The sequence below is a fragment of the Lacerta agilis genome, chromosome 8, assembly GCF_009819535.1.
Source record: "Lacerta agilis isolate rLacAgi1 chromosome 8, rLacAgi1.pri, whole genome shotgun sequence".
Classification (NCBI taxonomy): Eukaryota; Metazoa; Chordata; class Lepidosauria; order Squamata; family Lacertidae; genus Lacerta; species Lacerta agilis.
Window position 1 is genome coordinate 69,056,744 of NC_046319.1, and position 124,172 is coordinate 69,180,915.

The 124,172-nt window shown below is 43.3% G+C and overlaps 5 protein-coding genes across 5 annotated transcripts; all 5 read right to left on the reverse strand.

Annotated features, from left to right (window-relative positions):
* Nucleotides 1–1,068: 1,068 nt before the first annotated feature.
* LOC117051589 (sulfotransferase 2B1-like) lies at nt 1,069–49,974 on the reverse strand. The gene is made up of 7 exons (XM_033158132.1): nt 49,871–49,974; nt 48,123–48,268; nt 42,055–42,263; nt 41,584–41,710; nt 2,539–2,633; nt 2,034–2,214; nt 1,069–1,267 (listed from the first exon to the last, which is right to left on the reverse strand). The coding sequence occupies exons 2-7, from the start codon at nt 48,250–48,252 to the stop codon at nt 1,155–1,157; spliced, it is 855 nt and encodes a 284-aa protein (XP_033014023.1). The 5' UTR covers nt 48,253–48,268; nt 49,871–49,974; the 3' UTR covers nt 1,069–1,154.
* A 2,025-nt stretch (nt 49,975–51,999) lies between these two features.
* LOC117051590 (sulfotransferase 2B1-like) lies at nt 52,000–74,773 on the reverse strand. The gene is made up of 8 exons (XM_033158133.1): nt 74,682–74,773; nt 73,503–73,648; nt 70,746–70,954; nt 70,268–70,394; nt 69,561–69,655; nt 68,938–69,118; nt 68,031–68,174; nt 52,000–52,222 (listed from the first exon to the last, which is right to left on the reverse strand). Exons 2-7 carry the CDS (start codon nt 73,630–73,632, stop codon nt 68,065–68,067), a joined length of 852 nt encoding a protein of 283 aa, XP_033014024.1. The 5' UTR covers nt 73,633–73,648; nt 74,682–74,773; the 3' UTR covers nt 52,000–52,222; nt 68,031–68,064.
* Nucleotides 52,162–66,038, reverse strand: LOC117051591 (sulfotransferase 2B1-like). The gene is made up of 7 exons (XM_033158134.1): nt 65,972–66,038; nt 63,679–63,824; nt 60,215–60,423; nt 54,499–54,625; nt 53,774–53,868; nt 53,127–53,307; nt 52,162–52,366 (listed from the first exon to the last, which is right to left on the reverse strand). The coding sequence occupies exons 2-7, from the start codon at nt 63,806–63,808 to the stop codon at nt 52,257–52,259; spliced, it is 852 nt and encodes a 283-aa protein (XP_033014025.1). The 5' UTR covers nt 63,809–63,824; nt 65,972–66,038; the 3' UTR covers nt 52,162–52,256.
* Nucleotides 74,774–76,848: 2,075 nt separating the features above from the next.
* On the reverse strand, nt 76,849–100,089 carry LOC117051592 (sulfotransferase 2B1-like). The gene is made up of 6 exons (XM_033158135.1): nt 99,935–100,089; nt 90,771–90,976; nt 90,293–90,419; nt 78,399–78,493; nt 77,743–77,923; nt 76,849–76,962 (listed from the first exon to the last, which is right to left on the reverse strand). The coding sequence occupies exons 1-6, from the start codon at nt 100,062–100,064 to the stop codon at nt 76,853–76,855; spliced, it is 849 nt and encodes a 282-aa protein (XP_033014026.1). The 5' UTR covers nt 100,065–100,089; the 3' UTR covers nt 76,849–76,852.
* A 4,789-nt stretch (nt 100,090–104,878) lies between these two features.
* Nucleotides 104,879–117,828, reverse strand: LOC117051593 (sulfotransferase 2B1-like). The gene is made up of 7 exons (XM_033158136.1): nt 117,710–117,828; nt 116,412–116,557; nt 114,075–114,283; nt 112,796–112,922; nt 111,558–111,652; nt 109,268–109,448; nt 104,879–105,089 (listed from the first exon to the last, which is right to left on the reverse strand). The coding sequence occupies exons 2-7, from the start codon at nt 116,539–116,541 to the stop codon at nt 104,980–104,982; spliced, it is 852 nt and encodes a 283-aa protein (XP_033014027.1). The 5' UTR covers nt 116,542–116,557; nt 117,710–117,828; the 3' UTR covers nt 104,879–104,979.
* Between the last annotated feature and the right edge of the window lie 6,344 nt (nt 117,829–124,172).

A 124,172-nucleotide genomic window follows, 5' to 3' on the forward strand; every position in this document is an offset into this window, starting at 1 on the left:
TCTACATGCTGGGAGAGATCATCAGGGGGTTTGGAACCAGTGAAGGCAGTAAAGCTCTGGAGGGGGTTGGAGGATAGATGGCTGCTAACAGATTGAGGTTGAATGCTGATAAGACAGAAGTGCTGTTTTGGGGGGACAGGAGGTGAGCAGGTGTGGAGAACTCCCTGGTCCTGAATGGGATTACTGTGCCCCTGAAGGACCAGGTGCACAGCCTGGGAGTCATTTTGGACTCGCAGCTGTCCATGGAGGCGCAGGTCAGTTCTGTGTCCAGGGCAGCTGTTTATCAGCTCCATCTGGTATGCAGGCAGAGACCCTACCTGCCCTCGGACTGTCTCGCCAGAGTGGTGCATGTTCTGGTTATCTGTCGTTTGGATTACTGCAATGAGCTCTATGTGGGGCTACTTTTGAAGATGACCCGGAAACTACAACTAATCCAGAAAGCGGCAGCTAGACTGGTGACTGGGAGCAGCCGCCAAGACCACATAACACTGTAGCGCGGTTACATGCACCCCAAAACTACCGGAGCGATGTGCTCCCGACTGCAAACGGACCGGCGCCTTCACCGGAAGTCCTAATTTGTTTTTTTTAAAAACTTTTTCTTAGCTTTTTGTGATTTTACTGTTTGGTTTTATGATACAGTGGTATAAGAATATATTTATGAATGAACAAAGAAATGTTCATTTACCCGGTCTCTAACATGTTATATAAATTTATTCATTTTACCCTGCTCTTTAGCATTCAAAGAGGAACTTTTATAAGAGCAGTTCATGCATTTAAGAAAAGAACACCAATAGGGAAGGCATCTGAGGATGTGTCGTCATATTGGATGGTGCCAGGCATGTTATCATGGAAGAACACAATCATCTCGCGGGCATCCTATCTTGAGTAGTGTGAAGAGTCCTTTTGGGTTGATGAGGTTGAAGGCCTTTGTCAGGTCTATGAAGGCTGGGTTCAAGGGCCATCTCGGTCTCAATATTTCTCCTGTAGCTGATGCAGTTAGACCTCCGAGCTCTAAAGACACTTTGTGATTTGGTAAAAAAATAAAGACGTACTGTACCATTACTGATCAGGTATTTGTTTATTTAGCAGAAAATAGCAAAACCATATGATACATAAGAATGTGGAGAACAGCAGGAGCAACAATCTGGGATTCTTCATTCCCAAGGGAAGGTCATATTATTCACACCACACATGTTCTCCCAGTAAACACGGTCAAAGCGTTCGCTCTGTGCCACTGTCAGGAGGTTCTTCCAGTCCCCGGAGATCCCTAGAACAACACAAGAGCAAGTGGCAACCACAAAGTAATTTCACCTGAAATTACTTCAACTTAAATTGGGACGTTTCCTCCTCATGTTCAGCTGTGAGGCAGGCAACCCCTCAGGTATCTGATGTTAGGGGAGAAAGAACACGCCCCCTAACGGTTTGCCCTGAGCCCCTCCCAAGCCATTCCCGCCCTCCTGACATGGCACACTACGAGCACTAATTCTTGCATGTTGGGTACCTGGACCAGCTGGGTGTCTCATCCAGCCATGCTTTCTTATTGCACCTCAGAGAGTTGTTGTTCTGCCTGCTGAATTTATGCTTGCTTTCCAAATACTGTAGATGTGAAAGGCAGAGAACCTGCCAAATCTAGCATAAACAACCCTTAGGCAACTACTGTGTCTTGATTACCTGGAAAATCTGCAACCTATTTTCAGGGAGTCCCCAGAATTATTGAGGTCTCCAAATCGTGCAGACACACCCTTGTTCTACAGACTGTCTGTTTCAGTATCATTCTTATTTTGATATGGACATCCATGAAATAGATAGACTTAGGTGGGATGTTGCACAGTGAGAAAGGTATACAATGCTGCAAACTGCCCATTTTATGGACCTTCAAACTGTGTTCACAGTCAGACACTCTATTGACTGGTTGCTGATTGACTTTTATTGTGATGAATAAAACATCCACAGAAATAAAAGAGGTTCTTCACCCCTGGCATGCAGCATTATGGACTAATTCCTTGGCACTCCCTGGCAACCAATGTTTTTACCTTTCCTCATGAGTGTTGCCTTTGTATGGTCAAAAATATTCTCTGGTGTTGTGGAAGAGCTGGACATCTTGTTGTCCTTCATCTTCTGGAAGGAGGCGTTTTCCACCACAGACTCAATTTGTTGGCTGTTCAGCTCCTTGCCAAGAAAATGACAGATCTTCTGCACGCTGCCTCGAAGGTCCTGCAGAAAGCAAAAGCAAATGGCTGTGAATCTACCCATGATGAAGACTAGAGAGCTTGCCCATGATCAAGAGGAAGACAGAAGGCGTTTCTTCCAGTTTGCAATGTGCATTGGGCAAGATGAATATCGTGAGGATGTGGAATTTGCTGCTATCACAGTGCAGAAGCCACTCTGTCTCCACCTTCCCCTCAGCCAGCACAGGATCCAAGAGGCATCTGAGTCAGCAAGAGACCTTGCTTTTTTTAAGGCGGCTTCATGTGTGAATAATGTTAAAATAGGGGCCCTATCCCGTCAGCATGTCAACAGTTAAAATTGGACCTTTACCTGCTGTAGTTCTTCATAGGTGATGAAGAAGATGTTGGCTCTCTCCTTCATCTGCACCCACCCCTTCACGTGGTCAAACCAGGAACCAAAATCAACTGGAAGAGCAAAGAGGAAGCAATGGTGAAATGTAAGGAGTTATGGTGGGGAAGTAGGGAATGCTATTGTAGATGTAGAGGAAACAGCAGTCAGCAACTGGAGAAATAACTGCATTGTCCCTTAAAAACAAAATCAGTAACACGAGACTTCAACGCTACCTTAAGTCCAAGGCCACCTACTGATTGCTCTGTGTAATGACATTATCCATGTACGGGAGAAGTAAAGCTTTGAATGAGTCGAGAATCTTATGCTTTAATGGGCTTTCTCCATTAAGGTTTCTTTTTGTTTCTGCCACCAGTGAGAATGTCTGCTATCATCGATTTTAATCTATTCTCTTGTTGGTTCCAATCTCACCCAGCTGTTAAGGGCTTACTTTAAGTTTCACCCTGTTCTCATTTTAGTGCCAATCTCGCCCATCTGAAAGGACATTTTCTTTGAAAGCAAATGAGAAATGTAGGACTACCCCGCATTTCTCCCCTTCTCCATGTATCCAACTGGGAATTATAGTTCTCTGGTAGGACTGTAGAGTTATGTAAAAATAAATACTTTCTGGTGGTGGACATCACTGGTGCTGGGTCACAGCAAACAAGAGTGGCTGATTTGCCTCCTTCCATACTTTCCCCACTCAGGAATCTCTCCATGTATTCTTCCACAGTTCCAGGGTCCTTCAATTCTTTAAAGCCTTTGATGAAGTGGTAGCCTGAAACCATCGCATCTCTAGGGTTACGCAGAGTATAGACTACCTGTAACAGAGGAAGAACTATATTGAGGGAGAGCCCCGGCAGCCCAATACTAACATTAGGCAGAGTGTGGCAGCAAACTGAAGGCATGATAAATAAAGCCTGTCATGAGAACAGAGGAAGCCTCCAGTGAGGACCTGGGCTGACCATGCATGTGGACCAGTTCAAGTTTTCCCACAACCAGGAAACTGCTAAGGAGATTCCCAATATTCCTCCCCATTCTCTAGTACAAAAAATGACATCCTCATATAAACAGACTGTGTCAAGTGTTTGTCTTCCAGAATCCCATACATCTGTGTGTGAAAAAGACAGGATTAATGTGTCCATCGTTCCTCTCTTACCTTGGCCTTGGAGTGGAGGAAGGACTTGGGGAAAAGCTGGAATGGCAGGTGAGTATTCAGGATCCTGGGGGAAGGATTTTTCAAGGCAATCGGCAAAAGATTATCCAACTCAATCCAGGGTGCCCTTTCCCACAGTGGTACACTCTGAACCCATGAGGGGTCCCCATGGCTCAAGATTAAGCTCAAGATATCTGCCATCCAATGGGTACCTAGGAGGAAATCCACCTGTCAGTCATTGTGCATTAATATATGGCCCTCGGAAAAGCAATTAGAGGAACATAAGAATTTGAATGGATCTTCATCCTCTGCTCGCTATTCAGCATGCTATGGGGCAAGAATCCCAGAATTCTTGGAAGGTATACTGTGGTGAAATTGACAACACATGGACATTAATTGGCTGACATACAAGGAAATATTAGAAGAAAAAAATAATCAATTTAAAATAAAAAATACAAAAACTCAAGCAGGCAGTTGTGAACTCCCGTCAATATTACCAACTAAATGAAATTTTAAAATCAGACACACAAAGATGGATTTGACACAAAGATATTGAATTGAGAAAGAAAACTATAAAACTATTATTAAATAATAAAAAGATATTATCAAAAACATACAGATTATTACTTTTTTAAATATATTTTTTCAAAACAAGCATACAAAAATATACAAAACATAATAAACATACAAAAGCCTTAAAAAGAAAAAAACATAAAAAGATTCTTTTTTCTCCTCTAACTTTCATTAACACTGTTAGCTGACTTCCCTCGGTCCTTCCCATCTGATTTTCATTGTTAAATCATCCTTAGCAGTTTGGTTTATCATACTTAACGTATTAATAATAATTACCAATTTAGCTATTATTAACCTATATTATTACTTCACCATAAAAAAACAAAAATTCTATACTAAAATCAAACTTCATGCTGCAAGCCTATAACTCCTCCTCTACGAGTCCATAATTCTATATATTGCAATATTTTTTTTAAAAAATAAGCTTTGAATTTCTTCCAATCTTCTTCCACCGCATCTTCTGTCTGGTCGCGCAGTCTCCCCATCAGTTCAGCAAGTTACATAAAGTCCATCATCTTCATTTGCCATGTTTCTTCCAATTTTTGGCAAGAAGTAGTCTAGCAGCTGTTGTGGCATACAAAAAGAACGTAATGTTCTTTTTGGGGATTTCTCCTCCAATAATTCCAAGTAAAAATTCTTCTGGTTTTTTTAACAAATGTGTTTTTCAACACCTTTTTCATTTTGTTATAAATCTTTTCCCAGAAGTCTTTTACTTTGGGGCCGGTCCACCACATGTGGAAAAATGTACCTTCTTCCTCTTTACATTTCCAACATTTATTATCAGCTGTATAAACAAAATAGAAAATTCTTTCCAGTAGCAATTTCTTTTCTATTTTGTTTCGACTATGGCACACCAACATGGCTACCCACCTGTAACTATCAGCTGTATAGTGCATCTTGGCTAATTTAACAGGTGTTAAGTACCACCTATACATCATTTTCTTCATGTTTTCTTTCAGAGCAGTACACGCAGCAAAATTCATACCTTTTTCCACAATCTCTCCCAGTAATTCAGCATTATATTGTGACCCACATCCTTTGCCCAATCAATCATAACAGAGTTCACTTGTTCGTCTTTTGTATGCCACTCCAGTAATAAATTATACATTTTAGAAAGATTCTTTGTCTTAGTCTCAAGCAATTCCAATTCCAATCTGGATTTTTCAGATTGAAAACCTGTATTTCTACAGTCATACTTAAACATTTCATTTATTTGGTGATATTGTAACCAATCATTTAATTTATCTTTAAGTTGTTCATATGACTTCAATTTAAATTTATCTTCACTCTCTAACAACAGGTCGCTATATTTTAACCACTTGGTTTCTGTGTTCAATCTTACATGGGCCTTAGCCTCCAATGGTGAAATCCACCTAGGTGTTTTCTTTTCCAATAAATCTTTGTATCTAATCCAAACATTAAACAATGATGTTATTATTATATGGTTTTTTAAACCTTTGTGGGCCTTTATCTTATCATACCACAGATATGCATGCCATCCAAAAACATTGTCATGACCTTCCAAGTCCAACAGGTTGGCATTTTCCAATGTACACCATTCCTTCAACCAACAAAGAGCAGCAGCTTCAAAGTATAACTTTAAATCTGGCAGGGCAAATCTGCCTCTTTCTTTGGTGGGTGTTAATAACTTAAACTTAATTCTGGGCTTCTTCCCCTGCTAGATAAATTTAGATAGCCTCTTTTGCCACTCTCTGAAACATTTCATGTTGTCCACTATTGGTATCACTTGGAATAAAAACAGCATTTTAGGCAGCACATTCATTTTCACAGCAGAAATTCGGCCTGACAAAGATAACTTCAAATTGGAACAAGTGTCTAAATCTCTCTTAATTTCATTCCATATTTTTCATAATTATCTTTAAACAGATTTTAATTTTAGCAGTCATATTTACACCTAGATACTTCACCTTTTTGACAAAATTCAAACCTGTAATTTCCTCCAATTTCTCCATTTCTTCTGTGGTTAGATTTTTATTCAACATTTTAGTTTTGTTTTAGTTCAACTCAAAACCAGAGAGTTGCCCAACAACTCAAGTTGCAACAACTCAAGTGCTTTACAAGCACTAGTTTCCGGGTCATTGTGGGGTTTCTGGTTAACACAGGGTTAACAGTCCACCGGATATGCATTCTGACACTGGGTGTTACTTTGTCTGTATTGTTCTGTATGTTTTCGGTTTTCCACTGGGAAGAGCAGCCATGGGTTTGCTTTCTTCCAGCGTCTGTATTTGTTTTTCCTTGCTTCTGAAATAAACGCTAGTTGTTAGAAGCAGCTGTGTCCAGAAGATTTACTGAGACTGCAACTTCTCACTTCAGACATAAAGCACGCTGCGCGTTCACTCTGCTAATTAGCCGATCGGAGCAAAGACTGGGAAGCGTGCTGGGCTGAAAATTTATGACTTTTGTCTGCAGTCTCAGCGGGGGTGAAGACGTTACGACCCACTAAGCTTTTCAAACTTTCACACTCATGCAGAGTCAACACTAAATCGTCTGCAAAGGCTTTTAATTTATATTGCTTTGAACCTACTGTTGTAATTTGTCCATGGAAACGGGAACAATGGGCATGCTCCCTGCTGGCCCAAACACCCCCCGGCCGAACTGCCGGTTGGACTTCGAAGCCCTGGAACAGCAGCAGAAAACCAGAGACCTAGCTTCAGAAAGCCAGGCACTCTTTTCAATCCATTCAGCAGCAGAAGATGCACCACAGAGGCTGGCATGAACATTATATACAAGCATTTATTAGGCAAACATGAGGACAAAAGAATGCACACGTGCAGTCACCTCCATGTTCGGAAAACGAAAATGAAAGTACAGACTGAGGAACAGAAGTTCCCAGCAGCACACTGGAACACCATACAGACATGTGACAAGCTTCCATCCTCAGTCCGTTATTAAGGTGGAATGGGAATTACAACATCCTCCCCCTTTCCATGTAACCTTAAGCTTTGGCATTAGACACCAATTGTAGTTTCCGAACGTACACCTGAAGTTGTTCTCTATTAACTACCTTAGACAACAAGTCTGCAGGAATCTCATTACCTGGCATGTACGATACCTGAATGATTCCTTTTTGGATACACTCCCTTGCACGATGTAACTTAATCTGCAAGTACTTGGTTCTTTGCTTGCAACTCTCTGAATTAAGCAAAGCCAAACAAGACCTGTTGTCTTGGTATACTTGTACAGGACAAGTCACATTGACTCCAATGTCCTTGAACAGTTGTATTAACCATTCACAGTCAATGAGTGAAAATGACAGTGCATTTAGTTCTGCCTCACAAGAACTTAAACTTACTGTCGCCTGCTTCTTGCACAGTCAGTCAAACAGACAGTTGTTGTACACATAGCATACTCCAGAAGTGCTTGTACCATCTGTGGTGTCACTTCCAAAACTTGCATGCACAAAAACCTCAAGACCTCCAGTCTTCTGACTGGTGAATCTCAATCTATAGTGCATAGTCCCTTTTAGATAGCGAGCTACGCGTTTCAAAGCTTTCCAATCCTGGACTGACGGATTGTTAGCATGTCTGCTGAGCAGGTTAGTGCTCGCAGCAATATCAGGTCTGGAGCATCTGGCAATGAAATTTAGTTTGCCCAGAATGCATCTATACAGCGTTATGTCAGAAAACATCTCAGCATTTTCATTTCTTTGAAAACCTGTTACCATCGGGGTGTCCACAGGATTCGCATCAGTCAATTTAAGTCTGTTTAGCACATCAGTGATTTTCTGTGTTTGGTGAACCAGAAAATTACCTGTCTGGTCCTTTTCAACCTGCAGAGAAAGGTAGTTGGATACCTGGCCAAGATCCTTCATCTCAAAGTGTTGTTTAAGTAGTGCTAGGGTATTTTGGTATACCTCTTGATCTTTCCAAAACAACAAAAGATCGTCGACAAAACAAACACAATACAGTTTGTGTTGCCCCTCCCCTTTCACGAACACACACTGATCTGCCTTTCCCTGGTGAAAACCAAGAGAGAGCAATGTCTCTGTAAGTTTGGTGTTCCAACACCTGGCACTCTGCTTCAGATCATATAGGGATTTCTTAAGTTTACAAACCATCCATTTCTGTACTTGCACTCCATCTGGTGGAAGCATGTACAGTTCTTCTTCTAGAATCCCATACAAAAATGCTGCATTCACGTCATGGTGGGAAACGTGAAGTTTTTCCTCTGCCGCAATTTTGAGCATGAGTCTTATACCTCTGGCTACCAACCTGGCTTTATGCCTCACAATCTTTCCATTTTGATTGGTCTTCGCCTTAAAAACCCATTTACTCCCAACCAGTCGCATCCCTGGAACTGCTGGAACTAGTTCCCAGGTTTGGTTCCTATCCAAGGAGTTAAGCTCATCATCTATGGCCTTAAGCCATGGCTCAGCATTCTCAGAGGAGAGTTTGTTTACCTCCTGAAAACTTGAAGGTTCCCATACCTTCTTTGAGCTACCAACTACAGCAGTAGCTGTGCTGGCAAACTCTTCATCAAACCTTTTAGGCCGTTTGCCCTTCGTGGCCCTTTCTGACCGGCGCATCAGACGCAAGTCTTCAATGCTCACCTTCTCCTTCTTAGGAGAAAAATTGCCAATGGTGAACAGTGGTTCTTCCAATTCAACATCAGACCCATCTGATGGTCTAATCGAGGCTTTGGCACTCTGGTAATCTGCTGTATCGCTGTCACTATCAGCAGCACCAGCACCTCCCACTGAATCGGAATCTGAACTCTGATCATCATCCTCAGCTTCCTCTGTTTTCTCAGTATCAGGATGACTCTGAAAAATCCCCACATTGTCCCCCCACTTGGCACAATACTCCACACTCCTGGTGAATCGCACTGTCTTTGTGTCGGGCATGTAAACTCGGTATGCACCTTTCTCATACCCTACAAATATCCCATGTACACCATGCTTTCTGAGCTTGCTGCTCTGTGGAGTATGTACCCACATATCAGAACCAAAGATTCTCATGTGCTTGACATAAGGCTTCTTGCCAAACATCCTTTCATAGGGGGTACAACCTATGGGTGTAGACAGCCTCCTGTTGTAAGAATACACAAAATGTTCTAGAGATTCTGCCCAATACGCTTCTGAAAGATTAGCATCATGCAACTGAGTCTTCAGACCCTGTAGTAACGTCTGGTTTGCTCTTTCGCAAAGTCCATTTTCCCATGGGGATCGTGGACAAGTGAGATCATGTTGGATTCCCTTCTCAGTCAGAAAAGCCTCAAACTGCTGAGAAGTGAATTCCCCTCCTCTGTCAGTAAAAAGACATTGTAGTTGCTTTCCATGGGCATTTCTCAACCAAGCATAGAATTCCTTGAATTTGGAGAATGTATCTGACTTTTGTTTGAGCAAGTACACATGAATGAATCTAGAGTAAGAATCAATCAAAACCATAAAGTACTTCGCTCCACCAAGAGAGGGCGCTAGTGGACCAACTAGGTCTGCATGGACAATCTGGTAGGGTTTTGAAGCCTGCCTGCCAGATACCTTGCCCTTAGGAGCCACCCTCACTTTGTGCTCTGCACACAATTTGCACTTCATGTAGAATTTACAGGGCTTAATGGTTAGACCCTCAACTACTTCTGGCATTGTGGTCAGCGTCTGCCAGGACATGTGACCAAATCTCCTGTGGTGAGTGTGTATACAATCTGCATGGAGAACTTTGTTAGCACTCGCCACACAACAAGAATCATCATTCTGCACATTGTCAACATCATAAGCAATTTGAAATAAACTGTTCACATAGTCAGCACATAAGAGTTCCTCATCGTCCTTGCTGATGACGCAGAGGCCCTTCCTAAAGAGAACGTCAAAATTCTTCTCTGTGAGCTGGGGAACACTCAGTAGGTTCTCAGCTGACTCAGGAACATACAGTACTTTGGTGATAGTTGACTGCAAACTCCGGAGTTCCACCTGGCCTTCTCCAGCAATCCAGATCGAAGTTCCATCAGCCTGATGTATCTTGCCATCCTTTGGCTTGCAGGAAACAAACAGTTGCCGATCTTTGCAGATGTGGTGTGTCGCTGCAGAATCCACAACAAATCTGCCTTCAGTCTTTGCAGTATCTGTTCGTGCAACAAAAACCTTGTTTTGCACATTCCTTGACCTTCGGGTCCCTGTCTTCTTGCCATATGCAGACTTTTGCTTTTGTTTGCCTTTTGCCTCGGGACAACTTTGTTGGAGGTGGTCTTGAATTCCACAGTTTCAGCATCTCACAGCTGATAAGGCCTTAGCTCCCCCTGGTGGCTGCAACGCTGTACCAGACGACGTGGCTGCTTGCTCCCCTCAAGTGGGCAATCGGGAGCTGCTGCGTTGCGTCGATCATATTCATTCTGCAGGACTGCAGTTACTTTAGCTGCAGTTAGCTCTTGTGCAGGAAGAGTTGCCAGCTGGCTGGCTATCGCACTGTAGCTTTGATCCAAAGAGTCCAAAATCAGTACAGAAAATAAAGCTTCTGGCACATTGAACCTTCTGTGCACCAATTCCTGTCTCAGTCTTAATAACTCCAAGACATGGGCTCTCACATCACCCCCTGGCTCAAGCTTCTTAGTGTGCAGCTTCCTGAAGTAGAGAAGCACAGACCCCGCCTCTTGCCTCATATGGGCAGTCCTTAAGGCTTGCCACATCTCACGAGCAGACATTTTGCCATTGAGCATTATTAGCTCCTCCAGAGATACTGATTTAACAATCATCGCCTTCAAGTCTGCATCGCCTTCGAGTCTGCAGCAGACCATGCAGCAGTGATAGGAGCGGGAGCAGCGTCTTTCACAGTGTGCCATACTGCATGCCGTCTTAATTGAGCTTCACAATAGACTGCCGAAGTCTGATAGTTCTGTCCGTTTAAACGTGGACATTGGTTTCCCCCATCTCTCTATCAGAAAGATCCATTCCTGCTTTCACTGCACACTTCAGCCAGGAACACAGTCTATTTTACAGCTTCACTATCTCAGCAGATTTACGACCTGCTTTCCTCCAGCCTTAATTACGCTTGGCACAGACATCAAAGTCTTCTAGCCGCTGACCAGGATTTATGCTTGTTTCGCTCCTCCACATACCTCTGTTGCAGTGCTGTGAATCTGGGCCCATAACCCAGTTGTTGTAATTTGTCCAGGGAAACAGGAACAACGGGCATGCTCCCTGCTGGCCCAAACACCCCTGGCCGAACTGCCGGTCGGACTTCAAAGCTCTGGAACAGCAGCAGAAAACCAGAGACCTAGCTTCAGAAAGCCAGGCACTCTTTTCAATCCATTCAGCAGCAGAAGATGCACCACAGAGGCTGGCATGAGCATTATATACAAGCATTTATTACGTGAACATGAGGACAAAAGAATGCACACGTGCAGTCACCTCCATGTTCGGAAAACGAAAGTACAGACTGAGAAATGGAAGTTCCCAGCAGCACACTGGAACACTATACAGACATGTGACAAGCTTCCATCCTCAGTCTCTTATTAAGGTGGAATGGGAATTACAACACCTACTACAATACCTTTAACTTCTATGTGTTTCCTTAACATTTCTAGAAATACCTCCAGTACTGAAATAAAGAGGGGGGGAGAGGACACCCTTGCCTGGTCCCTTTTTCAATTCTAAGCTCTTCTGACACCACATTATTTATAATAATTTTTGCTTTCTGCTCAGAATATATTGCATTGATACCGTTTATAAAACTTTGTCCAACCCCCATATTAAGCAAATTCATCTTCATGACACTCCAAGATACGTTATTGAAAGCCTTCTCAGCATCAATAAACATCAAAATAGCTTTACAGTCCTTTTTAGCCTCTAATATTTCCAAAATGTGAATAACATTACAAACCTTATCTTTCATATATCTCCCAGGCAGGAATCCTGCCTGGTCTTTATTTATAATATCACTCAAAGCCTTCTTCAGCCTTCTAGCCAAAATATTTGCAAAAAAATTATAATCCACATTCAATAACGAGATTGGGCGATAATTCTTCACCTGAGCTCTATCTGTATCAGGCTTGGGGATCAGAGTAATGTAGGCATCTTTCCAGGTCTCGGGTGCCTGGCCCCCCTTAAAATTTTATTGCAAACTTCCTTCAGAGGATTTATCAGCCATTCTTTCAGAGTCTTATAATATTTAGCTGAAAGTCCATCAGGCCCTGGGACTTTGCCAATTTCTATCTGGTTAATTTTGGATTTTATCCTTGTCCTCCTTTTCTCTCTTGTACAGATGTTTATAGTATTTTTGAAAAAAAATTCCTAATCTCTGCAAGTTTTTCAATAGATTTTCCGTTGACCACAATATGTGTAACAGTATTCTGTTTCTGTCTCTTTTTAAATTGCCATGCCAATAATTTTCCACATTTATTTGCAGATTCAAAGTTCTTTTGTTTCACAATTTTGATCTTCCATTGAATTTCTTGATTTATAGTTTGTGAAAACTGTTGCTGTAATGCCTTTATTTCTTTTTGGATCTGTTGATTTTTCGGATTACTTCTTAATTTCCTTTTTTTCTCTTTCAGTTGAGACAGAATTAATTCCTTTTTATCATTCTGGGCCTTCTTTTTGATAGAGTTTTGTTGAATCAGGAATCCTCCCATCACCACTTTACTTGCGTCCCAAATGACCCTCAAGTCTGTATCTGTATTCATGTTGAAATCAAAATAATCCATCAGGGTTTTTTGGGCCTTCTTAACTATCTGGTCATTCCTGAATAAAGCATCATTCATTCTCCATCTAAAGGTTCCCTGCAGAGTTAGTTTTAATTCCATAAAGACAGCATTATGATCAGAACATATTTTTGGGAGTATATCTGTTTTACCAATTTTTGGGGCAAGGCTCCTGGTTATCCAGATATAGTCCAATCTGGTAAATGATTGTTTTGCAGCAGAAAATATGTAAAGTGCTTTTGCGTTGGATTTTTAAGTCTCCAAGTATCCACCAAGTCAAGGTTGTCCACCAAGTAAAAAAAGGATTTCAGCAACCTGCTATCATTCGATATCTTCTGTCTCAATGATCTGTCCATTAACGTGGAGACCACGCCATTAAAATCTCCAAGCAAGATTATTTTGTAATCCAAATAATCCAGTAGCTTCGACTCCAGATTTTTGTAAAATCCTGCTTTGCCATCATTTGGTGCATAAACTCCCACAATCAATTTTTTATTTTTTATTTTGCCTTCTGCGGTAATTTCCACAGCAATTTCTCTCCCTTCGTCATCTTTAAAAATCAATTTTGGATCCAGTCTCTCTCTAGCATATATCACAATACCTCTTTTCTTGACCGTGTCGGAGGATATAAATTCTTGACCAAGTCTCTTACTTTGCAACACTTTTCTGTGGCTTCTTGTGTCTCTTGTAAGCAAATTCCGTCCAAATTTTGCTTTAGGAAAGCATTTGAACCTGGTTCCTTTTTTGTTTAAAGTTAAGTCCCTGAACGTTCCAACAATCCAGCAACAAACCTAGGTTACGTACAGCTCAAGCATAAACCACAACAAACGTAACCTGCTGAAAATATAGCATGTAATATATAATTTTATCTCCACACCGGGGTGAGCAATATAGTGAAATACAGTGACACTCAACAACTCTGTCACATGAATACATATAAAGATTTATGACAAATGTACAAAAAGGAACCCAATACGTATGGATCCCATAAAATGAAATAAGAAGTCCAAAAGGTGCTGTAAGCAGAACAAGGTTTTCTGGAATAAAATCAACCTGTTTCGCCTTTCGGCTTCTTCAGCAGCTTGAGACCTAAATGATATGAAATGATGCAGTTGTAAATCTATTCTTATACATTAAATAAGTCAAAACGTAATATATTCAATATTTTCAATACATATCACCAAAAGATTGTAACAAGGAATACCATAAGTATATCAAAAGTTGCAAAACTCCTTCATAATGTAGTGAGGCATACTCTTTCTGTTGTGCCTTTCTATTTCTTCAACATCTGAATAATATACATAAGTGAAATGTTATAATCATATTGCATTGGAAATAACAGTCTTCAAATCATAAACATATGATATTTACAAAATGCTTATACATACCAAATTCAGCTTTCTAATCTTATACTACAACGGTATTCAAGAAACTGTGTAATGTGCTAGTATTGCAAGCTGCCACTCATACAAAAAGTCATAGTATTAGTTCCAGGTGTATACAATTAGTCAACAGTTAAATCTGGTTTCCATTTGTAGGAGAATTTTCTTGGCTTATTAAACACATTAACACCCTCAGGTCTCAATACGGATTTGAATCTTAGCTGCTTCTTATAATTAAAAAATGACTGGTATTATTAGTAGCCTTGCAGAATTGGGGTTTCATTTCTTGGTGTCATCGCTTTAAGAATGATGTAACAATTTCAGCTCCTCCACCTCCCACTGCTCCCAGTTCTGATTCTTGGTCCTTCACTTCTGCTTCGAAGTCCTTAGCGTTCCTCTCCAAGAACTTTCTCTTCTTGTCCTGTGTCCTGAGCCTTATCTTCTTTCCCTGGTATTTAAAGCTCAGTCCTTGAGGGAATTCCCAGCGGAAGAAGATGTTTCTTTTCCTAAGGGCAGTTGCCAAGTCCAAAAACTGGCAATGTAATCCCAGGAAGTGTTTTGGAATCTCCTTATGCAACACAATCAACTGTTCCTGTATTTTTAGATTTTTTTGTATAATGTAGATTTAGAATTTTATCTCTTTGTTCCACTGTATTGAAAATTATCATGCAATCATACACAATTTTTTTTATCCTTTTTGCCTTCAGGGCCGAACCTGTAAGCTTTTACCACCCAAGATCCCAGCTCTAAGGTCCCAAAATGCAGCTGGCTCCTTTATTAAAAATTCCTGCAGATTTGCAGATTCAATTGGAGGAACACCTCTTAATCTGAGATGAGATTCTTACTCTTTCACCTGTATGAAGGCAAGCGCATTTGCCATAGCTTCTTACTCTCTTTCAAGGTCGAAGACTGACATTTTCTAAATGCTGTAGTCTTGTGTATGTCAATTTAGCCTCCGTCCTCACTTCCTGAACCTCTTTCTTCAGGGACCCTATGTCCTTTCTTATCTCTTGCAAGCTCAGATTTGTTTGATCAATTTTTCCTCTATTGATTTTAACCTCTAGTTTAGTCTCTAATTGCTACTTTTTAATTTGATCTAAGAGCCCAAGAACCGATTCCTCAAAGGAATCTTCTCACATCTTTCCCAGCCATCACTTATTACCAAGCTTAAATGATCTTGTTTTGTTTTTTAGAGCGCAGGCAAGGACAGAGTTAACAGCTGCAGAGTCCCTGCTATATTATTTTGAGAAACAGGCAGAGGCAAAGAGCTTCAGTATAAATCACCGTTCCTCAAGGAAACTTTCCAGATAAGACTCAGTCAGTAAATAACAGCTGTTTTAGAGCTGGTCTAAGTCTGGCAATTGGATACATGTAATTGTGAATGTTAACAGCAACCAGGCAGACAAGGAGATGCTTTTAGCAATAATTTTCTAAATGTCATGTCCCACAGAAACAGTCTCTTAATTCTTTCTGCCAGTATTTCAAGGGAAACAGCATGGGCGTACCCAAGGGGGGGCAGCAGGGGGCAGCTGCCCCCCCTTGAAGCCAGCTCCCCCCCAAAGCAAAAATGATCAGTGTCATGCTGAGGAAGAAGCGGGGCAGGAGGAGAGGAGTGGAGAAGAGGGGGAGGCAGTGGAGGAGGAGGAGGCTGCTGTCCCCGCCGCCCGAGGCAGCCCTTTGCCCCCCCTTGCCCAAGGCAGCTCCTGTCCCGGAGGCGAAGGAGGAGCGCCTGTCGTGCGTTCAAGGTGGCGGGCTGTGGTGGGGGCTGCAGAGCCACTCACAGTGCTGCCGGCGCTGCGTCAGGCTTTGCTCTTCCCTCTCGCGCCTCCCTCCCCTCCCGGCCGTCTCTCTCTCTCTCTCTCTCTCTCTCTCTCTCTCTCTCTCTCTCTCCCCTCCATCGGGTGCCTGCGTGACTTCGCCCCTTCCCCTTCTCGCCCTTTTTCTCTCCCCTCGCTCCTCATATTCCCTTCCTTTTGTGCTGCCGGTCTCCTTCAGCCTCCTCCTGATTCTCGTTCGCTTTCTGTCCCTTTCCCTTCCTCCTTTCCTGCTCCTCTTTGCGTCCTTTCCATTTCTTCCACCCCAGCCCCAGATATATTTCCTTCAGCCTTCTCCACTCCACCCTTCATACTTTACCTCCTTTCTTGTGCCATTGCCATTTTCCTCACTCAACTTTTCTTTTCTCCCCTCCCCTCATTCCTTCATCGCTTTCTCGCCTTTTATTGTCTTCAGCCTGTCGTCTGCTGCCCCTTCATTCCCTTTTCCCTTCCCCTTGGCCCCCCAGGCAGAGACCCAGAGAGGGGACCCAGTCAATGACACTTCCCTTTGCTACTGCTTTCTGAAAGCAGTAAGGAAGCTTTCTTTGGCGAAAACTGGGGTGGTGGTGACAATCAATGCATTTCATGGAATTGTAAAGTTGGTCCAAGTACCCCCCTGCAACGAAGAAATCTTTTATCCAGCATGGGGCTCAAACCCACAAGCCTGAGATTGAAAGTCTCCTACTCTACCAGCTGAGCAGTTCCCCTGAGGGCTAGTGAAGGACATTTTGCTGCCTGAGGCCAAGGATGAGAGTTCACCCTTCCCATCCTATGCATTTAGTAATTTGTTAGGTTTCTATCTCATCTTTCCCTCCCCATACATTTCTCTTTCCCCCATTATCTGTGCAACAGGCCTATAGAAGAGGTTAGGCCATGGGTAGGCAAACTAAGGCCCAGGGGCTGGATCTGGCCCAATCGCCTTCTAAATCTGGCCCATGGACGGTCCGGGAATCAGCGTGTTTTTACATGAGTAGAATGTGTCCTTAAAATGTATCTCTATGTTATTTGGGGGGCCTGCCTGGTGTTTTTACATGAGTAGAATGTGTGCTTTTATTTAAAATGCATCTCTGGGTTATTTGTGGGGCATAGGAATTTATTTATTTTTTTCAAAATATAGTCTGGCCCCCCACAAGGTCTGAGGGACAGTTTGCTGCTGAAAAGGTTTGCTGACCCCTGGGTTAGGCTAAGAGACTGGGTCTATGAGTGGCTTTGAACACTGCTCATCTTGATCCTGTAACCACTAGACCACACTACAGAGGCCCACCAGACTGGCAGATGAAACTTCACTGCTAACAAAACAGAGTCCATCGCTGCAACAGGTTGGCCTAGTGGGCACAGGCTGCATGGCACTCACAGCTCTGTGGAGCAGGCAGGAAAGGAGCATCACTGCTTATTTCACAGTTGAGTATGGCAATGCTCTCTGTGCCAAATAAATAAGCTTTTACTCATTCATCCTTTTCCTTCTAAAGACCTTTTTATCTCCCCAGGCTTTATTAACCTCTGCCTAACCCCCTGCACATAGATCGTTTTCAGTACTGCCCATTACTGTTGTATTAGTTCTTATAAACTGTCTTGGGAATTTTGAATGTAAGGGCAGGTGCATAAATATTTTAAATACAGTGGTACCTCTACTTACGGACGCAATCCATTCAGGGGTGCTGTTTGCACCCCGAAAAGTCTGTAAGTAGAGCACTGCTTCTGTGCGCCACGAGAGGCGACAGAAACCGAGGCTCCGGCGCCTCTGAGCCAAGTGCAGAGTGCCTCTTCCTCCCAACCGCCAGCAACCCCCACAGCAAAACCTTCTGGGATCGGCGGGGGGTATTCTTAGACGTCAGCTGGGTCCCCGTCTGTTGGCTGCTTCTCCGTTGGGAGTCAAGAAGAGAAACCGGGGTGCCTCTGAGCATGTGCAGAGTGCATTTCTGTTCCCACTGGGCAGTAAGTTCACAGCAAGACCCAAATGATGATGGTGGTGGTGGTGGTGTGAGTGTAAACCTCAGAATGACGAGAAGATGTCCACTCTACCGACCGAGCAGAAACGCGGCCCATGTTTTTTTTCGGGGGGGGGGGGGTTCAGCATCTCTTCTGCACATGTCAAGGTTCACGGGGTAGCTAAAGCCAGTTTGGATATGTGTGAAGCCTCTTTGGAAAGGGGCAGTTTCAGGTACTGCTGGGGACAGAGGGAAAGCGGGGCATCTGGCCAGCTCTGTTGGAAACAGAGGATGGGGTGCCGTCAGGGCAGGACTTTGGGGGCAGAAGTCCATGACCCCATTCATAGGAACAAGCAGGACCCACACTATACACAGCAGGGCTATCAAAGCATTTCCCCCCCTACATTTTTTTTCCAGATGCATTTTTTCCCGGCTCAGCACCATTTCCCCCCCCCCCTCACTGCATACTCCCTCCTCCCTCCCTCCTCCTGGTGCAGCCATTGGCTAATATCGCTGAGGCACAGGCCAATGGGCGGGCAGCTCTGCATGGCTGAGAGCAGGAAGAGGGCTAGGCTGAGCTGGCTCAGCGCCATTTGCAGCAGCCAACCATGCCCAAGCCTACTGCCAGCTGTTTCAGGTAATCTGTGCATTTTCCCTTTATTTTTTAAATAATGGATGTGGATGGGGTCTGGATTGAAATGAAAGTTTTGAGCAAGTTTTCTTCAAACCCAAGAAAAATGAAATTAGTATAAGACATGTAACTAGAATAAAAATTAATTTTTTCAAGCAAATCATTGTAATAACTACCATAATAAAGCACTGCTATAATTATATATAATTTTCTTAAAATTTTGGTTTCATTCACCTTTTCCGTGCTGAAATGTCACAACCTGAACAACCATGGCTTGCCCCCCCCCCTAGTTTTGATCCTAGGTACGCCTCTGGGAAACAGTCTTTCAGTAGCTCTGCTTATAGATCAAAGGGCTTTCTCCATTAACAGCAGCCCAGAGTGGAAATCGAAAGTAGAAAGTCTCCACTCTAATTGTGACGTCACAATGGCAGCTTGCTTCAGAGCGGGAGCTACCCTCGCAGCAGGAAATGCAGCGGATCGTAAATACAGCTAAAATCTTCACAGGGGCATCAAAATGTCAGTAAAATCCATCCTCTACCCCTGCCTAGAGAGGAGTTTGTTCAAGAGGAATGAGGAGCGTTTTGCAGCTTTAAATCAGTCTGCGGCTTCAGCGACATCAGAATCTGCCTTCACTTCCTATCAGCGCTAGGGATCGACCTCCGATCAATTTTAATCCCTTCTGTGGCCAAATTTAAATCCAAATTGACATAGTCCAAATTACTCATGATTTTTAGTCATTTTCTTGAAGAATTAACCGCTCGCCTGACTCAGGACTTGCAGCTTTGTGCTTTGAAGCAGCAGTCGATCCAAGGCACAGCGTCTCCGACCCTCTCTCTCTAGTCGCCCCCCAAAAGGGTGTTTGCCAGGGAGAGGGGAGTTGACAAATCTGCCAGTCGTATCCCAGGTCTCCAAAACACTCCATTTGGAGAAAAACATACAGATTATTACTGGATTAATGCAGCATCTAAATTAATACAGCATCTAAATTAAGAGGGATTAAATGGTCAGAGGTATAAAGATTTTTTTCAGAAAGAAATCCAAGCTCATCCAATTGTTTCAATTTCCGACTCATGTGAACCCAGTGCAGTTCTGAATCTCTTTAACCACCTTACAGCAAACTTTACTGCTTTTTTTACATCGCCTTCTCAAACAGTTACGCGAGCCCAATATAACTCAGGAGCTCCCTGGTATAACTCTGTATGTAAACAAGCCAAACTCCAACTGCGCTCAATATACAACGAGTATAAAAACTCAGGCGCTTCCAGCTTACCATCTATATACTTTCAAGCCAAATTAGTATATAAACAGGCTCTGAAAATGGCAAAACGGGAGTGGCAGTCTACCCGTTGGCAAGCCTTGATCTTAGCTTCCAAATCTCGCAGAGCTAATGAATTCTGGTCACTAATTAACAGTAGAGCTAGGAAATATCCCTTGACTGTTATCCCGGCCCCTACTTGGGAACAGTTCCTTAGGAAATGTTTCTCACAGGCAGAAGCTCCGGTTCCTCATCTGGAGCACTTGTTCGAACACCTACCCAGATGGCCGCCCACAGATCCAGGTGAAATATCAGTCCTAATATCCCAGTTACAGGTGGGTAGCCGTGTTGGTCTGCCATAGTCAAAACAAAATCGAAAATTCTTTCTAGTAGCACCTTAGAGACCAACTGAGTTTGTTCCTGGTATGAGCTTTCGTGTGCATGCACACTTCTTCAGATACCCTAATATCCCAGTTGAAAGTGGGTAAGGCCCCCGGCCCTGACCTGGTTCCTGCAGAGGCCATTAAATCACATCCTGAGTGGTGGTCAGGAATCCTGGCCAAAACCTTTGACGCCATTAATGTTACTGGCTGTATTCCCAAGACATGGATGGAAGCCATTATTATACCAATCTATAAAAAGGTCCTCCTGCTGATCCAGGGAACTATCGTAGTATCAGCCTCCTTTCGACTATAGGGAAAATTTATGCCCGCTTGTTGCTGTCTAAGCTGTCTCAATGGGCAGAAGAATCCAACCTGATTGGCCATGAACAAGCAGGCTTTAGACCCAATCGTTCCACCATAGATCATGCCATAATCCTTTATCATATTGCAAGGAAATACTCCTTCCCCAGTCGAGGACATTTATGCGCTGCCTTCATAGACCTGAAGGCAGCCTTCGACAGCCTCCCCAGAACCATTCTATGGGAGACATTGGCGAGGTGGGGCATTGATAAAAGGCTCCTTTGGCTCATGATCCAACTGCATGGTGGATCCTCTGCCAGAATTAGACTTACCCCCGCTGGTGACCTTACAAATGCGGTCCCAATAAATAAAGGAGTCCAACAAGGTTGTATATTAGCACCTTACCTTTTCAACCTGTTTGTCAGTGATATGAGAGAGCCTCTAAATGAGTCGCACGCTTACATTCACGCCCCCCGCATTGCAAACTACCGTTGTCCGCTGCTTTTATACGCAGATGATGCGGTGATCCTTTCTTACTCAAGGGTTGGGCTATGTAGGGCGTTAAAGATCTTTACTGCTTACTGTCAATCTAACCAATTGTCCATCAACCACTCAAAATCAAAAGTTGTAGTCTTCTCTAGAAGTCGGAAACTTTTTCAGTGGAAGCTTGGTGGAGTAAAAATAGATCAAGTTTTTAAGTTCCAATATCTAGGGATTGTTTTTCAATATAACCTGAGCTGGAAATCCCAAGTTCTACATCTACTTAACAAGGGCAAAACTCTATCGCATGCACTTCTCCAGTTCTTTTTCTCAGACGGAGCCCTACACGTGCCCTCGGCTTTAAAGGTGTACAATGCAAACGTTATTACCACTCTTACTTATGCTGCTCCGCTTTGGGCAGCTCTGGTAAATCCGGCCCCGCTGGAGGTGCTGCAAAATCAGTTTCTTCGCCGGCTTTTGAAACTCCCTACGTGTGTTAGTAATGCAGCTATACGACTAGAATTGAAGATTCCTTCACTAGAGACTCTCTTATGGAAACGAATATTCACCTACTGGTTAACTCTTTGGCATAGATTACCCAGCCATTATCTCGTCCAATGTCTTTGGCGTGACGAATTTGCAAACCCTTGGACTGGGAAAATCCACGCCAAACTTTTGTCTTTTGGAATCTCTCCTTCAGATTCGCTTAATTTAGACCCTGCTTCGGCAAAAAGATTAATCAAACAAAGACTGGACGATTTGGAGCTGCAGCGTAATCATATGCTGGGTGGGGGTGTCTGCTCGCCTTGGAATTTTGGAGTTACTCCAATACATCATGTCCCTCTATACCTATCCTCCCTCTCCACTGCTGGGCACCGATTCGCTTTCACCAAAGCGAGGTTTAATGTTTTTCCTTCTAATGTCCTGAGACAGATTTTCCAAGGGCCTTTTGTGATTGTGATAAAAAGTCGATGGAATCTCTCCATCATATAATCTTTATCTGTTCCCTGCATAGTGAGGCCCGGGCAAAATTACTAAGACCAATAACTCAGAAACTTACAGGTGCACCAGCTGAGTCACACCTTGCCTTACTCCTGCAAGACAATGACTCCAATACAACCTTGCAGGTGGCAAGGTTTCTAAACTCTGTCATATCTCAAAAAAGGCGCTGTGGCCAACTACACGACCACTAATTCTTTTGTTTTCTGCTCCCTGGTTGCAATTTTAAAACTTGTATTTGTGCTGTGGTTTGTTTCCCTATGACTCCAGGGTCTATGGTTTGCTGTAACTTTATGTCATATATTCCATATTTTATGTTTTTATGGGCTTATAGCCGCAATAAATTTGAATTTGAATTACTGGATTAGAACCTTAAGGATGAGGAGGTGAAGGACGTGATGGTGAAGTGGGCACATGATTTTGGCTATCCAATCGAGATGGGGAAATGGGAAAAATTATGAGGATAAGACTTAAAATTCACTGCATGCTATCTGATAAAAGAAAACTTTATGAAAATTACTAACAGATCGTACCTGACCACATCCACATTAGCCAAGATAAATAAAAATAACAGCAATAAGTGTTGGAGATGTAAACAGAATGAAAGAACCTTATTCCACTTGTGGTGAACATGTCCCCAAATAAAAAATAAAATAAAATAATTGTGGCAGGATCTATGAGGAACTAAAAAAGATAAAGCTAAAATACACATAAAAAAACTGAAGTGTTCCTATTAGGCATTCTAACGATAAGCATCCCAAATGAAAAATAAAATAGTGTTTCTATAAGCAACAGCAGCAGCTAGAATCCTTATAGCAAAATACTGGGAAAGTGAGTTCATACCACTTTTTGTATACTCGAATGAAATGTTTAATTCATTCCTCTTCTGTAATTTTTAAAATAAAACAATTTTTAAAAATTGACTATATTATTTTGCTGAGTGTGGCACAAATGAGAACAGAAGAATAGCCTGCTGGATGACACAGGAGATCTGTCTTTGTGGGAGGGCCACCCAGCTACCACATCCCTGAAGGCCTCCTGGACCACTTTCTCTGCCTCCTACACTTTCTAGTTCTGCCACCTTGGCCTCAAGGGAAGGAACTTGTTCCTAGAGAGCCAGAATTTCATGGCACCTCTGACATACACATGACTTCTGCACCATGGGGAGATATTCATACAAATGTCAGAGGTTGTAAAATAATGCAAAAAACCAACAACACCCCATACCCCTGCTGGTTTTAGTAATTTCCTCACCATGGGATCACTTTCCTCCAGTGCTATACCAGCTACACTGGCTCCCAGTGGAGTACAGGATCAGGTTTAAGGTGCTGATTTTAACCTTTAAAGCCCTATACAGCCTAGGACCCTCGTACCTATGGGACCGCCTCTCCTGGTATGCCCCACGGAGGACCTTACGGTCCGCAAATAATAACATCTTGGAGGTCCCAGGCTTCAAGGAAATTAGACTGGCCTCGACCAGGGTCAAGGCCTTTTTGGCTGTGGCCCCAGCCTGGTGGAATGCTCTGTCACAAATGATCAGGGCCCTGTGGGATTTGATACCTTTCCGCAGGGCCTGCAAGATGGAGCTATTCTGCCAGGCCTTTGGCCGGGTTCCAGTCTGACTCCCCCCTCTCCTTATAAGAACTTGCATGAAAGTGGCCCACCAACCTTTCCCAGAGACTCGTATAAGATCAGTATAAACAGTTAGGCCTGGTGAGCATTTAAGTTCCTCATTCCTATTTTGTGGGTTGCCAACTAATTGGATTTAACTTTGATTCTGACTTGATTTTAAGATGTATTTTAATTGATTTTGTGGTAATGTGTCATATATTTGATGTTAGCCGCTCTGAGCCCGGTTTTGGCTGGGGTGGGCAGGGTATGAAATGTTGTTGTTGTTGTTGTTGTTGTTGTTGTTGTTACCCATTGACTTCCCTGCTTGCTAGATTTGTGCTGTTCTTGTGGGGTTCTTCGTTTAGTTTACTGTGGTTCCTTTAATTCTCCTGCTAGGTAGTTTTACTATGGAATTCCTAGCCCTAGAATTTAGCTCCTGTGTGGTGGGTTTTCACAGAATCTTTATCCTGGTGGACAGTCACCTTGCTGTGCCCTGTCAATCCATGCTGCTTTAATTCAATCATCAAATGAAGAGGGTGTTAATTATGAGGCTTTTTGCAAAGTGACTATAGCAGAAAGATGGCATATTCGTCTACTGTATATACAATCAACCTTTAGATATGGTTATCCTGACAAAGCATCAGAGACAGACTTGGGTAATGGTGCCCTGAGGAAGGACAAAATTCCCACACACACCCAAAAAAAACGTTTTCACCATAATACCTTTAGGTACAGTTGCTTTTAAAATAAATCTTCTCAGTAGTTAGTCATATAAGTATAGCTGTGATTGTGATTATTCACCCCTTTGGATTGGGACCCTTTGCAAGGGAATCACCCACACCACCCATATCCAGCACTGACCGTGTTCCTAGTGATGTGACAGAAACATGCTATAACATATAAGATTCTCCTGGGAATATTCTTAGTCCAGCTCATGAGCGCTGTAAATAACTGGGTTCAGATACCCTAGAAAGAAAGAATGATTTGAAAGTCTCTCTCTTTTTTTTTCAAGGTTTCCTAACTTCACCAGGAATTTCAAGTGTTCTTCTGTGATCATCAGCGGTGGCTAGGGATGGTGTAATATGTCTATTTTGATCTCTCATTTTTGAAATATTAAATTGGTTTCTCCATATTTCCAAGTCAGTTTGTGAATTTTCTTGCACATTTCTACAAAGCATTTCTCCCTAATATGATGCAGTTCTATGTTTTCCCCCACTAAAATATACATTTTATTCACACTTAGTCTAGTATATGCATTTTTGTACACATTACTTAGGTGAAGAAGTGCATTGCAAAATTCAGGGATTCTCCGTGTTTCACTTTGTGTACTTCAGAACGTGAAAAACATGTAACTTTCACATGTGGTGGACTTGTGCATGTGCGCAGATTTTGGAACCAGGTTTTACAGGAAATCAAGGATATATTGGGCACACAGGTCTATTCAGATATTCAACTTGTTTGCTGCCCATATTCTTTTATTTGTAAATTTCTTATAATTTGTTTGTTGCTTCTTGACTAATCATTATCCAGGCATGGAGAACTAACCTGACATTTCCTCTTGATACCTGGTTTAAGGTCCTATATATCACAATACAGTTGTACCTCAGAAATCGAACCAAATCCGTTCCGGAAGTCCATTTTTCGAAACCAAGTCACAGCATCCAATTGGTTTCCGATTGCACAGGTGTGCCAGAAACAATAGAAGCTGCACTGGATGTTTGGCATCCAAAAAAAGTTCAAAAACCAGAACACTCATTTCCAGTTTTTGATGGTTCGGGAGCCATAAGGTTCAGCTTTCGAGACATTTGGGATCCAAGGTGTGACTGCATCTGAAAAACTCATTCATTTTTCATGGGTTTCCAGGGATAAAGCCAAAGCTTAGGACTATGCAGCTACATAGTGATTATTCATGACTTATGTCAAAAGCAAACTTATGGCTGGCAGGTTTAGTGGACACTATGTCCACTAAATCCAAAGTCTATTTACCTAATTACAATACCGACCTGACTTGGGGTAAGTGACGTTCACTATATCATCATCCAACAGTTGGAAGTCGTTTTCCACATAGCTGAGTGTTTCCTCTGAGTAAAACTCTGTAGAGAATGGGATCCCCTTGTATTTGAAATAAGGCATTGATGACACTGAAAAACTGAAGATGAGAGAGAGAGAGAGAGAGAGAGAGAGAGAGAGAGAGAGAGAGAGAGAGAGATTATGTCACACCCTTAGGGGAATTCAATTAGCTACTGTTCTAGAGCCAAGCTCTGGGGATAGCTGGGGGGCAGGGGAAGGGGAGAGTTCAGGAGGTGGTGATGACCCATCAGTAGATGCTCAAGTGCTACCACCAGGTGTGGTCGGAAAAATCCAAGGAACTCACTTCTGAGTACATGTCTTCCAAAGATTTTGAAAAAGCCATCGCTCTCAAAGTGAGTATCAATTTGAATCAATTTGCTGAAATTGGCTACAAGGTAAAGGGGCTAAAAAAGGAAGTCAGTCCCTAACTGCTGATGAAAGAGGGGGGCAAAGAAAGTATCCCGAATCCATAAACAATTGCTTTTTAAAACTTCAAAACTTCTGAGGAGTAACAGTGAATCCCCCCCCCCTGGAACAGGGGAGGGGGGAGTGAAATTTTTGTGTTGAATCTCCCTGTATTTGTTGGATTATTAGACTTAATACTCCTGAATCTGGGAATAGGTTGTCCGATCGGAAGGTGAGGCTGAAGGATGACTTGGTTGGTTGGAATGTAATGCGTATTAGGAAAGTTAGGGTACTGAAGACTCCACCATTTCCTGTTTTTCAAACCCTGCGGTGTCCTTGAAGCCGAGAGGATGGGAGACATAACAATGACAGCTTTCCAGCAGATGGTGTTAACAAAGTGCGAAGCTCTTCAGCAGATGATGACAGTAAAGTTTGCCCATATTGGAACTGTTCTTGCAAATAACACGCGAAAGACTATGATTTTACTTGATGAAAAGGTTGTAAAACTGTGTAAAATTACTGAAGGAGAGGAGGGCTACGAGGATGAAGAAGTAGCAAAGCAAGAAGGACTCTTTAAGTGTGAGAGGCTTGGAGTCCAGAAAGCTGAAAGATTAGAGAGCTCTTGGAGTGAGAGACCAAGAGTTCAAGGAAAACAACAAGGAAAAATACAACAAGCAACAGAGTACAAAGAGAAAAAGCTCTATGGGTACGACAGATCAGTAGCCCAAAAAGAAGAAAAGAGATACAACCTGGAGAAGAAGAACCCACAAATACGAATGCCAAGTCCAGAATTGGGCATGATAAAAACAACAAAAGAAGACGCAGGAACTGGAAAGAGAGGACTTATGGGGGGAGATCAGCGGGGGATGGGAAGAAGAAAGGGAAGGGTTAGAATGGTCAGGAAAGGTGTGGGGTGAAGAAAGATTATTTAAAAGAAAATAAGATAATTTGGTGTTGAAAAAGGATTGGTTTTATAGGACTTACCGACCAGATTGAGCGATTTTTGTACCAGAGAAGGAGATAGTGAACTCGGAATAAATATCACATTGATGATTTAAATGTGTTTTTATAGATAATAAGATATATGAATAGCCTTAGAAGGGAAAAGGAGGTAGTAGGGAAGGTATTCCATTCTAAGATGGCGCCGAGAAGGGCAGCCTCAGCTTTTGCTCTGTAAGGCACTTGTTCTTTTTTAGGAGTTTAGGAGTGTTTTAGGGTGTTTTAAGGTGTTGTTTTTATTGTTTTGTTGTTTTAGGAGTTAGGAGTATGATTTTTAGGGCTTTCTATTGCCTTTATTGCCTTATATAAGGCTTCAGGACAGCTGAAGGAGTGAGCCGTTAAAAACCGTTAAAGCTGTTAAAGATTCTGAACATCTTTATCACTCCTCATGGCTTTTTGCAAACCTTCTCGGATTACATATTCCAGGGATGAGATTCTAAACATGAGAGAAGCCTCTTCGCGTATTTACGCTACTACCTTAAAATATGTTTTGGACGGAGTAGCCCCTTGCAGGATCTGGAGAAGGCGTCAAAGAGGGAGGCGTGCTGGCGCTCTGGTTAAGCTACGAAGGCAAGGAATGAGATCAGCTTTACCGTCTATTCACCTCTCCAATCTTCGCTCACTTGCCAACAAAATGGATGAACTGCATCTTATTAATCAAGTAAATCTTGATTTTTCAAACTCTGCTGCTATTTGTTTTACGGAGACTTGGCTTAATGAGTATGTTATGGACAGTGCAATTGAACTTTCAGGATTTCAAGTGTTTAGGGCAGACCGGTTGATGGAAACATCTGGAAAAATGAGGGGTGGAGGAGTGTGTTTTTATGTAAATACAAACTGGTGCAAAGATGTTATTGTGCTGGAGAAAACCTGTAGTGCGGAGTTGGAGGCACTGTTTATCAATTGTAAACCATTTTACTCTCCAAGGGAGTTTTCCTCAGTAATTTTAGTCGGGGTTTATATTCCACCTCAAGCCTGCTCTAGTCGGGCATTAGCAGATTTGGCAGACAGGATTATCAGTATGGAAAAGAAATACCCAGATTCCCTACTTATTGTACTAGGGGATTTTAATAAAGCAAACTTATCTCATGAACTGCCCAGATATAAACAATATGTAAATTGTCCCACCAGGGAAATGAATATATTGGATCACTGTTATACTACAGTTCCAAAGGCTTACCGGTCAGTTTCTCGCGCAGCCCTGGGTTTGTCTGATCACTGTATGATTTTTCTCATTCCAACTTATAAGAAAAAACTAAAAGCTGTTAAGCCTAGGGTCAGAACAGTGAAAAGGTGGACAGAGGAGGCAAAGCTTAAGCTTCAGGCCTGCTTTGATTGCACTGATTGGAACATTTTTGAAATGGCCTCAAACAACCTGGATGAATTTACAGACACTGTGACATCATATATTAGCTTTTGTGAAGACTTATGCGTGCCTACTAAAACCTTGCGCATATACAATAATAATAAACCGTGGTTTACAGGAAAACTCAAGCAACTCCGATATGCTAAAGAGGAGGCACATAAGAAAGGAGATAGAATTTTGTACAACCAAGCTAGGAATGCACTGGCCAAGGAGATCAAAGTGGCAAAACGAACTTATGGTGAAAAACTGCAGATTCAATTCTCAAATAGTGACTCGGCTACTCTTTGGAAGAATTTACAGAATATTACTGGATATAAGAGAACATCTTCTTCTGCTCCGGAGAGTCAAAAATTGGCAAATGACCTGAATCAGTTTTATAGCAGGTTCGAAAGTCAAGCATTGCCAACTAGTGTCATTCAGTTGGCGCCAGAGGCATCAATAAGCAACTCAACATGTTCTGAAACCACCCCACTGGTAATCTGGGAAAAAGATGTACTGAGCCTTTTACAGAAACAGAAGACCAGAAAAGCTCCAGGCGCAGACGGTGTGACTCCTCGTTGCTTGAAAGTGTGTGCAGCACAATTGGCTCCGATCCTCACACAGATATTTAATCGTTCTTTGGAGTTGTGTAGAGTCCCTTCATGCTTTAAACATTCTGTCATCATTCCTGTACCTAAGAAGCCTTCCATCAGTGTGATGAACGATTATAGACCAGTTGCTTTAACATCTGTGGTAATGAAAGTATTTGAGAGACTAGTGCTGGCCTACTTGAAAGACGTTACTGATCCCTTGCTGGATCCGCTGCAATTTGCTTATCGAGCTAATAGGTCAGTAGATGATACAATCAACATGGCATTGCACTACATCCTGCAACACCTGGATTCCTTGCGGACCTATGTACGAGTTCTGTTTGTGGACTTTAGCTCAGCTTTTAATACTATTGTACCATCTAAATTGTTTTCTAAATTAATTCATCTCAATTTACCTGCCCCTGTTTGCCGATGGATATACAGCTTTTTAACGGACAGGAGGCAGCAGGTGAGGTTGGGGAAAATTATATCGAGCAACAATACCATCAATATCGGTGCTCCCCAGGGGTGTGTCCTTTCCCCACTTCTTTTCTCTCTATACACAAATGAATGTACCTCAACTGATCCATCGGTTAAGATCTTGAAATTTGCTGATGACACAACAGTTATTGGGCTTATCCAGGAGGACGATGAATCTGTGTATAGGCGGGAAGTAGACCATCTTGTTTCGTGGTGCACCGAAAATAATTTGGTACTAAATATCCAAAAGACAGTAGAAATGGTAATTGATTTCAGAAGGCACTCTTCTGTTCTGCCACCACTTTCCATTCTTGGTAACATGGTTGTAATAGTAGAGTCCTTTAAGTTCCTGGGCTCCATAATTTCTTATAACTTAAATTGGTCAAGCAACATCAATAGTATTATTAAAAAGGTCCACCAGAGGCTGTATTTCCTGCGTCAACTAAGGAAATTTAAATTGTCCCAGGAAGTGTTGATTCAATTCTACAGAGGCATCATTGAAACTGTTCTCTGTAATTCTATAACAGCTTGGTACGGTACAGCCTCTAAGAGAGACAAGAAAAAGCTCCAACGAGCTGTAAGAATTGCAGAAAGGGTAATTGGTGTTAGCTTGCCTTCAATAGAGACAATTTATGCTACCCGAGTAAGGAAGAGAGCAGAGAGAATTGTAGCAGATCCTTTACATCCCGGTCATCATCTGCTTGATTTACTTCCATCTGGACGTCGCTACAGGACTTCATATACAAAATCGGCCAGGCACAAGAATAGTTTTTTCCCTTGTGCCATTAAACTGTTAAATTCGTAGTTGTATAGCTTAAGGGGAGGTAAAATATGGGTGGGGTTTCTTTACTTCTTTGTATTGTGAGAGGAACAGTGTCTGTATGTTTACATTGCAATGTAGCCGAAACAAATTCCAAGTATGTTGGAAAATGTACTTGGCCAATAATAAATTATTCCTATTCCTATTCCTATTGTTAGATTAGTGATAAGCATTTAGAATTAGTGGAGTAAAAAGTAAAATACTATCTTCAGTAAGATAATGGGTTGGAAAAGAATTTAGATTGATCGAAGATAGGGGGTGAGTAATTCTTTTATTTTTAAGATGGAAAAAATATGAAATAGAAATTGCCAAAGTTGTTTTATAATGAAAATCAGAAAGGGGGGGGGGGCCTTTGGGGAAGTCCACCTAAGATGAATATGAAAATAAGGATTTGAAAATGTATAATTATATGTGGTGTTGAGTTATTGTTTGTTTTAAGATGTTTTTTGTATTGTTTGGATTGTATGTGTATTTTCCTTTCTTTTTTCTTGTTTCTTCTTCTTTTTCTTTCTTTTCTGTCTGAAAATCCTAATAAATTCTTATTAAAATATATATATATAATCCAATCTCCAGTGCAAATGTCTTTAAAAAGTTCAATTGAACGGTAGCAGACTTCAAAGTAACAAGTCGGAAATGAAAGTAGCAAAGAGTCTGTTACAATGTAACAATTGCAGCCCGCTAACTGACCTGGACTCCTTATTCCAGAGAGTGAGCGGTGACTTCTTAAAATAGTTTGTAATCCACAGGAAGAAATCAGTAAAATCAGTACAATTCTATCCCCCAAAGGAGGTTTTTCTTTTTTCTTTTTTCTGGAACGATATTTTATTGATCATTTGTACAGTATTTTACAGATATATATGGTAAGTATTCCAAATACAAATAGAAATAAAGATTTTAAACATAAAACTACTATCGCATTTTGTTGTCATTTTGCTCAATTTTTATTCAAAATCTCCTTACACTTTGACTTTATCTCTAAACACAGATCCGTATTATTTTTATATAATATTTAGGTCATATATACCATACAATTTGTATAATATTCAAGTATTATATACCAAACATCTAGAAGTAACATCATCCACAAAACTAGAAAAAGAAAAAATTAGAAAAAAAACCTTATACATATAATTAAATAAATACAAAAAGGAATAAAAAGAAAAAAAAGTAAAAGAAAAGAAAAAAGAAAAATCACCCCCCACCACCCCCTTTGACTTCCTGTCTGCCCAAACATATAGCCAAATCTTACTTATCAGCGTTAGTCGACGAGTCTACATATCCTCATTTCATCATCGTTTCACTACCATATCAACCGGTACCTTATTATCATATTGACTTCCTCTTTTTATCTCCAAGACTATTGAAAGGCTGGCATAGCAATTTGTCCTTTAGTGTATTTTTGTACATACGTTATATAAGTACCCCATTTTCCTTGGAACTTTTGCTTTGATCCCCCTCTCAGATTGTTGGTTAACTGAGCCATTTCGGCGAGTTCTTGTAATTCGCTTTGCCATTCACACATTAGAGGCGGTTCTTGCTCTTTCCATTTTTTAGCAATGAAAATTCTTGCAGCCGCCGTGGCATAGAGAAAGACCTCTCTCAGTTTCACTGGAATTCCCATATCCACAATACTTAATAAGAAGGATTCGGGTTTTTTAGGAAAGGTAATTCCAAGCATTTTCTTAAGCTCTTCATAGATCGAACCCCAAAACTTTCTTATTTTTTGGCAGGCCCACCACATATGAAATAAATCTCCATTGTTACCCCCACATCTCCAACACACACTACTAGAACCTTTATAAATTTTCGCCAATCTTGAAGGAGTAAGGTACCATCTGTGTTGCGCTTTCATCATATTTTCTTTTATCCTAATAGAGTTTGTAAAGTTCATAGTGACCCTCCACAGATGTTCCCATTCCTCCATCATTATTGGTCGCCCAATATCTTGGGCCCATCTCACCATTGATGACTTCACTGTCTCCTCCATGACCTCCCATTCCAGTAGTAGCTGATAAGCTTTTGAAATTACTTTTTTGTTATTATTTATTATCTCAGCCTCCAATCTTGTTATTTCTTTGGGGAACCCTATCTTTTTATCTTGTTTGAATACTCCATACAGTTGGTGGTAATCCAACCACCCTCCCAGTTGATCTTTTATTTCTTCATACTTTCTTAACTTGGGTTCTCCATTATCCTCTACCAGTAGGGTGTTATAGGTAGGCCAATTGGATCTCATATTTCTTCTTTTTATCGCTTTAGCCTCTATGGGAGATATCCACTTTGGGATTTTTGGCTCTAATATCCTTTTGTATTTTTCCCATATTCTGAATAGCGCGTTCCTTATTATATGACTGGTAAAACCTTTATGCACTGCGTATTTACCATACTGTAGGTAGGCGTGCCATCCATATCGCAAGTCAAATCTTTCTAGATCCAATAGTACCTTGTCACGTAGTAAGAGCCACTCTTTCAGCCAAACTAAGCAGACAGCTTCGTAATATGTTTTAAGATCGGGGAGGCCAAATCCGCCCCTTTCTTTTTTATCTATAAGTATCTTATATTTAATTCTTGGTCTCTTACCCGCCCAGATGAATTTCATTATCTCCTTCCTCCACTCTTCTATGCACGAGGTTTTCCCTATTATTGGTATAGTTTGATATAGGAAGAGCAGTTTTGGTAGTACATTTGATTTGATTGTTGCTATTCGTCCAAGGAATGAGAGTTTTAACTTGTTCCAGAGTAGGAGATCTTTTTTAATCTCTTCCCAGCATCTCTTATAGTTATCATCAAAGAGATTTATATTTTTATCCGATATCCATATACCCAGATATTTGATTTTTGCATAGATTTTTAATCGTGTCACCTCCTCAATCTTCTCTTTATCTTTTATTGATATATTTTTAATAGTAATTTGGTTTTATTATAGTTCAATCTCAGACCGGAAACTTTGCCAAAATCCTGCATAATTTCTAGAGCCTTTGCTAGGCTCTCCATTGGGTCTTCTGTCATTATCATTAAATCGTCCGCGAAGGCCTTCAGTTTATAACAATTCTCCCCTAACCGGATGCCTTTTATATTGCTGTCTTTTCTTAATTGGTTATTTAATACTTCCATGGTCAAAATAAAGATCAGCGGCGATAATGGACACCCCTGTCTTGTCCCTTTATTGATTTCACACTCCTGAGAGATATCTCCATTTATGATGATTTTAGCTTTTTGCTTCTTATATATAGCGTTTATTCCGTTACAGTATTTATCCCCCATTGCCAGTTGTTGAATTGTATAAATCATAAATTTCCATGACACGTTATCAAATGCTTTTTCAGCATCCACTGCCATAAATGCAGCCGGCTTGTCTATTCTAGTGTCCAGATATTCTAATAAATTTATTATGATTCTCATATTATTTTGGATTTGCCTTCCAGGGAGAAATCCTGCCTGATCTTTATGAATAATTTTTGAAGCACCTTTTTAGTTCTTTCTGCCATTATATAAGCGAATAGCTTATAGTCATTATTGAGGAGTGATATTGGTCTGAAATTAGCTACATTCAGGAGATCCGTTCCCTGCTTTGGAATTAAGGTTATATAACTTTCCTTCCAGGTTTCGGGGATGTTACCTCCCTTCAGAATGTTATTCATAAAGGAGGTTTTTCGGAGTCTAAAAAATCAGAGCAGTACTTAAAAGCAAGTCTTTCGCGGCTTCAGTTCCACTGTATTACTTTGATCCTGCCGCAGTCAGAGAGAGACAGACTTCCTCTTTGATCTCTCTCTATTAGCCAAATCCTTTACATCTTTAATGTCAAATGAAGCTCCAGTACTTATCGAGTCCTTTCTTTCAAGCTGAATTAGAGGAAAAGCAAAGGGCTCAAAAGTCCGTCAGCAGCCGCTGCTTCGTGTCTCCGGGAAAGTGGTCGATCCTCAGTACCGCACCTTCAACTCCGCTCGCTTTAGCAGCCCTTACCAGGGCTTACTCGAGAGTAGAGGTGGCCTGTCTTGATACCCGCTGGATCCCAAGTCTTCAAGACGCTCCTCCGGAGGTTTTTACGGAGGTCCGCAGCACGGTTGCGGTCCCTCCAAGCCCGAAAACACCAGAGCCCCTCGGAGCCGAGAGAGCTCCCAACTAAACAGAATGGCACTTCACCAGAAGTCCAGATATTCAACTTGTTTGCTGTCCACCTTTCTTTATTTTTAAATTTCTTATAATTTATTTGTTTATTGCACCTTGACTAATCTTTACCCATTTATTGAGAACTAACCTGACTTTTCCGCTTGATACCTGGTTTAAAAAGGTTTTATACATTGGAATATCTGAAAAATTGAACTCACTCATCTTTCATGGGTTTCCAGGGATTAAGCAAAGGTTTAGGACTATGCAGCTACATGATGGTTGTTCATGACTTATGTTAAAAGCAAACTTATGGCTGCCAGGTTTAGTGGATACTTTAAGTCTAAATCCAAAGTCTATTTACCTAATTGCAACACTGACCTGACTGGGGGTAAGTGAGGTTCACTATATCATCATCCAACAGTTGAAAGTCATTTTCCAAATAGCTGAGTGTTTCCACTGAGTAAAACTGTTGAGGAAAAATGATCCCCTTGTATTTGAAATGAGCCATTGATGACAGTGAAAAACTGAATATGAGAGAGAGAGAGAGAGAGAGAGAGAGAGAGAGAGAGAGAGAGAGAGTTTATGTCACATCCTTAGGTACTTTCAAGTGGCTACTGTTCTAGAGCCAAGCTCTGGGGATAGCTGGGGGTAGGGGAAGGGGAGAGTTCAGGAAGTAGTGATGGGCCATCAGTAGATGCTTGTGGTACCACCAGGTGTGGTGGGGGGAAATCCAAGGAATTCACTTCTGAGTACATGTCATATCTGTCAGGGCTGGGTCAGATGCTGGTCAGCACAAAGAGGAAGAGTCCCTTGTCAGTGAAATCAATTCCCAAACCAAAAGGGAAGGGGGAAGAAAACCCTTATGCAAAGCTTGAAACATCTGAAACTGATGACCAGATTGCATGGAATCTGTTTGGGAAGAAGAGAAGTGAAATGAAGTGGGTCTCTCAGCAGAGGCATTGCTCTCCCTTCTCTCTCGCAGCTGCAAACAGGTGGAGGACTGCCAATAGCAGACAGTTCATGGAGGAGAGGAGCAGGGGGAGCAGGTCTCTCAGAAGAGCCGGTGGGTAGACCTGTTGTCCTGTCTTTCTTCATCTGCTACATTTACAGAATATCTGTAAATATATGTTCCAATCTGGAAAAGGAAAGAGGGAATCTGGAAAAGGGAGAAGGAAACTGGGGAAGAATTCATCAAGGGGAGAAAAAGGATGTTGAGAAAACATGAAAGAACGTAAGCAAACCTTGAATACAAGAAGGAAACAGGAGCAGTCTTTATTATCCAACAGGTAGTGGAGCATCCTGTGGGTCTGTTAAAGATACTTACAGTGAGAGGAAACCTTGCAAAGAGTCTGCAGTAATATCAGGAAGCAGAAGGAATGAGGGAAACTTCAGCAGATATATTTTTCTGTCAGCAGAAGATCAACGACTCAGCATAGCTTGCCCTTCCTACATGAACTTTGGATGAAACCACTCCCTACCAGAGAGGGGAGTTTCTGTTCCAGACCATGCATGCCTTTTAAAGACACAGGCCATGCTCAATACATTGAATCTGGAGCTTGCTTTCTTTCCTGGCTCACAGGGCAAGACTTGAACATTCAGTGAGGGGGGTGGTGTTCTGAATACAAGAAGGAAACAGGAGCAGTCTTTATAATTCAGCAGCTACTGGAGCATTCTGTAGGTCAGGGAAAGATACGGTACTTACTGTGTGAGGAAACCTTGCAATGAGTCTGCGGTTATATAAGGAAGCAGGAGGAGTCGGGAACTTCAGCAGGTATATTTGTAGTACAACGACCCAGCATAGCATGCACCTCCTACATAGATAAGATGAAGGTGCCAATGAACCTTGGATGAAACCACTGCCAACCAGAGAGGGGTGTTTCTGTTCCAGACCAGGCATGCCTCTGAAAGACACAGGCCATGCTCAATACAGTTAAGTCTGGAGCTTTCTTCCTTTCCTGGCTCACATAGCAAGACTTAAACACTGAGTCAGAGGGGATTGTGTGCTCACACACAAACACACACACCTCCCCAATTCAGAGATAGGGAGGAGATTCCATCTTGCTGGGAGAGGCCCTTGCAAAGGAGCATCTAGCTGCCCTCCAGACCAAATCTGATGCTCACCAGCTGTTGTGCAAAGATTAAACTCTGCTTAGATCTGCTTTCCCAGCACTTTCCCTGCAGAGGCTTGCGGGTTGGTGAAAGGGGTCCCTGCCAGTGGTGCAAAAATCATGTACCAGACTATGGAGTGGGTGGCATATATGTGTCTGGTGACATGAAGCCACCGTTTCTGTCAGTTCATATGTGACAAAAGGTTACCATCCTTCTCACACTACAGGCAATGCTCTTTCCAAGGGCATAAGGGACCCTAGATACAGCTCTGATTCCCTGTGTGGAACATTCTAGTAATGCAGACCACTCAGGCTACCCTCCCAATGCCACGTCCTGTAACAGGCCTGGATCACTCTGAAATCAACATGACTCACTCTAAGCAAAGATCCCTGCCCCGCCATCACTGGAATAGGCCTGAATCAGCCTGCAATTCAACTTGTGAAGAACTTTCCACCATTGGAGGCTTCTTCTCTTCTTTTTCTTCTAGTCTTTGCTCTTCCCACTTTTCTTCATGCAGCATGCCAGCTGAAAATAGCTTTTGCCCCAGTCTGTACCATGACCACTGTTGTTCATGCACTGGTACCCTTGAGGCTAGATTACTGTAATGTGCTCTTTGTGGGGCTGTCTGTGGGTCTGGTTTGGAAACTCCAGCTGTTGCAGAATGCTGCTGCCATATTGCTAAAGGGAGCGTCTGGTCGAGAACATGTGACACCACTGTTAAAACAGCTGCACTGGCTGCTCATCTGCTACTGAGTCAGGTTCAAGGTTCTTGCATTGATTTACAAAACCCTGAACAACCTGGTCCAGAATACGTCAGGGATCACCTGAACCCTTATAATCCACCAAGATCACTGAGATCATCTGCAGGAGCATCTTCAGTTGTCTCCCAAGTTGGTGTGTCTTATTTGACAACCAGAAACCAAGCTTTCAGTGTCATTGCCCTTGCCCTGTGAAACACCCTGACAAGAGATTCAGTGGGAGACATCTGTGCCAACTTTTAAACGCCTGCTTGAAGAATCTCTGTTGAGCCACGCCAGTGCAGGCCATTAAGAGTACATCTCCCAATATGATCTTTTGCTGTTTGTTTTTAATTTGTTTTTGTTTTTTTAACTTGTTCTTAGCTTTATGTGATATTACTGTTTGGTTTTATGATACAGTGGTATAAGAATATTTTTATGAATGAACAAAGAAATGTTCATTTACCCAATCTCTAACCTGTTTTATAAATTTATTCAGTTTACCCTGCTCTTTAGCATTCAAAGAGGAACTTTTATAAGAGCAGTTCATGCATTTAAGAAAAGAACACAGTGCCAGGCATGTTTTCATGGACTGAGAAAATCATCTCGGGAAGCTTAGGTGAGCATCCTTTCTTGAGCAGTGTGTGTTGGGAAAACTTCCTGGGGTGCCCCTGCAGCCCCCGAACCCCGAGCGTTCTCCGGTATGCGCAGCTCAGGAAAAGCCATTCCCCTTCTTCTCCACTGTGCTTCAGTGACATATACCAACTGGTAAGGTAAAGGTAAAGAGACCCCTGACCATTAGGTCCAGTCGTGTCCGACTCTAGGGTTGTGGCGCTCATCTTGCTTTACTGGCCGAAGGAGCCGGTGTACAGCTTCCGGGTCATGTGGCCAGCATGACAAACCCGCTTCTGGCAAACCAGAGCAGCGCACAGAAACGCCGTTTGCCTTCCCTGCAGAGTGGTACCTATTTATCTACTTGCACTCTGACATGCTTTCGAACTGCTAGGTGGGCAGGCGCAGGGACTGAGCAATGAGAGCTCACCCCGTTGCGGGGATTTGAACCGCCGGCCTTCTGATCAGAAAGCCCTAGGCTCTGTGGTTTAACCCACAGCGCCACACCGTGTCCCTATACCCAAGTGTTATATGCACACTAATCTGCTGGTGTAACACAGCAAGAAGAATGAGACATTGTAGAACTAATCTCCGTATTTATTTACACACTACATACAGACTAAGGATTCATTGTGTCCTTTCTCTCCAGCTCTGAGAGAACAGACAATACAAAAGCAAAAGCATAATTACAGTGTTACAGTACACACTCTACCAGACAGGCATGTGAATTACACCAATCACACCTGCAGCATTGGAGGCATGAAATACTAACGGTGTGAAGAGTCCTTTTTGGCTGACGGAGTCAAAGGCCTTCATCAGGTCTATGAAGGCGATGTAAAAGGGGTGTCTCAGCCTCAGCTGACACAGTGAGACCTCTGAGCACTAAAGCCACATTGTGATTCGGTAAAAAAAATAAAAAAACAGGAACTGGACAATTCCTGATCAGATATCTGTTTATTCAGCATTAAATACCCAATTGATCTGACACATAAGAATGTCAGGGTAAAGAACAGCAGAAGCAATAATCTGGGGTTCTTCAGTCCCATGGGAAGGTCATATTCACACCACGCATGTTCTCCCGATAAGCATCTTCAAAGCGTTCACTCTGTGCCACTGTCAGGAGGTTCTTCCAGTCTCCTGAGATCCCTGGAATAACAGAAAGCAAGTGAGAATACCAAAGATGTTCACCTGAAATTACTTCAGCTCAAATTAGAACTTTTCTTCCTCATGCTCAGGCTTGCGGCAGCTCCCTCAGGTGGCTGACATTAGAGGGAAAGCACATGCCCCCTGACTGTTTGCCATGAGCCCCTCCCCAGCCATTCCCACCCTCCGGACTTGGCATTCCGGCAGCACTAATGCATGCATGTTGGTGACTTGGCCCAGCTGGGGGTCTCATCCAGCCACCTTTTCCAACTGCATCACAGAGAGCTCCATAAGAAAGGCCACTGACTGAGTAGGCAGGCTCGTACGCCCATGAACTGTGTGCCTGTTGTTCTGCCTCCAATGTAGCGCTGCAGCATTTATTTAAAGCGGAAGCCACATGCCATCCAAAAAGAGCCCTTAGTAAGAAGTGCTGAGCTGTAGAGCTACAATGTCTGTCCCTTAAAAGCCTGTTGCCCTCAAGTGAAATGGAGGACACTGTTCATTCACTGTTTAGATGCAGCAGCAAATCCCGTCAGCATCTATATGTGGAATGAAGAACTGTAGCCTTCTCCAGCACATCTCCTGCACCAGCTATATGTCTCATCCAGCCATGTTTTCTTATTGCACCACAGAGAGCTCCATGAACTGTGTGTCTGTTGCTCTGTCTGCTGAATTTCTGCTTGCTTTCCAAATAGATGTGAAAGGCACAGAACCTGACAAATCTAGCATAATCTCTGAGGAAACTACTGTGTCTTCGTGGCCTTTTTCAGGGAGTCCCCAGAATTATCCAGGTCTCAAAATTGTGCAGATACAGCCTTGTTCTCCAGACTGCCTCTTTCAGAATGATTTCTTGTTTTGATCTGGACATCCATGAAATAGATAGACTTAGATGGGGTGTTGCACAGAGAGGAAGATATACAATCCTGCAAACTGTACCCACCTTCTGGACCTGCAAACTCTTTTCACAGTCAGCTCTGACTCTACGCTCTATTGACTGGTTGTTGATAGACTTTTTCTGTGAGGCATCAAACATCCACAGAAAAAGAAGAGGTTCTTCACCCCTGGCATGCAGCATTATGGCCTTATTCCTTGGCACTCCAGTGTTATTACCTTTTCTCATGAACATTGCTTTTGTGTTGTCAAAAATGTTCTCTGGTGTTAAGGAAAAGTTGGACATCTTGTTGTCCTTCATCTTGTGGAAGGAGGCGTTTTCCACCACAGACTCAATTTGTTGGCTGTTCAGCTCCTTGCCAAGAAAATGACAGATCTTCTGCACGCTGCCTCGAAAGTCCTGCAGAAAGCAAAAGCAAATGGCTGTGAATCCACCCATGATGTAGACTAGAGAGCTTGCCCTTGATCAAGAGGCACACAAATGTGCATTGGGAAAGATGAATATTTTGGGGATGTGGAATTTGCTGTTATCACCGTGCAGAAACCACTGTGTCTCCAGCTGCCCCTCAGCCAGCAAAGCACCCAGGGGTCACCTGAGTCATCAGGAGACATTGCTTTCGAGGCAGAAAAGCATATTACTGGCACTTCTGCTACCATGCAGAAGAAAGGAAATGTACTCTGCACATGATATGCAGTGTATGTAGAGGTAGCAACAATTTTTGCACATGCTCAGAATCCCTTTCTAGCCAATATTACCAGAATATTTTTTGAAAGGCAGCTTCATGTGTGAATAATGTTAAAATTGTGGCAGCAGATCAACACAGTTAAAATTGGACCTTTACCTGCAGTAGTTCTTCATAGGTGTTGAAGAAGATGTTGGCTCTCTCCTTCATCTCCACCCAACCTTTCACATGGTCAAACCAGGAACCATAACTCACTGGAAGAGCAAAGAGGAAGCAATTGTGAAATATAAGGAGTTATTGTGGGGAAGTAGACAATGCTGTTGTAGACGTAAACACCATTCAGGAACCTAGAAAATAACTGCATTATCCCTTAAAAACAAAATCAGTAACATGAGACTTCAACGCTACCCTGTGTCCAATGCCACCTAGTGACTGCTCTGTGTAATGACATTTTTCACATACAAGAGAAGTAAAGGTTTGAATACCGGTAAGTCGACAATCTTATGCTTTAATGGACTTTCTCCATTAAGGTTTCTTTTTTTCTGCCACCAGTGAGAATGTCTGCTATCATCGATTTTGATCTATTCTCTTGTTGGTGCCAATCTCACCCAGCTGTTAAGGGCTTACCTTAAGTTTCACCCTATTCTCGTTTTAGTGCCAATCTTGCCCACCTGAAAGGATATTTATTGATTTTCTTTCAAAGCAAATGAAAAATGTAGGACTTTCTGCCCTTCTCCATGTATCCAACTGGGAAATATAATTCTCTGATAGGACTGTGGAGTTAGCTAAAAATAAATACTTTATGTTGGTGGACATCACTGGTTGTGGGTCACAGCAAACAAAAGTGGCTGGTTTGCCTCCAACCATACTTTCCCCACTCAGGAATCTCTCCATGAATTCTTCCACAGTTCCAGGGTCCTTCAATTCTTTAAAGCCTTTGATGAAGTGGTAGCTTGAAACCATCGCATCTCTGGGGTTACGCAGAGTATAGACTACCTGTAACAGAGGAAGAGCTATATTGAGAGAGAGCCCAGGCAGCCCAACACTAACATTATGCAGAGTATGGCAGCAAACTGAAGGCATGATACATAAAGCCTGACATTAGAACAGAGGAAGCCTCCAGGGAGGACCTGGGCTGAACATGCATGTGGACCAGTTCAAGTTCTCCCACAAATAGGAAACTGCTAAGGAGATTCCCAATATTCCTCCCCATTCTCTAGTACAAAATATGGCATCCTCCTGTAATCAGGCTGTGTCAAGTGTTCCAGAATCCCCACATCTGTGTGTCAGAAAGACAGGAGCCAAAGACAGGTTTGATGTGTCCATCATTCTTCTCTTACCTTGGCCTTGGAGTGGAGGAAGGACTTGGGGAAAAGCTGGAATGGCAGGTGAGTATTCAGGATCCTGGGGGAAGGATTTTTCAAGGCAACCTGCAAATGATCACCCAACTCAATCCAGGGTGCCCTTTCCCACAGTGGTGTACTCTGAACCCATGAGGGGTCCCCATGGCTCAAGATTAAGCCCAAGATCTCTGCCATCCAATGGGTACCTAGGAGGAAATCCCTCACTCAGTCCATTGTGCATTAATACTTGGTCCTTGCAAAAGCAATTAGAGGAACATAAGAATTTGAATGGATCTTCATCCTCTGCTAGCTATTCAGCATCCTATGGGGCAAGAATCCCAGAATTCTGGGAAGGTATACTATGGTGAAATTGACAAAACATGGACATCGATTGGCTGACATACAAGGAAATATTAGGAGAAGAAAATAACCCATTTAAAATAAAAAATTCAAAGAACTCAGGCAGGCAGTTGTGAACTTCCATCAATATGACCAAATAAATGAAATTTTAAAATCAGACACACAAAGATGGATTTGACACAAAGATATTGCATTTAGAAAGAAAACTATTATTAAATAATAAAAATATATTATCAAAAACATAGATTATTACTTTTTTAAAATATTTTTTTCAAAACAGCATACAAAAATATTCAAAACATAATAAAAATACAAAAGCCTTAAAAAGAAAAAAACATAAAAAGATTCTTTTTTCTCCTCTAACTTTCTTTAACAGTGTTAGCTGACTTCCCTCGGTCCTTCCCCTCTGATTTTCACTGTTAAATCATCCTTAATAATTTGGTTTATCATCATACTTAACATATTAATAATAATTACCAATTTAGCTATTATTAACCTATATTATTACTTCACAATAAAAAAATTCTATACTAAAATTAAACTTCATGCTGCAAGCCTATAACTCCTCCTCTACAATCCATAATTCTATATATTGCAATATTTTTTCAAATAAGCTTTGAATTTCTTCCAATATTCTTCCACCTCATCTTCTGTCTGGTTGCGCAGTCTCCCCGTCAGTTCAGCAAGTTCCATAAAGTCCATCATCTTCATTTGCCATGCATCTATGGTTGGTATCTCATGTGTCTTCCGGATTTTGGTAACAAGTAACAAGTAGTCTAGCAGTATAGTAGTCTAGCTGTATATTGTCTCCCTGCTTATTTAACTTAAATGCAGAATTCATCATGCAAAAGGCTGGACTGGATGAATCCCAAACTGGAATTAAGATCGCCGGAAGAAATATCAACAACCTCAGATATGCTGATGACACAACCTTGGTGGCAGAAAGTGAGGAGGAATTAAAGAACCTTTTAATGAGGGTGAAAGAGGAGAGCGCAAAATATGGTCTGAAGCTCAACATAAAAAAAAAAAGATCATGGCCACTGGTCCCATCACCTCTTGGCAAATAGAAGTGGAAGAAATGAAGGCAGTGAGAGATTTTACTTTCTTGGGGTCCATGATCACTGCAGATGGTGACAGCAGTCATGAAATTAAAAGACGCCTGCTTCTTGGGAGGAAAGCAAGGACAAACCTAGACAGCATCTTAAAAAGCAGAGACATCACCTTGCCGACAAAGGTCCGTATAGTTAAAGCTATGGTTTTCCCCGTAGTAATGTATGGAAGTGAGAGCTGGACCATAAAGAAGACTGATTGCCGAAGAATTGGTGCTTTTGAATTATGGTGCTGGAGGAGACGCTTGAGAGTCCCATGGACTGCAAAAAGATCAAACTTATCCATCCTTAAGGAAATCAGCCCTGAGTGCTCACTGGAAGGGCAGTTCCTGAAGCTGAGGCTCCAGGACTTTGGCAACCTCATGAGAAGAGAAGACTCCCTGGAAAAGACCCTGATGTTGGGAAAGATGGAGGGCACAAGGAGAAGGGGACGACAGAGGGTGAGATGGTTGGACAGTGTTCTTGAAGCGACTGGCATGAGTTTGGCCAAACTGCGGGAGGCAGTGGAAGATAGGGGTGCCTGGCGTGCTCTGGTTCATGGGGTCACGAAGAGTCGGACATGACTGAACGACTGAACCACAGTCTAACAGCTTTGTGGCATACAAAAAGACTGTAATGTCTTTTGGGGGGATTTCTCCTCCAAGAATTCCCAGTAAAAAGGCTTCTGGTTTTTTAACAAATGTGTTTTTCATCACCTTTTTCATTTTGTTATAAATCTTTTCCCAAAAGTCTTTTACTTTGGGGCAGGTCCACCACATGTGGAAAAAGGTACCTACCTTCTCTTTACATTTCCAACATTTATAGTGCATCTTGGCTAATTAACAGGTGTTAAGTACCACCTATACATCATTTTCTTCATGTTTTCTTTCAGAGCAGTACACGCAGTAAAATTCATACCTTTTTTCCACAATCTCTCCCAGTCATTCAGCATTATATTGTGACCCACATCCTTTGCCCAATCAATCATAACAGATTTCACTTGTTCATCTTTTGTATGCCATTCCAGTAATAAAATATACATTTTAGAAAGATTCTTTGTCTTAGTCTCTAGCAATTCCGATTCCAATCTGGATTTTTCAGATTGAAAACCTGTATTTCTACAGTCATACTTAAACATTTCATTTATTTGGTGATATTGTAACCAATCATTTATCTTTAAGTTGTTCATATGACTTCAATTTAAATTTATCTTCACTCTCTAACAACAGATCGCTATATTTTAACCACTTGGTTTCTGTGTTCAATTTTTTATGGGCTTTAGCCTCCGATGGTGAAATCCAAAAACATTGTCATGACCTTCCAAGTCCAACAGGTTAGCATTTTCCAATGTACACCATTCCTTCAACCAACAAAGAACAGCACCTTCAAAGTATAACTTTAAATCTGGCAGGGCAAATCCGCCTCTTTCTTTGGTGTCTGTTAATAACTTAAACTTAATTCTGCCCTTCTTCCCCTGCCAGATAAATTTAGATAGCCTCTTTTGCCACTCTCTGAAACATTTCATGTTGTCCACTATTGGTATCACTTGGAATAAAAACAGTGACTTCCTGTGAAGCGCCATTCCGTTCAGTCGGGAGCTCTCTCAGTTCTGAGGGGGTTCCGGTGTTTTTGGGTTAGGAGTTATTGCAACCGCGCTGCGGGCTCTGTAAAAATCTCGGGAGGAGAGTCCTGAGGGCTTGGGATCCAGCTGGTACAAGAAGCGACGCCCTTGCTCTTGAGTAGACCTAGTAAGGTCTGTTCAAGCGAGTGGGGCTCCGTCACAGTATTGAGGATCTACCCACTTCCCCGACTACACAAAGCAGCAGCTGCTGGCAGTTTTATGAGCGTTTTGCATTTCCTCAATTTGAATTAAAAAGAAGGACTATGTGTTGAGCGTAATTCGTTTTAAAATCTATTGAAATTTGGCTTACGGGAGAGATCAAAAGAGGAAGTCCGTCTCTCTCTGACAGCAGCAAGATCAAAGTAACAACTAAAAGCTGCAGCCGCGAAAGACTTGCTTTTAAGTGGATCGCTGATTTTGTAAACCGTAGAAAACCCTGTTTGGGGGTAAGACTGAGTACTTGATTTATTTCTTCTTGTGGATTATAATTTAAAAGGAGAAATACCGCTAACCCTCTGGGTTAAGGAGTTCGGGTCAGGCTGTGAATGGCGGCCATTAGGCTGGATTGTAATGCGTATGAGGAAAGTTACTGAGACCCCACCATTGCCTGTTTCAAACCTCATGGTGTCCTTGAAGCCGAAAATGGAAGACAAAACACTGACAGTTTCCCAACAGAGGCTCTTAACAGAGTGTGAATTGCTTCAACAGAGAGTTAATGATACATTTTCCCGGTTTGGAACTGTTTTTGCTAATTGTTTTATGAACTTATTGGATGGAAAGGCTGCAGAACTGGAGGAATTTGCAGAAGACGAGGTGGTTTACAAGGATTCGCAATTAGGAAAACAAGAAGGGCTCTTTAAGGGTGAGAGGCTGGGAGCCCAGGGACTGGACAGAATAGACAGCTCTTGGAATGAGAGACCAAGAGCTCAAGGACAGCAACAATGGAAAATGCAACATGTAACAGAGAATGAAGAAGAGATATTTTACGGCTATGTCAGAGCAGCTACCTACCAAGAAGAAAGATACAACCTGGAAAAGAAGATACAACTAAGAATGTCAAGCTTAAAACTGGGCATAATGGAGAAAGCAAAAGAGGACGAAGGAGCTGGGAAGAGTGGACTGGGGGTGGGGAGATCTGGATGGGAAGGGGAAAGGGAAGGGTTAGGATGGTTAGGAAAGGTATGGGGTAAAGGAAGATTATTTAAAGGGGATATAAAAATGGCTGACCACGGAACTCCGAAACCAGAGGGGGAAAACAGTGTATGAGAACTGGAAGAAACATTTAATTATTTGATAGGATGTGGTTAATTAATATTTGAAATTGGAATCAGAAGAGATTTAGGCTACAGTAATCAGAAGTTAAGTTAAGAGAAGATATAAGAAGTTGGAATTGTGTAATGTTTATTTTATTAGGAATAAGATTGTAGGTATATGATGATTATGATTTGTGAGATTAAGATTAATTGTGAGAAGGAGTATTTTACAATGTTATAAAGTTACTAAAGAAATGAACGCAGAAGAGAGGATGCGAGGAAGTCCCAAAATAATGATTATAAAGAGGATAAGGATAGATAAGTGTGTGTGTTTTTTGTATTTTTGTATTGTTTTGTAGTTTTTTGTAGTGTATGTATTTTGTGTATTTTTATTGTTAAAATCCAATAAATTCCTATTTTAAAAAAAGGAATAAAAACAGCATTTTAGGAAGCACATTCATTTTCACAGCAGAAACTCGGCCTGACAAAGATAACTTCAAATTGGACCAAGTGTCTAAATCTCTCTTAATTTCATTCCATACTTTTCATAATTATCTTTAAACAGATTTAATTTTTAGCAGTCATATTTACACCTAGATACTTCACCTTTTTGAAAAAATAAAAACCTGTAATTTCCTCCAATTTCTCCATTTCTTCTGTAGTTAGATTTTTATTCAACATTTTAGTTTGTTTGTTTTTTGTTCAATTTAAAACCAGAGAGTTGCCCAAAATCTTGCAACAACTCAAGTGCTTTACAAGCAATAGTTTCAGGGTCCTGCAGAGTCAACACTAAATCATCTGCAAAGGCTTTTAATTTATATTGCTTCGAACCTACTGCAATACCTTTAAATTCTTTGTGTTTCTTAACATTTCTAGAAATACCTCCAGGACTGAAATAGAGAGGAGGGGAGGACACCCTTGCCTTGTCACTTTGTCAATTCTAAGCTCTTCTGACACCACATTATTTACAATAATTTTTGCTTTCTGCTCAGAATATATTGCATTAATACCATTTATAAAACTTTGTCCAACCCCCATATTAAGCAAATTCATCTTCATGAAACTCCAAGATACGTTATCGAAGGCCTTCTCAGCATCAATAAACATCAAAATAGCTTTATAGTCCTTTTTAGCCTCTAACGTTTCCAAAATGTGAATAACATTACGAACCTTCTTTCATATGTCTCCCAGGCAGGAATCCTGCCTGGTCTTTATTTATAATATCACTCAAAGCTTTCTTCAGCCTTCTAGCCAAAATATTTGCAAAAAAATTATAATCCACATTCAATAATGAGATTGGGCAATAATTCTTCACCTGAGCTCTATCTGTATCAGGCTTGGGGATCAGAGTAATGTAGGCATCTTTCCAGGTCTCGGGTGCCTGGCCCCCCTTCAAATCTTATTGCAAACTTCCTTCAGCGGATGTATCAGCCATTCTTTCAGAGTCTTACCATATTTAGCTGAAAGTCCATCAGGCCCTGGGGCTTTGCCAATTTCCATCTTGTTAATAGCCGATTCCACTTCATCTCTTGATATCACGTCATTGAGTAGGTTCTTTTTTTTCTATTGGGATTTTGTGCAAACTATTTAAATTCAAAAATTTTGGATTTTGTCATTGTCCTCCTTTTCTCTCTTGTACAGCTGTTTATAATATTTTTTGGGGGGAAATCCTAATCTCTGCATGTTTTAGTGGACACTGGGTCCACTAAAACCAAAGTCTATTTACCTAATTACAATACTGACCTGACTTGGGGTAAGTGACGTTCACTATATCATCATCCAACAGTTGGAAGTCGTTTTCCACATAGCTGAGTGTTTCCTCTGAGAAAAACTCTGTAGAGAATGGGATCCCCTTGTATTTGAAATAAGCCATTGATGACACTGAAAAACTGAAGATGAGAGAGAGAGAGAGAGAGAGAGAGAGAGAGAGAGTTTATGTCACATCCTTCGGTACATTCAGGTGGCTACTTTTATAGAGCCAAGTTCTGGGGATAGCTGGGGGGCAGGGGAAGGGGAGAGTTCAGGAGGTGGTGATGACCCAACAGTAGATGCTCAAGTGCTACCACCAGGTGTGGTGGGAAAAATCCAAGGAACTCACTTCTGAGTACATGTCATATCTATCAGGGCTGGGTTAGATACTGGTCAGGAAGAAGAAGAAGAAGAAGAAGAAGAAGAAGAAGAAGAAGAAGAAGAAGAAGAAGAAGAAGAAGAAGAAGAAGAAGAAGAAGAAGAAGACTTTGGATTTGATATCCTGCTTTTCACTACCCGAAGGAGTCTCAAAGTGGCTAACATTCTCCTTTCCCTTCCTCCCCCACAACAAACACTCTATGAGGTGTGTAGGGCAGAGTCCATTGTCAGTGAAATCAATGCTTTATTCAAGGAAATGGCAAACAACTCAGCAATACGTCCTGGTCAGTCCTTCCCCTAGAGAGCTGTTGTCGGGACTGAATGTCCCTTTATTCCATACTTTCTAAGGCTCCTCCTCTCCCGGATGTTACCCAAGCAGTCTCCAACTGTCTCTCCGTATTTTTTGTCTCTTCATGCCCTCCTCATGATCTTGCATGTTCTTTGAGACCGGGATACAGGAGGAGCTTCTTGCAGCCGGAGAGGGCCATTCATGTGATTCTTCAGTTGCTCCTTGACCACCACCCCCCCGACCCTTCTCTGCTTCAGCAGAGAATAAGAAGAGTTCAGGAGGAATTGCTAGGCTATTAATAGGTGTCTGGGTGGTGCCACCAGGTATCGTGGAAAAAAATCCAATGAACTCAGTTTTGAGTACCCATATCAGGCTTTCTAATCTCAGTAAGATCTTGGACAAAAAAATCGTCACACAATAAACTCCAATCACCTTCACTTCCATGAGGAATAAGCCCCATTCACCAACTCTAGATCACTGCCACTATGCAACAACTCGAGGAAAATCAGTTTACGCAAGAAGGGAGTGCTACACCACAGCCACACCCGCCTAAAAAAAACACCCCTCCATATACACACATGCATAACTGCTGCTGGGGCTACTCACACACAGTTTACCCAAAGGGCAAAATAGGCTTTCCTCTTCCCTGCTTCTGCCAATAGGAGGTCAGGTGAGGCGAACATTTGCTCATATATGGAACCCTTGATACTCATTTGTTGATTTAAAGTATTGCACTTGTTCAAAAACTGAAAACATTTCCAGAACAGCTTTACGTAACAGCAGTAAACCAAGAGCAAAGCAAACAGTCCCCACTCACAACCTTAAAATGTTGAAAAACAATCCAAAAGGGAGGGGGGAAGAAAACCCTTATGCAAAGCTTGAAACATCTGAAACTGATGACCTGATTTCATGGAATCTGTTTGGGAACAGGAGAAGTGAAGTTAATTTAAAACCCATGCATGTTCCAATCTGGAAAAGGAAAGAGGGAATCTGGAAAAGGGAGAAGGCAACTGGGGAAGAATTCATCAAGGGGAGGAGAAGGAGGTTGAGATCATATGAAAGAATGTAAGGAAACCTTGAATACAGGAAGGAAACAGGAGCAGTCTTTATAATTCAGCAGCTACTGGAGCATTCTGTGGGTCAGGGAAAGATACTTACTGTGTGAGGAAACCTTGCAATGAGTCTGCGGTTATATAAGGAAGCAGGAGGAGTCGGGAACTTCAGCAGGTATATTTGGAGTACAACGACCCAGCATAGCATGCACCTCCTACATAGATAAGATGAAGGTGCCAGTGAACTTTGGATGGGATGAAACCACTGCCAACCAGAGAGGGGTGTTTCTATTCCAGACCAGGCATGCCTCTGAAAGACACAGGCCATGCTCAATACATTTGAGTCTGGAACTTTCTTCTTTTCCTGGCTCACAGAACAAGACTTAAACATTGAGTTGGGGGAAATGCGTGTTCTTCTCTCTCCCCCAACCCACCTCCCCAATTCAAAGATGGGAAGGAGGTTCAATCTTGCTGGGAGAGGCACTTGCAAAGGAGCATCTAGCTGCCCTCCAGACCAAATCTGATGCTCACCAGCTGTTGTGCAAACATTAAACTCAGCTTAGATCTGCTTCCCCAGCACTGTCCCTGCAGAGGCTTATGGGTTGGTGGTGACATGAAGATACTGTTTCTGACAGTTCATATGTGAAAGAAGCTTACCGTCCTTCTCACACTGCAGGCAATTGGGGGGGGTGCATGATAATGCTCTTTCCAAGGGCACAAGGGACCCTAGTTACAGCTCTGATTCCCACGTGGAACATTCTAGTAAAGCAGACAACTCAGCTACCCACCCAACGCCACATCCTGTAACAGGCCTGGATCAGTCTGAAATCAACCTGACTCAGCCTAAGCAAAGATCCCTTTCCCCACTGTCACTGGAATTGGCCTGAATCCACCACTGGTGGTGACATGAAGATACTGTTTCTGTCATTTCATATGTGAAAGAAGCTTACCGTCCTTCTCACACTGCAGGCAATTGGGGGGGGTGCATGATAATGCTCTTTCCAAGGACACAAGGGACCCTAGTTACAGCTCTGATTCCCTGCGTGGAACATTCTAGTAAAGCAGACGACTCAGCTACCCTCCCAATGCCACGTCCTGTAACAGGCCTGGATCACTCTGAAATCAACATGACTCAGTCTAAGCAAAGATCCCTGCCCCACCATCACGGGAATAGGCCTGAATCAGCCTGCAATTCAACTTGTGAAGAACTTTCCACCACTGGAGGCTTCTTCTCTTCTTTTCTTCTAGTCTTTGCTCTTCCCACTTTTCTTCAACCAGCATGCCAGGTGAGAATAGCCTTTGCCCCAGTCTGTACCATGACCACTGTTGTTCATGCATTGGTACCCTTGAGGCTAGATTACTGTAATGTGCTCTTTGTGGGGCTGCCTGTGGGGCTGGTTCGGAAACTCCAGCTATTGCAGAATGCTCAAGCCATATTGCTAACGGGAACTTCTGGTCAAGAACATGTGACACCACTGTTAAAACAGCTGCTCTGGCTGCTCAGCTTCTATTGAGCCAGGTTCAAGGTTCTTGCATTGATTTACAAAGCCCTGAACAACCTGGTCCAGGATACGTCAGCGATCACCTGAACCCTTATAGTCCAGCAAGATCACTGAGATCATCTGCAGGAGCATCTTCAGTTGTCCCCCAAGTTGGTGTGTCTCATCTGACAACAAGAAACGGAGCTTTCAGTGTCATTGGCCTTGCCCTGTGAAACACCCTGACAAGAGATTCAGCAGGAGACATCTGTGCCACCTTTTAAACGCCTGCTTGAAGACTCTCTGTTGAGCCAGGCCAGTGCAGGCCATTAAGAGTACTCTCCCACTATGGTCTATTGCCGTTTTTAATTTGTTTTTGTTTTTTTAACTTGTTCTTAGCTTTATGTGATATTACTGTTTGGTTTTATGATACAGTGGTATAAGAATATTTTTATGAATGAACAAAGAAATGTTCATTTACCCAATCTCTAACCTGTTTTATAAATTTATTCAGTTTACCCTGCTCTTTAGCATTCAAAGAGGAACTTTTATAAGAGCAGTTCATGCATTTAAGAAAAGAACACAAATGGGGAAGGCATCTGAGGATGTGCTGTCATATTGGACGGTGCCGGGCATGTTATCGTGAAAGAACACAATCATCTCATGAAGCTTCGGTGGGCATTCTATCTTGAGCAGTGTGAAGAGTACCTTTTGGCTGAATAGGTTGAAGGCCTTCATCAGGTCTATGAAGGCGATGTTCAAGGGACATCTCACTCTCAGCATTTCTCCTGTAGCTGCTGCAGTGAGACCGCCAAGCTCTAAGAGCAACTGTATGATTCCTAATCAGATATCTGTTTATTTAGCAGAAAATAGCCAAACCATATGATACATAAGAATGTGGAGAACAGCAGGATCAACAATCCTGTATTCTTCAGTCCCATGGGAAGGTCATATTCACACCACGCATGTTCTCCCGGTAAACACGGTCAAAGCGTTCACTCTGCGCCACTGTCAGGAGGTTCTTCCAGTCCCCGGAGATCCCTAGAACAACACAAGAGCAAGTGGCAACCACAAAGTAATTTCACCTGAAATTACTTCAACTTAAATTGGGATATTTCTTCCTCATGTTCAGCTGTGAGGCAGGCAACTGATGTAGCTGATGTTAGGTGAGAAAGAACATGCCCCCTGCCTGTTTGCCCTGAGCCCCTCCCCACCCTCCTGACTTGGCACTCCAGCAGCACTAATGCATGCATGTTGGGACCAGCCGGATGCCTCATCCAGCCATGTTTTCTTATTGCACCACAGAGAGCTTAATGAACTGTGTGTCTGTTGCTCTGCCTTCTGAAGTTCTGCTTGGTGTCCAAATAGATGTGAAAGGCACAGGACCTGCCAAATCTAGCATAAACTCTGAGGAAACTACTGTGTCTTGATGGCCTAGAGAAACTGCAATCTTTTTTCAGGGAGTCCCCAGAATTATCCAGGTCTCAAAATTGTGCAGATACACCCTTGTTCTCCAGACTGCTTCTTTCAGAATGATTTCTTGTTTTGATCTGGACATCCATTAAATAGATAGACTTAGATGGGATGTTGCACAGAGAGGAAGATATACTATCCTGCAAACTGTACCCACCTTCTGGACCTGCAAACTCTTTTCACAGTCAGCTCTGACTATATGCTCTATTGACTGGTTACTGATAGACTTTTTCTGTGAAACTTTCAAACATCCACAGAAAAAGAAGAGGTTCTTCACTCCTGGCATGCAGCATTATGGCCTTATTCCCTGGCACTCCAATGTTATTACCTTTCCTCATGAATGTTGCTTTTGTTTGATCAAAAATGTTCTCTGGTGTTGTGGAAAAGTTGGACATCTTGTTGTCCTTCATCTTGTGGAAAGAGGCGTTTTCCACCACAGATTCAATTTGTTGGCTGTTCAGCTCCTTGCCAAGAAAATGACAGATCTTCTGCACGCTGCCTCGAAGGTCCTGCAGAAAGCAAAAGGAAATGGCTATAAATCGCCATGTGATGTAGAGAGCTTGCCCTCGATCAGGAGGCACACAAAGAGCATGAATGCTAGTTTGTGCATTGGGCAAGATGAATGTCTTCTTGAGGATGTGAAATTTGTTGTTAGCACTGTGCAGAAGCCACTCTGTCTCCATCTGCCCCTCAGCCAACATAGCACCCAGGGGGCATCTGAGCCAGCAAGAGGCATTACCTTTGAGGCAGAAAAGCAGGTTATTGGCACATCTGCTCTAATGCAGAAGAAAGGAAATGTGCTCTGCACATGATATGCAGTGTATGTAGAGGTAGCACTGAATTTTGCACATGCTCAGAATCCCTTTCTAGCCAATATTACTAGAATCTTTCAAAAAAAAAGAAGAAGGCAGCTTCATGTGTGAATAATGTCAGAATTGGGGCTGCAGGTCAACACAGTTAAAATTGGACCTTTACCTGCTGTAGTTCTTCATAGGTGATGAAGAAGGTGTTGGCTCTTTCCTTCATCTCCACCCAGCCTTTCACATGGTCAAACCAGGAACCATAACCCACTGGAAGGGTAAAGAGGAAGCAATAGTGAAATGTAAGGAGTTGTGGGGGAGAGGTTGAGAATGCTATTGTAGATGCACAGGAAACACCATTGAGGAACTTACAAAATAACTGCATTGTCCCTTAAAAACAAAATCAGTAACAAGAGACTTCAACGCTACCTTAAGTCCAATGCCACCTACTGACTGCTCTGTGTAATGACATTATCCATGTACGGGAGGAGTAAAGCTTTGAATGAGCCAACAATCTTATGCTTTAATGGGCTTTCTCCAGTAAGGTTTCTTTTTGTTTCTGCCACCAGTGAGAATGTCTGCTATCATTGATTTTGATCTATTCTCTTGTTGGTGTCAATCTCACCCAGCTCTTAAGGGCTTTCCTTAAGTTTCACCCTATTCTCATTTTAGTGCCAATCTTGCCCATCTGAAAGGACATTTATTGATTTTCTTTGAAAGCAAATGACAAATGTAGGACTCCCCTCCCTCCCCCATTTCTCCCTTTCTCCATCTATCCAACTGGGAATTATAGTTCTCTGATATGATTATAATTAGCTAAAAATAAATACTTTCTGGTATTGGGTATCACTAGTGCTGGGTCACAGCAAACAATAGTGGCTGATTTGCCTCCTTCCATACTTTCCCCACTCAGAAAAGTCCCCATGAACTCCTCCATAGTTCCATGGTCCTTCCATTCTTTAAAGCCTTTGATGAAGTGGTAGCTTGAAACCATCACATCTCTAGGGTTACGCAGAGTATAGATGACCTGTAACAGAGGCATGGCCACATTTAGGGAAAGCCCAGGCAGCCCAGCACTTATATATATATATATATATATTACTTTATTGACAATCTCATACAACAGATACAGTATACCTCTTCTTTAACTAGACATGAGTATAAATATTATAAATGAAACAACAACCATATACGTACAAGTAAGACTCCATTTGTTAACAAACAATAAACTTAATTTATATTTCTACTGTCTCTTGTTTTATTCTCTATTAATTAACATAGATAAAAAACAAAAACAAAAAAACCCCACATAATTGGACTTCCTATCATTTCCCTATATGTATTTTCTTTCTGATGGTGAATATACCTAACATTATTAGCTTGTCCTTGTCTCCTTTCTAATACATTCTTAGAACAGTACTTAACCTTTGACTTATTTCATTTATATTTCATTAATCCAGGGTCAATCAAATGGTGCCATAGACTTTATACCACTGTTGTGATTTCATAAATATCTCTTATATTTTCCCCATTTTTGCACGAATGTTTGCCTTGTGCTGCCTCTTAAGCTGTTAGTCAATTGTGCCATTTCTACATATTCCTGTAACTTGTTTTGTCAATCCATTATAGTTGGAGCATTTTCCCCTTCCCAGTTCATTGCTATCAATGTTTGGGCTGCTGCTGTGGCATATAAAATATTTCCATTAATCTATATTTTTCCCAAACCCTAAATAAGGCATTTCTTACTATATGGTCACTAAAGCCTTTTTGCACTTTAGCCTTATCATAATTTAGATATGCATGCCAACCAAAACGGTTGTCATGCCATTCTAGATCTATTACATAATTATTTTTAAGCCGACACCAATCTCTTATCCAAGAAAAGCAGGCTGTTTCATAATATAGTTTTAGGTTGGGCAGGCCGAATCCCCCTCTTTCTTTAAGATCTATAAGGAGTGTATGTTTATTCTTGGTCTGTTCCCTAACCAGATGAATTTAGATATTTCCCTCTGCCAATTTTCAATGCAGCTTGTTTTCCCTATAACAGGAATGGATTGGAACAGAAAAAGCATATTTGGCAAAATATTTAGTTTAACAGCCGCCAAAAGATAGTTTTAATTTTCTCCAAATCTCCATATTCATTTTAACTTCAGTCCATGCCTTGATATAATTGTCTTCATAAATATTTATTTTTTTAGTAGTTAACCATATTCCCAAGTATTTTATTTTTTGACAATTTTTAAGATTTGTTATCTTTTCAATTTCTTCTTTCTCTACTGGAGAAAGGTTTTTTGCCCTTGTGGTGTAGTGGTTAAGAGCGGTAGACTCATAATCTGGTGACTTGTAATGCCAGGTCAATGATGAACAAAACCACTGCCATCCACGACCTGATTGTGGATGGAGGATTTGACCTGGCATGTGTGACAGAGACTTGTTTGGATGAAGCAGATGGGCCTGTCCTTGCCACTGCTTGTCCACCAGGTTTCTCTTATGCACAGCAACCCAGGCCATCTGGGCGGGGAGGGGGGTTGCAGTGATTTTTAGGAAGTCATTAGTTTGCACCAGGCATCCTATTGGGAAGACCCAGTTTTCTGAGTGCATATTCTGGAAGTTGGGCAATAGGGGCAGTACAGGATTCCTTTTGGTGTACCAACCTCCCTGCTGCACCAAGGATTCCCTGCCCGAGCTGCTTCAGGTCATGGCAGATGTGCTCCTGGAGACACCTAGCTTGGTTGTCTTAGGGGATTTTAACATCCATGCTGACACGACCTTACAAGGGGCTGCTCGGGACTTCGTGGAAAGCATGGCATCCATGGGGCTGTCCCTGAATAAGTTTGGCCCAACTCATAGCCACAGACATGCTTTAGACCTGGTGTTTACCTCTATGGATTTTGGTGATCTGACACTAGATAAAAGCAAAACAAAAGAAGTGCCATGGTCAGACCACTTCCTGGTGCAACTGGACTTCTCTGCAACCCTTCTCCTCTGCCAGGAGGTGGGACCAATTTGGATGGTCCATCCCCGCTACTTAATGGATCCAATTGGCTTCCAGAGAGTGGTAGGGGATATATTATCCCATGTTGATGGCCTTTCAGTTGATTCCCTGGTGCCCCACTGGAATGCGGAGTTAACCAGGGCTATTGACTATCTGGGTCCGAAGCGCCCTCTCTGATTGCATGGAGCCCAGACAGCCCCATGGTTTTCCCCGGAGCTGAGGGCGATGAAACAGTCGCTGAGACAGCTAGAGCGCCAGTGGCGAAAAACTCATTCTGAATCAGACTGGACACAGACTAGAGCTCAACTTCGAGCCTACCAAGTGGCAATGGCAACGGTGAAGCAGACCTTCTTCACCGTTCCTATTGCATCTGCAGAAAACAGTGGCAGGAGACTCTTCCAGGTGGTTCGCAATCTATCAGAACCACCTTCATCATCAGGGCTTGGTAGGGACCCCAAGATCTCCTGTAATGCTTTTGCAAAGTTTTTTGCAGATAAAATCGCTCAGATTCGGAAGGAGGTAGACTCCACCGTGGGAGCAGGGCCGGGGCGGGAGAGTGCTAGAGCCCTGTCTAGTCATGTTTCATGGGATCAATTCCAATCTGTTACCTCCGAAGATGTGGACAGGCTGCTTGGATGAGTGAAACCGACCACCTGTCTCCTTGATCCTTGCCCATCCTGGCTAATAAAAGTTAGCCGGGAAGGGCTGGGCGATGGGCTCTGTGGGGTGGTGAATGTTTCCCTCTGTGAGGGAGTCTTCCCAGACCCGCTGAAAGAGGCGGTCATTAAACAGCTTCTTAAAAAAAAATCTTTAGACCCGGCCAATATGGCCAACTATTGCCCAGTCTCAAATCTACCATTCTTGGGCAAGGTGATTGAGCGGGTGGTTGCTGAACAACTCCAAGCACGCCTGGAGGATGCGGACCATTTTGATCCTTTCCAATCGGGATTCAATGGTCAATGATCTCCCGCAGGCTAGGGACAAAGGTGAGAGCTGTTTCCTAGTTCTGATGGATCTCTCAGCGGCCTTTGACACCATTGACCATAACATCCTTCTGGGCCGTCTAGAGGAGTTGGGAGCTAGGGGCACTGTTATACAGTGGTTCTGCTCATTCCTCCTCGGCCATGTTCAGAAAGTGATGGGGGGGTGTTCAGACCCCTGGGCTCTCACTTGTGAGTTGCCTCAGGGTTCCGTCCTCTCCCCCATGCTTTTTAATATCTATATGAAGCTGCTTGGAGAGATCATCAGGGAGTTTGGGCTGGGTGTTCATCAGTATGCAGATGATACCCAGCTCTACCTCTCTTTTAAATCAGAACCAGTGAAGGCGGTGAAGGTCCTGCGTGAGTGCCCGGAGGCGGTTGGAGGATGGATGGTGGTTAACAGATTGAGGTTGAATCCTGACAAGACAGAAGTACTGTTTTTGGGGGACAGGGGGCGGGCATGTGTGGGGGACTCCCTGGTCCTGAATGGGGTAACTGTGCCCCTGAAGGACCAGGTGTGCAGCCTGGGAGTCATTTTGGACTCACAGCTGTCCATGGAGGCTCAGGTTAATTCTGTGTCCAGGGCAGCTGTCTTCCAGCTCCATCTGGTATGCAGGCTGAGACCCTACCTGCCCACAGACTGTCTCGCCAGAGTGGTACATGCTCTAGTTATTTCCCACTTGGACTACTGCAATGCGCTCTATGTGGGGCTACCTTTGAAGGTGACCTGGAAATTGCAATTAATCCAGAATGCGGAAGCTAGACTGGTGACTGGGAGTGGCTGCCGGGACCACATAACACCAGTCCTGTGAGATCTACATTGGTTCCCAGTATGTTTCCAAACACAATTCAAAGTGTTGGTGCTGACCTTTAAAGCCCTAAACGGCTTCAGTCCTGTATACCTGAAGGAGCTCCTCCACCGCCATCGTTCAGCCCAGACACTGAGATCCAGTGCCGAGGGCCTTCTGGTGGTTCCCTCACTGCGAGAAGCAAAGCTACAGGGAACCAGGCAGAGGGCCTTCTCTGTAGTGGCGCCCCCCCCCCCGTGGAATGCCCTCCCATCAGGGGTCAGAGAGATAAACAACTACCTGACATTTAGAAAATACCTGAAGGCAGCCCTGTTCAGGGAAGTTTTTAATATGTGACTTTGTATTGTATTTTAATATTTGTTGGATGCCACCCAGAGTGACCGGTGAGACCCGGCCAGATGGGCGGGGTACAAATAATAAATTGTTGTTGTTGTTGTTGTTGTTGTTGTTGTTGTTGTTGTTGTTACTATTATTATTACCACCGGGTTCGTGTCTCCGCTTCTCAACATGCAGCTGCTGGGTGACCTTGGGCTAGTCACACTTCTTTGAAATCTCTCAGCCCCACTCACCTCACAGAATGGTTGTTGTGGGGGAGGAGAATGTTAGCCGCTTTGAGACTCCTTCGGGTAGTGATAAAGCGGGAGATCAAATCCAAATGCTTCCTCTTCTTCTTCCTATGTTTGGTTTTACTTATATTCAGTTTTAATCCCGCTACCTTCCCATAATTATTGATAACAGTGGTACCTCGGGTTACAGACGCTTCAGGTTACAGACACTTCAGGTTACAGACTCCACTAACCCAGTTAAGAACTTTACTTCAGGATAAGAACAGAAATCGTGCTCTGGCAGTGCAGCAGCAGCGGGAGGTCCCATTAGCTATAGTGGTGCTTCAGGTTAAGAACAGTTTCAGGTTAAGAACGGACCTCCAGAACGAATTAAGTACATAAACAGAGGTACCACTGTATTTCCAAGGTTTTCACTAGACTCTCTTTAGGGTTTTTGGTTATGATGATAAGATCACCCGCAAATGCCCATAGTTATATATATTATTTCCCAGTGTTATACCCTTAATATTCTTTTCATCTCCAATTTTCTTATTTAAAACTTCCATTACTAAAATAAATATAAGCGCAGAGAGCGGACAGCCCTGTCTTGTCCCTTTATTAATTTCACATTCTTCTGTTATTTTCCCATTTATTATAATTTTTGCCTTCTGTTTTGTGTAAATAGCCTGAATTCCATTACAGAATGAGTCTCCAATCTCCATATGCTGTAGCATAGTTGTCATGAATCTCCAAGAAATATTATCAAACGCTTTCTCCGCATCAACCACCATTAACATAGATGGTTTATCAATTCGCGATTCCAGATATTCCAACACATTTATGATATTCCTGATGTTACTCTGAATTACATGGCCAGGGAGAAAAGCCAGCCTGGTCTTTATATATTACCGTTTGGAGAATTTTTTTCATTCTTTCAGCTAAAATGTAGGCATAGAGTTTATAGTCGTTGTTCAGGCAGCCCAACACTAACATTAGGCAGAGTGTGGCAGCAAACTGAAGGCATGATAAATAAAACCTGACATGAGAACAGAGGAAGCCTCCAGTGAGGACCTGGGCTGACCATGCATGTGGACCAAGTCCAATTAAAGTTCTTCCACAATCAGGAAACTGCTAAGGAGATTCCCAATATTCCTCCCCATTCTCTAGTACAAAATATGGCATCCTCCTGTAAACAGGCTGTGTCAAGTGTTCCAGAATCCCCACATCTGTGTGTCAGAAAGACAGGAGCCAAAGACAGGTTTGATGTGTCCATCGTTCCTCTCTTACCTTGGCCTTGGAGTGGAGGAAGGACTTGGGGAAAAGCTGGAATGGCAGGTGAGTATTCAGGATCCTGGGGGAAGGATTTTTCAAGGCAATCGGCAAATGATCATCCAACTCAATCCAGGGTGCCCTTTCCCACAGTGGTGTACTCTGAACCCATGAGGGGTCCCCATGGCTCAAGATTAAGCTCAAGATCTCTGCCATCCAATGGGTACCTAGGAGGAAATCCACCAGTCAGTCATTGTGCATTAATACTTGGCCCTTGCAAAAGCAATTAGAGGAACATAAGAATTTGAACGAATCTTCATCCTCTGCTAGCTATTCAGCATCCTATGGGGCAAGATTCCCATAATTCTAGAATGGTATGTTGTTGTTGTTCAATCTTTCAGTCTTGTCTGACTCTTCGTGACCCCATGGACCAGAGCAGGCCAGGCACCCCTATCCTCCACTGCCTCCCGCAGTTTGGCCAAACTCATGCTAGTTGCTTCGAGAACACTGTCCAATCATCTCATCCTCTGTCGTCCCCTTCTCCTTGTGCCCTCCATCTTCCCCAACATCGGGGTCTTTTCCAGGGAGTCTTCTCTTCTCATGAGGTGGCCAAAGTACTGGAGCCTCAACTTCAGGATCTATCCTTCCAGTGAGCACTCAGGGCTGATTTCTTTAAGGATGGATAAGTTTGATCTTTTTGCAGTCCATGGGACTCTCAAGAGTCTCCTCCAGCACCATAATTCAAAAGCATCAATTCTTCAGCGATCAGTCTTCTTTATGGTCCAGCTCCCACTTCCATTCATTACTACTGGGAAAACCATAGCTTTAACTATACGGACCTTTGTCGGCAAGGCATGGTGAAATTGACTAAATTATTTTGCTGAGTGTGGCACAAATGAGAACAGAAGAATAACCTGCTGGATGACGCCAATGACCCATGGAGTCTGGCATCCTGTTTCTCCCAGAATCCTGTGGGAAACTAGAGAGCAGCATTATGTTAGCAGCAGCTTTGTTTTCAGTCTGTTCCTAGTGATCCCCATGATGGAATCTGCTTTTCTCACGACCATTACACACTGGGTCAGCGTCTTCCTTGAGCTATCTAAGATGACTCCAAGGTCTTGCTCTTGCTCCATCACCTCCAGTTTTGACCCCATGAGCGTGTATGGGAAATTAAGATTTTTTGCTCCAACATGCATCACTTTACACTTGTTTACATTAAATTGCATTCACCATCTTACTGACCATCTATTTTTAGTGTCAGCAAACTTGGCCACCTCACTTCTTGATCATTTATGAACAAGTTACAAAAGCACAGGTCCCAATACCAACTCCCAAGAAATGGGTACTTTCTAAGGGAATGCCTCCCTCTTCTTCAAAGTAATGTTCTCCTTTCTCAGAGCTGTCATTGTGGAAGGGCCACCCAGCTACCACATCCCTGAAGGCCTCCTGGACCACTTTATCTGCCTCCTACACTTTCTAGTTTTGCCACCTTGGCCGCAAGGGAAGGAACTTGTTCCTGGAGTGCCAGAATCTCATGGCACCTCTGACATACACATGACTTCTGTGCCATGGGGAGTTATTCATACAAATGGTAGAGGGTGCAAAACAATGCAAAAACCCCACATCCCTGCTGGTCTTGTTAATTTGCTTCTTTTAATTTAAAACAAAATAAAATAAAAAATTCCTTCCAGTAGCACCTTAGAGACCAACTACCCATTAACTTTCCTGCTTGCTAGATTTGTGCTGTTCTTGTGGGGTTCTTCGTCTAGTTTACTGTGGTTCCCTTAATTGTCCTGCTAGGTAGCTTTACTATGGACTTCCTAGCCCTAGAATTTAGCTCCTGTGTTGTGAGTTTTCACAGGATTTTTATCCTGGTGGACAGTGACCTTACTCTGCCCTTGTCAATCTATGTTGCTTCAATTCAATTATTAAATTAAGTGGGTGTTCATTATACAGACTATACCAGACAGATGGCATATTTGTCTATATACACTCAACATTTAGATATGGTTATCCTGACACAGCATCAGAGACAGAATTTGGTAATATGGTGCCCTGAGCAAGGACAAATTTTCCCCCTCACCTCCCCAACTTATTTTCACAATAATACCTTTAGGTACAGCTACTTTTTAAATAAATCTCAGTAGGTAAGCATATAAGTATAGGTTTGATTGTGATTGTGATTGTGATTATTCACCCCCTGGGATTGGGACCCTTTGCAAGGGAATCACCCACACCACCCATATCCAGCACTGACAACGTTCCTAGTGACGTAACAGAAACATGCTATAACATATAAGATTCTCCTGGGAATATTCTTAGTCCAGCTCGTGAGTGCTGTTAATAACTGGGTTCAGATATCCCAGAAAGAAAGAATGATGTGAAAGTCTCTCTTATATTTTTCAAGGTTTCCTAATTTCCCCAGGAATTTCAAGTGTGGTGTAGTAGTTAAGAGCCAGTATGGTGTAGTGGTTAAGAGTGGTAGACTCATAATCTGGGGAACCGGGTTCGTGTCTCCGCTCCCCCACATGCAGCTGCTGGGTGACCTTGGGCTATTCACACTTCTCTGAAGTCTCTCAGCCCCACTCACCTCACAGAGTGTTTGTTGTGGGGGAGGAAGGGAAAGGAGAATGTTAGCCGCTTTGAGACTCCTTAGGGTAGTGATAAAGTGGGATATCAAATCCAAACTCCTCTTCTTCTTCTTCTTCTTCTTCTTCTTCTTCTTCTTCTTCTTCTTCTTCTTCTGTGATCATCAGCGGTGGCTAGGGATGGTGTAATATGTCTAATTTGATTTCTCATTTTTGAAATATTAAACTCACTTTTTCATATTTCCAAGTCAGTTTGTGAATTTTCTTGCACATGTTTAAAAAGCATTTCCCCCTAATATAATGTGTTTCTATGTTTTTACCCACTGAAGTATGCATTTTATGTACACTTAGACTAGTAAATGCATTTTTTACATGTTATTTAGCTGAAGAAGCGCATTGCAAATTTCAGGGATTCTATGTGTTTCACTTTGTGAAATTCAAAAAGTGAAAAACATGTAACTTTCACATGTTGTGGACTTGTGGTGAACTTGTACACAGATTTTGAAACCAAGTTTTACAGGAATCAGGACGTTTTTACATGATATCTTGGGCACACAGGTCTATTCTAATATTAAACTTGTTTGCTGTCCATCTTTCCTTTATTTGTAAACTTCATATAATTTATTTGTTTATTGCTCCATGATTAATCATTACCCATTTATGGAGAACTAACCTGACTTTTCCCCTTAATACCTGGTTTTTAAAGGTCTTATATATCACAATATCTGAAAAACTCATTTTTCATGGGTTTCCAGGGATAAAACCAAAGCTTAGGACTATGCAGCTACATGGTGGTTGTTCATGACTTATGTCGAAAGCAAACTTATGGCTGGCAGATTTAGTGGATATTTTAAGTCTAAATCAAAAGTCTGTTTACCTAATTGCACCACTGACCTGATTTGGGGTACGTGACATTCACTATATCATCATCCAACAGTTGGAGTTCATTTTCCACATAGCTGAGTGTTTCCACTGACATCAAAAGGTGAGCAAATTGGAACCCCTTGTATTTGAAATAAGCCATTGATGACACTGAAAAGCTGAAGATGAGAGAGAGAGAGAGAGAGAGAGAGAGAGAGAGAGAGAGAGAGAGAGAGAGTTTATGTCACATCCTTAGGTACATTCAGGAGGCTACTGTTCTAGAGCCAAACTCTGGGGATAGCTGGGGGCAGGGGAAGGGGAGAGTTCAGGAGGTGATGATGGACCATCAGTAGATGCTCAAGTGGTACCACCAGGTGTGGTGGGGGGAAATCCAAGGAACTCAGTTCTGAGTACATGTCATATCTGTCAGGGCTGGGTCAAATGCTGGGTCAGATGCTGGTCAGCACAAAGAGGCAGAGTCCGTTGTCAGTGAAATCAATGCTTTATTCAAGGAAATGGCAAACAACTCACCAATACTTCCCGGTCAGTCTTTCCACTATAGAGCTGTTGTCGGGACTGAATGTCCCTTTCTTCCATACTTTCTAAGGCTCCTCCGCTCCCGGATGTTACCCAAGCAGTCTCCAACTGTCTCTGCATATCTCTTGTCTCTTCTCTTCTCTGCCCTCCTCATGATTTTGGGTATTCTTTGAGACCGGGATACAGGAGGATCTTCTTGCAGCCAGAGAGGGCCATTCCCGTGATTCTTCAGCAGATTCTTGACACACACATCCCATCTCTACTTCAGTCTGAGCTGCTCACTCTCACTTTTCCCTGCTCAGTAAACCTTCTCAGCATCCTTCTCCTCCCAATGCTCTCCCTCTGACATCTCCCCAGTGTCCGACCACCAGACTCCTGACTCTTCCCCAACTGGTGCCTCCCACTGCACTTCATCCAGGCAGATCCTGACAACAGCAGGCTTTCAAATCTCAATATGATCATGGGTGCATGTTTTCACACCATTAACTCAAATCACTTCCATTAGGAAATACCGTATGAAAGATACTCGGAGTTGAGTGTGAATTTCATGCTCTTTATTCAGCTCATAGTAGTGAGGAATGTAGTTCCCCCAAAACGTTTGCTTTATATACACTATTTACACAATGGGCCCCACGTGATTGGCTAATTCCGGGATACTCCTGTATGCCAATCAGAGTGCGGATTCACTTTCACCTGGAGCTGGATTGGGTGGCTCCTGCAGACCAATCAGACTGCTGCAATCTCAATCCTATTGTTCTGGGACCAATCAGACTGCTGCAATCTCAATCCTATTGTTCTGGGACCAATCAGACTGCTGCAATCTCAATCCTATTCTAGGACCAATCAGACTGCTGCAGTTTGGATCCTATTCAACTCAGTACATAACACCGTAGGTCCCAAAGACATCCTCTAGATCACTGCCACTATGCATCAACTGAAGGAAAATCAGTTTGTGCAAGAAGGGAGTGCTACACCACAGCAACATCTGCCTAAAAAAAGACACCCACCACTCCATACACACACATGCATAACTGCTGCTGGGGCTACTCACACACTGTTTACCTGAAGTGCAAAGGAGTCTTTCCTTTTCCCTGCTTCTGCCAATAGGAGGCAAGGGGAGGTGAACTTTTGCTCATATATGGAACCCTTGATACTCATGTATTGATTTACAGCATTCCACTTGTTCAATAGCTGAAAACATTTCCAGAACAACTTTACATAACAGCAGCAAACCAAGAGCAAAGCAAACAGTCCCCACTCACAGCCTTAAAATCTCAAGAGACAATCCAAAAGGAAAGGGGGAAGAAAACCCTTATGTAAAGATTCAAATGTCTGAAACTGATGACCAGATTGCATGGAATCTGTTTGGGAAGAAGAGAAGTGAAATGAAGTGGCTCTCTCAGCAGAGGCATTGCTCTCCCTTCTCTCTCGCAGCTGCAAACAGGAGGAGGAGAGCCGATAGCAGACAGTTCAGGGAGGAGAGGAGCAGGGGGAGCAGGTCTCTCAGAAGAGCCAGTGGGTAGACCTGTAGTCCTGTCTTTGTTCAGCTGCCACATTTATAGAATATAGCAGTTAATTTAAAACCCATGCATGTTCCAACCTGGAAAAGGAAAGAGGGAATCTGGAAAAGGGAGAAGGAAACTGAGGAATAATTCATCAAGGGGAGGAGAAGGAGGTTGAGATAACATGAAAGAACGTAAGCAAACCTTGAATACAAGAAGGAAACAGGAGCAGTCTTTATAATTCAGCAGCTACTGGAGCATTCTGTGGGTCAGGGAAAGATACTTACTGTGTGATGAAACCTTGCAAAGAGTCTGCAGTAATATCAGGAAGCAGGAGTAATTGGGAACTTCAGCAGGTATATTTGGAGTACAACGACCCAGCATAGCATGCACTTCCTACATAGATAAGACGAAGGTGCCAATGAACTTTGGATGAAACCACTGCCAACCAGAGAGGGGAGTTTCTGTTCCAGGCCAGGCATGCCTATTTAAGACACAGGCCATGCTCACTACAGTTGAGTCTGGAGCTTGCTTGCTTTCCTGGCTCACAGAGCAAGACTTAAACACTGAGTCAGGGGGGAGTGTGTGTTCTCACTCCCTCCCCCCACACACACACCTCCCCAATTCAGAGATAGGGAGGAGGTTCCATCTTGCTGGGAGAGGCACTTGCAAAGGAGCATCTAGCAGCGCTCCAGACCAAATCTGCTGCTCACCAGCTGTTGTGCAAAGATTCAACTCTGCTTAGATCTGCTTCCCCATTGCTTTAACTGCAGAGGCTTACGGGTTGGTGAAATGAGTCCCCGCCAGTGGTGCAAAAATCATGTACCAGAATATGGAGTGGATTGCATATATGTGTCTGGTGACAAGAAGGCACTGTTTCGGTCAGTTCATATGTGAAAGAAGCTTACCGTCCTTCTCACACTACAGGCAATTTCTGGGGGGTACATGATAATGCTCTTTCCAAAGACACAAGGGACCCTAGTTACAGCTCTGATTCCCTGCGTGGAACATTCTAGTAAAGCAGACGACTCAGCTACCCTCCCAATGCCACGTCCTGTAACAGGCCTGGATCACTCTGAAATCAACATGACTCAGTCTAAGCAAAGATCCCTGCCCCACCATCACGGGAATAGGCCTGAATCAGCCTGCAATTCAACTTGTGAAGAACTTTCCACCACTGGAGGCTTCTTCTCTTCTTTTCTTCTAGTCTTTGCTCTTCCCACTTTTCTTCAACCAGCATGCCAGCTGAGAATAGCTTTTGCCCCAGTCTGTACCATGACCACTGTTGTTCATGCATTGGTACCCTTGAGGCTAGATTACTGTAATGTGCTCTTTGTGGGGCTGCCTGTGGGGCTGGTTTGGAAACTCCAGCTGTTGCAGAATGCTCAAGCCATATTGCTAATGGGAGCTTCTGGTCAAGAATATGTGACACCACTGTTAAAACAGCTGCTCTGGCTGCTCAGCTTCTATTGAGCCAGGTTCAAGGTTCTTGCATTGATTTACAAAGCCCTGAACAACCTGGTCCAGGATACGTCAGCGATCACCTGAACCCTTATAGTCCAGCAAGATCACTGAGATCATCTGCAGGAGCATCTTCAGTTGTCCCCCAAGTTGGTGTGTCTCATTTGACAACAAGAAACCGAGCTTTCAGTGTCATTGGCCTTGCCCTGTGAAACACCCTGACAAGAGATTCAGCAGGAGACATCTGTGCCACCTTTTAAACGCCTGCTTGAAGAATCTCTGTTGCGCCAGGCCAGTGCAGGCCATTAAGAGTACATCTCCCACTATGGTCTGTTGCTGTTTGTTTTTAATTTGTTTTTGTTTTTTTAACTTGTTCCTGGCTTTTTGTGATATTACTGTTTGGTTTTATGATACAGTGGTATGAGAATATTTTTATGAATGAACAAATAAATTTTCATTTACCCAGTCTCTAACCTGTTATATAAATTTATTCATTTTACCCTGCTCTTTAGCATTCAAAGAGGAACTTTTATAAGAGCAGTTCATGCATTTAAGAAAAGAAAACAAATGGGGAAGGCATCTGAGGATGTGCTGTCATATTGGACGGTGCCGGGCATGTTATCATGGAAGAACACAATCATCTCATGAAGCTTCGGTGGGCATCCTATCTTGAGCAGTGTGAAGAGTCCTTTTGGGCTGACGAGGTTGAAGGCCTTCATCAGGTCTATGAAGGCTGGTGTTCAAGGAGCGTCTCGGACTCAGCATTTCTCCTGCAGCAGTTGCAGTGATACCTCCAAGCTCTAAGAGCAACTGTAAGATTTCTGATCAGGTATCTGTTTATTTAGCAGGAAATAACCAATCCATCTGATACCTAAGAATGTGAGGGTGGAGAACAGCAGGAGCAACAATCTGGGATTCTTCATTCCCAAGGGAAGGTCATATTCACACCACGCATGTTCTCCCAGTAAACACGGTCAAAGTGTTCACTCTGTGCCACTGTCAGGAGGTTCTTCCAATCCCCAGAGATCCCTAGAAAAACACAAGAGCAAGAGGCAACCACAAAAAAGTTCACCTGAAATTACTTCAACTTAAATTGTGATGGTTCTTCCTCATGCTCAGCTGTGAGGCAAGCAACCCCTCAGGTAGCTGATGTTAGGGGAGAAAGAACATTCCCCCTGCCTGTTTCCCCTGAGCCCCTCCTAAGCCATTCCCGCCCTCCTGACATGGCACTCTACGAGCACTAATTCTTCCATGTTGCGTACCTGGACCAGCTGGGTGTCTCATCCAGCCATGCTTTCTTATTGCACCTCAGAACACTGTTGCTCTGCCTGCTGAATTTCTGCTTGCTTTCCAAATGGATGTGAAAAGCACAGAATCTGCCAAATCTAGCATAAACAACCCTGAGGCAACTACTGTGTCTTGATGACCAGGAGAATCTGCAACCTATTTTCAGGAAGTCCCCAGCATTATCCAGGTCTCAAAATTGTGCAGATATACCCTTGTTCTACAGACTGTCTGTTTCAGAATCATTTCTTATTTTGATCTGGACATCCATGAAATAGATAGACTTAGGTGGGATGTTGCACAGAGAGGAAGATATACTATCCTGTAAACTGTGCCCATTTTCTGGACCTTCAAACTGTGTTCACAGTCAGCTCTGACTCCACACTCTATTGACTGGTTGCTGATAGACTTTTTCTGTGAGGCATCAAACATCCACGGAAAAAGAATAGGTTCTTCGCCCCTAGCATGAGCATTATGGACTTATTCCCTGGCACTCCAATGTTATTACCTTTCCTCATGAGTGTTGCCTTTGTATGGTCAAAAATGTTCTCTGATGTTAAGGAAAAGTTGGACATCTTGTTGTCCTTCATCTTGTGGAAGGAGGCGTTTTCCACCACAGACTCAATTTGTTGGCTGTTCAGCTCCTTGCCAAGAAAATGACAGATCTTCTGCACGCTGCCCCGAAGGTCCTGCAGAAAGCAAAAGCAAATGGCTGTGAATGCACCCATGATGTAGACTAGAGAGCTTGCCCTTGATCAAGAGGCACACAGGTGTGCATTGGGGAAGATGAATATTTTGGGGATGTGGAATTTGCTGTTATCACCGTGCAGAAACCACTGTGTCTCCAGCTGCCCCTCAGCCAGCAAAGCACCCAGGGGTCACCTGAGTCATCAGGAGACATTGCTTTCGAGGCAGAAAAGCATATTATTGGTACTTCTGCTCCCATGCAGAAGAAAGGAAATGTACTCTGCACATGATATGCAGTGTATGTAGAGGTAGCAACAAATTTTGCACATGCTCAGAATCCCTTTCTAGCCAATATTACCAGAATATTTTTTTAAGGTAGCTTCATGTGTGAATAATGTTAAAATTGTTGGCAGCAGATCAACACAGTTAAAATTGGACCATTACCTGCAGTAGTTCTTCATAGGTGTTGAAGAAGATGTTGGCTCTCTCCTTCATCTCCACCCAACCTTTCACATGGTCAAACCAGGAACCATAACCCACTGGAAGAGCAAAGAGGAAGCAAGGGTGAAATGTAAGGAGTTATGGTGGGGAAGTAGAGAATGCTGTTGTAGATGTAAACACCATTCAGTAACCTAGAAAATAACTGCATTATCCCTTAAAAACAAAATCAGTAACATGAGACTTCAACACTACCCTGTGTCCAATGCCACCTACTGATTGCTCTATGTACTGACATTTTCCACATACAACAAAAGTAAACCTTTGAATGAGTCGACAATCTTACACTTTAATGGGCTTTCTCCATTAAGGTTTCTTTTTGTTTCTGCCACCAGTGAGAATGTCTGCTATCATCGATTTTGATCTATTCTCTTGTTGGTGCCAATCTCACCCAGCTGTTAAGGGCTTTCCTTAAGTTTCACCCTATTCTCATTTTAGTGCCAATCTTGCCCACCTGAAAGGACATTTTCTTTAAAAGCAAATGAGAAGTGTAGGACTTTCCCGCATTTCTCCACTTCTCCATGTATCCAACTGGGAATTATAGTTCTCTGATACAACTGTAGAGTTATGTAAAAATAAATACTTTCTGGTGGTGGACATCACTGGTACTGGGTCACAGCAAACAAGAGTGACTGATTTGCCTCCTTCCATACCTTCCCCACTCAGGAAACTCTCCATAAACACTTCCACAGTTCCTGGGCCCTTCAATTCTTTAAAGCCTTTGATGAAGTGGTAGTTTGAACACATCGCATCTCTAGGGTTACGCAGAGTATAGACTACCTGTAACAGAGGAAGAGGTATATTGAGGGAGAGCCCAGGCAGCCCAACACTAACATTAGGCAGAGTGTGGCAGAAAACTGAAGGCATGATAGATAAAACCTGACATGGGAACAGGAGAAGCCTCCAGTGAGGAACTGGGCTGAGCATGCATGTGGACCAGTTCAAGTTCTCCCACAATCAGGAAACTGCTAAGGAGATTCCCAATATTCCTCCCCATTCTCTAGTACAAAAAATGAAATCCTCCTGTAATCAGGCTGTGTCAAGTGTTTGTCTTCCAGAATCCCGCACATCTGTGTGTGAAAAAGACAGGAACCAAAGACAGGTTTGATGTGTCCATCGTTCCTCTCTTACCTTGGCCTTGGAGTGGAGGAAGGACTTGGGGAAAAGCTGGAGTGGCAGGTGAGTAGTCAGGAGCCTGGGGGAAGGATTTTTCAAGGCAATCTGCAAATGATCGGCATACTCGATGCAGGGTGCCCTTTCCGTTAGTGGTACATTCTGAACCCATGAGGGGTCCCCTTGACTCTGGATTAAGCTCAAGATCTCCGACATCCAATGAGTACCTAGGATGAAGTCCACCAGTCAGAGGCTTCTTCTATAAAACCCACTTGTACATAAAAGTCTGGCCCTTGCTAAATCAAATGGAGAAACTTAAACAATCGAATGGATCTTTGTCCCCTGCTAGCTATTCAGCATCCTCCTATGAGGCAAGATTTCCCAAATCAGGAATGGTATACAGTTGTGAAGTTAGCTGTGTGTTGCTCAAATGACAACAGAAAGTCTGCTTGATCAGCCCAATGGATTATCCTGTCAAGCTCCCTGTTTCTCCCAAAAGCCTGTGGGAATATGGAAAGCAGAACATGAGCACAAGAGCATTCTCCCCTCCTGTGGTTACCTGACAGTAATATTTGGTAGCATTACTGCCTCAACTGTGGAGGCAGAGCACAGCCATCATGGCTAGTAGCCACTGATAGCCTTCTCCATGAATTTGTCTCCTCCTCTTATTTGCTCCATCATGCATCACTTTACACTTGTTTACATTGACTTGCCTTTGCCATTTTGCTGACCATCTATTTTTAGTGTCGGCAAACTTGGCCACCTCACTGCTCATTCATTTATGAACAAATTAAAAAGCAGAGGTTCCAATAGCAACTGCCAAGAAATGGGTCCTTTCCAAGGGAATGCCCCCCCCTCTTCTTCAACATGATGTTCTCCTTTCTCAGGAACCTTCCTTAAGGCAGGAGAGTTGTCATTGTGGGAGGGCCACCCAGCTACCATATCCCCGAAGGCCTCCTGGACCACTTTCTCCACCTCCTACACTTTCTAGTTCTGCTACCTTGGCCTCAGGTGAAGGAACTTTTTCCTGGAGAGCCAGAATCTCATGGTACCTCTGACATACACATGACTTCTGCGCCATGGGGAGATATTCATACAAATGGCAGAGGGTGCAAAACAATGCAAAAACCCCACACCCCTGCTGGTTTTGATAATCTGCTTCTTTTTAATTTAGTTACCCATTGCCTTTCCTGCTTGCCAGATTTATGCTGTTCTTGTGGGGTTACTGTGGTTCCTGTAATTGTCCTGCTAGGTAGCTTTACTATGGACTTCCTAGCCCTCGAATTTAGCTCCTGTGCTGTGAGTTTTCCCAGGATTTTTATCCTGGTGGACAGTGAACTTACTCTGCCCTTGTCAATTTATGTTGCTTTAATTCAATCATTAAATGCAGTGGGTGCTCATTATGAGGACTATACCAGACAGATGGCATATTTGCCTTTATACAATCAACATTTAGAGACGGTTTGCCTGACACAGCATCAGAGACAGACTTTGGTAATATGGTGCCCTGAGCAAGGACAAAATTTTCCCTCACCCCCCCCCCAAAAAAAAATATTTTCACAATAATACCTTTAGGTACAGTTGCTTTTTTAAATAAATCTTCTCAGTAGATAACCATATAAATATAGCTCCCGTTACAGGTAGGTAGCTGTGTTGGTCTGCCATAGTCAAAACAGAATAAAATAAAAAAATTCCTTCCAGTAGCACCTTAAAGACCAAATAAGTTTGTTCTTGGTATGAGCTTTCGTGTGCACAGGTATCTGAAGAAGTGTGCATGCACACGAAAGCTCATACCAAGAACAAACTTAGTTGGTCTCTAAGGTGCTACTGAAAGGAATCTTTTATTTTATTTTGTTTTCATGTAAATATAGGTTTGATTTTGATTATGATTATGATTATGCACCCCCTCTGCTTAGCACGCTTTGCAAGGGAATCACCCACACCACCTATATCCAGCACTGACAGCGTTCCAAGTGACATGACAGAAGCATGCCATAACATATAAGATTTTCCTGGGAATATTCTCAGTTCAGCTCATGAGCACTGTAAATATCTGGGTTCAGATACCCCGGAAAGAAATAATGATGTGAAAATCTCTCTTATTTTTTTTCAAGGTTTCCTGACTTCCCCAGGAAATTCAAGTGTTCTTTCACTTCCTTCTGCGAACATCAACAGTGGCTAGGGATGGTGTTATGCATCTATTTTGATTTCTCATTTTTGAAATATTAAACTCAGTTCTCCATATTTCCACATCAGTTTATGAATCTTCTTGCACATTTTTACAAAACATTTTCCCTTACTAAAATGCATTTTTATTTTCCCCAACTAAAGTATGCATTTTATGCACACTAGTCTAGTATATGCATTTTGTACACATTACTTAGCTGAAGAAGTGCATTGCAAAATTCAGAGATTGTCTGTGTTTCACTTTGTGTACTTCAGAAAGCGAAGAACATGTAACTTTCACATGTGGTGGATTTGTGGATTTTATAATTTATTTGTTTATTGCACCTTGACTAATCTTTACCCATTTATTGAGAACTAACCTGACTTTTCCGCTTGATACCTGGTTTAAAAAGGTTTTATATATTGCAATATCTGAAAAATTGAACTCATTCCTCATTCATGGGTTTCCAGGGATTAAGCCAAAGCTTATGACTATGCAGCTACATGATGGTTGTTCATATCTTATGTCAAAAGCAAACTTATACCTGGCAGGTTACTGGATACTTTAAGTCTAAATCCAAAGTCGATTTACCTAATTGCAACACTGACCTGACTTGGGGTAAGTGAGGTTCACTATATCATCATCCAACAGTTGAAAGTCATTTTCCAAATAGCTGAGTGTTTCCACTGAGTAAAACTGATGAGGAAAAATGATCCCCTTGTATTTGAAATAAGCCATTGATGACACTGAAAAACTGAAGATGAGAGAGAGGGGGAGAAAGATTATGTCATATGTGGAGGGATATTCAAGTAGCTGCTGTTCTAGAGCCAAGCTCTGGGGATTGATTTACAGCATTCCACTTGTTCAATAGCTGAAAAGATTTGCAGAACTGCTTTATGTAACAGCAGCAAACCAAGAGCAAAGCAAACAGTCCCCACTCACAGCCTTAAAATCTCGAGAGACAATCCAAAAGGAAAGGGGGAAGAAAACCCTTATGTAAAGATTCAAATGTCTGAAACTGATGACCAGATTGCATGGAATCTGTTTGGGAAGAAGAGAAGTGAAATGAAGTGGGTGTCTCAGCAGAGGCATTGCTCTCCCTTCTCTCTCGCAGCTGCCAACAGGTGGAGGACTGCCGATAGCAGACAGTTCAGGGAGGAGAGGAGCAGGGGGAGCAGGGGGAGCAGGGGGAGCAGGTCTCTCAGAAGAGCCGGTGGGTAGACCTGTTGTCCTGTCTTTCTTCATCTGCTACATTTATAGAATATAGCAGTTAATTTAAAACCCATACATGTTCCAATCTGGAAAAGGAAAGAGGGAATCTGGAAAAGGGAGAAGGAAACTGAGGAATAATTCATCAAGGGGAGGAGAAGGAGGTTGAGATAACATGAAAGAACGTAAGCAAACCTTGAATACAAGAAGGAAACAGGAGCAGTCTTTATAATTCAGCAGCTACTGGAGCATCCTGTGGGTCAAGGAAAGATACTTACTGTTTGAGGAAAACTTGCAATGAGTCTGATTTCACGAAATGAGCTGATTTCATGGAATCTGTTTGGGAAGAAGTGAAGTGAAGATAATTTAAAACCCATGCATGTTCCAATCTGGAAAAGGAAAGAGGGAATCTGGAAAAGGGAGAAGGCAACTGAGGAATAATTCATCAAGGGGAGGAGAAGGAGGTTGAGATAACATGAAAGAACGTAAGCAAACCTTGAATACAAGAAGGAAACAGGAGCAGTCTTTATAATTCAGCAGCTACTGGAGCATTCTGTGGGTCAGGGAAAGATACTTACTGTGTGAGGAAACCTTGCAAAGAGTCTGCAGTAATATCAGGAAGCAGGAGGAATCAGGAACTTCAGCAGGTATATTTGGAGTACAACGACCCAGCATAGCATGCACTTCCTACATAGATAAGACGAAGGCGCCAATGAACTTTGGATGAAACCACTGCCAACCAGAGAGGGGAGTTTTTGTTCCAGACCAGGCATGCCTCTGAAAAAACACAGGCCATGCTCACTACAGTTGAGTCTGGGGCTTGCTTGCTTTCCTGGCTCACAGAGCAAGACTTAAACACTGAGTCAGGGGGGAATGTGTGTTCTCGGCCCCCCCCCCGCCCCACCTCCCCAATTCAGAGATAGGGAGGAGGTTCCATCTTGCTGGGAGAGGCACTTGCAAATGAGCATCTAGCAGCCCTCCAGACCAAATCTGCGGCTCACCAGCTGTTGTGCAAAGATTCAACTCTGCTTAGATCTGCTTCCCCATTGCTTTAACTGCTGAGGCTTACGGGTTGGAGAAAGGGGTCCCCGCCAGTGGTGCAAAAAATATGTTCCAGACTATGGAGTGGGTGGCATATATGTGTCTGGTGACATGAAGCCACAATTTTTGTCAGTTCATATGTTAAAGAAACTTACTGTCCTTCTCTGATTCCCTGCGAGGAACATCCTAGCAAAGGAAACCCCTCAACCTCCTCACCGAACATCACTTCCAGTAAAAGGCCTGGATTATTCTGAAATACCATTGGTACCCTTGAGGCTAGATTACTGTAATGTGCACATTGTGGGGCTGCCTGTGGGGCTGGTGCGGAAACTCCAGCTGCTGCAAAATGCTGCTGCCATGTTGCTAACAGGAGCTTCTGGTTGAGAATATGTGACACCACTGTTAAAGCAGCTGCTCTGGCTGCTCATCTGCTACTGAGCCAGGTTCAAGGTTCTTGCATTGATTTACAAAGCCCTGAACAACCTGGTCCAGGATACGTCAGCGATCACCTGAACCCTTATAGTCCAGCAAGATCACTGAGATCATCTGCAGGAGCATCTTCAGTTGTCCCCCAAGTTGGTGTGTCTCATTTGACAACAAGAAACCGAGCTTTCAGTGTCATTGGCCTTGCCCTGTGAAACACCCTGACAAGAGATTCAGCAGGAGACATCTGTGCCACCTTTTAAACGCCTGCTTGAAGAATCTCTGTTGCGCCAGGCCAGTGCAGGCCATTAAGAGTACATCTCCCACTATGGTCTGTTGCTGTTTGTTTTTATTTATTTTTTTTAAACTTGTTCTTAGCTTTTTGTGATATTACTGTTTGGTTTTATGATACAGTGGTATAAGAATATATTTATGAATGAACAAAGAAATGTTCATTTACCCAGTCTCTAACCCGTTATATAAATTTATTCATTTTACCCTGCTCTTTAGCATTCAAAGATGAATTTTTATAAGAGCTGTTCATGCATTTAAGAAAAGAACACAAAATAGGGAAGGCATCTGAGGATGTGCCGTCATATTGGATGGTGCCAGGCATGTTATCATGGAAGAACACAATCATCTTGTGAAGCTTAGGTGGGCATCCTATCTTGAGCAGTGTGAAGAGTCCTTTTGGGCTGACGAGGTTGAAGGCCTTCATCAGGTCTATGAAGGCTGGTGTTCAAGGAGCGTCTCGGACTCAGCATTTCTCCTGCAGCAGTTGCAGTGATACCTCCAAGCTCTAAGAGCAACTGTACGATTTCTGATCAGGTATCTGTTTATTTAGCAGGAAATAACCAATCCATCTGATACCTAAGAATGTGAGGGTGGAGAACAGCAGGAGCAACAATCTGGGATTCTTCATTCCCAAGGGAAGGTCATATTCACACCACGCATGTTCTCCCAGTAAACACGGTCAAAGTGTTCAAAGAGTCCTTTTTGGCTGACGAGGTTGAAAGCCTTCATCAGGTTTATGAAGGCTGGTGTTCAAGGGGCATCTCGGTCTCAGCATTTCTCCTGTAGCTGCTGCAGTGAGACCTGGTAAAAAAATAAAGAAGAACTGTACCATTCTTGATCAGGTACTTGTTTATTTAGCAGAAAATAGCCAAACCATGTGATACATAAGAATGTGGAGAACAGCAGGAGCAATATTCTGGGATTCTTCATTCCCAAGGGAAGGTGATACATAAGAAAGTGGAGAACAGAAGGAGGAACAATCCTGGATTCTTCAGTCCCATGGGAAGGTCATATTCACACCATGCATTCTCTTCCAATAGGCATCGTCAAAACGTTCACTCTGCGCCACTGTCAGGAAGTTCTTCCAGTCCCCAGAGATCCCTAGAACAACACAAGAGCAAGAGGCAACCACAAAGATGTTCACCTGAAATTGCTTCAACTTAAATTGGGACGTTTCTTCCTCGCACTCAGCTGTGAGGCAGGCAACCCCTCAGGTAGCTGCTGTTAGGGGAGAGAGAACATGCCCCCTGACTGTTTCCCCTGAGCCCCTCCCAAGCCATTCCTACCCTCCTGACTTGGCACTCCAGCAGCACTAATGAATGCATGTTGGGACCAGCTGGATGTCTCATCCAGACATATTTTTGCACCACTGAGAGCTCCATGAACTGTGTGTCTGTTGCTCTGTCTGCTGAATTTCTGCTTGCTTTCCAAATACTGTAGATGTGAAAAGCACAAAACCTGCCAAATCTAGCATAAACAACCCTTAGGCAGCTACTGTGTCTTGATGGCCTGGAGAATCTGCAACCTATTTTCAGGGAGTCCCCAGAATTATCGAGGTCTCCAAATTGTGCAGACACACCCTTGTTTTCCAGACTACCTGTTTCAGTATCATTTCTTATTTGATCTGGACATCCATGAAATAGATAGACTTTGGTGGGATGTTGCACAGTGAGAAAGGTATACAATCCTGCAAACTGCCCATTTTCTGGACCTTCAAACTGTGTTCACAGTCAGTTCTGACTCCACACTCTATTGACTGGTTGCTGATTGACTTTTTCTGTGAGGAATAAAACATCCACAGAAATAAAAGAGTTTCTTCACCCCTGGCATGCAGCATTATGGACTTATTCCTTGGCACTCCCTGGCAACAAATGTGTTTACCTTTCCTCATGAGTGTTGCTTTTGTATGGTCAAAAATGTTCTCTGGTGTTGTGGAAGAGCTGGACATCTTGTTGTCCTTCATCTTGTGGAAGGAAGCGTTTTCCACCACAGACTCAATTTGTTGGCTGTTCAGCTCCTTGCCAAGAAAATGACAGATCTTCTGCACGCTGCCTCGAAGGTCCTGCAGAAAGCAAATGCAAATGGCTGTGAATCCACCCATGATGAAGACTAGAGATCTTGCCTGTGATCAAGAGGAAGACAGAAGGCATTTGTTCCAGTATGCAATGTGCATTGGGCAAGATCAATAACTTGAGGATGTGGAATTTGCTGCTATCACCGTGCAGAAACCACTCTGTCTCCACCTTCCCCTCAGCCAGCACAGGATCCAGGAGGCATCTGAGTCAGCAAGAGACATTGCTTTCAAGGCAGAAAAGCATATTATTGGCACATCTGCTCCCATGCAGAAGAAAGGAAATGTACTCTGCACATGATAGGCAGTGTATGTAGGGGTAGCTATGAATTTTGCCCAGCTCAGAATCCTCTTGTAACCAATATTACCAGAATCTTTTTTTTTAAGATGGCTTCATGTGTAAATAATGTTAAAATAGGGGCCCAATCCCGGCTGCAGGTCAACACAGTTAAAATAGGACTGTTACCTGCTGTAGTTCTTCATAGGTGTTGATGAAAATGTTGGCTCTCTCCTTCATCTCCACCCACCCCTTCACGTGGTCAAACCAGGAACCAAAATCAACTGGAAGAGCAAAGAGGAAGCAATGGTGAAATGTAAGGAGTTATGGTGGGGAAGTAAAGAATGCTATTGTAGATGTAGAGGAAACACCATTGAGGAACTTAGAAAATAACTGCATTGTCCCTTAAAAACAAAATCAGTAACACGAGACTTCAACACTACCCTGTGTCCAATGCCACCTGCTGACTGACCTATGTACTGACATTATCCACATACGGGAGAAGTAAAGCTTTGAATGAGTCGACAATCTTACGCTTTAATGGGCTTTCTCCATTAAGGTTTCTTTTTGTTTCTGCCACCAGTGAGAATGTCTGCTATCATCGATTTTGATCTGTTCTCTTGTTGGTGCCAATCTCACCCAGCTGTTAAGAGCTTTGCTTAAGTTTCACTCTATTCTCATTTTATTTTATTTTTTACCAAAAAATTATTGGTTTTTAACAAAACACAAACAAACAACACTTACAACAAAAAACATTACAACAAAATACAAAACAAAAAAGATTAATAAAAACACTTATTTTAATCTATCTAACCCTCTTTTAGAACATTGTAGATAGACTTCCTCAGGCCTTCTCCGTCTGCTTCCCTTGTAAATCATCTTTAGTAATTTCTTTACCTTTTTATATTCTCATATTAATACACAAATCAACTTCTCTTCTTTAATAGCCTTAACATTACTTCATCTATAACTATCACTTATCTAACTTATATATCTGCTGCCTATCTGTTTCTCCCTGCTTGTTTTATTATTTTTTTTAATAAGAATTTTATTGGTTTTATTCAAAACAAAGAACAACAAACACATACGACAACACAAACACAACAATCAAAACATAATGAAAAACAAATACAAACCACCACTAAAACACCAATAATTCTTTTTCTTGTTTAGAACAAAAAAAAAAAATTCTTGTTTGAATCTGTACTGGGTGACTTCCCCCGTTTTCTCTCCTTTGGTTCCACTTCTAATTTACTTTAATAACTTCTCATCTTTAAAATTTAAATCATCCAAAAAATCTAAACATAATTCTTAATATTTAATTTTACTTCAAACTAACCTGTTACTTCTTAACTCACATCATATATCTTATTTCACTTAAACTGCTGCTAATAAAAAAAATTTTAACATATCTCTTCACTAGTTCAAAATCTTAAAATCTTAACACACTGACTTCAGGGTACCATAATAGACCATCCTAGTTATATTTTAAATATTTCACCCTATCCCTTTTCTGACCATTTTCCTTCACCATCTCGGGGTCTCCCCCCAGACATTTCTCCATCTTACTCCAACACCATTGTCCAGAATGTCCTCTTTTTCTATAAATCCACAGTTCCAGACGCAGTCCATAAATGTCCTTGCAGGGAGCTTCAGGATACACAAATCATCACCTTCCAGCATCTCCATTTCAAAGTTCCAATCATTTCTGATCGTAGATTCACAAATCTTCTTCCCATCATTTCTGGGCTCTCACCCCAGAAATTGGATATAAATTGTCTTCTAATCCTGGGTCCCTCACCCCAACAGGATTTTTCATCTTCTCGGAGTTGCATGGACACTGTACTTTGCATTTCAAAAATTTCCTTAAGTTCCCTACCAAGGTTTTCTTCCAGTTTAACAAGATTCTCAAGAGTCTTTCCTGTGGGATATAACTTTTCTTCGACATCCTGGTTCAACAGGTTTAATTTCTGATTTAGCAATTCTAAGTTCAAAAGAATAATCCTTTGTTCGTGAGTCAGTCCTGAATCTAAAGCCAACTTAAAAACGAAACCAAACATGGTAGAAGTGGGCATAGGGTATCAGGTTTCAGTATTTTTCCATCTTTAATCATAAGTTTCCGCAGCCATTTTCCCTGGAGTCAGGGTGAAAAGACTGCATTCCAACAACTTCAAGAAGAAATATTTCCACCAACTTAGCTCCCCTAAAAGGGGTTCAGCCAGTCTCACTTATCAAAAAAAACACTGCATCGAAACTTTGTATCCACTACTGCAGCAGCAGTCACAGTCAGAAACAGTTATTTCTTCTTTAAACAAAGGGAGGAACGGGCTTCCTTTTTAACGTACCTCCCGGAGCGCCAAATGTCAAAAAATTTAGGTCCAATTATTCCAGTACTCACGGCCTGCGGGTTTCTTCTTTTTTCCTTCGGAATCAGGTAGAACGATCTCGCTCATCGCAGGCGGCGGCCGCCGCTTCACCAGCCCGGTTGGGGCATGCCTCCACAGCCCGGCGCCGTTGTCCCTTCACTCCCGCTCCCCCTTTACAAGGGGAACGGGAGAAGGGTTCAGCGCCATAGCAGGCTCGCTGGAGAGCCCATGCCGCGGGACGCTCGACCCGCGGTTTAGCGGAGCCCCGCTGTGCGGTAGCGGGGCTCCTACCCCCGGGCCGGCCTGGGTCGTTTCGCTGCCGAAACGACCCACGACCGCCCGCAATGGCGTCCTCGCCGGAAGTCCTCCCTGCTTGTTTTAAATACTAATTTTAGCATACTTCTTTAAATATATTTTAGATTTATTCCAATCTTTCTCCACTGCATCGTCCCTCTGGTCTCGAAGTTTCCCGGTCAGTTCAGCAAGCTCCATATAGTCATCATTTTCTTTTTTCTTTTTTAAAAGAATTTATTGGATTTTCACAACAATAACAAATACAAGATACAAAAAACAAAACACTACAACAAAACTACAATACTACAAAAAATACAAAAAAGCCTAACAAATAAACACTTATATACCTATTCTTATCTTATTCATCATTTTCATCTGCCATTCTTGAATCGTTGGTAAATCCTCTGTCTTCCAGTTTTTAGCTAATAAAATTCTTGCTGCTGTTGTGGCATACATAAAGATGTAAAATACCCAGTAAAAAGGCTTCTGGTTTTTTTACTAAATGTGTTTTTCAACCCCTTTTTCAACTCATTGTATATCTTCTCCCAGAAGTCTTCTACTTTCAGGCACGTCCACCACATATGAAAAAAATGTCCCTTCTACTTGCTTACATTTCCAGCATTTGCTACATTGTCCATGATACATTTTTGCCAACTTAACCAGAGTTAAATACCACCTATATATCATTTTCATAACATTTTCTCTCAGGCTATTACATGCTGAAAATTTTATATCTGTTTTCCATAGTCTTTCCCAATCCTAGAATCATAGAGTTGGAAGAGACCACAAGGGCCATCCAGTCCAACCCCCTGCCAAGCAGGAAACACCATCAAAGCATTCCTGACAGATGGCTGTCAAACCTCCGCTTAAAGACCTCCAAAGAAGGAGACTCCACCACACTCCTTGGCAGCAAATTCCACTGTCGGACAGCTCTTACTGTCAGGAAGTTCTTCCTAATGTTTAGGTGAAATCTTCTTTCTTGTAGTTTGAATCCATTGCCCCGTGTCCGCTTCTCTGGAGCAGCAGAAAACAACCTTTCACCCTCCTCTATATGACATCCTTTGATATATTTGAACATGGCTATCAGATCACCCCTTAACCTTCTCTTCTCCAGGCTAAACATACCCAGCTCCCTAAGCCGTTCCTCATAAGGCATCGTTTCCAGGCCTTTAACCATTTTGGTTGCCCTCCTCTGGACACGTTCCAGCTTGTCAGTATCCTTCTTGAACTGTGGTGCCCAGAACTGGACACAGTATTCCAGGTGAGGTCTGACCAGAGCGGAATACAGTGGTACTATTACTTCCCTTGATCTAGATGCTATACTCCTATTGATGCAGCCCAGAATTGCATTGGCTTTTTTAGCTGCTGCATTACACTGTTGACTCATGTCAAGTTTATGGTCTACCAAGGCTCCTAGATCCTTTTCACATGTACTGCTCTCAAGCCAGGTGTCACCCATCCTGTATTTGTGCCTTTCATTATTATTTTTTTGCCCAAGTGTAGTACTTTACATTTATACCTGTTAAAATTCATCTTGTTTGCTTTGGCCCAGTTCTCTAATCTGTTAAGGTCATTTTGAATTGTGATCCTGTCCTCAGGGGTATTAGCCACCCCTCCCAATTTGGTGTCATCTGCAAACTTGATCAGGATGCTCTCAAGCCCATCATCAAAGTCATTGATGAAGATGTTGAATAAGACTGGGCCCAAGACAGAACCCTGGTGTGGCACCCCACTAGTCACTTCTCTCCAGGATGAAGAGGAGCCGTTAATGAGTACCCTTTGTGTTCGGTCAGTCAGCCAGTTACAAATCCACTGAATGGTAGCCTTGTCCAGCCCACATTTTACCAGCTTCTTTACAAGAACATCATGGGGCACCTTGTCAAAGGCCTTGCTGAAATCAAGATAGGCTACATCCACAGCGTTCCCTTCATCTACCAGGCTTGTAATTCTGTCAAAAAATGAGATCAGATTGGTCTGACATGACTTATTTTTCAGAAACCCATGCTGACTTTTAGTGATCACAGCATTCCTTTCTAGGTGCTCACAGACCGTTTGCTTAATGATCTGTTCTAGAATCTTTCCTGGTATTGATGTCAGGCTGACTGGGCGGTAATTGTTTGGGTCTTCTCTTTCCCCCTTTTTGAAAATAGGGACAACATTTGCCCTCCTCCAGTCTGCTGGCACTTCGCCTGTTCTCCAGGAATTCTCAAAGATTACTGCCAGTGGTTCTGAAATCACCTCTGCCAGTTCTTTTAATACTCTTGGATGTAGTTCATCTGGCCCTGGAGACTTGAATACATCTAAACTAGCCAAGTATTCTTGTATTGCCTCCTTACTTATTCTGGGCTGTGTTCCCCCTGCTGAATCATCTGCACCATATTCTTCAGGTTGGGCATTGTTTTCTTTTTTGGAGAAGACCGAGGCAAAGAAGGCATTGAGGAGTTCTGCCCTTTCTCTATCTCCTGTTCGCATTTCACCATCTCCTCCTCTAAGTGACCCCACTGTTTCATTGTTCTTCCTTTTGCTACGGACATACCCATAAAAGCCCTTTTTGTTGCTTTTAACCTCTCTAGCAAGCCTGAGTTCATTCTGTGCTTTAGCTTTTCTGACTTTGTCTCTACACGTGCTGGCTATTTGTTTGAATTCCTCTCTGGTGATTTCCCCCTTTTTCCATTTTTTGTACATATCCCTTTTAAATCTTAAATCAGTTAAAAGTTCTTTAGATAGCCACCCTGGCTTCTTTAGGCACCTTCCATGTTTTCGTCTCATTGGTACTGCTTGAAGTTGTGCTTTTAATATCTCCCTTTTAACAAACTCCCATCCATCATGAACTCCCTTCCCTTTTAGTATTACTGACCATGGGATCACACCCAGCATTTCCCTAAATTTTCTGAAGTCGGCTTTCTTAAAGTCTAGAATTTGAGTCTTAGTATGCTTGGTTGCTCCATTCCGCTGTATAATAAACTCCAGAAGAGCATGATCACACCCACCCACTTCTACCCCACTTACCAAGTCATCACTATTGGTTAAGACCAGATCTAAAATGGCTGATCCTCTTGTTGCTTCTCCCACTTTCTGGACAATGAAATTGTCTGCAAGGCCAGTGAGGAATCTGTTAGACCTTGTGCTCTTGGCTGAGTTTGACATCCAACAAATATCAGGATAGTTGAAATCCCCCATTACTACTATCTCACTTCCTTTTGAATGCTTGGTCATCTGTTCCAGGAAAGCATCATCTGTGTCCTCAGTTTGGCTTGGGGATCTGTAGTAAACTCCCACAATGAGATCACTGTTATTTTTCTCTCCCTTAATTTTGACCCAGATACTCTCAGTTTGGCTTTGAAGTTTTAAATCCTGGATCTCTTCACAGGTATACACATCCCTGACATATAATGCCACTCCTCCTCCTTTCCTGTTTGGTCTATTTCTTTGAAATAGATTGTATCCCTCTATTACTACATTCCAATCATGAGACTCATCCCACCAGGTTTCAGTGATGCCTATTATGTCGTATTTAGTTTGCTGTACCAAGAGCTCAAGTTCATCTTGTTTATTTCCCATGCTCTGTGCATTAGTATACAGACATTGAAGACCATTGATCATTCCCCCTAGTCTCTTATTTAAGGATTTTTTATTCCCACCACTAGGTCTGCATGCTGTTTGCTCCATTTGGCCCTTGACATTTGGATGATCATCTTCAGCACTTGATAGACTCCTACCTTCAGGACCACTGTCTCCTTCCCCCACATAAGTCAGTTTAAAGCCCTCCTGATGAGGTTTTTGAGATTGTTGGCAAAAACATTCCTCCCAACCTTTGTGAGGTGCAGCCCATCACCTGCTAGCAGTCCATCTTCAAGAAACTTCAGACCGTGATCTAAGAATCCAAACCGTTCCTGCTGGCACCATTTGCGAAGCCAGGTGTTCACTTCCCCTATTTTTCTCTCTCTCCCTGGGCCACGACGTTCAACTGGGAGGACAGATGAGATGACAATTTGTGCATTTAATTGCTTCAACTTCCTGCCCAGAGCCTCATAATCACTTTTGATCTTCTGGAGGCTATGGCTTGCAGTGTCATTGGTTCCCACATGGACCAAAAGGAAGGGGTATTTGTCAGTGGGTTTTATGATTCCTTGCAGCCGCTCTGTTACATCTTGGATCTTGGCTCCGGGGAGACAGCACACCTCTCGAGACGTCTTGTCAGGACCACAGATCACTGCTTCTGTACCCCTCAGTAGGGAATCCCCTATCACCACAACACGCCTCCTCTTAGGCTTGGTTGGGATTCTTCCATGTGCTTCCAAGGTCACTTGCACATTTCCAGAGGACTGACTGTGCTGCTCGTCTTCATATTCCTCATCAACTGTGATGAGGGAGAGATCTTCCACTGGAGTCTGTTCTTCATCCTCCATATTAAGGGAGAGCACTTCAAACCGATTGTGTAGTTCTACACTCTCAGAGTGATCCCTGGGCTTTCTACTTCTATGAGCCACGTTCCTCCATACATCTGGCTCCTGTGTTGGGGAACTGTCCTCCTCTTCAGGGATGTGCCCTGACTCCCCATTGGTGCAGACAGTGTGCTCTGCTGCATCCATGAAAAGCTCCGGTTCCTTAATTTTCTGAAGCGTAGATATACGGGCCTCAAGTTGCTGGAACTTGTCTTCTAGTAGGGCAACCAACTTGCAATTGCTGCAGGTGTACCTGCCTACATGCTTTGGCAAGAAGACAAACATTGCGCAGGAATTGCAGGTGACTACAATTGTCCCCTCACCCTCCATCCTGAAAAGCTTGAAGTCAGGACAAAAGGAAGCCTAGGTCTGCCCCAATAAACGTTTGAGACCAGTTCCCCTTTGTCTAAAAGATGGGTCAAACTGCGTGCGCCGATAGGCATGCGCCGCTGCCCTCCAGGCACTGACTAGCTCCGCCCACAGCCAGTCACCTGACTCAACAGAAGCCCTGCCCCTTCAGGGAGAGCACACAGCCAGAAACAAACACACACACAAGCCTGGATAGTCCCACAATTCCCAGAGGCAGAAGCCCTAGAAAACAAGCACAGTCCTAGGAAAGAAGCACACAAACAAAAATGAACAATTAAGCACACAAACTTAATCACACACAGTCCCAAAAAGACAAACCCACAAAACCTACAGAGTTTCCCTGAAGCTCAGCTCACCTTGAGCTCACCTTGTGCTACCTCCTCAGCCGCTGCCCTCCAGGCACATATCCACTAGATTTCTAATATTTCCATTCATATGTCTACCAGGTAGGAAACCTGCTTGATCCTTGTGGATATATTCCTTTAACACACTTTTCAATCTTGTGGCCAATATATTTGCAAAAATTTTGTAATCCACATTTAATAATGAAATTGGACGGTAATTCTTCATTAGAGCTTTATCCATGTCAGGTTTTGGTATCAGAGTTATATAGGCTTCTTTCCATGACTCGGGTGCCCTGCTTCCCCTTAAAATGTCATTACATACTTCCATCAATGATTGAATCAGTCTTTTAAGATTTTATAGTATTTAGCTGTTAATCCATCCAGTCCTGGGACCTTGCACAATTGCATCTTATTTATTGCCTCTTCTACTTCTTGTCTTGTAATTGGGTGGTTAAGTAATTTTTTTGTCTTCTAGGACCCTATGCAATCCATTTTTGTCCAAAAACTGGTCTATCTTATCATTATTCTGTTTTGCTTCTTTGTACAGTTGTTTGTAAAATTTCTGAAAACATTTCCTGATCTCAGAAGGATTTTCAATGTTTTTCTCTTCTATTCTGATATTTGTAATTGTGTTCAACTTCTGTCTCTTCTTTAATTGCCAAGCCAGCAATTTACCACATTTATTTGCAGATTCAAACTTTTTTTGCCTCATCATCTTACTTTTCCATTCTATTTCTTGATTAATCAATTTCGAATATTGGACTTGAAGGGCCTTAATTTCTTTTTGAATCTGTTGGTTCTTTGGATTCCCTCTCAACTTAGTTTCCTTCTCTTTTAACTGCTTCAACAAATCTTCTTTTTCCTGGTTTTGTTGTCTTTTCCTCATTGCTTTCTCTTATATTAGGAATCCTCTCATGACTGCTTTACTTGCGTCCCAAACTACCCTTTTTTCCACTGCTACCTAAGTTTAATTCAAAATAGTTATTTGGAGTCTTTTGGGACTTTTTAATAATTTCCTCATTCCTCAGAAGAGAATCATCCATCCTGCATCTAAATGAATCCTGTGAGATCATTTTCAACTCCAATTTAACTGCGTTGTGATCTGAACACGTTTTTGGACATATTTCCACTTTATCAATTTTTGGGGCAAGCACTCTCATGATCCATATGTCATCTAGTCTGCTCCACGACATTTTTGCCTCAGAAAAATACATGAACTCAGGTTCCATTGGATTCTTCAATCTCCAAGAATCAATCAAGTCCAGGTTATCTACCATATCAAAAAAAAGTCTTGGGAAGTCTCCCTTCATTGGTAAGTTTTGCCCTCTGTGATCTGTCCATCAATGTGGAGACTGCTCCATTAAAGTCTTCCAGACAAATCAATTTATAATCCAAATAGTCCAGTAAAGTGTCATGGAGTCTTTTATAAAAGTCTGCTTTGCCATCATTTGGTAAATAGAGTCCCAATATTAGATGTTTTTCGCCTTGCAATACTACTTCAACTGCAACAAATCTTCCTTCTTCATCTTTAAACAACAACCTAGGGTTGTGTTTTTCTCTTACATAGATCACCACTCCTCTCTTTTTGACCTTGTCTGATGAAATAAATTATTGGCCTAATCTTTTATTTTGTAGCACTCTTCTGTGCAGTCTTGTAACATGTGTCTCTTGTAAGCAAATTAAGTCCAAATTTTGTTTTTCCAAAATATGATTCACCTCATTTCGTTTAGCCTTCAAATTAAAGCTGTGAACATTCCACGTTAGAATTTTAAAGGCCATATTTACTGTGAATCACTAGGCACTGATCCTATCCCTGCACCTTTTGCTGAATTGGCACCTGGTCCTGCTCCTAGTAGTGGTGGGGAAAAATTGTCCAAATCCAGAGATGTTGGTGATGTCCTTCCTCTTCTGTCATCAAAGTCAGCTGCGTGCCCTACTAAAAAAGTTAACCAGCAACCTAAAACTAGCACGGGGACAAACAGAAGAAGATACCTTCACCCCCATATGGTCCCCCTTCATCACACACAGCTCAACAAGATGATGACAAAAATCTACCGACAGCATACAAATCAATATGGCTAACCTGATCCAAAACACCCACCCACCCCACTCACACAGAAAACCAAAGATCACCACAGCCAACCACAAAGGAACAAGCACACCCTACGCCAACCGCGACCTCTCACCACCAAAGAAACACAAGTGAACAACAGAGAACCAACACAAACGATGCTGACACAAAATCCTACATATACTAAGGAAAAAACAAACAACTCTGAAGCTGCAGCCAAGCAAGGTCAAATAGCCACAAAACTATTGTATTCCACAAGAGGAACTCAATGCAGTCCAAGGTCACCGTATCAGTGAAATTATACTTCAGCCTTTCTCCAGTGCAGTAAGACAGGAAACAGTAGCCAGTGAAAAATCAAGTGTTTCTAGCCTCTATTTAGTCCCATAGACAAAGTGTCAAATCCAAAAGGTATGGTGAACAAACCTTCCATACAAGGATAACTTGTTGCCAGTTCAATTTCGCCAAAAAGACCTTATTGAATCAATTGTGGGCTTTGCAGTATTTCAAAGCAACCAAGTCAGAAACGAAAATAGCAAACGCTCAGTCTATTGTTACGTCACAATGTCTGCCCGCTGTCTGACCCGGTCTTTTTCCAGAGGGTGAGAGGTGCCTTTGTCCATCAAATTTAATTGTAATCCACAGGGAAATCAAAGTCTAAAGTTGCCCCCCTTAGCCCCTGCCCTCGGGGAGGGGGGTATCTCTGTACCCAAGACAAGAATTTAACCTTTTAAAAAGTCTGTTTGTGGCTTCAGTCTTTTTTCCGTTTACTTTGTTTCTGCTGCAGTCGGGAGGAGGACAGAATTCCTTTTTTCGATCCCCCTCCGTTCCAAATTTCTAATTTAAAATTTAAAGTCAATATTACTCACAGGGTTTCAATTCTCAGTCCGAATTTCAAAGGAAGAATGAAGCGCACAATACTGCCAGCAGTCGCAGCTTCGCACAGCCAGGATAGTGCTGAATCCACAGCGCTCACGTCTTCCACCCCACTCACTCTCAGCAGCCCTTACTAGGGCTTACCAGGGAGTAGGGGAAGCGCAATGGGCACCCGCCAGATCGCCACGTCTTCAGGGCGCTCCTCCTGAAGTTTTCCTGGGGGTCCGTAGCGCGGTTACAGCACCCCCGTTCCTGACAGCGCTGGAGTCTCTCAGAGCCGAGAGATCTCCCGACTGGAAATGATGCCTTATGAGGAATGGCTTAGGGAGCTGGGTATGTTTAGCCTGGAGAAGAGAAGGTTAAGGGGTGATATGATAGCCATGTTCAAATATATAAAAGGATGTCATATAGAGGAGGGAGAAAGGTTGTTTTCTGCTGCTCCAGAGAGGCAGACACGGGGCAATGGATTCAAACTACCAGAAAGAAGATTCCACCTAAACATTAGGAAGAACTTCCTGACAGTAAGAGCTGTTTGACAGTGGAATTTGCTGCCAAGGAGTGTGGTGGAGTCTCCTTCTTTGGAGGTCTTTAAGCAGAGGCTTGACAGCCATCTGTCAGGAATGCTTTGATGGTGTTTCCTGCTTGGCAGGGGGTTGGACTGGATGGCCCTTGTGGTCTCTTCCAACTCTATGATTCTATGGTCAGAATGGCGCTTCACCGGAAGTTTTGCTCTATTCTCATTTTAGTGCCAATCTTGCCCATCTGAAAGGACATTTATTGATTTTATTTAAAAGCAAATGACAAATGTAGTACTTCACCATGTATCCAACTGGGGATTATAGTTCTCTGATACGACTGTAAAAGGTAAAGGTAAAGGGACCACTGAGCATTAGGTCCAGTCATGGACGACTCTGGGGTTGCAGCGCTCATCTCCCTTTATTGGCCAAGGGAGCCAGAGTACAGCTTCTGGGTCATGTGGCCAGCATGACTAAGCCACTTCTGGTGAAGCAGAGTAGCGCACGGAGACAGCGTTTACCTTCTCGCCAGAGCGGTACCTATTTATCTACTTGCACTTCGTGCTTTTGAACTGCTAGGTTGGCAGGAGCTGGGACCGAACAACGGGAGCTCACCCCGTTACGGGGATTCGAACCGCTGACCTTCTGATCAGCAAGCCCTGGGCTCTGTGGTTGAACCCACAGCGCCACCCGCACCCCACTGATAAGACTGTAGAGTTAGCTAAAAATAAAATACTCTCTGGTGGTGGATATCACTGGTGCTGGGTCACAGCAAACAAAAGTGGCTGATTTGCCTCCTTCCATACTTTCCCCACTCAGGAATCTCTCCATGAATTCTTCCACAGTTCCAGGGTCCTTCAATTCTTTAAAGCCTTTGATGAAGTGGTAGCTTGAAACCATCGCATCTCTGGGGTTACGCAGAGTATAGACTACCTGTAACAGAGGAAGAGCTATATTGAGAGAGAGCCCAGGCAGCCCAACACTAACATTATGCAGAGTGTGGCAGAAAACTGAAGGCATGATAAATAAAGCCTGTCATGAGAACAGAGGAAGCCTCCAGTGAGAACCTGGGCTGACCATGCATGTGAACCAGTTCAAGTTCTCCCACAATCAGGAAACTGCTAAGGAGATTCCCAATATTCCTCCCCCTTCTCTAGTACAAAAAATGACATCCTCCTGTAAACAGGCTGTGTCAAGTGTTTGTCTTCCAGAATCCCACACATCTGTGTGTGAAAAAGACAGGAGCCAAAGACAGGATTGATGTGTCCATGGTTCCTCTCTTACCTTGGCCTTGGAGTGGAGGAAGGACTTGGGGAAAAGCTGGAATGGCAGGTGAGTAGTCAGGAGCCTTGGGGGTGGTTTTTTCAAGGCAATCTTCAAATGATCCAACTCAATCCAGGGTGCCCTTTCCCATAGTGGTACACTCTGAACCCATGAGGGGTCCCCATGGCTCAAGATTAAGGCCAAGATCTCTGCCATCCAATGGGTACCTAGGAGGAACCCCTCAGTCAGTCATTGTTCATTAATATCTGGCCCTCGGAAAAGCAATTAGAGGAACATAAGAATTTGAATGGATTTTCATCCTCTGCTAGCTATTCAGCATCCTATGGGGCAAGAATACCAGAATTCTTGGAAGGTATACTGTGGTGAAATTGACAACACATGGACATTAATTGGCTGACATACAAGGAAATATTAGAAGAAGAAAATAACCAATTTAAAATAAAAAATACAAAGAACTCAAGCAGGCAGTTGTGAACTCCCATCAACATTACCAGCTAAATGAAATTTTAAAATCAGACACACAAAGATGGATTTGACACAAAGATTTCAGATTTAGAAAGAAAACCATTATTAAATAATAAAAAGATATCAAAAAAGAAAAAAACATAAAAAGATTCTTTATTTATCCTCTAACTTTCTTTAACAGTGTTAGCTGACTTCCCTTGGTCCTTTCCATCTGATTTTCATTGTTAAATCATCCTTAGCAGTTTGGTTTATCATCATACTTAACATATTAATAATAATCACCAATTTAGCTATTATTAACCTATATTATTACTTCACCTTAAAAAAAAACAAAAATTCTATACTAAAATCAAACTTCATGCTGCAAGCCTATAACTCCTCCTCTACGAGTCCATAATTCTATATATTGCAATATTTTAAAAAATAAGCTTTGAATTTCTTCCAATCTTCTTCCACCGCATCTTCTGTCTGATTGCGCAGTCTCCCCATCAGTTCAGCAAGTTCCATAAAGTCCATCATCCATTGTCTTTTAAGTAATTCATAAATTTAGTCCAATTTTTGATGAATTTCTGGTCCCGCTGTTCTCGGATTCTTCACGTCATGTTATCCAATTCCGCATACTCCAGTAATTTCACTGTCCATTCTTCCTTTGTCCGTGTTTCTTCTTGTTTCCATTTTTGTGCTATTAAGATTCTCACCACAGTCACTGCATATTGGAAAAGCCCAGTAAGAAGGCTTCTGGTTTTTTAGCAAATGTATATTTCAACATTTTCTTCATTTCATTATAAATCATATCCCAGAAGTCTTTCACCTTCTTACATTCCCACCACATATGGTAAAAGGTACCTTCCTTTTCCTTACATTTCCAACACTTATTATCAACTTTATACATTTTCGCTAATTTGACTGGTGTAATGTACCATCTATACATCATCTTCAAGACATTTTCTTTTAAATTTTACATACAGTAAATTTCATTCCTTCTTTCCCCAATTTTTCCCAGTCTTCTAGCATAATATTATGACCAAAATCTTTTGCCCATTGTATCATCACCGACTTCACTTCCTCATCTTTCAAATGCCATTCCAACATTTTATACATTTTTGACAATGTTTTGTAATTATTACTTGGTATTTCAATTTCAAATTTAGATTTAACATCTCCAAATCCATTGTTCTTCATATCATTTTTAAACATTTCATTTATCTGATAATAATGCAACCAATCATTCACAAATTCTTTTACCTCTTCATATGGTTTTAATTTCCATTTTACACCATCATTTTGAAGTAACATTTCATATGTTACCCAATTTTTGCTCATATTAACTTTTTTCAGACTCAACACTTCTGGTGGTGATAACCACCATGGTGTTTTTCTTTTCAATATGCTTTTATACCAATCCCAAACTTCATAGAGAGACTTTCGGAAAATGTGGTTTCCAAAACCTTTATGTACTTTAGTTTTATCATGCCATAAATATGCATTCCATCCAAATCTATTATCATGTCCTTCAAGATCTAATAAATCTGTTTTTTTCAGCGTCATCCATTCCTTTAACCAACAAAGACAAGCTGCTTCATAATATAATTTCAGGTCTGGCAGTGAGAATCCACCTCTTTCTTTACATTCAGTTAGTAGTTTAAATCTTATCCTTGGTTTCTTCCCCTGCCAGATAAATCTTGAAATTATTTTTTAATTTTATCTTGAAATTATTCTTTTAAAATTGCTGTCCCTTTGGTTATCGGAATTGCTTGAAACAAAAATAACATTTTTGGTAGCACACTCATTTTAATTGCTGATATTCTTCCTAAAGGAGAGAATTTCATTCTTTCCCACACTTCCAATTCTCTCTTTATCTTAATTGCCCTGCTAGGTAGTTTTACTATGGACTTCCCAGCCTTAGAATTTAGCTCCTGTGTTGTGGGTTTTCACAGAATCTTTATCCTGGTGGACAGTCACCTTGCTGTGCCCTGTCAATCCATGTTGCTTTAATTCAATCATCAAATTAAGTGGGTGCTAATTATGACTCTTTTTGCAAAGTGACTATAGTAGAAGGATCACATATTTGTCTACTGTATATACAATCAACCTTTAGATATGGTTATCCTGGCACAGCATCAGAGACAGACTTGGGTAATACGGGACAAAATTTCCCCTCCCAAAAAAAACATTTTCACCATAATACCTTTAGGTACAGTTGCTTTTTAAATAAATCTTCTCAGTAGTTAGCCATATAAGTATAGCTGTGATTGTGATTATTCACCCCCTTGGATTGGGACCCTTTGCAAGGGAATCACCCACACCACCCATATCCAGCACTGACAGCGTTCCAAGTGACATGACAGAAACATGCTATAACATATAAGATTCTCCTGGGAATATTCTTAGTCCAGCTCATGAGCGCTGTAAATAACTGGGTTCTGATATCCTAGAAAGAAAGAATGATTTGAAAGTCTCTCTCTTTTTTTTCAAGGTTTCCTAACTTCCCCAGGAATTTCAAGTGTTCTTCTTGCTGGATTGTGAAATGGAGTGTTCCACAATCTGTAGCGTATACCAGGGTCTGGCAGGCTTTCACTGCGTTGCTTTGCTTTTAATGCCTGGCAACTCCTGGCTATTAGCAGAGTTCAAAGCCACAGCAGAAGCTTGTGTGTAACTGCCAAGGCAGCCCAGTAATAACTCACTGAAGCGTTGTCTTCTTAACGAGCTAACTTTATTTACAAAAACAATAAATCTTCTCCCGGAGTGCTCAGTTCCATGACTGCTCCAGTTGGTGAAAACGAAACCAAACAAAAATACAGCACACACAGACAAAGAAAAAAGCCCGTATGTGAACTGCCCACACAGTGACCAGTGTGTCACAGCAGAGCACTTAACTCTTCAGGCTCTGATACTCTCCACACCCCCTCTCGCGCTGGTTCACTGTGGAAAACAACAGTACATCAACTTATACAAGAGATAACCCTTTACAAAACTCCTCATGTCTTTGAAAGGTTAACGGTTTTGTGAAACCATCAGCTAAATTTTCAGTACTCAGACAATAACTGAGTTTTACCAATCCTGATTGAATACTTTGGCACACATTTTTAAACCTGATATCCAGATGCTTTGTTCTGGCCTTAAATTGCGCTGACTCCGCCAATTTTAGACAAGGTTGATTGTCTTCCCAGATGACAATGGGTAAATCACAAACACCGTAGATTTCTTGTACTAAACATTTATAGAACTCTACCTCTCTGCACAAATCGGACAGAGCACTAAACTCGGCTTCAGTGGAGGAGAGTGCGATTAGACTCTGTTTTTTCGACCTCCAACCAATCAGAGAATTTCCAAATTTTACCACTGAACCAGATACAGATTTCCAATCTTCTAGATTGGCCCAATCTCTGTCTGTGTAGCACGTAAGTTTTGGCTCACCCTGTGCTGACAGCTTGAGGCAGAAATCTTTAGTGTCGTGCAGGTATCTTAACACTCTTTTTATACCGTTCCAGGCATGGACACTAGGTTCTGAAGCTTCTCTGCTCAGCAAATTGACTGCAAAAGCTATGTCTGGTCGAGTCCACTGGGACAAGTATAACAAACTTCCCAAAGCAGACTGAAAGACTTCGGGGCTTTCAAAAACAGCTTTATCCCCGACTTGGGAATCTTTTATAAAACTTGCTTCCATGGGTGTTCTAGTACCCTTGCAGTCAGACATCCTAAATTTTTCTAGTATCTGCTCAATTTTGCCTTCCTGGCTGAGCATGAAACTACCATCTTCAATCCTGTCAACCTGTACTCCTAGGTAATTTTTCACAGGTCCTAGGTTCTTGTGTTTAAAGTATTTGCCCAACTCTTTAGCAAATTTTTGCACCTGTTTCTGGCTCCTTGCCAGAAATATGATGTCATCTACAAAAACTAACAGTAGCTCCTGTTGCTCCTGAGAGCCCTTCAGATATAGGCAGCTATCCGCCAAGCTTTTTTGGAAACCCATTTTTTCCAAGACATCATTGAGATACAAATTCCAATTTCTGGCAGATTGTCGCAGACCATAAATTGATTTGTGGAGTTTCCACACTAGATTTGTACCTTCCTCTTTAAAACCTGGTGGGGGCAACATATACAACTCTTCTTCCAAATTTGCATTTAGATAGGCCACATCTATATCAAAATGCTGCACAGTGAAACCTCTTTGAGCAGCTGATGCTAGAAGCATGCGAAGAGATTCACTGCGAGAAGTGGGAGCAAAAACTTCTGTAAAATGCAACCCCTTCTGCTGTGTGAAACCCCTAGCGACTAGCCTTGCCTTATATTGTGGTTCACCAGATATTGAGGGTTTGAGTCTATATACCCACCAGCTGCCAACCGCTCGCTTGCCCTCTGGCAGTGGTGTGGTGCTATAGACTCCTAGCGATCTCATGGAGTTCAATTCCTTCCTGCCATTTGCTAGCTTCCTCTGGAGGTAACCTCTGAACCTCCTCAAAGCTTTCTGGCTCACATTGAGCCATGCAAGCCCATACACTGGTTGCTGTGAACCGTTCGGGTGGTTTACCTTTTGTTGTGCGTGCTGACCGTCTTAGCACAACGTCAGGTACCCCCTCTGACTTCCCTACGTCAGAGTCAGACTTTGTGTCAGAGATCTCACTCAGTGACTTACTGCGTCTCCGTGTCACCTCGGGACTAGATGTGGGTGACGTAGGCTCACTCTTTACTTCGTGTCTCACTGCTCTTGGAGTTACCGGACTAGGTACTCTTTCGGGTTCCTGTACTTCTCCTTCCTCATCATCAGACACATCTAGACTGTCTAGGAGAATATCAGGATTCCCGTGAACACGCCTCCACCCATCTTGCTCGCAGAACTCAGCACTTCTGCTAATGTGGATACATGATTGGTCCCCTTCTGCATTCACAAACCTCCAGCCCTTACAATTTGGCTCATAGCCACAGAAAATCATCTTCCTTGATTTGGGGCTTCCCTTCCTTCTCTTAGATTTGGGAAAAAGAACATAGGCTTCACAACCAAAAGTTCAGAAGAAATGCACTTTTGGCTTCTTGCCATACAGTACAAAATAGGGTGTGTCCCTCACAACAGAATTGTAGGCCCTATTCAAACAAAAATTGGCAGTCCGCCAGGCTTCCGCCCAGAAGTGTTGCGGCAAATTAGCGTCAAAAAGCATAGTGTCCGCAGCTTCCCCTAACGTGCGGTTGCGGCGTTCTGCAACACCATTCTCCTGTGGACTGTCAGGACAGGTCAATCTGTGCTTAATGCCCTTTTTCCGAAAGAAATTTCTCAGATCTGAACCTAGGAACTCCCCGCCTCGGTCACTCTGGAAGCTTTTCACCTTTAGGGAAAATTGAAGCTCAATTCCAATGACCCAGTCCTTTATCACTGAGGCTGCCTCCCTCTTGTCTTTCAAAGGGAACAACCACGACATTCTAGAATGGTCGTCAACAAGAACTAGAGCATAATGGGATCCGCCAAGACTGGCAGTAGCCATAGGACCGGTCAGATCCATATGAATAAGCTCAAAACACCGTGTGCTTACCCGTTCTGACCTTGGGTAGCTACACTTCTTGACTTTAGCACGTTTACATGCTCTGCAGTCAAGAAATTTAGAGCATGACTTGAACTTGCACCCGTGAGCACATTCTGGTACTTTGCTCACATATTTCCAGCATACATGCGCCATTCTACGATGCCAGAGATGTTGACACCTATCATGCACAGGAGCATTGACACACTGTGCTTGCGCTGTACCTGGGCTACTCCTGTCTGTTTGCCCCCTTCCATCTAGGACAAACAGCCCATCCTTGCTTCGGCTTTTCACACTAACTAGCACTACCCCCTCTTTGGAGATAGAGCATGTGTCACCTTCAAAACAGACCTTAAAGCCATCTCTTAGCAATGCAGGTACTGATAACAAACCACTTTTCATGCCAGGTAATACATAAACATTTAGCTGTGCATGCAAGCACTGCATAAAATAAGAACCAGTAGAAGAAAGTGTCTTGGTGCTTCCATCTGCCAAGTTGACTTGCTTCTTATCAGCAACTTCTTTGCAGTTCTGCAACTGGCCATCAGGGGGGCATAAATTGTCTGAAGCTCCTGAGTCGCTGATCCAAGATAAACTGCTTTTCTGTCCTCCCCGGACTGTTGCCATGGCAGCAGACAAGTTCTGAAAAACTTTGCCTCCTTCAAAGCCTTTGCCACGGCCTCTGGCACATCTCTGGTTTCCTCCTCTCCCCCTTCTGGGTTGGTTGCCATGGGAACTTAATTGGCTGGTCTTTGAAGTTTCTTGCCAGGTGCAGTTTCGAGCCATGTGGGAGGGAGAGTTGCAGCGATAACATCTCCTTCCAGCATAAGCTTCTACAGTGGAGGAATCCTCCCTGCTTCTCCCCGAACTGCATTCTTTGCGAGCACAGCCACTCTTAGAAACAGAAACGGCTGCTTCTTTCTGGCGTCTTTGCTCTTCATCTGAAAGTCTCCCCGAAACGTAGTGCAGGGTCAGGTCAGCGGTAGGCATAGCCTCAAATGAGAGACATAAATTTTCAAAGCTTTTATCAAGGCTGGATAACAGAATGTACACCATAACGTCCTTTGCAAACTCAATTTTGTGTTGCCTCAGCCTATGAAATGCTGCCAAAACGCTAGCTATGTGGGTTTTCACGCTTTCCCCAGGCTGTAGTTTCAGCTCAAACAGATGCCTCATAGCATGTAGTTTTGCTCCAGCTGTTTCTCTTTGGTGCACACGTACTAAATTTTGCCAAGCCTCGTGTGCACATGCAGCTTGCTGGATGTGGGGTAACTCAGAAACATCACAGCTCATCACTATGGCACAAAGCGCTCTCTGATCTTTGCGTTTTGCTGCTGCAGCTGTATTTAGCTCTGCCTGCGTGGCTCCATCAGGGGCAGACACTGGGGGGGGGGGCTGATATACAATCCCAAGGGTCCTTCCCCAAAAGCCAAAACTTTGCCCTTTGGTGCCATTCCTCCCAGTTCTGGCCATTCAAGGGTGCAAAAGGTGGAGCAAAGCTGTCCTTATTGCCATCCATCTCCCAGCTCCTTTGGGGCTCTTAGCGTACTCACTCAGTAGCTCTCCTGGCTCCCTTCCTGGGCTGGAACGATGGCTGCTTTCACTTCTGTGTCCGTCTTCTGCCAGCGAGTTCCACTGCCCTATGCCGACTGCATCAAGACAGGCTTCTCCAGCTGGCTGTGTGGGCGCCTTGCAGCTAACACTGTGCTATTAATTACAGCCATAACCTGCTGGATTGTGAAATGGAGTGTTCCACAATCTGTAGCGTATACCAGGGTCCGGCAGGCTTTCACTGCGTTGCTTTGCTTTTAATGCCTGGCAACTCCTGGCTATTAGCAGAGTTCAAAGCCACAGCAGAAGCTTGTGTGTAACTGCCAAGGCAGCCCAGTAATAACTCACTGAAGCGTTGTCTTCTTAACGAGCTAACTTTATTTACAAAAACAATAAATCTTCTCCCAGAGTGCTCAGTTCCATAACTGCTCCGGTTGGTGAAAACGAAACCAAACAAAAATACAGCACACACAGACAAAGACAAAAGCCCGTATGTGAACTGCCCACACAGTGACCAGTGCATCACAGCAGAGCACTTAACTCTTCAGGCTCTGATACTCTCCACACTTCTGTGATCATCAGCGATGGCTTGGGATGCTGTAATATGACTATTTTGATTTCTCATTTTTGAAATATTAAATTCAGTTCTCCATATTTCCAAGACAGTTTGTGAATTTTCTTGCACATTACTACAAAGCATTTCTCCCTAATATGATGCATTTCTATGTTTTTCCCCACTAAAATATGCATTTTATTCACACTTAGTCTAGTAGATGCATTCTAGCACACATTACTTAGCTGAAGAAGTGCATTGCAAAATTCAGGGATTTCCTGTGTACTTCAGAAATGCAAAAACATGTAATTTTCACATGTGGTGTACCTGTGCATGTGCTCAAATTTTGGAACCAAGTTTTAAAGGAAATCAAGGATATCTTGGGCACATAGGTCTATTCCAGTGTTTCCCAACCTTGTGCCTCCAGATGTTTTCGGACTACAATTTCCACCATCCCTGACCACTGGTCTTGCTAGCTAGGGATGATGGGAGTTGTAGTCCAAAAACAGCTGGAGCCACAAGGTTGGGAAACACTGGTCTATTCAGATATTCAACTTGTTTGCTGCCCATCTTCTTTTATTTGTAAATTTCTTATAATTTATTTGTTTGTTGCTTCTTGACTAATCATTATCCAGGCATGGAGAACTAACCTGACATTTCCCCTTGATACCTGGTTTAATGTTTTATATTTTGCAATACAGTTGTACCTTGCAAATCGAACCAAATCCGTTCCGGAAGTCCATTTTCAGAAACCAAGTCGTGGCATCCAATTGGTTTCCGATTGCACAGGTGTGCCAGAAACAATAGAAGCTGGTTCAAAAACCAGAACACTCATTTCCAGTTTTCAATGGTTCGGGAGCCAGAAGGTTCAGCTTCCGAGACATTTGGGATCCAAGGTATGACTGTATCTGAAAAACTCATTCATTTTTCATGGGTTTCCAGGGATAAAGCCAAAGCTTAGGACTATGCAGCTGCATAGTGGTTATTCATGACTTATGTCAAAAGCAAACTTAGGGCTGGCAGGTTTAGTGGACACTATGCCCACTAAATCCAAAGTCTATTTACCTAATTGCAATACCGACCTGACTTGGGGTAAACGGCGTTCACTATATCATCATCCAACAGTTGGAAGTCGTTTTCCACATAGCTGAGTGTTTCCTCTGAGAAAAACTCTGTAGAGAATGGGATCCCCTTGTATTTGAAATAAGGCATTGATGACACTGAAAAACTGAAGATGAGAGAGAGAGAGAGAATGAGAGAGAGAGAGATTATGTCACATCCTTAGGGACATTCAAGTAGCTACTGTTCTAGAGCCAAGCTCTGGGGATAGCTGGGGGCAGGGGAAGGTGAGCGTTCAGGAGGTGGTGACGGACCATCAGTAGATGCTCAAGTGCTACCATCAGGTGTGGTGGGAAAAATCCAAGGAACTCAGTTCTGAGTACATGTCATATCTATCAGGGCTGGGTCAGATACTGGTCAGGAAGAAGAGGAGGAGGAGGAGGAGGAGGAGGAGTTTGGATTTGATATCCTGCTTTATCACTACCCGAAGGAGTCTCAAAGCAGCTAACATTCTCCTTTCCCTTCCTCCCCCACAACAAACACTCTGTGAGGTGAATGGGGCATGGTCCGTTGTCAGTGAAATCAATGCTTTATTCAAGGAAATGGCAAACAACTCAGGAATACGTCAGTCTTTCCCCTATAGAGCTGTTGTCGGGACTGATTGTCCCTTTCTTCCATACTTTCTAAGGTTCCTCCTCTGCTGGATGTTACCCAAGCAGTCTCCAACTGTCTCTATGTATCTCTTGTCTCTTCTCTTCTCTTCCCTCCTCATGATCTTGCGTATTCTTTGAGACCGGGACATAGGAGGAGCTTCTTGCAGCTGGAGAGGGCCATTCCCGTGATTCTTTAGCAGCTCCTTGACCTCCCCCCCCCCGAAACTTCTCTGCTTCACCAGAGAATAGGAAGAGTTCAGGAGGAATTGCTAGGCTATTAATAGGTGTCTGGGTGGTGCCGCCAGGTATGGTGGAAAAAAATCCATTGGACTCAGTTTTGAGTACCCATCATATCAGGCTTTCTAATCTCAGTAAGATCTTGGACACAAAATTGTCACACAATAACCTCCAATCACCTTCACTTCTATGAGGAATAGGCCCCATTCACCTCCTCTAGATCACTGCCACTATGAATCAACTGGAGAAAAATCTGTTTACACTAGAAGGGAGTGTGGCTGGATAGCTCAGCTGGTTGGAGCGTGGTGCTAATAATGCCAAGGTCGCAGGTTCGATCTCCATAAGGGACGGCTGCATATTCCTGCATTGCAGGGGGTTGGACTAGATGATCCCCAGGGTCCCTTCCAACTCTGTGATTCTGTGAGCTACAACTGCCTTAAAAACACACACACACCTCTCCATACACACACATGTATAACTGCTGCTGAGGCTACTCTCACGCTGTTTACCAGAAGTGCAAAGGAGTCTTTCCTTTTCCCTGCTTCTGCCAATAGGAGGCAAGGGGAGGTGAACTTTTGCTCATATATGGAACCCTTGATACTCATGTATTGATTTACAGCATTCCACTTGTTCAATAGCTGAAAACATTTCCAGAACAACTTTATGTAACAGCAGCAAACCAAGAGCAAAGCAAACAGTCCCCACTCACAGCCTTAAAATCTTGAGAGACAATCCAAAAGGGAAGGGGGAAGAAAACCCTTATGCAAAGCTTCAAACATCTGAAACTGATGACCAGATTGCATGGAATCTGTTTGGGAAGAAGAGAAGTGAAATGAAGTGGGTCTCTCAGCAGAGGCATTGCTCTCCCTTCTCTCTCGCAGCTGCAAACAGGTGGAGGACTGCTGATAGCAGACAGTTCAGGGAGGAGAGGAGCAGGGGGAGCAGGTCTCTCAGAAGAGCCAGTGGGTAGACCTGTTGTCCTGTCTTTCTTCATCTGCTACATTTATAGAATATAGCAGTTAATTTAAAACCCATACATGTTCCAACCTGGAAAAGGAAAGAGGGAATCTGGAAAAGGGAGAAGGAAACTGGGGAAGAATTCATCAAGGGGAGAAAAAGGAGGTTGAGATAATATGAAAGAACATAAGCAAACCTTGAATACAAGAAGGAAACAGCAGCAGTCTTTATTATCAAACAGCTACTGGAGCATCCTGTGGGTCTGTTAAAGAAACTTACTAGGAGAGGAAACTTTGCAGAGAGACTGCAGTAATATCAGGAAGCAGGAGGAATGAGGGAAACTTCAGCAGATATATTTTTCTGTCAGCAGAAGATCAACAACTCAGCATAGCTTGTCCTTTCTACATGAACTTTGGATGAAACCACTCCCTACCAGAGAGGGGAGTTTCTGTTCCAGACCATGCATGCCTTTTAAAGACACAGGCCATGCTCAATACATTGAATCTGGAGCTTTCTTTCTTTCCTGGCTCACAGGGCAAGACTTGAACATCCAGTGAGGGGGGTGGTGTTCTTCCCCCTGCCACCTCCTCAGCCAGAGATGGGGAGGAGGTTTAATCTGGCTGAGAAAGGCACTTGCAAAGGAGCATCTAGCAGCCCTCCAGACCAAATCCACTGCTCATCAGCTGTTGTGCAAAGATTAAGCTCTTCTCAGATCTGCTTCCCCAGCGCATTCCCTGCAGAGACTTAGGGGTTGGTGAAACCCCTAGTGGTGCAAAATTATGTACCAGGCTATGGAGTGGGTTACATATACCATATTTTCCCATGTATTGGATGACGTTTTTGTCCTTAAAACCAACATTAAAAAATGGAGGGACATCCAAGTTGCTTCTGCTAGGCTGAGATTGTCAGCTGTGTTACTGGTGTCTGCAACAAGAGCTGGTGTGGATTTGTTGTCGCTGCAGCCTCTGGTGCCGAGGCAACAGCTGATAGGGTAGAGCTCAACAACTCTGGGGGCAATTCTCTGCTTTAAAAAAAAGCTCCACAACTCTGGGCATCTCCCCCCATTTTCTTAAGTTTGAGTCCCCCAAAATAGGGGGCGTCTTATACATGGGGCCGTGTTATACACAGTATGTGTCTGGTGACACGAAGCCACTGTTTTTGTCAGTCCTTCTCACACTACAGGATAAAGGCAATTTGGGGGGTGGGTGCATGATAAAACTCCTTTCCAAGGGCACAAGGGATCCTAGTTATGGCTCTGATTCCCTGCGAGGAACATCCTAGCAAAGCAGACCCCCTCAACCTCCTCACCCAACATCACGTCCTGTAACAGGCCTGGATCACTCTGAAATCCTGGGCTGCCTCAACCTGACTCAGCCCAGATCCCTGCTCCTGCCATCACGGGAATAGGCCTGAATCAGCCTACAATTCAACTTGTGAATAACTTTCCACCACTGGCGGCCTCTTCTCTTCTTTTTCTTCTGGTCTTTGCTCTTCCCACTTTTCTTCACGCAGCATGCCAGCTGAGAATACCTTTTGCCCCAGTCTGTAGCATGTCCACAGTTGTTCATGCATTGCTACCCTTGAGGCTAGATTACTGTAATGTGCTCTTTGTGGGGCTGCCTGTGGGTCTGGTTCAGAAACTCCAACTGTTGCAGAATGCTCCATCCATATTGCTAACGGGAGCTTCTGGTCAAGAACATGTGACACCACTGTTAAAACAGCTGCACTGGCTGCTCATCTGCTATTGAGCCAGGTTCAAGGTTCTTGAATTGATTTACAAAGCCCTGAACAACCTGGTCCAAGGTAGCTGTTTACCAGCTCTATCTGGTACGCAGGCTGAGACCCTATCTGCCCGCAGGGTGTCTGACCAGAGTGGTGCATGCTCTAGTTATCTCTCGCTTCGACTACTACTGCAATGCGCTCTATGTGGGGCTACCTTTGAAGGTGACCCGGAAACTACAACTAATCCAGAATGCGGCAGCTAGACTGGTGACTGGGAGCGGCCGTCAAGACCACATAACACCGGTCTTGAAAGACCTACATTGGCTCCCAGTACGTTTCCGAGCACAGTTAAAAGTGTTGGTGCTGACCTTTAAAGCCCTAAACAGCCTCGGTCCAGTATACCTGAAGGAGCGTCTCCACCCCCATCATTCTGCCCGACACGGAGGTTCAGTGCCGAGGGCCTTCTGGTGGTTCCCTTGCTACGAGAAGCCAAGTTACAGGGAACCAGGCAGAGGGCCTTCTCGGTAGTGGTACCTGCCCTGTGGAACATCCTCCCACCAGATGTCAAAGAGGAAAAAAATACCAGACTTTTAGAAGACATCCTAAGGCAGCCCTGTTTAGGGAAGCTTTTAATGTTTGACAGACTATTGTATATTAATATTTTGTTGGAAGCTGCCCAGAGTGGCTGGAGAAACCCAGCCAGATTGGGGGGGGGTATAAATAATTATAATTATAATTACAGTGGTATATAAATATTTTTATGAATGAAGAGATACATATTCATTTACCCAGTCTCTAACCCAGTGTTTTTCAACCACTGTTCCGTGGCACACTAGTGTGCCGCGAGATGTTGCCTGGTGTGCCGTGGGAAAAATTGAAAAATTCAAGAGAATTACTTTATATATAGTCAATATAGGCACAGAGTTAAATTTTTTAACATTTTCTAATGGTGGTGTGCCTCGTGATTTTTTTCATGAAACAAGTGTGCCTTTGCCCAAAAAAGGTTGAAAAACACTGCTCTAACCTGTTATATAAATTTATTCATTTTGCCCTGCTCTTTAGCATTCAAAGAGGAACTTTTATAAGAGCAGTTCGTGCATTTAAGAAAAGAACACAAATAGGGAAGGCATCTGAGGATGTGCCGTCATATTGGACTGTGCCAGGCATGTTATCATGGAAGAACACAATCATCTTGTTGAAGCTTCGGTGGACATCCTATCTTGAGCAGCGTGAAGAGTCCTTTTTGGCTGACGAGGTTGAAGGCCTTCGTCTGGTCTATGAAGGTGGTGTTCAAGGGCCATCTCGGTCTCAATATTTCTCCTGCAGCTGATGCAGTTAGACCTCCGAGCTCTAAAACCACATTGTGATACAGTAAAAAAAATAACAGCAACTGTACCATTCCTGATCAGGTATCTGTTTATTTAGCAGAAAATAACCATTCCATCTGATACATAAGAATGTGAGGGTGGAGAACAGCAGGAGCAATAATCTGGGATTCTTCAGTCCCATGGGAAGGTCATATTCACATCACACATTTTCTCCCGATAAGTATCGTCAAAACGTTCACTCTGTGCCACTGTCAGGAGGTTCTTCCAGTCTCCTGAGATCCCTGGAATAATATAATATATAATATATGTTAAGAAATACAGTAGGGGGCAGATACAAATGTCAGCTTTTCAATAACCTTGGAAAAAATGGGAAAAAAGAAGAGGGTTATGAATTCAAAATTTGGTACTGGTTGTTATGGTAGTGATATAGAATGGTCGTAAAGAGAGGTAAAACATATGGGTTACACTCATAAATAAGAGTTAGTTATACGGATGGGTTCGACAGGAAGTCAATTGAAGGTGGAACTTGTGTTGATTTCAGTATTTTAGTTTTAAAAAGGGGGGGAATTCAAAAAAAATTCTTTTTTCTTTCTCTTCTTTTTTTTCTTCTTGCTTTTTTTCTTGTTTTTTTTTTCTTTTTCCTTATCTCCTTCAGCTTTACATATACGTCTGGAAAGGACATAAATATGCTGTGCTGGATGTGGATAATCTAAAGTAGCATAGATTTGAATAGATAAGTGTTGATAATAATAACAGATGCTTTCTCTTTATTTTTTGTATACAAAGCCTTTTATTTGTAAATTGATTGTACTTGTTATACTCTTTATTTTTTTGGTTTACGAAACATATAATGTAAAGTTATGTTATGCAATACAATAAAGTCTTTTGTGCTTGGGAAAAAAAATAAAAAAAGAGATCCCTGGAATAACACAAGAGCAAATGCCAACCACAAAGATGTTCACCTGAAATTACTTCAGCTCAAATTACAACTTTTCTTCCTCATGCTCAGGCATGCAGCAGCTCCCTCAGGTGGCTGACATTAGAGGGAAAGCACATGCCCCCTGACTGTTTGCCATGAGCCCCTCCCCAGCCATTCCCACCCTCCTGACTTGGCATTCCAGCAGCACTAATGCATGCATGTTGGTGACTTGGCCCAGCTAGGTGTCTCATCCAGCCACCTTTTCCAACTGCATCACAGAGAGCTCCATGGGAAAGACCACTAACTGAGTAGGCAGGCTCGTACGCCCATGAACTGTGTGCCTGTTGTTCTGCCTCCAATGTAGCGCTGCAGCATTTATTTAAAGTGGAAGCCACTTGCCATCCAAAAAGAGCCCTTAGTAAGAAGTGCTGAGGTGCTGAGCTGCAGTGTCTGGCCCTAAAAGCCTGCTGCAATGGAGGACACTGTTCCTTTGCTACTTAGAAGCAGGGGCGTACCGAACAGCTTCGCTGCCCAGGGCAGCAAAGAAACGGAGGCACCCCTGGGGGCGGGGCATCGCTCCGCAGCGTGCACGCGTCCTGACGTGCGGCGTGACGTCACGGCGCACGTCAGGACGGACTGCACATGCGCGTGCAGTCCTCCATGCAGGTGCTGCTTCTCCCCCTTTAAAGTCGTCGTTGTCTTCTGCTGCTGCTGTTGCTACCACCACCTTCCCTCCCTCACCCTCCCCTTTCTAGTGGAAAGAACTACACACCCCAGGGTGCTTTGCAGGTCTCTCCCTGGTGTTCTGGATGCTGCTCCTGCCGCTGACAAGCGAATGTAATCAGAGAGCTTCGGAGGCAGCCAAGGCAGTGACAGCAGCTCTTAAAGAGCTCGAGCCGAGGATAGCCTCAGCCAGCTTTTTTTTTTCTTCCCTCCCCCTTTCTGCGAGCAAAAGCAAAGCAGCAAAGCAGCAGGAGAGGAGGCGAGAGAAAAGGAGGAGGCAGCGAGCAGGGAGGGAAATCGCCACCAGCAGCAGCTGAGCAGCAGCAGCAAAAAGAGGGGGGGGGAGGGAGAAACAGTCAAGGGTCTGGTTTGTCTTCGTTTCCTTCGCCCCCACTCCCACCCAGCAGCAGTAAAGAGAGAAGGGGGTGGAGAGAGTAGGGAGGGGGGGAGAAAGAAACACAGGGAGCTCGAGAGAGAGAGAGACAGCGCAAATTCTCCCAGCCTTGCATATTTTCCTTCCAACCCTCCTCCTGGCTTTTTCTTTTGTGTGGCGTGTTTGAAAGGAAGGGAAGGATCCAAAGAGATGGAGGAATAAAGAAGGAAAGGAGGAGAGCGAACGAGAGTGGGGAGGGGGGAAGGAGGAGGCGTCATAGAGTCATGTCCACACCCCGGCAGCACTGAGACCTCTCCTCTGGAGGGAAAAAGTCTCTCCCGAAAGGCAGCAGCCACCGCCGAAGCGGGTTGCTCACTCAGCCGGTGCCTGCTCAGCCTCTCCACTCCCCCTTCCTGCTGCTGGGCGGAGCAGCAGAAGGGGGGCGGGCCAGCTAGGCGTCACACTTGTGGCTGGCGTGAAATGGTGCCCCTCCTCGATGGCCCACCCCTCGCCTCCCCTCCACGGCTCTGCCCAGGGCGCCCACCCCAGTGCCGGAAAAAAAGGAAAATAAAAAATAAAGGAAAGCGCGAGCTGGCCAAGAGAAAGATAGAGAGAGAGCAAGCAGAAGCCAGCCGCCGCCACGCGCTAAGTGAGGTTTTGGGATTGGCTGGGACTCAGAATTGCCAATTTGGGTGCGGGGCCCGGAGTGTTACATCCCCCCCAGGGCGGTACCCTGGGCAGATCGCCCCCTCCGCCCCCCTCGCTATGCCCCTGCTTAGAAGTAATATAAAGCTGCAAATCCCGTCAGCAACTGTATGTGGAATGAAGAACTGGAGCCTTCTCCAGCACATCTTGCAGGAAATTGCAATGGGTCCTGCTTGTTCTCTCACACACTTCCAATTATTACAGTGGTACCTTGGTTTACGAGCTTAATCCGTTCCAGAAGTCCATTCTTAAGCCATAGCACTCTTAAACCAAGGCGTGCTTTCCCATAGCAGCGGGGGACTCAGTTTACAAATGGAACACACTCAACAGGAAGTGGAACATGTTCTGCTTCCAAGGCAAAGTTCACAAACCAAAACACCTACTTACGGGTTTGCAGCGTTCTTAATCAAGTTGTTCATAAACTAAGCTGTTCTTAAACCAAGGTACCACTATGTTGTTGTTGTTGTTGTTGTTGTTTCAATTTATATACACCGCCTTTTATCAAAGGATTTCAGGGTGGTGTACAATGTTAAGAACACATTACAGAACATCAATAATAAAAACATAATAAAAAGCATACCGACAGGGGGACAAATGATAAAATAGTTAATAACATTCTTCCACACACACACACACTTTCACAGGCCATAGATTATTTAATAGCCTTAGGCCTGGGTAAAGGGGAATGCTTTTGCCTGGCACCTAAAGAAATGAAACGCTGGTGCCAGGCGAGCCTCTCTGGGCAGAGCATTTCACAGCTAGGGAGCCATCACAGAAAAGAACCATTCTCTTGTGGTCACACTCCGAGCCTCTCTGTGATGGGGGGCATAGGGAAGGGACTTGAGTAGGGCCCTGGGGAGAAAATGCCGCTTCTGGCATGGTCCAATCTTCTTATAGGATTGTACCAACTCAGACGGCACATGACATAAAAGCTTGCCCCACATGCCTCCCTACGGAGCTTTCTCTCATGAAGAGCTGCCAGTCAAGTGGGCACAGCAAGTCAGTCATGTCAATTTGTTCTCTGGGCTGCAGTAAGGCCCATATCCCATGAGCACTTCTCTGCAGAGTGGACCCCAGGACCGAAATATGCAATGGTCCCCCTTTTTCCATTAATTCTGAATGAGGCAGAGAAATGTGTGGGAGTTCAGGGCAACCGCACAGCTATTCCTGCCTCCCATGCATTTTTTCAATAATTAAGCATTATATAAATTTTATGAAGTAAATAATAATCGTGTTCAAAACCATTCAGTTTAGTTACCTTTGCATCAGATGAAGACACTTTGTGGCTTTAGAGAAGGAGAACTCAGAGAAGCATGCATAAAGAGATGGGGAAACCTTTACCTGCTGAATTTCTGCTTGCAAAGGGCACAGAATCTGCCAACTCTAGCATTAAAAACCCTGAGGCAACTGCTGTGTCTAGATAATCTGCTACCCTCAGCCTATTTTCAGGCAGTCCCCAGAATTATCCAGGCCTCAAAATTTTGCAGTCACACCCTTGTTCTCAGAACAATCTCTTGTTTTGATTGGGACACCCATGCAACAAAGCTAGACATAGGTGAGATGTTGCACAGAGAGAACGGTATGCAATCCGGCAAAATGTGCCCATTTTCGGGAATAGTTGTGGATTGGCTTTTTCTGTGAGGCAACAGACATCCACAGAAAACGAAAAGGTTCTTCACCCCTGGCATGCAGCATTATGGCATTATTCCTTGGCACTCCATGGCAACCAATGCTTTTACCTTTCCTCATGAACTTTGCTTTTGTCTGGTCAAAAAATTTCTCTGGTATTAAAGAAAAGTTGGACATCTTGTTGTCCTTCATCTTCTGGAAGGAGGCGTTTTCCACCACAGACTCAATTTGTTGGCTGTTCAGCTCCTTGCCAAGAAAATGACAGATCTTCTGCACACTGCCCCGAAGGTCCTGCAAAAGAGAAAAGCAATTGGCTGTGAATCCTCAAGTGATGTAGAGAGCTTGCCCTTGATCAAGAGACACACAGAGGGGCATGTGATTTGGGCAAGATGGATGCCATGAGGGTGAGGAATAATTCACTGCTATCACTGTGCAGAGCCCATCCTGTCTCCAGCTGCTGCTCAGCCATCACAGCACCCAGAGGGCATCAGAGTCAGCAAGAGACACTGCATTCAAGGCAGAAAAGCAGGTTATTGTCATACTAGGGGGTGTTGAATTTTTCAGCTTTCCATTTCCCAAAAAAAGAGGGCTGCTAAAAAGTTGTAAACATGACTTGAAAATTCAAAACATATGTTGGCTAAATTAATATAAGTATATTTCTGGGGTTTTGCCACGCGTGCATGCGCAGAAACTGTAAACCGCACAGCGTGAGTGCGCAGAAGTGGTCCTCCGGTTGCGAAAACTTCGGGATATGGCCGGACCTCCAGAACGGATCCTGTTCGCAACCGGAGGTACCACTGTATTACCTAAAATTTTCAGAAGATAAAATTCTTTGGTTTTCTGAAAGCAGTTTATGTGCTTCCTCATTTCTATGTGGTCTTACCAAACTAAATGTTGTCCAATCACAAAAATAGTAGATTTGAAATCCTCACATCCAAAAACCTGTTTTTAAGGAACCTTACTGAATAAATTTAGTTTTCACGTCCCTGAAATGAAACAACCTATTGACATACCTGCTCCAATGCGGAAGAAAGGAAAGGCACTCTCTGCATGATATTTGGCTCTCTGCCTTTAAATCCCTTTAAACCCTGAAGGAGCATCTTCACCTCCATTGTTCAGCCCAGACACTGAGATCTAGCACCAAGGGCCTTCTGGAGGTTCCCTCACTGCAAGAAGTCCACTCACCTTTTCCGGTGGGCGGCATTGCAACCAGGCATCCTGACCACTGCAGTGATCTGGCGGGGGCAGAGATTGACAACCCCCTCGTGCCGTCCTGGCTGCGTCACCGGTACTGGGCGGGGCTATGCCCAGGGATGGCCCCGCTGTCCAATCAGTGCCAGTCGGGGGTGTGGCCATGGGAAATTTAATCTGTGGCACAGCCAGGCGGCCCTCCTCTCTTGTCCTTTGCCGGATCTCCCAACCCACCTACCCTCTTTTTATGCTTTGCTATGACATGACCTTGCTATGGACAAATGTCAGCCTCCATATTGTTGGGGCCGGGTAGGATTTTTTTTCACTTAGCAAATTCGCACCAGCCATTTGGTTTTTGCCTACCTTGTAGCGATCGTCACAACTTTGTGAGATTAGGCATTGGGTAAGCCTTTGTTTGGATGGAGGGGAGGTTGTAGCCTCCGCCTGCCTCTCCTCATTAAGGGCATCCTGTTAAAGGGATCCGAGGGTGTGGATTCTGTCTGATGCCCACATGTGAGCTAGGGCCATGCCACGACCCCAACGGGGACCCCTTGGGGTGCCCTTATTTGATGTAAGTCATAGGGCTCCCCCTGTTGGTGGTTTGCCCTTAGGTGGACTCAATGCAGACGGGCAGGAGTTGAGCGTCACCCAATGCCTAAGCCAAACTGCTCACATATGTAAGCAATAAAGTTCTGGCCTATTTGAACCCATAAACCTAAATACTATTGTCCGTGTGTTTATTACCCACTAGGGAACTGCAGGACATGGGGTCTTGGCACACAAGTGAAGCTACAGGGAACCAGGCAGAGGACCTTCTTGGTAGTGGCCCCACCCTGTGGAACACCCTCCCACCAGATATTGAGGAGATGAGTAACTATGTAAACTTTAGAAGACATCTGAAGGCAGCCCTGTATAGGGAAGCTTTTTAATGCTTAATGTTTTATTATGTTTTTATATATGCTGGCAGCTACCCAGAGTGGCTGAGGCAAGCCACCCATTTGAATGGGTACAATATTATTCTTATTCTTGTTCTTATTTTCTTCATAATCCTTGTAGAGGTAGCAAGGAATTTTGCACTTCCTCAGAGTCATCTGACCAACAGTACCAGAATCTTTCCAAACAAAAAATTGGCATCTTCATGCATGAATAATGTCAGAGTTGGTCCCGTAACCAGGTAGTGCATGAACACAGACAAGCTTGGACCTGTACCTGCTGCAGTTCTTCATAGGTGATGAAGAAGATGTTGGCTCTCTCCTTCATCTCCACCCAGCTTTTCACATGGTCAAACCAGGAACCATAACCCACTGGAAGTGCAAAGAGGAAACAATGGTGAAATGTAAAGAGTTGTGCAGGGAAGAAAAAGAAGAAGAGGAGGAGTTTGGATTTGATATCCCGCTTTATCACTACCCGAAGGAGTCTCAAAGCAGCTAACAGTCTCCTTTCCTTTCCTCCCCCACAACAAACACTCTGTGAGGTGAGTGAGGCTGGGAGACTTCAGAGAAGTGTGACTAGCCCAAGGTCACCCAGCAGCTGCATGTGGAGGAGTGGAGACGCAAACCTGGTTCACTAGATTACGAGTCTACCGCTCTTAACCACTACACCACACTGGCTCTCACTGGGAAGGGAGAGAATGCCATTGTAGATGTAGAGGAAACACCAGTCAGCATAGGTGCCAGCTCCTGGGGGCTGAGGGCCCTTTCCAAGGCTAAACATAACCAATTCCCTAAACTGTTCCTCATAAGGTTTGGTTTCCAGACCCTTGATTATGTTGGTCAAGCTCCTCTGCACATGTCCCAGCTTGTCAATATCCTTCTTAAATTGTGGCACCCAGAACTGGACACAGTATTCCAGGTGTGGTCTGACCAAGGCAGAAGAGAGTGGGACTATGACTTCTCTTGATCTGGACACTATACTTCTATTGATGCAGCCTAGAATAGCTAGGTGGGGTTTATTCCCCCCCCCCAAAAAAAGTTGGCCTGTCAGGGACTTAGAACGACTGCATTGTCCCTCAAAAACAAAATAAGTAACAGAAAACATTGACTCTGGCATATGTCCAGTGCCACCTATTGACTGATCTGTGTAGTGACATTATCCACACAGGGGAGAAGTAAAGGTTTGAATGAAGCTTTCTCTGTTAGGTTTTGCTTGTTTTTTGTCTCTGCCACCAGTGAATGTCTGTTATCATCCACAACACTGAATGTGAGGTTCCACTCTATTCTCATGTTGGTGCCAGTCTTACCCATCTGTTAAGGACATTTATTAATTTGCTTAAAAAGAAAATGACTAAAGTAGGACTTTCACCCATTTCTTCCCTTCTCCATGCATCCAATTGCAAATTATACTTCTCTGTCAAGGCCGTTGCATTAGCCAATAAGAGAGCCTTTCTGGTAGTGGACATGGTGCTGGACCACAGCAAAGGAGACTGGCTGATTTGCCTCCTTCCATACCTTCCCCACTCAGGAAACTCTCCATGAACTCTTCCACAGTTCCTACATCCTTGAAATCTTTATGACCTTTGTTGAAGTAGTACATTGAAACCATCACATCTCTGGGGTTACGCAGTGTACAGACTATCTGTAACAGAGACAGGGCCACATTTAGGGAGAGCAGCCACCTCGGCCTTCACATTAGGCAGAGTGTGGCAGCTGACTACTGTCCCATGAAAGGGTAACAAATCGTTATTTGATTTACTGTTGCTAAATGTATCCAGTGTGACATCTACTCAGAGTGGATCCACTGAAAATAATGGGCATAACTAACATAGGACCATTAATTTCAAATGGTCTACTCCAGGCATGTCCAACAGGTAGATCGTGATCTACCGGTAGATCACTGGACATCTGCAGTAGATCACTGGCTCCCCCCAAGAAGCTCAACATTTTAGCCCTGCAACCCCCCCCCCAAAAAAAAAAAAACCCGGTGCGTTCCTCCTCCTTAAAAATATACCCCCCCAAAAGGGGGTAGTCTCTTGAAAATTCTCCAAAACATCTTTAAGGACAATGATTTGGGTGACATAACCCCCCCCTCCTTTGGGACACAATGAAAGCGGTCACCAGAGGAGCCTGCATAAAGGAGAGGGCACCCCTTAAAAAACAAACCTCCTCAAAACTTGGTAAATTAGAACAAGACATTATGACCCTCTCATCACACTACAAACAAACAGAAGCAAAAAAAAACACCCCATCTTAAATTCATAGAACAAAAAAGAAGGGGAATTGACTGTCTAGAAATCAATGATAAAACAACGATTTTACGAATATGGAGGGAAGAACTCCTGACTATTAGCAAACAGATGCAGGAACAAAATCTCTCAAAACTAGAATACACTGTGTCACTGAAAACTGTAATGACCTTACTAGAAAAGCTAACCAATAAACTGAAACTGTCACAAGGACCAATAGAAGAGGACACGCCTCACCCCAGTATGGCTCCCCTTTGTCACATACACAGCCCAAGAAGACAACAACAAGTTTCCACCAACAGCATACTCTTGTTTACCTGACCCAACAAGCCCCCCCACACACACACACACACAAATGCAGATAAGGCCTCCAGTGAGGACCTGGGCTGATCATGCATGTGGACTATGACCAATTCAAGTTCTCCCGCAATCGGGCAATTTCCAATATGCTATAGTACAAAATATGGCGTCCTCCTGTAAACAGGCTGTGTCAAGTGTTCCAGAATCCAAAGACAAGCTTGATGTGTCCGTTGTTCCTCTCTTACCTTGGCCTTGGAGTGGAGGAAGGACTTGGGGAAAAGCTGGAATGGCAGGTGAGTAGCCAGGAGTCTGGGGGGAGGATATTTCAAGGCAACCTGCAGGTAGTTATCAATTTCGATCCAGGGTGACCTGTCCCACAGTGGTACATTCTGAACCCATGAGGGGTCTCCGTGACTCCGGATTAAGCTCAAGATCTCCACCATCCAATGGGTACCTAGGAGGAAATCCACCAGGCACAGTCTTCTTCTGTAAAACCACTTGTGCATTAATGTCTGGCCCTTGTGAAATCAATTAGACAATCATAAGAAATGGAATGGATCTTTGTCCACAGCTAGATACTTAGCACCTTCCTGTGGGACAAGATTCTCAAAATTCAGGAATGGTATAACCAGTGGCGTAGCAAGGTGGGGGCGTTATGTGCTTGCCGCCCCCGTTTCCACCCTGGAGGGGGCGACACTCTGGGCACGCCCCCCCGCGACACCCAAGCTGAGCCCCGCCACCCGGCACCCCGTCCGTGCTGCTGCTCAGGCCCGGCAGCCTTGCGAGTTGCCACACGGCCGGACTGCGCATGTGCAGCAGCCCAGGCGGACTGTGCATGTCCGCACTTGCACAGTCCATCCGGGCTGCTGGATGCGAGCGACAGGCAGCCCGTCCGTGCGGCGGCGGCGGCGGCTCGCGTGGCAACTCGCAAGGTTGCCAGGCACAAGCAGCAGCACGGACAGGCTGCCGCAGCTCATCCATGCAGCAGCTGCTCGCGCCCGGCAGCCCAGATGGACTTTGCTCCATAGCGCATGTGTCATGACGTCACAACACATGTGCGACACAGAGTGGCACCCCACCCCTGGGGGGTGCCCCCATGTTTGCCGGTCTGGGCGGCCAAGCGGCTCACTACGCCACTGGGTATAATATGCTGAAGTTGATGATATTATTTTTGCTGAGTGTGGTGGAAATGAGAAAAGAAGAGTAGCCTGCTGGATCAGGCCAATAGCCCATCGAGTCTGGCATCCTGTTTCTCCCAGATGCCAGTGGGAAACCAGGGAGCAGAACATGAGCACAAGAGCCCTCTCCCCTCCTGTGGTTTCCAGCCAGGAGTCCAAACAACTTTGTCCTAAGAATGACTGTGCGAAGAGAAGGTGGGTGATATTCTGGAAGGCGGGTGCTGATTTAAGTTGGTTGTGGAAACAGATGCCCAGATAACTGTGAGAAAGAGGGGTGGGCACAAGGTAGACTGTGATCCGTTTCCAGACTACCGGCCATTGTCAATGGAACTATGTGATGTTTTCTGAAAAACCCACAAATAATTTTGGACAATTTTAAAAAGTATATTTCTATTAAGTAAGTTTGAACATTCCAGTTCCCTTTGATATGGATCTCTTCTGCCTTTATTAAGGTATCCCAAGAATGCAGTTTGTCATGGTGACCTCCATTTTCGTAGGCAGCTACCTAGGAATCAGGGCTGTTTTAAAGGAAAATTTATAACTGCGATTTTTGTGTACAAATCATGAGCTGCTACAACACACCTGTCCTTTTTGCACAAGTGTGCACACATCATCATCATCATCATTTTATTATTTATACCCCATCCATCTGGCTGAGTTTCCCCAACCACTCTGGGCAGCTTTATCTAAAACCATAATGAAAACAAGCATTAAAAACCTTCCAATACAGGGCTACTTTCAGGTGTCTTCTAAAAGTTGTGTAGTTATTTATCTCCTTGACATCTGGTGGGAGGGTGTTCCACAGGGTGGGTACTACTGCCAAGAAGGCCCTCTGCCTGGTTCCCTGTAACGCTTCTCACAGTGAGGGAACCGTCAGAAGGCCCTCGGAGCTTGACCTCGGTGTCCGGGCTGAACGATGGGGGTGGAGAGACGCTCCTTCATGTTTTGTTTAGTTGCTTAGAGTTGCATTCCATTGCATTTAGATGCCTGCACAGAGTGGGGGGAAACCCTCAGAACTGAAAATTTGACATCTAGAGTGAAGAGGCATCTACCTACATATCTCTCTGAGCTTAATGTGTGGCTGACTCTCACTGCAGTGATAAATCTGGCTGGAAAATTTCTCTCTTTGAAGCTCAAGTTCAATTATCTTTTGCAGTGAAATTTCCAGGCACTAATGTGCCATGTATAGTTCTGTATTTTTATTAACCCACCCACCCCCCATTCTTTTCTTAATCTGTGATAACTTGGAGCATCACAGTTGTAAAGTATCAAAAGAGCATTGGGGGTGGGGATATTCTTTGTGAGCTTCATATTTAAAGTTAGTGACGTAATAAATATCATCCAAAGTGGAACCTCACTAAGCCCACTAAATCCATAGTCTATTTATTTAATTGCATCACTGACCCGACTTGGGATAGGATACGATCACAGTATCATCATCCAGGAGTTGGAATTCGTTTTCTACATAGCTGAGTGTTTCCACTGAGTGGACCAGGGGAGTAAAAAGGATTTCCTTGTATTTGAAAAAAGCCATCGATGACACTGAAAAACTGAAGATGAGAGAAAGAGAGTTATAATGCCACATCCTTAGTAATTTTCAGGTAGCAACTGTTTTAGAGCCCAACTCTGGGGGTAGCTGGGAAGCAGGAGGAAGGGAAGAGTTCAGGAGGTGGCAATGGGTCAAGAATGGATGTTGAAGTGGTGCCACCAGCCTGGGTGGGGGGAAAATCCAAGGAACTCAGTTCTCAATACATATCATATTAGCCTTTCAAATCTCAATATGATCATGGGCACAAATTAGATGCACAATTAACTCAGATCACCATCACCTCCATTGGGAAATAGATCAGGCATGTCCAACTGGTCAATTGCAATCTACTGGTCGATCAATTTTTGGCTCCCCCAAAGAAGCTCAGCTCAGCTAGTTTGGCTCCCCCCCAAAATGCTCAACGTTGGCTCCCCAAAAAAGCTCATCAACAACTTTGGGTCTTCCTCCAAATTTCGTCAATCCAATGGGTAGATCACTGCCAGTTTTTTTATAGTGGAAGTAGATTGCAGTCTCTTGGGAATTGGACATGCCTGCCTTAGATTACTATGCATCAACTGAAGGACAATCATAAAATCATAGAATCATAGAGTTGGAAGAGACCACAATGGCCATCCAGTCCAACCCCCTGCCAAGCAGGAAACACCATCAAAGCATTCCTGACAGATGGCTGTCAAGCCTCCGCTTAAAGACCTCCAAAGAAGGAGACTTTAAACAAAGAAGAGAATGCAGCACCATAGTCACACCTGCCTAAAGCAAGGCACACACTGCTCCATACACACACATGCATAACTGCTTGTGAACCTAGTCGCACACTGTGGCTTTGGAATTAGAATTTAGAAGACTATTACCCTACATGCAAAGACATACATTAATTTTTTGTCTAGATACAACACGGCAGGCTTTGAATTTGCATCAGGACCTCCAAATAAGAAGTTCAAAAAATGGGGCTTTTATACACTAGAGGGCACACGTTTGGTTCTTTGGGGCATCCACAATCTCCCACCCTTATAGACCCCAAAGATTCACTGCCACCACCTACCATTTAATTCAACCTGTATTTAAATGCATGCAAGTTAAAACAATTAAAATTAATTAAAGCAGTTAAAAGCTTTAGATAGCTGGGGCCATGATAACAACACCGAAATCAGCATACCCCAACCCAAAGGTCTGTTCAGCCAGCTCAGCTTCCAAAGCTACAGTCAGTCAGTCAGTCAGTCAGTCAGGACCCACAGGCCAGATGGTATTCAAGGCACTAAGCAGCCTCTGTCTTTTCTAGCTTTCATCAGTCAGGCCCCCACCCTCCTAGGCGAGGGGGAAGAAGCCTGACTGCTAGGCAGGTTCCACAAGTTTCACAATATGCACTCTTTACCCTAGGGAACGCATTTTTGTCCACATTGCTTGGATGCACAACTGCGTTGCAAAATTCAGGAAAGTGCCTGTTTGTGAAAAGTGTGAATTTGGTAGGCCCACCTTTAAATCAGAAAAGGATTTGATTTTTCACCCCTCCCTGCTGCTAATTGGAGCCATCAATGCATGATGTATCTGATCGAGGAGACTTTGGATAAATCTGTTGGGACTGAACAGCATGCTACTTTAATAACCTGCTTTATGCAATATTTTGCTTTTGCAAATTTCAGACAGAGAGGGTGGGTAGAGGAGTTTCATCCTTCCCAGACGCCTGCTGTGGTCCTGATCATGACCCAGAACCGGCTTTTTGCATGAGGAGTAGTTCTGATTAGACCACAGATGTTCTGAGACAACACCATGGTTGTCATGGAGGCCATGAAGTCCCCAGCTGCTCCATTTGAGGAAGCCTTGGCATCAATATTGAAGTCCCACAACGTTATCCCGTGAAAGGATTCACCACATCCAAGACTGCCTGCCTACCAGCTGGAAAGGAAGGTCCTCGTGTGCTGAAGCTCTCTTATTAATTTTTTTCCTTTCTGGATTTCCTTGCTTTTACTTTGGATTGAATTGGATTTGTTTGGCTGCAACTCATTTTTCTATGTTTTCTTTATCTTGGAGTGCCTCTCAATGACAGTTTCCCAAACTCCCACTCTAGGTGTCCCTTTCTTCTTTCCCCCTCCATTTTATCAGGCCACTACCCTAAAGGGCCGGGCTCTTGGGGAACTTTAACCTGTTACAACCTCCAAAACAGCCCTTTAATCCTCACCTTTCCCCAACCAAGCTAGGGAGGAAAGCTTCTCCCTTTGTTGCACAAACTAGATCACCACCCTATAGCAGCTGTGCACAGTAGCACATCAGCAGTAAGAGACTTGGCATGTCTTCCTTAACTAAAAAAGTCACCTTTTTACTGAAATTGCTCCACTGCAGCCCTGTGCTTTGCAGGTAAGCCCAGCAAGGACTTTGTCATGTGACATTGCAGACTAGTGAGAGTGAAGAGTCATCCCTGGCTTGTTTTATTTTATCATATTTTATTTTATTTTGTATTTTGTATTGTCCTTGCCAGAAGGCTGAATGTGGAGCGGGGAACATATAGCATCCCCTGTAGCCAATTGGTTGTTCGCACGTCCATTCCCTGCACTTCTTGTGAATGGAAGTGAGACACGAATCTGTTTATGTGAGTGTTCACTGGGGTGACAAACAGATCCATGACTGGTTCTCTGAAGTCTTCCACTATTTTTTGGAAGTCAGGGAGGGAGGACTTGCCATTCCACCTCTGAGATGGTTTGCCGGCTGAGCCAATCTGCCTCCTCGTTTTCCACCCTGGCGACATGTTCAGATTTGATTGACAGACTGTTCTTCTCTGCCCACTTGAAGAGTTGTTTTTCTGTTGTTTGTTTTGTTTTGTTCTGGTGGGATCTCTACACTGATGCTTTCAAGAGCCTCTGGGGAACAGCAGGATGGATGGGGTATTAGCAACCAGGGCTCGTCCAAGACATTTTGGCGCCTGAAATGAATTAAAAAATTGTCCCGCCGACAAACGCCACTGCATAAACTGTCCTGCTGATGTATGCAGTGCCTCTCTCATACGATATACTGTACTCACCAGTGTGGGAAAGCGGAAACAGCTGGAGATGCAGTGGCTGCAGCTGCAACAACCACAGCAGCTGTGGAGGCCACATTTGCTGTCCCCCATAGCTCCTGGGGGGAGGGCACATGACATCACCTCATGGATGAACCGGCCCTGCTAGCTACATCTCTATTCTGTATCTCTGGCTCTACACTCACAAGCAGTCTCTGACCTGCAATGGTGCTTCACCAAGTCCTCTGGTGGGCACAGCTGCGCTGGCATAGATCCACCCAATCCATCCCTTTTGTGCCATCCCAGGCAGGCAGGCTGGCCTTTTAACCCTCCCTTCTCCAGCACCAGTGAAAAGCAGGTGACCTATAGCCCTGGTGGGGCCTAGTTATTGGTGGTTCAGTGGTAGAATTCTCGCCTGCCAATGCTGTCTTTTAAAGACAGCTGTTTCTACAAGGGGGCAGGGACCTGGTGTTAGTCTGTACGTCTTCTCAGCTAGCTGTGAGCCTCACAAAACTTTTCTCCATCATCTATCCGCCCAGCTCCTGCCATCGGCAAACAGATTATTGGTATCCCATACAGAGCTGTAGCTAGGTGATCTTGTGCCCCTGGCGGAGCCGTCCAGATTGCACCCCTTATCCATGGAAAAATTAGCTCTTCTTTCCGCCTCTCCTCCAACCCCCCACCCACCCACTCATTCAATTCACCCTCCATTTAAAACCTTTTCTTATGAGACAATAACCAATATTTTTATTTATAGACATATTTATGGACATATTTTAAAGCTGATTTTGCACCCTCCCTCTTGCGTGCGCCCCTGGCAGGGGCCCACCTCATCACCTCCTAGCTACAGGCCTGATCCCATGCAATGCTATTCAATTGTGATTTGTTTTCTGGTGCAGAATGGGGACCTCTCTCCCTCCCGCTAACCCAGAAATAGTACCTCAGGTTAAGAACTTTGCTTCAGGATGAGAACAGAAATCGCACAGCAGCAGCAGGGCAGCAGCAGGAGGCCCCATTAGCTAAAGTGGTACCTCAGGTTAAGAACAGTTTCAGGTTAAGAACGGACCTCCAGAACAAATTAAGTTCTTATCCCGAGGTACCACTGTAAAAGCTCCCCCACACACTGTGAATTAACACTTGCTGCCCATCCTTCCTTGCAGGATACTAGAGCAGCATTGAATTTTGCAGGTATTTAAAATGGTGTATTTTGCTGGGGGGAGGGGACAGTGGCCCTCATTCTGCACTCCCAAAGTAGCTCACAACAAGGGACACGATGCTGATGTGCAAGTCAGGAGGCTCCTTGTTTGGGCCTTGGAGGGAGATTCTAAAATGTCTGCAAGATAATCCAAGAGCCATCTATAATCAAAACAGGTTTTATTAACTATAATTGTCATAATTACACAAATATATACAAGCTAAGAGAACTGATCCATGGTCCCAAAGGACAGAGGAGACCCAACATAGTTATCTATTTACAGTGTCAGAAGACATAATAGAGGACCTGTTCTGGGATACTTCCTGGCCCCAGATGAATTATTACTGTATGTAGGCAACTCTGTGAAGGATAAGGCCAGAATGGCTGTGCTCTACCTCCACTGCTGAAGACAGCAGCATGCCTCCGAATAACAGCTACTGAGAATCACAAGTGTGGGGAGCGCCATTGCCCTCAGGCCTTGCACATGGGCTTCCCACAGGCAGCTGTGTGGCCACCGTGAGAGAAAAAATGCTGGATAAGATTGGCCCTTGACCTGAGCCAACAGGGCTTCTTCATATGCTCCAGTGGCGCAATGGGTTAGTGCATCTGGCTGTCAACCAGAAGGTTGGAGGTTCAAGCCCACCCAGAGATGGCTGTGAGCAGGATTCCTGCATTGCAGGGAGTTGAATTAGGTGTTACTCGGGGTCCCTTCCAACTCTGCATTGCTTTGAATCTATGATAGGCGAACCACATATTTTTATTTCAGCTTCTTCTTTTTTGGTCACGGCATCAAATGTATCCGATCAGCCCAGCCAGTAACTTACAAATTACCACCAAATCAATAAGTATGAGTGTGTGCATGGCTATGCTAAAGATGTACAGTTGCTTTAGGACAGCTGGGTGCTTGGACATTTATCGGAATGTCAAGAAAGTGAGAAGTTACCCTTTGATTCTAACAGCGTTCCTCAAGCTGGTGCTCTGCAGATGCACTGGACTAGACTACAACTCCCATCAGCCACCAGGGCCATTGGGTCAGGCATGGTGGGAAATGTAGTCCAAAGCTTATGGAGGTTATCAGGTTTGGGAAGGCTGGTGTATCCCCTGTGTGCAGACCCAAAATAATCCTTAATGGAACTTCTAATACGAAACTGAAGCAGTTTCTGATTCTTAATTTCCCAGTGCATACAATGGATTTTTTATCATGGGGATGCAGAGATAGAGTAGACCCTTTCTGTATGTAGACAATAACAGATTATTAATACCAGAAGATTAATATCTGTGCTAGGCTTTTTTCTAAGTCTACAATGTGCATGCGATGGAGGCAAACCGTCATATTCAACATTGTTGGTGGCTATTTTCACCTGTGGACAATACTAGAGTGGGGGCAGCAACAGATCCTCAACATAAGATACCAACATAACTCTTAAGTCTGTACTGGGGGGCTAAAGGTATCCTAATAAAGCCCTCCCCAAAATGTACTCAATTTTGTTAAAAGGACAGGTGGAAAATGCACAGAACAGCTGGTCAATCCGTCCTGATGTCTTCCCACCCAGAAGGGAAAAGGGAGACTGGCGGAGGGTATCCAACCCTCAGTAATATCCTCCCTGGACTCCAAATGAGGCCTTTTGGGTCAGATATTGATATTTTGCCCTCATACAAAATGTGGGCCCGCTTTCTACTCGTCCTTTAAATGCTTGCAAACTTCAGGTAAGTGAAGTACGGTAAACTCTTTTACTCAGGCCCATGTCTGAGGCCTGGGGCGGAAGTCTTATTAGAATCAAGTCATAAACTCAAACAAAAAAGCAGCTGGTCCATGGCAGGGGGAGGGGGGTGGCGCTGGCTGGCTCAGCCCTCCAAGACCCAGCGCAAAAGAACCAGACTCCCTCTGCATGGGCCTGCTTCTACAGTGGTACCTCGACTTACGAATTTATTTTTTTTTTTTTTATAAGAGTTTATTGACATTTTTACTTATAACAACATACAACCTTAACCACACCTACATTTATACACATACAAAACAAATACAATTACACATCTAATACAAAAATTGCCATGATTTTTCTTCTTAATTAGACATCTCAAAAAAAAAATTTCTTTTTCCAATCTTGACAGTTGACTTCCCCTGCCTTTTCACCTTCGAGTTTATATCCATAATCTACTTTTTAACCATATAAAGTAAAACATTCATCTTAATCTTCATCTTAATTTTAATCGTCTTAATCTATAAACTTAAACCACTTAAATTGACTTTATTTATACTACATCCTCATAAATCCTCACAAATCATCCTCATCAAATCTATCTCTTCTATCCTTTGAACTGCTGCTAATAACATAAAAACTTGAAATATCTCTTTTCATGTTCAAACAAATAATAAAACAAACTATTGTTGACAGTGTTCACCCTCCGATTTCAAAGTACCATAACAGATTGCTTTAGATTTTACTTAATACTTCACCCCACACCCCCTCTGTCCATTCTTCTTCTCCTGATGGCATCAGCACTGAACTTCCATGCAACTTCCCTCTCCCAACGTCCACAGATCCAGGCACAGTCCAAAGCTCTCCTTGCCACGAGCTCCGAGGTATCCAACTCTCCCTCTCTCAGCTTCTCCGGTTCTTTGTAGCATTCCTTTTCTTCTTGTAAATACCTTAATTCTCTGTCCCTGGCCCCCGAGCTCACACCTCGGGGACTGGATATAACAAATCTTGACATCGCCTTGGGGCTGCCACCCCCAACAAGCGAATTTCTTCTCCGAAGTAGCTCATTCATTTCTTCCCATCTTTCCATCCATCCTCTCAGCTCTTTGACAAGATTTTCTTCCAAAGTGTCAAAAGTTTTGTAAGCCTCCTCTGTGGGCAGTTGGTTCCATTTCAGACCCCCACACAAGACTTTGACTTTTCTGTAAAGTAGTTCCACCTTCAAGGCAGTGAGCCTTTGTTCATCTGTTAGTCCAGAGTTCAATACCAGTTCAAGGACGAAACCCAGCATACTGGCAGAGGAGGAGGAAGTGGGTATCATATTTCTTCTCCTGTCTCTTTGTTCGTCGCCATTTTCCTAAGCTGGAGCGCAAGCACTGCAACTTTAAATAGAGATATTTTCCGCTAGTTAGCTTCCCAAGAAAAAAGTTTGCCAGTCTCATGTATCGATTTTAGATACTTTATAACCAGTTCTGTGGCAGCAATCCCTCAGATTGGTTAAATTCTTAGGCTCGAAGGGAGGGAGGCAGGCTGCCTTTCTCCTTCCCCCGGATCGTTCCAAAAACACGATTTCTACCAAGATTATTTACTCACGACCACCGGGTTCCTTTAGCTCCATTCTTCACAGGTAGAACTTAGACGCTCACCGCGGGCTTTGCCGCCGCGTTTGCATCCCGGTTGGGGCATATCCCCGTAAGCCCGGCTCCGTTGTCCCTTCACCCCCACTCCCCCTTTA

Excerpts from the sequence above, each read along its gene's own strand:
- LOC117051589 (XM_033158132.1), bottom strand. The coding sequence starts at position 48,252 with ATGGCTTATTTCAAATACAAGGGGATCCCATTCTCTACAGAGTTTTTC. Across the intron at positions 2,634-41,583 it reads GAGATTCCTGAGTGGGGAAA|TTGATTTTGGTTCCTGGTTT; the intron begins GTATGGTTGGAG and ends TTGCTCTTCCAG. Across the intron at positions 2,215-2,538 it reads CCTATGAAGAACTACAGCAG|GACCTTCGAGGCAGCGTGCA; the intron begins GTAAAGGTCCAA and ends TGCTTTCTGCAG.
- LOC117051591 (XM_033158134.1), bottom strand. The coding sequence starts at position 63,808 with ATGGCTTATTTCAAATACAAGGGGTTCCAATTTGCTCACCTTTTGATG. Across the intron at positions 53,308-53,773 it reads CCTATGAAGAACTACAGCAG|GACCTTCGAGGCAGCGTGCA; the intron begins GTAAAGGTCCAA and ends TGCTTTCTGCAG. Across the intron at positions 52,367-53,126 it reads AGCAACATTCATGAGGAAAG|GGATCTCCGGGGACTGGAAG; the intron begins GTAATAACATTG and ends GTGTTGTTCTAG.
- LOC117051590 (XM_033158133.1), bottom strand. The coding sequence starts at position 73,632 with ATGGCTTATTTCAAATACAAGGGGATCATTTTTCCTCATCAGTTTTAC. Across the intron at positions 70,395-70,745 it reads TCCTCCACTCCAAGGCCAAG|GTAGTCTATACTCTGCGTAA; the intron begins GTAAGAGAGGAA and ends CCTCTGTTACAG. Across the intron at positions 69,656-70,267 it reads GAGTTTCCTGAGTGGGGAAG|TGGGTTATGGTTCCTGGTTT; the intron begins GTATGGAAGGAG and ends TTGCTCTTCCAG.
- LOC117051592 (XM_033158135.1), bottom strand. The coding sequence starts at position 100,064 with ATGCCTTATTTCAAATACAAGGGGATCCCATTCTCTACAGAGTTTTTC. Across the intron at positions 78,494-90,292 it reads GAGATTCCTGAGTGGGGAAA|TTGATTTTGGTTCCTGGTTT; the intron begins GTATGGAAGGAG and ends TTGCTCTTCCAG. Across the intron at positions 77,924-78,398 it reads CCTATGAAGAACTACAGCAG|GACCTTCGAGGCAGCGTGCA; the intron begins GTAACAGTCCTA and ends TGCTTTCTGCAG.
- LOC117051593 (XM_033158136.1), bottom strand. The coding sequence starts at position 116,541 with ATGGCTTTTTTCAAATACAAGGAAATCCTTTTTACTCCCCTGGTCCAC. Across the intron at positions 114,284-116,411 it reads CGTATCCTATCCCAAGTCGG|GTACCCATTGGATGGTGGAG; the intron begins GTCAGTGATGCA and ends ATTTCCTCCTAG. Across the intron at positions 105,090-109,267 it reads AGCAAAGTTCATGAGGAAAG|GGATCTCAGGAGACTGGAAG; the intron begins GTAAAAGCATTG and ends ATATTATTCCAG.